General features: G+C 42.6%; 5 protein-coding genes across 9 annotated transcripts; 3 read left to right on the top strand and 2 right to left on the bottom strand.

Annotated features, from left to right (window-relative positions):
- Nucleotides 1-11,820: 11,820 nt before the first annotated feature.
- On the top strand, nucleotides 11,821-13,929 carry gpr182 (G protein-coupled receptor 182). The gene is made up of 2 exons (XM_015968186.3): nucleotides 11,821-11,953; nucleotides 12,370-13,929. Exon 2 carries the CDS (start codon nucleotides 12,373-12,375, stop codon nucleotides 13,459-13,461), a length of 1,089 nt encoding a protein of 362 aa, XP_015823672.1. The 5' UTR covers nucleotides 11,821-11,953; nucleotides 12,370-12,372; the 3' UTR covers nucleotides 13,462-13,929.
- A 2,303-nt stretch (nucleotides 13,930-16,232) lies between these two features.
- Nucleotides 16,233-28,880, bottom strand: LOC107391109 (zinc finger and BTB domain-containing protein 39). The gene is made up of 4 exons (XM_015968188.3): nucleotides 28,747-28,880; nucleotides 26,523-27,786; nucleotides 26,086-26,448; nucleotides 16,233-18,489 (listed from the first exon to the last, which is right to left on the bottom strand). The coding sequence occupies exons 2-4, from the start codon at nucleotides 27,759-27,761 to the stop codon at nucleotides 17,503-17,505; spliced, it is 2,589 nt and encodes an 862-aa protein (XP_015823674.3). The 5' UTR covers nucleotides 27,762-27,786; nucleotides 28,747-28,880; the 3' UTR covers nucleotides 16,233-17,502.
- A 3,300-nt stretch (nucleotides 28,881-32,180) lies between these two features.
- Nucleotides 32,181-66,966, bottom strand: agap2 (ArfGAP with GTPase domain, ankyrin repeat and PH domain 2). Of its 5 annotated transcripts, none has more exons than XM_015968192.3 (19): nucleotides 66,610-66,966; nucleotides 49,509-49,567; nucleotides 49,059-49,146; nucleotides 48,845-48,930; nucleotides 48,121-48,256; nucleotides 46,253-46,387; nucleotides 46,022-46,140; nucleotides 45,149-45,298; nucleotides 44,936-45,010; nucleotides 44,552-44,656; nucleotides 42,928-43,108; nucleotides 42,580-42,705; nucleotides 42,353-42,487; nucleotides 40,638-40,697; nucleotides 40,211-40,362; nucleotides 37,282-37,372; nucleotides 36,952-37,174; nucleotides 35,347-35,626; nucleotides 32,181-32,591 (listed from the first exon to the last, which is right to left on the bottom strand). In XM_015968192.3, exons 1-19 carry the CDS (start codon nucleotides 66,764-66,766, stop codon nucleotides 32,385-32,387), a joined length of 2,565 nt encoding a protein of 854 aa, XP_015823678.3. In that variant the 5' UTR covers nucleotides 66,767-66,966; the 3' UTR covers nucleotides 32,181-32,384. The 5 variants fall into 5 exon arrangements, with proteins under 5 accessions (XP_015823678.3, XP_015823675.3, XP_054602001.2 ...); XM_015968189.3 differs by lacking the exon at nucleotides 66,610-66,966 and adding an exon at nucleotides 52,721-54,134; XM_054746026.2 differs by lacking the exon at nucleotides 66,610-66,966 and adding an exon at nucleotides 52,937-54,134.
- A 1,545-nt stretch (nucleotides 66,967-68,511) lies between these two features.
- tspan31 (tetraspanin 31) lies at nucleotides 68,512-75,510 on the top strand. The gene is made up of 6 exons (XM_015968193.3): nucleotides 68,512-68,708; nucleotides 72,069-72,236; nucleotides 72,380-72,460; nucleotides 72,565-72,705; nucleotides 72,939-73,049; nucleotides 74,646-75,510. The coding sequence occupies exons 1-6, from the start codon at nucleotides 68,646-68,648 to the stop codon at nucleotides 74,718-74,720; spliced, it is 639 nt and encodes a 212-aa protein (XP_015823679.1). The 5' UTR covers nucleotides 68,512-68,645; the 3' UTR covers nucleotides 74,721-75,510.
- A 6,840-nt stretch (nucleotides 75,511-82,350) lies between these two features.
- On the top strand, nucleotides 82,351-100,534 carry marchf9 (membrane-associated ring finger (C3HC4) 9). The gene is made up of 4 exons (XM_015968194.3): nucleotides 82,351-83,911; nucleotides 94,180-94,335; nucleotides 98,453-98,645; nucleotides 99,273-100,534. The coding sequence occupies exons 1-4, from the start codon at nucleotides 83,579-83,581 to the stop codon at nucleotides 99,602-99,604; spliced, it is 1,014 nt and encodes a 337-aa protein (XP_015823680.3). The 5' UTR covers nucleotides 82,351-83,578; the 3' UTR covers nucleotides 99,605-100,534.
- The last annotated feature ends 16,103 nt before the right edge of the window (nucleotides 100,535-116,637 follow it).

The following is a 116,637-nucleotide window of genomic DNA, read 5'->3' as shown; positions in this document are numbered from 1 at the left end:
TGTGGGAGTTATACTGATCTGTCGTGGTGAAGAGAGAGCTGAGCCAGAAGGCGAAGCTCTCGATTTACCGCTCGATCTACGTTCTTACCCTCACCTATGATGACAAGCTTTGGGTAGTGACTGAAAGAACGAGATCGCGGATACAAGCAGCTAAAAGGCATTTCTGCAGGGTGGCTGGGCTCTTTCTTAGAGATAGGGTGAGAAGCTTGGTCTAGGAGGGGCTCGGAGTAGACCTGCTGCTCCTAAACATCGAGAGGACCCAGTTGAGGTGGCTTGGGCATCTGGTCAGGATGCCTCCTGGACGCCTCCCTGGTGAGGTTTTCCAGGCATGTCTAACCAGGAGGAGACCTAAAGGTAGACCCAGGACACTTTGGAGGGACTATGTCTCTCACCTGGCCAGGGAACGCCTTGGGATTCTCCCGGAAGAGCTAGCCAAAGTGGCTGGGGAGAGGGAAGTCTGGGCTTCTCGACTTAGGCTGTTGACCCCATGACCCAACTCCAGATAAGTGGAAGAGAATAGGTGGATGGATAACAAGAACTTCTATACAATGATACATCAGCAGACAGTGTTGCATGCAAGTTCTCATTTGTCTTTGTTATCTCATTTAGAGCTCTGTCCCTGCTTTTTTTCCGGAACTGCCCTTTTTTTCCGGAACTGCGCTGCTCTGAGTGGCTGCATGTTGGAGTAGCTGTGTTGACCATATGTAAGTTTTGCCTTTTCTTGGACATTTTTTCTTCTAGTTTCTCAAGAAAAACTGTATTTTTTGGACACTTTACTTTTCTGTTTCTGGTGCTGTTAAGCTTGGAGGATTTTTACTGCTATTTTTTAGCTTTTTTTTCACTTTTTGAGCATTTGTTATGATGCGTAACCATGGCAACAGTCTGGTTTACAATCGGGAGCAGCTGATTAATGTTGGAAAGGCTGAAATAATACCTCAACTGAAGCCACAAATCCCAAATGAGCTAAAACGCAAGAAGCGTGGGCGCAGAGCGGGAGCAAAACGGAGACAGAGAAAGAGGAAATTCAAACCATCTCTTCCATCGATCATAATGGGCAATGTGAGATCACTGGCCAACAAGATGGATGAACTCCAAGCCCTTTCAAGGACTCAGCCAGAGTTTTGGCAGTTTCTGAACCACTGGAGGAGATAATGCAAAGAAGGATTCTCCAGAGAATCAAGAAAATGATGGACAACCCTGAGTTTTCTCTTCACAAGATTGTCCGACAACGGAAGAGTGTCTTCAGTCAGAGGCTTCTTCAGTTTCGCTGCAACACTGACCGCTACTGGAGATCCTTCCTGCCAACTGCCATTGTAATATACAATAACTCTTTGACGACTTGATTATTATTATTCTGAGCTACTACAGCAATAAATTTCCCTCTGGGATTAATAAAGTATTTTTGAATTGAATTGAATTGAATTAAACCCCTCTGTGTCCCTGAATAGAAGAAGAGACTGATGGTCAGATACCTGACAGCTGCTGTCACTCAGACACAGTTCTTTTGCAGCTGTTCACAGTTGTTTCAGCATGAGGAAAGTCATGTGAGGTGTGTGAAGTCAGGAAAACACACGTGACTCACTCTGTGCGTGGCAGAGTGCGCACTTGCACATACCTTGTGTGATCTGGGAGGCTGCCTGCAGCTCCGTTTGGCAACTTGGCATGTGCATCATCTTCAGGGCAACAGCAGTTAAATGACAATCCCTCTTATGATATTGGAGATCCTGAGCCAAGCCTCCTTTCTAATTTAGACACTGTGCAGAAAGCCAAATGAAAAAGAAAACACTACATTGTATCTTTGCAATTATGACACTGTAGTCATTATAGTAATTGGTAAGATAGCTATTGGACTGGACACATTTGTGGTTTGATACAGCAGACTCAGTATTGAGAAAACCGGTGAAAGGGCACATATGTAACTGCAGTAACCTCTGAGGTTTGGGTTGTAGGCCATTTCCCTTTTAGACCGAGGCACTGTGTGCTACAGGCAAACACTTGGGACCCCCAGGCCACAAGGGGCCCCCGAGGACCAACACATGTTTGTAGCAGTCTTTTTCATACTTTCTTCATAACTTTTAACAGAAAAAGTTTCTCAAAACAAAAAACCCACCCTAGCCCCTCATTCAGTTTAAAAACATCCAGACTGGTCCGATTGCGTCAGCTGAGCCGGGTGTACACTTTACTCTAAATGAACTTTGGAAATGTCTGGCAGTCTAAAATTTCCTTGACAAGAGTCTGAGATGGGCCCAGGGGAAAACATTCAGAGTTGGATTTGACAAACTGTCTCAGTTGTAAATACTTAAAAAACTGTGAGTTATGGATGTGAAATTTAGCCCCCAATGTCCCGTCAACATTAAGGTCCCAGAGAGAGTGTATGCCTTTAGTAGTGCCCCCTTTAGCGAACACAGAAGGAACGAACATGTGGTTCTGCTACACTGGGGCAGCAAACAATAATTCAGTGAAACCAAAAGATTATCTACACCAGTGGTTCTCAATTTGTGAGGCACAGCCCCCAGGGGGCAGGGGGGCACAAGAGTGCACTGGCTGCATGGTGGTGCAGTGGTTAGCACTGTTGCCTTGCAGCACGAAGGTTGCAGGTTCGAAACTCGGCTACGGCCTTTCTGCGTGGAGTTGCTTGTTCTCCCCATGCATGCGTGGGTTTCCTCCGGGTACTCCGGTTTCTCCCACAGATCACAACATGCCCTATAGGTTCTAAATTGTAAGTCGCTTTGGATAAAAGCGTCTGCTAAATAAATAAACATAAACATAAACATAAGACTGCTTTGCACTGCCTGACAGTGGATCTTTTCGCTTTGGGCCCCATGACAACCTTGCAGCACCACTGCCTTTAGGGACTGCAGTAGCTCTGGAGGTAGGGCGGGTTGTCCAGTAAACGGAAGGTTGCAGGATCAGAGAATGCTGCTGTTGTGTCCTTGGGCAAGACACTTTACCCACCTTGCCTGCTGCTGGTGGGTGGAGGGACCGGTAGCACCAATGCTTGGCAGGCCTTGCCTCCATCAGTGCGCTCCAGGTTACATCGTAGCTCATCACCAGCGTGTGAATGTGTGAATGTGTTGTGAAGCACCTTGGGAGTGCTTTCTCTCTACTTTTTGTAGGGGAGGTAATCTGACTCCTGTGTTGGTTAACTGGCATTTGGTGGGAGTTGTTGGTGCAAAGTGCCAAAACTGCATAGTTTAGCAGCTGAAAGACATCAGGAGAGTTTAACATGGCACATTTCTACTAAGACACAAACTGACAAGCTGTGGTAGTGGAGGGGTGCTTTACAGGTCAGCGTATCAGTGAAGCTATAGAAACACTAAACTATAGCTGCTCACTGGAAAGGTCCAGTGACTGTTGAATGTTTCATGCTTTCCAGATGGTTCTGCTGACTGTTTCCTTCCTGAAACAGAACTGCTGACACTTGTACCAGAAAACACAGAAGAGTCAGACAATGGGATTCCGACAGGATGAGAGGCAGGTCAGAAGGAAGGGAGCCCTTCAAGGGTGATGATGACCTGTTGAGGCAGAAAGAACGCACAGATCACACATCCCATTAATCAGTAGGAAACATGGCCAACACAAACGTTCCCCACGCAGAGCAGAGAACTCATCTGAGTCTGAGTACCAGGAGCTGGCTTGCATCGCAAACACACACACGCACACACACACATGCACACAAACACAAACAGACACAGCATTCTTAGGGAAGCAGGGTTCTTTTCTATGGCTATTACCCAGGACAAGCCTGCTTCACAACTCAAACGTGAGTAGTGATAACAAACTAACCTGTGCCAAGCTTCATTTTACACATACAGCAGTCTGGTTCCACAATGCCAGTTCAGTTTCAGAAAGGCCACTGGGATGTAGCGGACGCAAACAGCTGGCATATGTCATGAGATTTAACTATCATATCAGATTTGTGCAGAACTGTTATAATTCCATCTTTCCTCAACATAAAAGGTCAGTTTGAAGGTGATCTACATGCTCTGATGTTCCTGCATCAGTCTCAGTGTTCCATCTGAATGTTTGAGTAAAATAGTAATGGTAAATGGCCTGTATTTGATATAGCACCTTCTAGAGTCCTGGAACCCCCCAAGGCGCTTTACAACACAATCAGTCATTCACCCATTCACACACACATTCACACACTGGTGGGGATGAGCTACAATGTAGCCACAGCTGCGCTGGGGCGCACTGACAGAGGCGAGGCTGCCGAGCACTGGCGCCACCGGTCCCTCCGACCACCACCAGCAGGCAACGTGGGTTAAGTGTATTGCCAAAGGACACAACAACAGCGACAGACTGAGCGGGGCTCGAACCTGCGACCTTCCGATTGCGGGGCAAGCACTTAACTCCTGTGCCACCGTCGCCCCAATAGTAGTTATGTCAATCATCATACGTCCAGGTGGAGGTGACAGCCAACTGCAGTTCAGCACTGCAGAGTATTGATGTAACATTATGATGAGGATGTGTGTGGTCCTGCAGGTTAAACAGCCTCATTCCACAACGAGCTTGATGAAACCCAGACAACACGCACCCCCATACTACACTCTGCCTGTCAGAGCTTCCTGTCATTGTTCTCCTCTATGGGGACTGCTGTTACAGTTTGTTCTCCACCTCTGAGAGCCACAAACACACACAATCCTGTTAGGTCAAAGGACATTCACCAGTGCTGAGCTGATCCAAACCCAAACAGTAAAGAGAACTAAAACAAAACGGTTACTCATATCTAAATATGGGATAGATCAGAAAAATGGGGTTCATTTCTTGAAGGGTTTCAAAGCTGGAAAATAAACTGAGTCTAATGAATCTGCATACACAGGTGTCCTGTTGCCACAGACTGTGTGAAATGTACCCAAACAGCATAAACACAGTGGCCACTCTATTAGGTACACAATGTAGTATCCGATTGAACCTCATTTTACCTTCAGAACAATCTTAAATCTTCATGTCTGTGATATCTTGACTTATAAGAATTCAGGTCCCCTCTTAGCATGTTGTTGAGCTTCTGTTTATACTCAAACACGTTGCTTCCATCACAGAACTTGGATGAACATATTCCTTTGTGATAGAAGATGGAAATAAAAAATGTATAGGTTTCATGTCAGGACCTCTGACATCAGTTTCGACCTCAGCTCGATAAGGAGGGTCAGCCATATGGGATAAAAACACTCACCCCAACGTCTCACTGGGCTGCCCCAGATGCCTCTGTATAATATGAGAGATTTAAGGACAATCCACAGATATATCTGCTCAAATCTGTGCCAGCACAATGGATGTTTGCACTTATCCGTTAACTGTGTTTATATATGTGGGCACTCCATAGTGTTATGTGCTCAAAAACTACCCACAGTGGCCCTATGGGAGTCAGCCCAAATGGGGAATCCAACAGACTGCTCAGTTATATCAGTCAGGGTGACTTTGTGGGCATCCAGCAGTAGTATGTTTCCAAAAACTTCCCACAGTGGCCCTGCTAGCGTCAGCCCGTGTGAATAATAAGCACTCCACCCAGTTTAACTCTAAAAATCACTCACACTGTGGGTAGTTTTTGAGCACATAGAAATCTCTCAAAGAGATTCATCTGGGAAGACTGTTGGATTCCCAATATGGGCTGACACCGAATGAGCCACTGTGGGTAGGTTTTGTGTAGATCCCACTGTGGGATGCCGAATAAATAATTCGGAAGGTGGCTGGTTCGATCCTATCTCCGATCAGAGAATGCTGCTGTTGTGTCCTTGGGAAAGACTCTTAATCTGCCTTGTCTGCTGGTGGTGGTCGGAGGGACCGGCGGCGCCAGTGTTCGGCAGGCCTTGCCTCTGTCAGTGTGCCCCAGGGCAGATGTGGCTACATTGTAGCTCATCCCCACCAGCATGTGTGTGTATGGGTGAATGACTGATTGTGTTGTGAAGTGCCTTGGGGGGGTTATATAACCCCAAGAAGGCGCTATACAAATACAGGCCTTTTACCATTTATCATTTACAATAAACTGAGCAGACCCTGGATTCCCCACATGGGCTGACACTCAACGGGGCCACTGTGGGTAGTTTTGGGATAGATTTGGGCAGATTCATCTTTGAGTTGCCCTGAATTTAATCTATAAGGGGTCCAAGTGGGAAAGCATAAATGGGCCCCATTCATGCAACTATACACAAGATCCTTGTGGGTTAACTTTGGGGTAAGTGTGGGTTTGCTCTGCCCACATTACCCCAGACACAGCCTACAAAAGCCCATGATGGGCCGAAACAGACATGTTTGCCGGGTAGCAGCTGGCTGTTCCTTGTTATCTGATATTTTTAAGCAGAGAACCTCTCACACCCTAGGCCGGATTAACCATATGGGCAACTGGGCAATTGCCCAGGGGTCCACAAATTCTAAAGGGCCCAGGCCCAGGGCAGCAAGGGCATGAGCAAAATACTGTACTAGGGTGACCATACGTCCTCTTTTCCCCGGACATGACCACTTTTCACTCTCTGTCCGGGCGTCTGGGGGGGTTCTTGTATTGGTGAAAATGTCCAGTTTTTCATCCAGGAGCAGGGATTGAATTATGGGGGAGCTGTATATCCTACACATCCAGGGGAGCCGGAAAAAAGTTTTCTACCTACATTACATCACGGTCCATTCTCAAAGTGGCGCGACCAAAAAACTATAATTAACACACGATTGTTCATGTCCGCACATGTTCTCTACTTTCTGTCTTATTTGTGCCTGAAGCGCTCTGCTACTGCGGAGCTCATCACCTGTGCTGCAGTGATTTCAGCTCACTGACGCAGCATCGAAACGCGCCCTCCGCTTTACAATTCAGATCACCTTCAAAACTCAGTCACACAGCCAGGGCCATATCAAGGCATTTTGGGGGCCAAGGCAAAACAAACCGTAAGTCTCTCCGTCAGTGTTTCCCCTATTGGACAACAACTCCCATACTCACCTCTGCTACTCTTCCCTCTAGACGCTGCTTACGTTTTCCCTCACCCGCTGGACTTCCAGTGAGCCTTTAGTTAACCGTTTTAATAAAAATGTTTATTTTTTTCATTTCAATCTGACTCTGTCTCCTGATTCTGCTGTCCTGGGTTAGACTCTTGCCTCAGACCATGACAGTTTGGTCTCGGAACGCTCCACTGGAACCTCTGCAGCCCCTAACAGCATTCTGGCTGGCCAATCACAGCTCTCTAGAGGGGTTTCAAACACATAAAGACCTGTGATTGGTCCATTTTGGTAGGCCAATTATAGTGCTCTATCTGCTTAGTGAACAAATCACAGAGCTTTGTCTGCTTTGTGGGCCAATCAGGGCACTTTATATGCCTGGTGGATGGGATGATGCAACAGAGTGAAACAAGATGGCGACAGCTCGTTTGAAACGGCTTTTACATCAATTTTGGACTATTAGAAAACTTGGGCTTCATTAGAATCAGGAGCAGATAGATGTATTTAAGTGCTTTTTTTTTTTTTTAGAAAAAATTATGTGTTTTCTCCTTCTTCAACTGTGGACCGCCTCATTTACAGATAGCTGTTGCGGTGAGTATGTCACATTCATTGTCCAGTAGCATGTGGAAATCATTTGAAAGACAACGGTAGAACCCGCCCCACCACCGAGAGCCGTCAATGGAGCATTGCCAGACTAAATAAATGTATTATTTATTATGTATACATTTATTTAGTCTGGCTCGCCACGCTAGGGCTCCCCAGAAGCCTCTGTGTAATTCACACCCTGTCCAGGAGTATTAGTTATACAGTGTTTGTTAAAACCCCTCAGACATTGCTGACATGTTGTAATACTGTCAGATGAAAAACTAAATTATCAGACATGCTGTCTCATCTGCTTCTTTTCTAAACTTGCAAAAAGTAACAAAACCATTTGAAAGCCACTATTTGTGGATTCTCTGAAAGTTTCCATGGAGTGTGTGACAACTTATTTTTTATTTGACCCTATCATCTAATCTCACAGCTGAAACAAGCATCCTTAATAATCTGTGCACATGAAGTTTACTGATGCTGCAGTAAAACAAAAGGTATAATAATTTATTATTAATAAAACCTTGTTGCAGCACTAAAGCAGAAAAATGAGATTTTGCGATAAACATACAAAATATTTACACATGAATTGTTTTAGAGCTCTTTTATTGGCAGAATCTGATATTAATTTTAGTTCTTACAAAGAAATGGGTCCCAAAGTTGTTTGTGTGGCGTTGCCATAGTGTGACGTCATAGGCACAGATCACCTGTCCTCTTTTTTGGAAATGGAAATATGGTCACCCTATATTAAACAAACTGTCCACCCGGGATTTTGCGCTGCACAGAGACCATAGGCGTCATTTTAACCGGGGACGCCGGGGACATGTCCCCGGCAAAATTTGTGATTGGCAGCTGTGTCCCCCCCACTTTCAAAAAAGCCTGCTGATGAGGATTTTTGTTTTACCAGCTCAGATCTTATCCAGGGGTCGGCAACCTGTTCCCATCAAAGAGCCATTATTACCCGTTTCCCACGGTAAAGAAAACACCGCAGCAGCCGCAGCGTTGCGGGCGGGGCCTACCCTCAGACAGCAGAGCGCTGCTCACAACAGGTGACAGCAGCCGGGGGCATCGCACCCGTGGGGGATTCAACACCCACACTTTTCCAGCTGTTTTGCTCACCTCCACACCAGTCTGGTTTCTTTTATGTCGCACTCTCTCTGTTTGCCTCATCTCCTTCTTCACCTCCCGCTTCTAACAGCCGATGTCGGGTTTCCAGGAGAGCAGGAGAGGGAGGGACGGAAAAGCTCGACTGAATTCATAATTTTACATCTTGACATTAGCTATACAAAGTCTGAGTTTGATAAAGTGAAGAACAACAATTTGCAGAGGTTTATAGGCGCGGCGCCAGGTTTTCATTTTTGGGTGGGCCACAGTAATTCTGGACGGGCCTTAATAAGCAGTGGCTTAGTGAAGCAGGCAGGTCGCGCTAGAAAATTTAGTTTAAAAAGACGTCATAAATGTTTTCCCCGTCATTTTTATTTATAAAATATGAAGTAAAAACTCCCAATTTAATTTTCATTCATTTGTCATTAATATGTAGTCTACACCCGTGCGTTAAGTGGACCATCTTCCAGTAAAAGCAAAGCATCCAGCCCACCTCTCCAAATGTGTAAAATGTGCATCAGCCGCTAGTTAGGCGCACCGCACGCACCATCAGCTACGTCAGCCCAGACAAGAGCAGAGCAAATAGAGAAAGAATAGATAATTCTGTCTGGATGTGGATGGAGATTACAATTTACAGCAGCCTGATCATCATTTAAATACGTAAACCATCACCTGTCTTCTAGTCCACACTATCAGCATTATTTTAATTGGTGTGTGTGTGTGTGTGGGGGGGGGGGGGGGGGGGTGTTTCCACTTCAAACACTGGTCTAACCAACCAGACCAGCGTGTCCAGTAACACATTAATGTTACAATTAAACTTGATTAACCCCAGAGACACGCGCACTAAGCTGTACTCCATGACTGTAAATGAGGGGAAATGATTTAATCAGATCCTTTTCTTTTCAACATGGTTTTATGTAAAGTTTCATTCAGTACAAACTTTAGTTACACCAATCTAACGAGACAGAGCCTGGATTTGTAATCCGAACAGTTTAAACATGTTTAAAACGGAGACATGCGTGACGCGTCTAAAATTCGCACCTGCTCCGCTATTATGGAAATTAAACTAACAAGATGAATAACATGAAATTATTTTAGGCACAGACAACATCCCCCACACTTTTGAAAAGCTTGCAACGCGCCTGATCGCTCGTGTACGTCTTAATTATCTTTCATTAGACGATAATCAATAAAACGATTTATATAAAGTGGATCCAGAAGTTGTAGCCCGTCTCTGCCTTCAATTTTTGGTATTTTTCACCCTGTTGGTGGTTTTACTGCAGGTGCCACTTTTGTCGTACGTTTCTTTTTAAAACATGTTTAGACTGTTCAGAATACAAATCCAGGCTCTGTCACGTTTGATTGTTGTAATTAAACTTTGTAGGTGGGGAAGGTCAGAAAGCAGCTCAGAAGCGCCTATGATTACGCATAAGCGTGACGCGTCAACCCGGTCTCACAGTAGACCGGGTTGGACCTGTTCATGTTTACGCAGACAATCTTTACATTTAGAATTAGCATACAGATGTAAAATTAATGCAGTAAAATATAAAGCATTTTATTTAAATATCCATTCATTATTTTACAAGCACAGAGAGCCGCATCAGATGGATGGAAGAGCCGCATGCGGCTCCAGAGCCGCGGATTGCCGACCCGTGCTAGCCTACTTTATTGTCCCCAGCAATTTTTAAACCCCACTCAAGTGTATGGTTATTGTCCCCAGCAATTCTGAAAACAAACTGACGCCCTTGACAGAGACGCTTCGCTGCCTATGACTTTGAATGTCAGTTGAGAGTCAGTCTCATGCAGACTGACCAATGAAGAGAGGGCCTCAAGTTAAGACCCTCTCGTCATTGGTCAGTCCACACAAGGTGGGTCAAAGGTTACCCTGAGCGGGTTACGTGATGTCAGGCATTCAAGTATTGCGTATTACAGTAAAATATTCTGTATGTGACCATATTGTGGTGATCCTTGGGTCGTGATGATGGGGCCCTTTAATATTGTTGCCCAGGGTACAACAAAGTGTTAATCTGGCCCTGCTCACACCATTGGTGTTTAGTTGATGAATACCTGAGCGTGTAATGAATGGAGGACCCAGGAAAGTGTTTGTTTTCCAAATATGCCATTGCAGTTTTAACATCCTAAAATCAATTTGAAGGGAATTTTTTTATTTTGTTCATACATGGGGACATTTTATGCAAAACTCACCTTTTGTATCATTTTGTACTGCCATCTGGGTCTCTACTGCCTCTAAAAACACCTCAAACCTGAGTAAAAACCTGTCTATCCCTTTAGTTTCAGTGTTTGGTTTTAGGAATTATACATGCCAAAAAGTCCTCATTTGTGATGTCACAAACAGGGACTCTTTGAAATGGCATGTAAATTAGAATAGAACCTCTCACAAGCAAAAGAGGGCTGCTGCTGGAAGAGCAGTGGCTCTACTCCAAGTCCTTCTCAGACATCTGATCAGATATCTCGGCTTATAGCGGGGGTGGGGGGGTGGGGGGTGGGGGGGGGAGGGGGTGGTGGTGGACAGAAACAACTTGTTCTCTTAAAGTGACAGAGCCCTGAAACAAATTATTCCTGAGGATGCAGAGACTGTCAAGATTAAACCTGCTGAGTTTTGTGAAAGAGATTTTGTGAGAAAAAAAAACTGAATTAACATGTTTGGTTTTGACCATAGAACTATTATATCGTAAGAATAAAAGTCATTTTACTTGGTAAGAACCAAGACAGAGACATTGATGTATGATCCATAGCTGAACACACACCTTCAACCTAAAGGAGATCTTCTCACTCAAGTTTTGTTGGTATGCCACTTTTCTGTCCAGATGTGCACATATCTGTTCTCTTGGGTATGCTAGTTCCTGAGCGCTCACACAGAAATCACTGGGCTGATTGGTTAACATGCTCGACTCAGCTGATACCTACTCTGTGTGACAAAATAAAACTTGTTCCCTCAAAGTTGAACAAAAGAAACATTTTTTTGTAGATTTAAAAACCCACAAATCACGTTTTTGATGAGACACTAGTTTGTTGATGAGATTCAAGTTTAATTTTTCGCAGGGCAGGTTATTTATTTATTAATTACAAAAAACTGGTCAGGTTTCCACATGTTTCTGGACTCCAGCTCAACCTCTGATCCCGTTTTGAGGATGTCCTGTCTTGTATCTCTGAGTATCTGTGTGGTAATGCCGGTGGGAAGTGGGAGGCAACAAACTCCTGGCTGCTTGATGCCTCAGATATTCTGTAGCACCAGAGCTGGAGAGACACGGCTCCTCTGTGGACTCTGACAAACCTGCAGAACAAACCCTCTTGAGAAGGAGCCCAGCTGCACAGCAAGGTAGGACATGGGTCAAAACTTCATCTGGAGTAGATCTTCAACACAAGTATGTGTTTAGGTGTGATGTAAAAGGTGCAGGAAGTGGTAAATACATAAGAAATGAACTCAAGTTAAAACAGGTCTTTGAAGGAAACGGACATAAAATGATTTGAATGTATTTTATTCTTAGATTCTTCTGTTCCTCAATTGTTACTGGTCCTATTTTCTGCCTGATGGTTTGGATTATAGAGCTTGGAAAGTCCTTTCCAGCAGATTCAAAGTACAGGTCTGAAACGCCCAATTTAGAGAGTTTCATTTTAAAGGGATGATATGTAAACGCATCACTCAGGTTCTGACCTGATAACTGGTCTAAAGGCTAGATCTAATACACTCAGACTGAATCTGATCTGAGGCCTTTCCTCTGCCTCCTGTTCCAGACGATGAGTGCCCACGAGCATAACCACTCAGACTTCCTGAATGGAACGCCGTGGTTTGTCTACGAGTGCACCATCAAGCTGGATGAGAGCTACAGACGCATCGCCCTCTTCCTGCTCTACCTGTTCATCTTCATGGTGGGCCTACTGGAGAACCTGCTGGTGGTCTGGGTAAACTGGCGCCGGCGTCACTCGGCCAATGGGGTGCTTTTCTGCATCATCAACGTAAGCCTTTCGGACCTGATGGTGATCGTAATCCTGCCTTTCTTCATGATGGAGGTGACCATGGACAGGGTTTGGCTGTGGGGACGCTTTCTCTGCAAGGTGACCAATCTCATCTATGTGGTGAACTTCTACAGCAGCTCCTTTTTCCTGGCCTTCATGACCTTGGAGCGCTATCTGGCCCTGACCAGACCTTCGTGCCCATCCATCTTCCCAGTAATAGGCAGGCGCCGCTGGCTGCTCTGTGGAGGCCTGTGGGCATTCTCCCTGTTTCTGGCCCTAATGGAGAACGTCCATGTGGATCTCCTGGAGTGGGAAGAACCGGGCTGCTACATGATGCCTGATTACAGCTACACTGAGTGGTTTGTTTCTGTGTCCTTCCTCTGCATGATATTCCAGTTTCTTATCCCAGCCGCAGTCATCATCACCTGCAACGTGCTGATTGCCCGAGCTGTTAAAACAGCCCCAGATGTGGAAGGTCAGCGGGACGTGTGGCTGGTCCACATTTACTCCTTGGTGTTTGTCACGTGCTGGCTCCCCTACCATCTGATTATGCTGCTGATGATCATAGACGACATCAACCCCTTCATCTTCAGCTGCAACACTGTGGAAGTCCTCTACTTCTCCTACATCGTGGCTCAGGGCTTTTCCCTTTTACACTGCGTCGCCAACCCTCTGCTTTACAACTTCCTCAGCAAGACCTTTCGGAACAACCTGATCAACGCGGTGATAAGCTCCTTACCCAAAGATGGAAATTTGGATCAGGTGGAAGTGGGACCTAAGCCCAACACTCCTAATGGAGGGAACGGAGGCCAAGGGAAGCAGCGCAAGATAAGTAATGCGAGCACCAGTCAGTCTGATGTGGGTTCTTAAGGAAGAAGCTTGGAACTGCATGATAATTGAGACTTTTTCTGTTATTTTAGTGAAAACTGGACAGAGCTGAATCCAGCCTGAGCGCTTTAAAAGAGCAGAAGTTGTGATCGGGCACAATCTCCTCTCATAATCCATTTCCTGCTTTCCTTTTTTTCCCCCTGTCAGCATGAATGTGATCAGTTTTAAACAGAGCACAGCAGGAAATGTTTGTTTTTCTGCAGAGCTGCTCTACTCCCACAGGATCTCTGGGAATGACTGTAATCTCCCAACATCGCCTCACCAGGAATGTCTGTAAACAGATCTTCTTAAGCATCAGGACAGCTTTGTGCTTCCATCCCTACAACAACCATGCAAAAAGGAAAGTAGTACGTTTTACTGCAGATTAAATACGGAGTTAGCCGCTGAAGCTTATTTATCTCTCTCCAGTGTAGTAATGCTCTGTTTATTTGGAATAAAACACCTTCAGAATGTTTTTGTGTTCATTTAAGTAGGAAAAGCAGAGTTGACCTTTCAGAATATGAGCAGTGAAAACCAGGGGTGCAGATAGGATTTTCAAACTGGGGGGGACAAAGTTCCAATGTACCCTCCCCCAAACACACACACACACACACACACACACACACACACGTACACATAAACAAACTATTGCAAGAGCCTTAACTAGAGCTCAGTCAGTTTGTGTAATTTCATCCAATGGTTTACGTAAAAACTAACACTTTTATATATGTGTTTGAAGCCATTAAGCAGTGGAACGCTGGCAGCAAATCTCTGCCTGATCAACACCATAAATAATAAATGATCCGCACTTGTATAGCACCTCTCAGAGTAAGGACTCCAAAGCGCTTTACACTACAGTGTATCACTCATCCATTCACACACACATTCACACACTGATGGTGATGAGCTACAATGCAGCCACAGCTGCCCTGGGGCGCACTGTCAGAGGCGACCCACTATTTAATTCAGTCATTTGTTATTCTTCCAATCATTACTAACCAAAACCTCATGCTTTATGCAAAACATTAAATTATTTTCAGCATACCAATATTTTCAGAAAACATAAAAACCCTAAAAAACTGCTCATAAAATACATTTAAAAAACGATATTCACTTATCACTTAGAGCAGTGGTTCCCAAACTTTTCAGCCTGACAAACAGATGTTCCTTCGTATTTTTACGTTAATTAGAAATGTTCATTAAATTTGGAAAGTTTTTATTTATATATAAATATATAAATCTCTTTTTAAATTTTATATTTTACTTTTTTATGATTATGTGACACACTTTGACTTCCACACAAAATGCATCGGCATCTGTCCCTTTTTCATGGCTTTTTTTTTACATTGTCGCTACGTCTGTCACGTTTGCAGGGTTTTACCATCATTTCTACATCCATCACATCCAAAAGAAGGTTAAACAAACATCAAACCCAACGTTTGGAGCTTGTAAACTCCACACACCTCTCGTGCAGCACCAGATGTCTGATGCTGCAGCAGCGTCAATCGTCCCGGCTGGATGAGTGAATTTCTTCATCAGAGTGAATATTCTGCTTCATAATCAGAGTCAGTCATGACCAGACAAAGTGATCAGTCAACAATGACCAGATCTGCTAGCAATTATACGTTTTATCTAATATTAGCGCTCTTCATGTTGCCTCTCGGCGGGAGGCATTTTTCAAGCTCTAAAAACTCCAAAACTTTGCTCAGCCTGAAGGTTACACATCTCCACTGTCTTATGATGTAAAGTAGTAACTTCATGAGGGATCATATTTGTAGATGAGACTTGTTAAAGTCAGCTTTGACACTTTTAACGAGTCAAGTCCCAACACTGACAACAATGTCCCAACACTGACAACAATGTACTGAAACTGGAACCAACATGCATAAACAGACAGATCGGTCCCGCCTACTTACACTGTTGGTCTTTTTCAAATACGCAGTAATCGTTGCTTGCCTTTTTCGCTTCATCCTGCATCCTAGCAGCAACCATTTTGGCGCCTCTGGAGTCGGTGTTTGTTTACGTCATGCTACATTCAATGTAATTGGAAAAAGGAGCTTCAAGTGCTTAACCTCCGATTTCGTTTTCTTTCTGGCGTTAGTTGGGGGGGACGAATTGGGGTCAATCTGAATCTGGGGGGGGGGGGGGCAGATCCACCCCGTCCCCCACCCTATCTGCGCGCCTGGTGAAAACGCTTAGAAAGTTCAGGTTTATTAACAGCTGCTCCTACCCACCCATGGGGAGCTGCATGTAAAGTAAGTCCATTAAAAATATAAAGTAACAGCTACATTTTGACTGATCTCAAAACAATAAAAAAAAGATGTGCAAATTGTTTAACTCACATATTTATTTAGGAAATTATTAAATTGTGTGTGAATGTTCTAAAGATTAATCAAAAATAATAAAAAAATACTTTAATATTTTAAGTTATATCCTAATTTTCAAATCCATATAAATAAATGTGGCAGTCTTAAAACATTTAGACGAAAGCTAATTTAACATGTTTACTATAGCAATGTAAAGAGACGTCCCATCACTCAGCTGTCTCTCCTCTTCTGATCTTTATTAGTTTATTTTTCATTTGTGGAACTGCTTAGATAAGACAGCAGGAAAAAAAGGAAGTCCACACACAATAGCAGGAAAAGATCACGCTTTCAAAGGGCAAAGGTCACAAGCAGCTGGGGGTGGGGGTGTTTCTGCAACTAAGTCAAAATTCTGATGGAATTTATGGTGTAAGATGTTTTCAAAGCAAATTGATCAGATGAAAGAACACATTTAGTGATAACATCAGTTTATTAAAACCTCTACATTTAGAACTCACTACTTAACAGTATAAAACATAAATATTATAAATAGCTGTACTGCAGTCATAAATATGAGGTAAAGGAATATTCCACCCCTGAGTAAAATTTAGTCTGTTGCCATATTCCCCAGAGTTAGGTAAGTGGGGAAAATTATTTTTATGTTAGCTTTAGCATAAACAATGAAAGTGAACTGTAACAGCTCATGTGTCATGTGCTTTCACCGGTGGCTTACAGCAATGCTTTGTTGTAATGTAGTCCCATTTCTGAATCGTCTCCTGTAATTCTTTGTGTTTCTTATTATTTTCATTTGTGATAAATATGATAATTGTGGTCAAGAAAAATTAGATCATTATTGAGTAATTTCCACTAATTTCTGCATGAAATACTAGCTGGTACCATTCAGTTACATTGTTTATGCTAAGCTAAAGCTAATGGGATACTGCCAGATTAGGAGATTGACTGGGCTGGTTATAAAGTGCTTTTCTCCACTTATCTAGCTCTGGGGAATATGGCCACAGACCAAATTTAACTCAAGTGTTGGAATGTCCCTTTAAGACAAAAGTATTAGAAATCTGTTGGGCATTTAAACATCAACATTCCACAGCACAACTGGCTTCAAAACATCAAATCAACAATCAGTAAGAACAGAAGTTAAATGGAGTTTTATGAATTAACAAAAAAAAAAAGCAAATTTTTACAATAAATCAAAGTAGAAAAAAGGACAGTCTTCCTTATCAGTATTTTCTCTGAAAATACAAAATAAAAGGTCAGAACTACAAATGTGTAAAACAGCATAATCGCCACAATAAAACATTTTGTTCACAGGAACGGAGGAGCAGTACCTCCTCACCTCCACATTTAAACCTCTATGTAAGACAGATTCATACATCTAGAATGACTTCCAACACAAAGCTGCCTTATTTATTTGATTTGTGGACAGGCACATGAGGAAATTGCAGGTTTCTAAATTCCTTTAGCTAGTTTGTAAAAGTGCAACTTAACATTTGTTTGAAATTAGAAGCATAAATACAGACACAGACACAGACCCGACCAGACCCATCTCAACGGACCACCAACCAAATGATGCTACAACGTTAGCCTCTGAATCAAGCCTCTTACAGGTTCTTACTTGTAAAATATTTGGTTAAAGAAGCCACATATGTCAAAATGGATTTATAAAAGCAATAAAAGGGTAAAAAGGACTGAACATGTACTGTATTAACAGTAAAAAGGAAGTCCCTCAGTTGTCCACAGGGCGCAGCGGTTCTTTAGAGTGGTCATTGTACATGAAGGTCTGCTCGATGTTGAAGTCTGGTGGCAGATGTTCTTTGTGAAGCTCCATGTGTGATGACACCAGCTTCAGCGTGGAGAAGTAAAAGCCGCACACGGTGCAGCGGTACATGAGCGCACCGGCGTGTGTCTTCAGGTGACAGATCATAGTGGAGCGACCTCTGAAGAAGCGCAGACACACTTTGCACTGGTAGGGTTTCTCACCAGTGTGGATACGGAGGTGATAGGTGAACTCTCCTGAGTGGGCGAAACGTTTGCCGCAGTAGCGACACCGATACCACTTCTCACGTACCACTGTGGCTCCAGCTGCACCTTCCAGTCCCGAGCAGCCATTTGTCAGGACCCCAGAAGCCATGCTGGACACCGGTCCCTGAAAGATCTTCTCTGGCACACTGAAGACCATCCCAAGACCCAAACCCAGGTTGCTTATCTTAGAAAGTCCACCTGTGTCCCTTGGGGAGGTGGAAGAGGAGCAGGATGATAAAGGACACTCCTGACTCTGATCAGCTTTTCGTTTGCCTGACCAACTATGGGCCCCTATGCCTCCTCCACCCCCCAGGGGTTCTGTGGTGTGCTGACTGAGGTGAAACTGAAAAGCCGAGGAGGAGCGGAAGGTCTGTGGACACAGAAAGCAACGCATCTCCTCTGCTCCTGCAGTAGCTCCTCCCTCACCACTGTCTGACCCCTCTTTGTTGGCTCTCAGCTCCAACCGCTCCCTCTCCTTAGCCGTTGCCTCCTCAGCATGACCCACCATATGTCTGTCCAGCAGAGGTTGCTCTGCAAAGCAGCAGGCGCAGTGAGGGCAGGTGAAGACGGGCAGAGAGAGATGGGTGAGAGTGTGCCATAGAAGGGAGCACAAGGAGTTGTGGGGAAGGTGGCACACCCCACAGGTGAGATTCTGGGAACACACATGGCTCAGCAGGTGGTCTCTGACAGTCTGCCAGGGACAAAAGAGACAAAACAAACAGGAGAGGTAAGTCCATTTCACACTCAGATACATGTTGGTTTGTGACAGTGTTGTTAACTGTTTCAGACTACAGCCACAGAGATAACCAGCTGATATAAGGACCAATTCAATCAAACACTTTGTGCGTCTTCCTGCCACCAATCAAGGCAGCCCAATCAGAATCAACTTTAATGGCCCAGGGTCCTGAAGCATAGAAAAATATGTATCTGAGGTACAGCCTGTCCCATCCCCTGGGGGAGCGGTGAGCTGCAGACACAGCCGCGCCCGGGAACCATTTGGTGGCTTAACTCCCCAATCCAACCCCTTAATGCTGAGTGTCAAGCAGGGAGGCATTGGGTCCCCTTTTTTTCAAAGTCTTTGGTATGACCCGACCAGGAATCGAACCCCGATCTCCCAGTCTCAGGGCGGACACTCTACCACTAGGCCACTGAGCTGGTCCCAGTAGTGTCCCAGTCTGAGCAGTTTCCACACGGCTAAGACTTTCCATGGGCACTAGTTGCACTCCAATCTCCCCCGACTCCCCAATTTTCCCACTGATTTCTGTATATTTCTGATAAATCACATAAAACTTGACAATGACTCATTTATTGTAGGATTTCAGCTTCCAATTGGTGTTTTGGAATGGTATTTCCTCTCTCTGCTCTCTAGACGCTCCAGGGTTGAATTTTAAATTATTGCTGCTGTTATCTTTGTCTTACATGACGACTAACCCTTCTGGGCTTACAATTAGCTGAATCAGATCATGCCATTTAAATGAAATTCCTGCCTACACTTGGCTTGAATAGGAACTTGTTCTGATATGAATTGCCTTTTTTACTACATTATTTTGAGCTGACTTGTTCACCGATTTTATATAAATGATCTTAGATGGAACTCACTCTTCTACCTCGCTAGGGTAGAAGGAAGCTGGTGACTAACTCCTGCAGGCATCAGTTTAGAGGCAGTGGACACCCTCCAGTTCATCAGAGAGACTAACAACCACTCACAACTAAGGACATTTTAGAGTTTCCAATTAACACAACATGCATGTTTTTTTTATTTCTAATGATCATTAATATGGTTAATTTCAGTGTATTTTAATACAACACTGTGAAAAAGTTTTAGGCAGGTGTGAAAAAAGGCTTTAAACAAAGAACGTGTTAAAAAATTGACGCGTTAATTTATTTTCACTACTCAACAAAAAGCAGTGAATGAACAAAAGAGACATCTAAATCAAACCAATATTTAGTGTGAGCACTTCTGCCTCCAAAACAGCATCAGTTCTTCTAGCTACATTTGCACACAGGTGTTGAAGGAACTGGGCTGGTAGGTTGTTCCAAACATCTTGGAGAACTAACTACATGTCTTCTGTGAATGTAGGCTTCCTCACATCTTTCTGTGCTTCACGTAATCCCAGAAATACAACATGATGATGAGATTAGGGCTCTGTGGGGCCCAGATCATCACCTCCAGGACTTCTAGTTCTTTACACTGAAGATGGTTGTTAATTACTATGGCTGGATGTTTTGAGTTACTCACCTTACATTTTGTAAATTGATAAAAATAAACAAGCATTCTTTGTTTACAGGCCTTTTTTTAATGCCTGAAACATTTGCATGGTACTGTACACAGTGGGGTGCGAAGGTTTGGGCAACCTAGTTATTCTATTTGTTGGTTGCAAGCCCCCATAATTCGGGTCTGGAAATGAAGCCAACCCGGAAGTGAAAAAAATTGCAGTTCCACCCTCATCCGCTGGGGGCTGGTGTCAGAAACGAGCAAATCCTCATTGACTCCCATGTTAAAAATACCAATTTCACAGCAGAAATAAACATGTTTACACTCATGACAACTCTGAGGGGGTGAATGTTTTTGTCACTCTTCTGTTTAAGTGTATTAAATGCCTAAAATTCAGAATAATTAATGAGCATCAGACCCAAGTGACCGCAGAGCTAGCTCCAGGGAAAGGCCTCAGACTCAGCCTCGCATTAAAACTGTTCCATGATTTTCAGTTTCTCAACTTAGACCAGTAGTTGTAGCGTTTGTGTATTCTTTTTGGATATTATTTGTGCAATTGTTGGACAAAATGACTTGCTGTGGCATCAATTGCACTAATAGAGCGTCCAAGGAGTCTCCACTTCATTTTTTCGGTAAGTAAAATTATATTTATGTATTTTAGGTCACTGCAGCTCTTGCACTAGCTGAGCTTAGATTTTAACATGTACTGTTTAACCATGAAATCTAAATGTAATAGGGTAAAACCCAGTGAATTTAACATAATGCTGCACTTTAGAAAATGGGTTGAAATAAAACATGTTGGTGGAGCTGGGTTCTGACTATCGGTATGGACTCCCTCCCCTCAGCGGCAGCTCGGCCCATCTCTGACCGCAGCGGCGCCTGTCTGCTGCCAGCTTGTGGAGCTCTCGGAGACCTCTGTGTTCCACCCGGTTCTCTCCAGCGCTCAGCCCAGCGTATCTGTGACTCAGAAGCTCCGGTGTTGTGCCCAGTTAACTCCGGTTGTAGCTAGGCAGCTACCTCCATTAGCTTATCTTCCATCTCTGCGTTAGCTTTGGGTTAGCTTCTAGCTACATTGCTTCAGTTCGACGGGTGTCGTCATTTGATCCCAGCCTTACAGCCCCACCCTCAGCTCCACCTCTTTTCCCTTTTGTGGAATTGTCTGGGCTTGATGGAACCTGTGACACGGTCAAAATGGCGGTGGTGGCTACCTCCCATTTTTGCACAAAAACTTATTATCGGAGCCTATGGAAACAAATTGTCCAGTATATACGTCGATGGTTGGTTGTTACAATAAATATTTTCAGTGAAATATATCATATAGGACAGTGGTTCTCAATCCTGGTCCTGCAGGGCCGGTATCCAGCATGTGTTAGTTGTTTCCCTGCTTCAACACACCTGATTTTAATTAACAGATGATTAACAAGCTTCTGCAGAGCTTGGTGAGCTGCTGAACAGGTGAGGCAACCACTGAATCAGGTGTGTTGGAGCAGAGAAACAACTAAAAGATGCTGCTGGATTTGTAATGAGTTGAAATGCTACATAACTAACTGCAACTACAGTTTTGAGGCATTAGATCCTCTTTATTTCTGGTGATATGCAACAAATCCCTGCTGGTGGGCATTCAGACAAAGGAACACTTTGCACTTCTGACACTTCCACTTTGACACTCCCTTTGAACCGGCCCAGTTTGTCACAGTGAAGCTTTGATACCGCACATCTGGTTGTGGCTGTGATGGTCTTTGGGTGTAACATTTTATCAACATTTGTGGTGAAGAGGACGATGGTCGACTACCCTTTGGTGCTAGCTCTATCTGCAACAAACAGCGAGCGACTGCCAGACGAAACCTTTAGACAGAAAAGTGGCTTCTCATTCAGCTTTTTTTGAATTTTCAGATAAAGTTTTTATCACAACCTATGTTCTATGGAACCTGCTACTGGTCTAGAATAAATGCTTAGGGAGTGGAAAGTTTGGATGGAATTGCCCTTTCCAAAAAGGAAACCAGAAATGCGAACCAACATCAACTTCGTCATGAAAAGTAGCAACGCCAGAAGATTTTGAATGTCATCAGGGCTAGAGTTGACTGGATCCCGGAGGTTCTGTGCATAGTAACGGTTAGTGTGCTGAGCAATGTGTTCAATCATCTTTTCTGTAAAAAGTATCTTGAAATACTGCAATGGTGTCTTCACAAAACCAGGAGCGTCAAATACAGAATCAGTAACAGCAAATTCATCAATATCTTCATATTTCCAGATTCTGAAAGTGGCCTGTTTTGGGTCTGGAGATGAGCTTTGCTCAGTCGTGTCTGCGGGTTCTATTACAGAAATTTCCTTCAGAGCAGTTTTTTTTCCCTTTTTGTTGCTTCTTAGGTGGTTTAGAAGAGAAGATTGTGGTTGGAGTTTCCTCCTTACCCATGGACTCAAAAGAATTTCTGTCCACCTCTTGTGTAGAAGGACAGTCAGGTTGGTCATCATCACTCAGACCAGCATCAAAATCTTAAAGTTGTTCTGGAATCAGAGCCTGAGAATTGTTTGTCCTTGCACCATAAAGGTTTTCATGCTCCTCTAGTATTTGTTGATCAAAAACAAGAAAAATTCAAACAAAAATAACTGTGACATCAATTAAGTGGTCGCGATAAGCCAATAAGGAATAATACCAGTAAAAAGTATAAATTAATCAATAATCATACTTCACAGTAAATTCATTTTCAGCTATATTGTGTCAACGCCATGATTATAAATGGACAAACCAACATTTTGGTGACGTGTTTTTATGACCTTACTCGACCGTGAAAGCATTTGTTTTTGATTCCATTATTACTGACGTTGAAAGGGTTTTTCTACCTTTGAAATTTTTTGCACAAAAAGCTATTTTTAGCACGTTTATGCCATTGCTAACTTCCTGTAAACAATCTTCTTAAACGGGTAAGTGATGCTACAACACCATCTAGTGGACGTTTTGGCATTACAAGTGTTAAACACTCAATAAGGTAGGCCCACCTCAGTTCATCCCGCAGATGTAAAGACTCAAATGAACTCTACCAATTTTTTGAACAGAGCATTATTAACATTACAGTGTGTATTTGCCCTGGAGATAGGGACAGGAAAAACCTAAATCATTGCAAGCAAGCAGTTTTTTTGTGTTTGAGTAAAACCTTACTAATAGATGGCCATTACGGTCAAAATGTTGAACGGGACACACACATCGGACTCCCTTTCATCACTGGCAAGGAGCAAAGAGGAAAATGTGTAAAACCACAGCATTTATAAATAGTGAGGGTTTTGTAACCATTTGTTACAAATCAGTAAACGTATTGTGTCCTCACAAGCTCCTGTAGAAAGAAACATGGCGTCTAATATGGCGTTGCCCAGAGACTTTCTCAGTGTCAAGAAACCTTGCCTTGATCCCAACCCGGTTGCCCAGGAGATACGTCATCAGGAACCAAGACATGTTTCAATGTTCATGTGTTACAGAGGTCTGTCCTCCATTTGTTGGCATTCATGGAACAGCTTAAGAGTGGTTCCGCTCCTATTTCAATGGCAGATGTTTTAATGTTGCCCTGGGGAACTGCACCTCTAGAGTGGCACCTCTTTTTTGTGGGGTTCCCCAGGGGTCCGTTTTAGGTCCGCTTCTTTTTAATCTATATATTTTACCTTTGGCAGCCATTTTTAGAAAATACCAGGTAAATTTTCATCTCTATGCTGACGATTGTCAGCTTTATATGGCCCTAAAATCTGCTAACCCGGTGCAACCACTGACTGACTGCCTGAGTATAGTCAGGTCCTGGCTCTCGGCTAATTTTCTCCATCTTAACAGCTCCAAACTGTAGGCTATTTTCTTCGCCCCCTGCTCCCTCTCGGCTGTGGAGCCATCTCTGCCCCCTTCATTGTCAGTTTAGGTGAAGCCGACAATTAAAAATTTGGGGGTCACGCTGGACGCCCTTCCATCCATCCATTTTCTGAACCCGCTTTTTTGGGGGGGGGGGGGGGGGGGGCTGGTGCCTATCTCCAGCAGTCAACGGGCAATCAGGCGGGGTACACCCTGGACAGAGATCCAGTCCATCGCAGGGCAACACAGAGACACACAGGACAAACAATCATGCACACACACACACTCACACCTAGGGACAATTTAGACAGACCAATCAACCTAACAGTAATGATTTTGGACTGTGGGAGGAAGCCGGAGAGAACCCACGCATGCACAGGGAGAACATGCAAACTCCATGCAGAAAGATCCCAGGCCGGGAAGCGAACCCAGGACCTTCTTGCTGCAAGGCAACAGCTCTAACCACTGCGCAGCCCCACTCTGGACACTTTTTTTTAAATGGATGCACAGATAAATCAGGTAGTCAGGTCGTGTTTCTTTCATCTTCGCCGGCTGGCCAAACTAAAATCTGTCCTGAACAAAAAAGATCTTCAGTCAGTTGTTCATGCTTTTGTAACGTCGCATCTGGACTATGCCAATTCTCTTTTATATGGTATTCCCTCCTCTTCAGTGGTACGTCTCCAGTTGGTACAGAATGCTGCTGCAAGGTTTCTTACGGGCATAGACTGACGGTAGCATATCACCCCTGTTTTGGCAAATTTACACTGGCTTCCAGTTCGGTTTCAGATTAAGTTCAAAATTCTTCTGTTGGTTTACAAATCTATTCATGAAATGGCCCCCTCCTATTTAGCACATCTTTTGAGTCTGTATGTTCCCGCACGAACCCCTGAGGTCCTCTGACCAGCACCTTCTGCTTGTCCCTCCTGCCCGCTATACGGCCTGTGGCGAACTGGCTTTTTCAGTTTGTGCGCCTAAATTTTGGAACCAACTCCCCCTGACAGTCCAACTTGCCCCCTCCTTTTCTGCTTTTAAAGTACCTTTGAAGACATATTTCTATTCCCTGGCCTTCCCGTCTGAGACTGTTTTGGTGATGTATTGTCTTGTACAGCACTTTGATTATCGTTGTTGCCGTTTAAATGTGCTTTATAAATAAAGGTTGATGATGGTTAGTCGTTTAGCTAGCTGACCAAGGATACATGGGAGATGTCTTGTTGCATTCTCTTGTTCAAAAAGTTCCCAGAATACAGAGCAGTATTTTCAAAAGGATGGTGGATCAGAAACCTGCAGCTACTACGGAGTCACATTTCCAGTTTAAATGTAAGTCAACTAACTGTAGCCATCAGGCTTCTAACTAAAATATTATTTTTAGATATAAAGCAGTTAGCTATGGTTCATTCGTTGTTTAGTAGTTGAAGCTTCGGTGGCTAACAGGTAGTAACTTACTTACACACAATTAAAAAGTAAAAGGCTCATTATATATTTATATTGAAAATTAAATGTATGAACTTTAACTTTACCTCACATGTCATGTGACGTCACCTGAGGTCTGTTCCATTTAACCAGTTTCTTTGACAAAGGAAGGACAGTGTCATTGCCTTGATAGCCAAGGCGCCTTGACACTGAGACTTAAAACATGTATTTTAGATCAGATGTTTATGGTTATATGTGACAAAGCCGCCAATATTTTTAAACAGCTGGGCATCATTTAATTTGATGGATGTTTCTAGAGATTAATGGTAAAAGCTACACACTGTCACTTTAAAATGTGATGTTTCAGTAGAAGATCACAGAGCAGGGAGACACAGATCACAGGGTTTGGTTAATTGTTCTCACAGAGAGGACTGCTGTCTCTGGAATAGATTACTATTCACCACAAACTGAAGAGTTGTATTATAATACCTGAATCAAAACTTTTGACAGCAAGTCAACTATAGAGATCTGGAGATGAGTGTGACCATATGGATCAGATAGGATGAAAACATGTTTGATTGCAACAGAACACCCCTTCTTTTATATACACCACTAAAGATAAAAGCCGTCTGCACGTGTGCTGCATGTTAACTTGCACATCAACATAGATTCAGTTTCCTTTCCAGGATGACATCATAATGTTGCTATGATGTTTTATTTTCTGTATTTCTTTATGTTTGCTGTCTACAGCTATTCCAAAGAAAACATAAATAAAACCAAAGCTGAATTTATGTTTATAAGTCTGGTGTCCCACCACAATATAAACATGCATCTACCTGGAAGCCCTTGCTGAGGATTTTGAGACACACAGAGCACTTCAGCTCTGAACCCAGGTTCTGGCTGCTGCTGCTAACGAGGGCCCCTTGTGGTAGGCTGTAGCTGGAGGCTGTCTGGTAGTGGTGACGCAGTAGCTTGTTTTGGCTGCAGAACTGGGCATGGCACATATCACAGGTGAAGAGCTGAACCCCAACATGGGTCATGACGTGGCAGACGCCGGCGGTGCGGTCTGGAAACGAGGATCCACACACCTTACAGAGCCCCAGCTCCGTCAGGTGGCTCTCACCATGTTTCCTGATAAAAAACGGGTCTGCAGGAAGCGACGCTGAGCAGGCTTTACATGTTAAAATGTTTCGTATGACCTGCATGAGTAAAGAACATCATTAGTGTTCTCATTTTACTAAGATTTTTTATAGCTGAAGGCCACAGTCATTACCTGACTTCCTACTTCACTTGTATCGCCATTCTCCAAACACACAAGGTCATCGTCATCATCCTCATCATCCCCGTCCTCCATGTAAGTCTCATCGTCACTCAGTTCAATGATCTCACCTGCCAACTGTCTCCATGGCTCCTCCCCGTTAGCTTCTGGAGCCTTCTTCTCATCCTTACTCTGCCCTGTCTGTACCTCAGTAAACATAGGAGAGCTGTCCCCCTCCTTGTTTGCTACACCACTCTCCACGGACATCACCTGCAGGCTCCCTGGAGGATCTCCTGAGGATGATGATGGGGCACAGGCCTCAGCTCTGAGTTCAGCGGAAGATTCTGAGGGGGAGCAGGAGTCAGATAGAGTTGGGTCACTGCTCCGAGGCAAAGAGCTCACTCTGCTCTCAGAGACCACTTCACCAGGTGTCCCACAGTTTTCATTGTGTCTACTTGTCCCCTCATCGTCCAAGTCCTGTTCAGTCTTCAACTGGAGCACTGGTCTTTGACGCAGCACACTCTCCACCTCACAAGAAAGGCTGCTGCTAGTTAACAGAGATGTTGTTTGTAGCTGAAGATCAACTGCCATCTGTCCATAGCTGATATGGGACTGTATGTCTTCTGCCTTCAGGTCCACAGATAAAGTCCCTCTATCATTGCTTTCTTTTCTGGATGCCCCGGTTTGGAAGACAGGTGAGGGAGCGGCGGCAGGAGTCGGGACAGTGGACGGACCGGCTGACGAGGACAGAGACGAGCAGGAGGCAGCAGAGGAGGAACATATTGAGGTTGAACTGATTGCTGCCACTGCAGATGTGGCGCTGACCATGACTGGGTCCAATGGGAGGTCTCCTGCGCTGCCTTCTTTAGCAGACACAGAGGCCTGCAGGTCAGGAAATGTGGCATGACAAGCTCTCATCAGTTCACCCACACCAAGCCTCTCAGCCAGCTCATACAGCACCCCCACATCGATGAGATCAATCAAGAGCTCCCCTGTGTACACGAATGTCAGCACTTTCTCAAAGTTGACCGGGGAGATGAATTCCAGTGAAAACACAGCAGACGCTGTAGCTGGAGGCTGCGAGAACAAGCTGTGGAAGTACGTCCCAGCGCAGGCGAGAACAGCCCGGTGTGCTGCAAACGTCCGGCTGCTGACTTGCAGGAACACGTCACAATACTGGCGCGTTTGGCGGCAGCGATTGAGTTCGGCAAGCAGATTGGCTGCAAGACCAGGACCCTTCAGCTGAATCCTCATCGTGTTGCTGCCCCTAAAGTCCTACCTGTAGAATCACGAGGACAACAAAAAGCTTCAACTGTAAGGATCTGTCATGGAGTAAATCTACTGTGACACACTCAGAGAGGCACAAAACTCTTATAGCCTAAAATACAGATGAACTCTAAACATGATACATCTGTCACAGGGATCTTACGCCTTTACCAAAATCAAATTTAAGCTCAAATTTATTGTTTTTTTTAATCTCATAAATATTAAATTTGCATCCTTGAACATCACACAGTAAAATTCAACCAATTTTAAGGATTTAAACCTTCAAGAAAAGCACTGTGGTTATCTTGAATCAGGCATCATCATCATCATCATCATCATCAACATCGCATCTGGGATGGATGGCTAGAAAGAACAAATGCCTTATAATTTATCTGTTTACCTTTATTTGGACACAGGTTTCTTTATATATATCTTGCTTTTAACATTCCCTTGAAAAATTCTGAGTTTTACTTGAAAGAAGCAAAAGAGCAGAACTGTCTGATAAAGCCAGGAGCTGCCTAAACGTGTCTTGACCATAAACCAGAGCAGTTTTAGCAATAATAGCTGCTAATAGAAATGAAGTTCATTGTGCCAATACATTTTCTCTAAAACAGCTGATGATATCCTTTAAAAAGCTCATAAGACACGGTCTCATTGTTAATATGAAATTATTAAAAACTGAGAGAATTAGAAATTCTACCAAAACTAAACTTCTTTAGAATACAGATGTTTTTAAAACATAGAAATCGCTTTAGAAACTATATTGAGCCAGACGCTTTTCTAAATCCTAACTATAGAGTTTATCGTTGTTTAAATGCAGCAGTTTTATGAAAACTGAGCCTGGACCGAGTTTATTATCTGTACAGACATTTTAATAATGGAAACTCTGCTAGTAAACAGCTAAAACACACATTTCACTCTCTTTAATGGCAGCAAAAAAACTCCCCACACTCCTGTTTTCATCAAGACTTACCCAAAAAGCATTTATCATTTAAAGCTGCTGTGGAAAATCTGTTTTCTCTCTTTTGTTTTCAACACAACACAGTTGTTAGCCATATTATTAAAACCTTTGTGAGGATCCGTCGCGTTATGGTGACGTCAGTCACCAAAACTGGTCACACCGCCCCCTACAGTCTTGAGGTAACACAGCAATAAAAATGTCTAACATTGTTGCTGTTGCTAAAAAATAAAAAGAAGTAATTATTTGAATTAATAAAACAATAATAATAAACATCACGTCAACAATATTATTATAAATATAGATAGATAGATAGATAGATAGATAGATAGATAGATAGATAGATAGATAGATAGATAGATAGATAGATAGATAGATAGATAGATAGATAGATAGATAGATAGATAGATAGATAGATAGATAGATAGATAGATAGATAGATAGATAGATAGATAGATAGATAGATAGATAGATAGATAGATAGATAGAGCTAAAAGAGGACCTAGAGAAGTAGTAAGTCAAGGTCTTTTTGGTGTCATTGATCATTGAACCCAAAATGGGGAGTGTGGCTCCAACAGACCCGATGCACACAACCTAAGATATTTTTGTGCAAAAAAGAGCAGCTGTGTGAACATTTATGATACTGAGAAAAACCCTCAGTAAGTAGTAAGACGCGTACGTAGAAATGCTAACCAGTTAAGACTTGAATTTAATTATTTATTTACTTGTTTGTTTATCTTGTCAAAATACAAGTGTCTCTGTATAAGCACTGCAGTCCACAAAAATAAAATATTGTAGTGCAATGTCAATTTGTTTCAAAGGACCAGATGTCGCAATCCCTACTCAAGAGACCTGCAGCTTGGACTGTGGGATAATCAACCGAATGATGGCGTCTCCCTAGGTTCAGCATTTTGCTGATAGGCTCTCAACATCTCCAGAGGGCTCAGCAGAGACTCCGGCGACCTGGGTTCATCCTAAGACGTCACATATCCAGTTGAAGCCTTGCTAGAGTTCTTTCTCTCAAACCAGAAACACTGACTGCCCCTTGCAGCAGCTCTAGGTCTTTAATCGGCCGCTGATGACCACGGCTCCGCATACCAAGCTTGCGTAGCAGCCTTAATGTTATATTAGCTAAGTTCTCTGCATCCCACCTCAACAGGTTGAACCTTCATCTTTCAGCCATGTGGCTGAGCTTCAACAGTAACATTCTATAAAAGGACACAGGGTGTCAGGAGGTTAAATACATGTTGGAGAGGCAAAGGTATAATGGTATTTGTTCAGGCTGAAGCCATCTTGTTTCAGTCATTTCCTGGAAATCCTTTTCTGTCTGGTGTATAAATCTATCTGCATTTTGAATGCAAATGTTCTTTTACAGACAGAAGTGCGGACAGGTTTAGTACCACCCATTGTGTGAAACTTTTGCATAAAGGAAGTGTAAAGCAGAGATGTGTCCTCACAGGGGAACAACATCAAACCACAGGTTCAGAAATGTTGATGGTCAAAAATCCAGGAAGTGGAAACCTTCACTGATCACATCAGCTTAGCTAATAACAATAGAATCACAAAGGAGGATGTAAAACAAAACGAGCTGCATGTTGTTCCTTCTGTGCACGTAAAAGAGGAGATCAGAGTCAGAATCAGAAGGATTTTATTGCCGTATGTGCAAGAATCACAACATTAGGAAACTGCTGCAGTACTTGGTGCAAGAAAAAAGAAACGATAAGCAAAAATTTGAAGTAAGAAATAAACTCAAACACAACACTAGGGTCATGTGACTGGAACAAAGCAGCTGGAGTGGGCAGTTCTATGATTGACATTCTTGAGTCCAACCACAGAGGGGAAGAAACTGTTATTGTGGCGAGAGGTGCTTGTCCGAATGGATCGGAACCTCCTGTCGAAGAGACTGTGCCCAGGGTGAGACGGGTTTGGTGCGATCCGACCCATCAGATCGGTCTCTGCGGTGAAATTTAAACCACCACGAACCTAAGAACAGAACTATTCCTGACTGTCCACTGGAACCAAAACTGTGGTCAGATCATTAACTCGGACTGAGAATGTAGCCTGACTCAGTCTACATAGATCCAGATGTTTTTCTGTTCAGGTACTAAAGCCTTCCGATCTTCTGCTATAGGGGGCTTCTGTGGAAACAACAAATATATTACCTGTTGTAGACAACTTTGAACAGCCTCAGTCTGAAGAAACAGGGTTTAGTTGTGATTAGACAGATGAGTCTGCTTTAATGGTGCTAGTTAGAAAGCGTCCAACATCTTAAGCTAAATAAAAAAAATCTGTTCATGCAAATATTATAGCATTTTACTTACTGAAGCAATTATTATGGAAGTCCAGCGAGAAATGCTACAGGAGCTAGCTCTACAGAAAACCTCTGCAGGAAATAACCACAGAATAGTTTGTTGAGCGGAGGTGTAATGTACACCTGATGAATACATCAATATGGTGTGTCAGCTGATGGCTACCCTTAGCTCTGAACCTGGGTGACCGCTCTGTGGATTATTGTTTAAATAAACTTCTGGACATCAAACCTTTTTCTAAGACTGCAAAAACTGTTTGGTCACTGGCCTCACTCACACTAGCTGTTAGCCTATCGATCCAGTCAAATCTGTTTCTACAAACTGAGGCTGTTGATTGAGTGATGTAAGATAATATCTGTTCATAACCTTATCCTGAAACCCACTTCAGCGTGCCAGGGAGCAGCAGGAATGTTCACACACGACTACTGAATGAAACCAAACACCATCACGTTGATGCTAATACAAAATGTCTTTATTCTGGTGAGTTTTTTGTTCTTTTAATGAGGGATTCACACAATCAGTAGAGCGTCTGTTGTAATAATGACACAGCAGTAATATGAGCACCATCTTCATGTAGTCTCTCAGCGATGCCAGATGTGTGCGGTCACTGTATGTAGGGCTTTTAGAAACAATAAAAGACAATGACAAAACAAGCATGACAGAATTTTAAAACCACCAGTAAGAAACCACAGAAAAACCGCATGTCTTTGAACTTCACGTATGTTTTACATGTACAGAATATTAAAATGTCACTTTGGACTCCTGATAATAACACAGACTCTTTATATTTCATCTTCAAAACCACTCTTCTCTAGTTTACCCATATTTGTTTTTTCAGGTGCTTTAATACAGTTAAACTGTTTAGACTGGCCAAACTGGCAGGACCCCCCCCCAACCCCCCACTCCCAAAAATAAAATGACATAATGTAATTTTAAAGCCAAAAGAGGAAAACGAAGCTGCCTTTTTGGTCCTGTCACAACAAATCTGAATAAAAACATCTCTTTGATGTTTGTTGAGGTGAGCGTTCATGATAACATTGTTGCTTTTCTTCATCGTAGCTGATTATTGCACTTCTTCAGGAGGAAGTGGGGAAGAAGCAGACAGAGTGGGAGCTTTAAATGTTACAGAAGAGTGCTACAGGTCTACCAGACAGCAAAATGTTGCTCATCAACTCACTGGAGGAATATTGCTTTGACGTTGGGTAACGTGCTCTTCAGTCTTCAGAAACAACGTTTTATTTCTTATATACTATAGAAGTCTTTTTTCTCCCACCCCCTGCTCAGTGTTTTCAGGATTTTCATGGGTCCTCCAGGCATCCAGCCCCAACGTGACAGCAGCCCACATTATGTCACCCGCTTCCTGGAGCTGGTTCGGCCCAGGCTGGCAGTGCTGGAGCGGCGAGAGAGGACCGGGGTGGCAGCGGTGGGAGACGCATCGTTAGAGCCTCCGTGTTGGAGCAAAATGTCGATGCAGCCTTTGCTTCCAGTTTTTCTGGCTATCATCACGGGTGTCTGGCCTTGGCTGTCCTTTGCTTTAACATCGATTCCATACTGTAGCCAAAAGAAAAAAAACATGGATTCAACACTGAGAGCAGTAGAGGCAGTTCACTGTTTGGTGTGTTACAAGATGCCACAAAAATACAACATTTATTATGTCATAATAATATATAATATTATGTTTATTATTTAGTCAAAGATATCATCTTTTTAATGGACTTCCTGAACAATTCAAATGAAAGCTCCTTTACAGAATGGGTAACAACGTCCAGAACCCTGATAATATTACCTGGAGCAGTGAATATCTCAATGTATTTTTTTTCTTCAATTGAAAGTGGAGCTTCTATCTATTCAAATAGATACTAACTATTGAACCCACCCACAGGTAAGATTACACCACAGGTAAAATTAATATGAATTAAACAATTGATAAGGATAAATAATGATGAGCAGCAGTGGTGGGTGGAGGATCTTGTATCTGCTTTCTGTGGGTGATGTGGTTCTTTTGGCTCCAATAGAATGGGACCTTCAGCTGATGCTAGGGAGGTTTGCAGCCCAGTGTGAAGCTGCTGGGATGAGAATTAGCCCTTCCAGTTCTGAGTCCTTGAACAGAAAAGGCTGGATTGCCAATTCTGGTCAGGGTTTGTGAAGTGAGGGGGACTTGCTCACAAGTGAGGGTAGGAGGGAGGGGCAGATCGGACAGCAGCAGCTGTGATGCAGATGCAAAAAGCCATCTGTTGTGGTGAAGAAAGAGCTAAGCTAGAAAGCAAAGCTCTCAGTTTATCAGACTATCATCCCGCTCTTCACCTCTGTGGGTGTTAACCGAAAGAACAAAAATCAGATACAAGCAGCCAAAATGAGCTTCTTCTGGTTGAGCCGTTGAGATATGTGAAGAGCTTCGTTTTTTGGGACAGACTCAGAGTAGAGCCGCTGCTCCTCTGTGTGGAGGAGCCACCTGAGGTGGTTTGGGCATTTGGTAAGGATGACTTCTGGGTGCCTCACAGGGGAGTTGTTTCAGACATGTGTAAGTGATCGAAGGTCCCAGGGTCGACCCAGGACATGCAGGAGGGATTATATTCCCACATTGGCCAGAGAATGCCGTGGGATCCCACCAGTGGAGCTGAAGGTTGCTGGAGAACGGGCCTCTCACTGAGCTTGTACCATGCAACCCTGGCCCAGATATGAGTCATAATAATGTTAATGATATTTAGAATTACAGCTACAGCAGAGAACAATGAACTTGTACCTGACATGCTTCTGGTTTCTGTAAGAAATATCTTTGACTACATATTGAACCACATTTGTTGTATATAATTGTTTTTATAGCTGAGGTGGCTCAGGCATCTAGTTAGGATGCCTCCTGGACGCCTCCCTGGTGAGGTTTCTGGGCACGTCCAACAGAGAGGAAACCCAAAGGAAGATCCAGGACACGCTGGAGGGACTGTGTGTCTCAGCTGGCCAGGGAACACCTCGGGATTCCCCTGGAGGAGCTGGCCCAAGTGGCTGGGGAGAGGGAAGTCTGGGCCTCCCTGCTTAGACTACTACACCCGCTACCCGACCCCAGAAAGCGGCCAATCAGAGTGGCAAACAGGCGTAATGCTCCAGGATCTGGTCATTCCTGTCACTAAAAGATAACAATTTTATTAAGTTACTCTGGAGCACACTGAGACCTGCTGGTCCTGATTTACAGTATGCATCATTGAAATGTATTCAGTATCTTTATGATTTATCTTTTTAAAGGAAATTTGCCATGAACTGAGCGGAGACTTTTAATAGCTCCTTCAGCTGGACCAGTGTTGCTTTCTTGAGTTGTGTTTTTGGTCCATCATCTTCAGGAATTATGGACGTGGCATGATCTGTGAGCACTCCGAATATCTAATGTGAAAGACTTCCATCCCTCACCACATCAAAACAAATTTCTCAATTTCTCAACAGATTTTGAGCTCTAGATCCCGTAGGATCTAGAGGGGTTGAAGACCAACAGAACACTAAGGCAGAGAGGAAATTATCTCCGTCTGTCCCCAAATAATTCTTATCTGAATCTGGTGCCCTTGGATCCTGTGAGGCTAAAGTGACCCCCCCGAAGAAATGTGGAAAGCTGCCGTCGCTATGGAAACTCTTTCTCCCTATCCCAGCCTGAGCGGGACTGTGACCGGTGAAGGCTGTGGAACCGTATCTAGGAGTCACTGTGCTCTCTAACCCATTATCTCCCTCCCATGTCCAAACTGGGGTGATGAACGCTGCTCCATGCGGCTGCACGCACTGAAGTGAGGAGAGTCCCAACCCTACCTCCCCACCTAGTGGACACTTATGTTGTGTGATGTCTGAAGCCTGTGAGCATTTCTGTCTGAGGTGTTTTTTGCATAGCAAAGCTGCCCTCCCTGTTGTGGGTAACTCTGAAGTGCCTTTTTCCCTCCCCCTGACTCTATCCTCATATAAACCCTCTTGATCTATTACGGTAGCACGACTCGGGTTGCGAATGACCACAGTCACCAATTCTTGTCTATGTATGAATGTATGTCTGATCTCAGAATTGTGTGTACTGAAACTCTAATTTCCCTCTGGGATTAATAAAGTATTTTTGAATTGAATTGAATAGAGTAGATTTCGACCTTTACTCAGTTCTAGAAATCCGTCCAATAATTATTTTCTGAAAGTTCCTCTTAGTGGTTTATGAGATATGTGACCAACAAGGCCAGAACATTATAGCCCACCAGACAGCTATTTACAGCAATAAACACTTAATAATAATCATTATTGGCTGTGTACTCCTCTCTTTCCTGGATCAGGGAAACAAAAAGAGACCCACCCAGATGAGCAGCTGGGTCATGACCACGTCTCCCAGCTGGCAGGCAGCGTGCAGAGCCGTGCGACTCAGTGCAGACGACCCGGTCGGCTGGGTGTTGATTTGTTCCTTAGTGCTGTGGGCCAGGAGAAGCAGCAGCCTGGGTAGATCCCTCTCAGTCACTGCAGACAGCAGCCACACTGGCATGCTTTCATCTAACAGCTTGGTCCCTGAGGCTGGCTGAAGAGGAGCCACAAATGCACGCTGTTCATACTTAGCTCGAATCCAGGACTCCCTTTCCTCTCTAGTGACACAGAAACACAGCAAATATGGAAATGTGAAACGATAGACATAACAGATCTAACTCCTGAGCAGGGAGTAAGCTCCAGATTTTAAGTGAATTTTTTTCAGCATCTGAATGCTTTATGACTGAATCACTGTCACCTTTAAAATCACAGTACCAGGACCTCCCTGGACCTCTGGTTTAGTTGTTAATATTTTGATGAACCAGAAGAAAGAGCCCTGTTCATTAGGACCATGGTGGGACCATGGTGGGAGTGCAAGGCTTAAAATCTCTAAGTTGGTTTCACTTTTAACCAGAGCATTCACAAACAGCAACTGTTGTTTATTAAACTGTTTTTAGGAATAATGAGACAACCCATCGTGTCTGTGTGCAGGGGCGGCGTTAGGCCCAGCTACTTGGGCTCAAGCCCCGAATGTTTTATGGAAAGCCCCGGATCTGAAACGTAGAAGTAACATGCAGTACCAAAGTCCAACAGAGAGGGAGCAGCTGGTAGTAGTTTGTATACAGCCTGCCTGAGCCTCCACCACTGAAGAAGAAGCCCTTCAGCAGCTGGCTTCTTCTACACTCTCTGCCTGAAACGCATGAGTGAAGATGGACATAAGGACGTTTTTTAGACAAAAAGTACAACAACAGAACCCCAGCTTTGATGAGACTGGTGTTGACTCAGGTTTGTGAGTCTTATTTGAAAATATTTGTTGTGCTGCTGGTTTGCCTAAAGTTAGCTTACTATCAGGTAAAGTTGTTGGAGAAAGAAAGGGAATATTTACTATCATCTCACACTAAACACTAACAGGAACAATACTCTGCCCTGAATGTGCTTAATATGTAGCTTCAGATTAAAAATTATGTGGTACAAGACAAATATATATGATGTATGCGTGTCGTGTGTGTGTATATATATTTATATGTCGATGGTGTTAAGCCCCGGATCTTCTTTAGTCCTAAATCGGCCCCTGTCTGTGTGGAAAAAATGTCTCATGTTGTGGAGTTGCTAATGCTAATAATTAGCTTCTGCTAGTCGAGACGTTCTCCGCTGTTTCCTGGACGCTAAACCAACAACAGCCTTCCCCGTGATGAGTCAAGATGGGTGAGTCCATGAATGTTAAGTGACAGTGACATTGATGTGTCAGGATTTTCAATCAGAAACTAATGCAGGAGATTGGTGTAGGAGACTATTTTCATGTTCAGCCTTCATGAAAAACTCAGAGTGATCGATTGTATTTAAAGGATAACAAGTAAAAACGGTTTCTCAGTGAGTTTGCACTTTAAAGATGTCTTCAGTGAGCTTTAAGTCTTTATGACAGTGATGGCTTGGTTGAACCCACCGTGTTGCGTTGGGTGTGGGTTTGGTCCGGCCCTGAGTGCAACTCTCCCAGATGCTGTTGGCCATGTGATTTCCAATGGCAGCCAGAACCTGTGTGAGCTCTCCAGGCCAGTCGTCCAGGTCCAGAGAGCGAACACGTGACAGATGGGTGCCCAGGTTTCGGTGGATCCCTGAACATTCGATGCAGATGAGAGCTCCCAGGTTGAGACTGGCCCAGGTGGGACCTAAGAGACAAGACAAAGGGACACTGGCTAGAAACTAGAGCACTTCAAAGGAAGATTAATGCTGAGAGCTGTGTGGTTAAGTGTAGTTGTTCTCTGTGAGGACTTACTGGGAGCTTCACAGTCCACACACAGACTGTTCCCTTTGGTGTTTCTGATGCCCTGCAGGGCTACAGCCTCACTCTGACTGCTCCTCCGGTTCTGCAGACACATGTTTGAAACATTTATTATGGATTTATTCAGGGCCGGATTAACCATATGGGCAACTGGGCAATTGCCCAGGGCCCACAAACTCTAAAGGGCCCAGGGCAGCAAGGGCACGAGCAAAATACTGTATCTGTAATTTCCCGCTTTATGAGGACTATGGTGACCGTACGTCCTGTTTTCCCCGGACATGTCCACTTTTCACTCTCTGTCCGGGGCGTCCGGACTGGGAGTTCTTGTATTGATGAAAATGTCCGGCTTTTGCAGGAGCAGGGATCGAATTATGGGGGAGCTGGATATCCTAAACCTCCAGGTGAGCCGGAAAAAAGTTTTCTACCGATATTACATCATTTATGGAGTCTTTTGAGCAGAGAGCACAGAGAGCGGCACAGCGCGTTGTTGCGCAGCGCTCCAGGCTGCTGCGTCCAGCGCACGGTCCATTCTCAAAGTGGCGCAACCAAAAAACTATAATTAACACACGATTGTTCATGTCCGCACATGTTCTCTATTTTCTGTCTTATTTGCGCCTGAAACGCTCTGCTACTGCGGAGCTCATCACCTGTGGTGCGGTGATTTCACCTCACTGACGCAGCATCGAAAACGCACTCTCCGCTTTGTGGTCAGGAGATCCCTTTGATCTGCTCAAAAGTAACTGATGAGGTGAAAAAGTAAGAACCCAGGCAACAGTTTTTCTGGAGAGTTTAGAGGAGATGCAGGAAGATGAGAGACAGACAGGACAGGAAATAGTTAAATAAAAACAAGAAAACAAAACAAAAAGTAAAATGTAGGTAGATTCATCTCCACTACACGTTTCTACCTGTATAAAACAATAAGTTCTACACATGTCATATTTATACATCTGATTCAGATCACCTTCAACACTCAGTCACACAGCCAGGGCTGTTTCAAGACATTTTGGGGGCCAAGGCAAAATGCCCCCCCCCCCCTTCAAACCCTGTCCAGCAGTATTAGTCATACAGTGTTTGTAAAAGCCCCTCAGACATTACTGACATGTTCTAATATTATCAGATGAAAAACTAAACTATCAGGCATGCTGTCTCATCTGCTGCTTTTCTAAACTTGCTAAAAGTAACAAAACCATTTGAAAGCCACTATTTGTGGATTCTCTGAAAGTTTCCATGGAGTCTGTGACAACTTATTTTTTCATTGATCCTATCGTCTAATCTCACAGCTGAAACAAGCACCCTTAATAATCTGTGCACAGGAAGCTTACCGATGCTTTAGTAAAACAAAAGGTATAATAATTTATTATTAATAAAACCTTGTTGCAGCACTAAAGCAGAAAAATGAGATTTTGCAGTAAATATACTAAATATTTACATACAAATTGTTTTAGAGCCCTTTTATTGGCAGAATCTGATATTAGTTTAGTTCTTACAAAAAATGGGTCCCAAAGTTGTTTGTGTGGCGTTGCCATAGTGTGATGTCATAGGCACAGATCCCCTGTCCTCTTTTTTGGAAATGGAAATATGATCACCCTGTATTAAACAAACTGTCCACCCGGGCTTTTGCGCTGCACAGAGACGCTTCGCTGCCCATGACTCTGAACGTCAGTTGAGAGTCAGTCTCGTGCAGACTGACCAATGACGAGAGGGCCTCAAGTTAAGACCCTCTCCTCATTGGCCAGTCTACACAAGGTGGGTCAAAGGTTACCCTGAGCGGGTTACCTGATGCCAGGCATTCAAGTATTGAGTATATTTACTGCATATTACAGTAAAATATTCTGTATGTGACCATATTATGGTGATCCTTGGGTCGTGAAGATGGGGCCCTTGAATATTGTTGCCCAGGGTACAACGAAGTGTTAATCTGGCCCTGGATTTATTATGGATGAATGAGAGCTAATTTAAAATGTAGGAACATTAGTCTGAACAGCAAAGCCTGAGCTGGGATTTCACAGATAACTCAAGCTATGGGAGACAACAGGTTTTTAAAGATTCTCACTGTTTCCTGGTTGCTGAAGAGGAATTCATAATTTAATCAGTAGTGAGATTCATCATGGAAGGAAATAGACCTCAGCACATTATTCGTTAGCATGCTAATTAGCCAGAGCTGTGTGTGATTCTATTATTGTTCCAGATTTCTACCATTTTACTTTAGGAACCAGAATTTAGGATGCAAACATATTTACGGTATTAATTACTCTACATTACAAGATGTTCACAAGTCGTTTTTCCAAGTCAGGACTCGTATAACTGAAATCAAGCGAGTTCCTGGCTTCTCTAGTCTGCCTGAAACAACTGAACTGTTTTAGTTTCTGCATCCGAAGCATCGTGTGTCAACAACCAATCAGCTGTGGGCCGCTGATGTCTGAGACCGCAGTTGTAATTCACAAGTTATTCATTTTCTTTGCTTAAATACGTCTCTTGAACAAAGGTATGTGTGACTGTATTGTAATTCTGTTTTCCCCCAACTACATGCTGCAGTTAAATCAGCAGTAATCAGTTTCCTCCTCGTGTTCACTGCTCATTGTTCTCCTCAACCATCCTGTTCTTCATCCATTAACCAGTCTGCCTATCACCTCTTCCCGGTTTCATCCCTCATTAGTCAGACCCTAATAGTGTATGCATTTGTTTTCTCACACAGGTGAGAATGTCTGATAAGAACATAAGGGGGTTTTTAGAATCACTGACATTCAAGATCTCTAAAACATTTTCAAGCAAAATTTAGTCATCTTACAAAAATAAAAAAATAAAAACCTGGATTTCTTTTTATTGAGTTGTGTGAAAAAGCTCTACAGCTCAGATCATAGCAACAAACAGAAGAGATGATTTCTGCTCCATAGCAGCTGGATGATGTCAGTAATGATTTTACCTTGTTTCTGCCACTCTCACAGGACTGCAAGCTCGCCAGGATCTGGCTCTCTATGGCCGACACCCACGAGTCCCTTTCCTCCATGCTCTGAGCCTCAAAGTGCCAAGTTTGTCCAGTAAATGAAATTATAATAAAATCTGCATTCTCTTCATCTGTAAGTACAAAACAAAAAGCAGGGAAAAGTGCATGATTAGCAGGAATTTGGAGAGGAAGTGTTTGTTAAAGAAATGTAAACCAGCACCAAACAGTTGGATGGAGGGTGAAAAAAAACACGTCTGGGTTATTTCAGTGAGAACAAGTCAAATGATAACTCATGCTCGACATGATGATGAATACCAAGAACACAAAAATGGAAATAGCTGCAGGAAAGTTGCTTTATGTAGATCGGAGCACATGCTGAGTCAGCAGCATCTCCCTCGGGTGTTACCTGTCTTATTAATGTTTCTCAAGCTACCAAAGCTCTTTAATTTCCACATTTTGCGTTTGGCTGCAGAGCGAGAGACAAGCACAAGGAAAAAGAGAACAGACATGGATGGTAAGCTGTTAAGAAATCTTTAAAAATACAGGCACCTTCAACAATCTGGCAGAACACAAAACCAACAAGTAATGTTTGTAAGAACCAGGTCAGCCATGACATGATGGGACCCCGATGCAGGGGCTGACCCTGTAGGTGGCTCGTCCAGCATCCCAGAAAACCTGCAACCTATGTTCCCTTCACAGTTTTCCAACCTTTTACGTTAACCTAACCATTGCAAGGATGCTATCAGGTATAGCAGATTTAAGCTACAGTTGCAAATATGCAAAACAAATGAGTTTAAAAACATGTTCATGCCTCAAGTCACGGACAACAAAAGACGTGTGGACCTAGGCTTGACTCTCCCCGTAGCTTTTTACTCACTCTGATGCTAACATGGAGGCAGTCTCTGTACAGTAGCTGCTGCTGAAAAGCCATTTTGAATTTAAGCATTACTGCTTGAATTTTTCATTTTTGGGCCAAACAATGATGCCTTACAAAACCAACAATGAGTGGAAGCGTTGGTGTGTGTCGGTAGGTGTGGGTGTGTGTGTGTGTTGGTTGGTGTGGGAGTGTGTCTGCTCTGTCTTCTCCATCCCCAGTGATTCGTGGCGGATGGCTCCTCTGGAGGTTTCTTCCTGTTAAAAGGGACTTTTCCTCTCTACTGTCGCTACATGCTTGCTTAGTATGAGGATTGCTGTAAAGACTCTGACGCTAGTCAGTGAGTCGATGCAACCTGCTGGGTTTCTTTTTATGGAAACTTTGTACTGATTGGGTTAATGAACTGAACTCTATTGGAATGTTTACTTTGTGAAGTGCCTTGAGATGACTCTTTTTGTGATTTGGTCTATATAAATAAACTGAATTGAAGTGAACTGAAATGAATTGAATTGAATTGAATTGAATTGAATTGAATTGAATTGAATTGAATTGAATTGTCTACTCTGGATCTGGGAGTATCAGTTTAAATGCCTTGAGGTCTGGTGAAGAGGAGCAGAAGAAGAGCACTGCTTCCCCCGTAATCCAGATTTTGGTAATTAGAAGATAATGCTCAGACAAACTGAGTCAGGCTAAAATTAAAGGGGACATATGGCAATTGTTCTTAGATCATAACAGTTCTACGGTCAATCCAAACATGTTTAGAAAGTACTTGATGCAAAATCTCTCTCATATTAAAGAGTTTTCATCTTTTTTTCAGTCTTATTCTCAACCGTTATCGCATCTTTCAGAATGAGCCATTTTAGGGCTCTGTCTTTTTAACAAAACAAGCTGGAGCTGGTCATGCCCACCCCTCCCCCACTCAGGCTCCTACAAGCTGTGAAGCTTAGGAGGGGCTCAGAGTAGAGCTGGTGCTTCTCCAGCAGAAACGCTCTCTTGCATGTAGTTTCTCAGTTTGTGACATCACAAAAGGGGACTTTTTGAAGTGGCTTGTTTTAGGCACAGAATTTTAAAACCAAACACTGTTTGTTTGTTTGTTTGTTTGTTTGTTTTTAGAGGCAGAGACAATAAAGTAGCACAAAAGATGCATTGTTTAATCTTTAAACATGGTGTGAAGAAAACCAGGAGTTACTAATGTTAGGATTACATTTTTATAGTGTTGGTATCAAGGACAGAGAAGGTGGTTTTACCCTCAGCTTGTCCGACAGCTGTATCTCCTTTCTGATTCATGCTCTTCTTCCTTCGGTTCTTCTTCCTGTCGCTCATGGGTGACGACTGGCCTGGATCTTTTCCAGTAAAGGTACCAGCGGTCCCTTCCAGACCGTCTGACATCAGAGACATATAACACATTAGAGATTTTTGTGGTTCAAGCACAACTATAACCAGAAATATAAAGAGACTTGAGACTTGTACTAACCAACACTTTGTGCTTCAGTGGACAATGAAGAGGGACAACGCTGAAGTCCTTTATCACCTCCCTGATGAGACAAACCACCGGAGCGGTCATCAGCCACAGAGAGAGTGGCTGGACACAGCTGAGGAACTGAAGACCAGAAGAAGAAACAAGATTACTTCCTGTTTATAATCTCATCATTCAACAGGAAGTCTCTTTCTATGTCCAGAAGAAATGTGAGCATCGCTCTGCTTCATTATCATGTCTTCATTTGGGTCTGAGAGCCAATACCCTAGTGGGAATGAGAACAGCTCTTCTGAAGGACTTCTATGTGTCCTCACTGGTGGTTGATGTGTGCTCAGGAGGAAGTACCTGTGCTGGTGATGTCAGCCACTGTTGTCTCCTTGCTGAGCCCGTTAACTCCAGGTACAGCAACATGGGGTGTAGGTGAGGGGCCTGAGGGAGCCACGGCTCTAGGAGGACGTTTCCCTGGAACTTTAACTGTCACACGCAGCAGGTCGATCTCTTTCCTGTGAGTATTCTGCGTATAGTCCTAAGAAAAGGTTAAAAACTTAATTAATTTACTAATTTTATTTGACTGCCTAACCAGGACCTCACAACCTAAATTTGTTGCTGAATATATATTGCGTATTTTGGAATGACTAAATAATCTTTAATGTAGAGAATCAAAGCAGTCATATATTGGATTACAGGTATCAAACTCAGGCCCTCGGGCCAAATTTGGCCCGTGATCTATTTTCAATTGGCCCGTGAGATCAAATATCAAATAAAGGTGGCCACATGCCCTCAGTGAAATAGTTTTTTTTCTACATGCTTCATGTGCTTAATGTCTGATCTTGGGATGGTTGTACTAAAACTACATTTCATTGTTCCGGGATACTGGTTCACTGACAAATAAAGCTAACCTGCACAATCCTGTTAACCCTCTCAGCTCTAATTTGCAAAAGTTAACAAGTGTGTTCTTATTCTCAGATACAAATGAATTCTATTAATGTTTAAGTGAATAATTGTAAAGCTAAAAGGGCAAATATCAAATGTTGCCATTATTCCAATGATGAATGTAAATAATATAAAAGGTCAAAGTACAAATGACATCAGCATAACGTTCACAGCCTGACAGTGATGCATGTCAGCTAAGAGAAAGATAATATGATGCTTCACTGAAACTGGATGCTATTGATTCTTTTACCCGGCCACCTATTAGTTCTCCTCCACGCCCCTGGAGTAGGTTCTGTTATTTGTCCAGTGCAGAAAAAACAAGTTTCTGCTGCTTCGCTCTGGATGTTTCTGCTAATGAAAAATGGTTTTAGTCTGCCAACTAAAGAAAAAAGGAACGCTGGGACATGTGTGTGTGTGTGTGTGTGTGTGTGTGTGTGTGTGTGTGTGTGTGTGTGTGTGTGTGTGTGTGTGTGTGTGTGTGTGTGTGTGTGTGTGTGTGTGTGTGTGTGTGGATGGGGGGGTTGCCAAGCAGTAAACATGTTTTTTAAAGGAAGAGCCAGCCAGCAGCATGCTTCCTAGTCTTTATGTTCCTTTTAAAAACTGGAAGATCAAGCTCAAAATGGTGGGTCACTCTGCCATCTAACAGCTGTATGGTCTGACTTTCATGAAACTAAAAACTCTTCAGAGCCATATATGTACAAGCTGCATGTGAAGCCCCACATTTGAGACTTGATACCTTTTAAGATAAATTTGATTAAATGTTGATTTATGTTGACATTCAAAGCTGCTGGAGATCTAGAATGATAAAATGTTCTGAGTTGATGAGCCTCACAGCCTCAGGGAAGATGCTGCCCCTTTAAGGGTGCTCGGCGTACTGCCTGAACAAAGGGTGAATATTTCGTGAGGTCGATTCCTCTGTGGTGTTGAATCTGTAAATCTACAAATCACCTCTCCCCGTGACGGCTGTCCGGCGAGTCCACGGACGCGCCACCATGTTTTACTGCTGCATTGATCCGTGCGTGGCTGTTTCACTTACACTGGAGCTGGAGTGATAAGACAGCGTGCCGTTGTTCGACAGGGTGACGTATTTCTTCTTCCACTCTTTATTCAGAGAGCTTCCACTTCTCTTCCACAGGATGGCCTGTTGAAAACAACAGCGAGGTCATGGCACTAACAGCACCAGTCTGACTAAATTTAGAGCCAACAATGATTCCTTCAAAGTGTTGCAGCATTATAAAAAGAGCTAGACGAGAATAGCTGAGAGTATTTCTATTAATAAACCTGAGAGGATGAAACAAAAGAACATTTATGTTGCAGCTTATGTAAGAATGAAATAAATAGATGAGTATTGCTTCCTCCTAGTTTAGGAAAATGGAACGGGTCTTTCAGAGTCATGAGTTTTTGAAAAAAACTCACAAACCTGTTTGATTGGAGCCCCACGCATGCTGCTCAGGTCAGCTTTAGAGTCACTTGTTTTCTTATCAGAGTCTCGATTCTGAAAACAACGGAAAATGAAAATAAACATTTATGGTGTTAAACAGATGATTTCATCAGAGCCGGTCGGGGGAGGCGAGGATGGAGTGAGAATGTCGGAGGAGTGACCAGAAGCAACAACCAGACGGCAGTGACTGACCTTAAACAGGGAGGGTCGCCTGGGAATGCTTTTCTGCAGCCGTGAGTTGGTGCTGCCTCCCCCCTCCACCTGAGCAGCTCGCAGCTCTCTGTGACTCACCACGGGGGTGGAGGGGAGCGAGGCGTAGCTGCTACTGGGGCCATTACTGGCCTGAGATGGGGAGGAAAGGGGACAAGGGGGATGAAAATGAGAAGGGAGGGGGAGGTGGAGAGAGTGACGATGAGTTGATTGACAACAAATGGATGAAGATCGAGAGGGTGAGTGGTCGATCCTCATGAGTGAGTGGTGCCAGCGACGGTGAGTGATAGAACACATCTGAGATGTATTCAAAACCAGACTTTATAGGTGTCGTCCCCAAAGATCTGAGGAGTTTTCTTCATCTGTTCCGAGTCAAAACCGTCCAGACAGAGCTCCACATTTAACTCACGAATGTTACCAAAACATCCCATAATCCCTTTGGTAGATTTTATCTAAAATTTTGAAAAAATCCACGTAGGTCATGATGTTGTAACAGCTCATCTCAGCTAAAGCAAACCCAGCTGTAGCTCCATCAGGTTTAGCGATGCTGAGATAAAAAAAAGTCCCGTGTCTGTAGCTGAAAGGCGTTCGACAACACCAAACGGTTTATGCTGGAGTGAGACCACACAGATTTAACCCAAACAACTACAATTCCTTCATTTCCCAACACACCCTAGGTCTTTAATTAGATGATGGTGAATCCTGCACAACTGGACACTCTGACTTTGACTAGCTTTATTTAAACCGTTTCAGATTTTTTTTTTTAAATAAAACTACATTTATTTTAAACTGTCATCATTTTTTGGGCTGACGGATCACAGGGTTTTTTCTTAAGAATGGGGTGAGATGTGTTACCTGTCCAGGGAATGATGCTGATCCAGGTGTGGAGCCTCCAGAGTGACTGGGGGAATTGGGCAGAGATTTGCAGGCCAGCAGTGCTGCCTGTTTTCTCTGTGCTACGATCTTCTGGGCAGCTGCAAAACATACAGGCTGCTGCTCAAAGTTTCACTCAGCTGACAGGTAGTTTATCATCAGTTTCTTACTTTTGCATGTTTACATTTGTATCGTTACAATGAGCCAACTCACCCTCTGAAAACACTCTGTCGACGTTGAACCCGTAGGTGGCGCAGGTCTCGTAGAACAGGGAGTGTCGCACATCGATACATAGCTGTCTGGCTCTCTGATCTTCAATCACACGAGGGTTGGTGTTGCTGATTTTATCTTAACAAACCAGACCAGTGAGAATTAACATGGTGGTGCACTTTATCCCATCAGCTAAAAACATATAACATTTATTTAAATAGCACTGGTAGTCAAACTCAGATGTATCAATGAGAGACCAGTATGAGTGTAAAGTGCCTTGGGTAAAAGCGTTAAGTAACTCTGATCTATTACTATTATTAATAAAAAAAGAAATATGTGAATCAGTTTTATGCATCTGTCAGAGACACGGATGGCATTAGTTTTCAATGTTTCCAAGGAGAAAGAGACTTGTTTTTATTAATGTTTAGTATGAGACGGAAACTGTACAGTTTGGTGTCATCGGCACATATTTGGAAACATGTTGTGGTTTCTGGTGAGAGCACCAGCAGAGAGCATGTACAGCATGATGAAAACTTTAATGAACCAAGGCAGCATCCTTGGAGAACTCCATAGCTGACATCATGTTTCTCATCTCCCAGCTCTGTCCTTCCTTCTCCCTGTAGGCAACATTGATGTTTGCTTAGCAATGTTAAGGTCTCAAGCCTGAGTGATGCTTCTGCATCTGCGTCAGTGCAGAGACATGCAACACCATTATCCGTCCTTGCCAGAGCTCTCCAGCAGGTTCGCAAGGACGGACGGAGTCGAGCTCTCTTTTCTAAACATCCGACCGTCGAGACGGAGAACGCAAGCTTGTGATTGGTCAGGACGCTGCTGTCGTCTACACCACCGCCACTGCGCCCTCAAAAATATAAAGAGACCCGAGGATAACTAGCGGCAGACACGGAGAAGCTTGAAGAATACCTCGCGAAAAAAACTCTAAGAATATGAACGTTTAATTCCCCCGTGACTGGAGGAGTGAAAAGATGCACAGCAAGCATTTTATTTGTGGACGAAAATGACAGGAAACGTGGGTTTAGAGGTGGCAAGCCCATGAAGAGGTGGAGGAGAAGGAGAAACAAATTTGTCTGTGTTAAAAAGTCTTTATACACAAAAGAAAAACACAATATAAACACACTATCTTGGACCGGATACATGACAGGATACCACAGAACAGAGCTACGCCCTCTGTTGTCTTGGCGGGGAATTGCTTTGCGACACTCCCCAGGAGACGGAGAAGTACGAGGGCAAAATGTCTCTGTCCGTGAGTGCGTGTCTCTCCTTTTTCGAGCTGACGAAGAAGTATAAATCCAGCTTAATCTTCATAACACAAGTCTGAAGGAGTTACTAAAGCAAATGGTTAACTTCTACTAGCTGAGACGTGGTCTGCTCTATCCTGGATACTAAACCAACCACCTTCCCCATCATATGCCATGATAGGTGAGTCTATGAATGCTAATTTTCAGTGTGACCTAGATCTGTGTAGCTTTATCTGACCTGAGCTGTTTCTGTTGGTGGCTAATGCTGGAGATATGACATTCATGACAAATCAAAGTTTTTGAATGGTTCTTCAAAGTGAAGATAAGATGATGACTAAGTCCTTGTAGAGAACCATTCCTTCAGTAACTAGACTCTCATGTACATTGTGTGTGTGTGTGTGTGTGTGTGTGTGTGTGTGTGCGCGCGTGTGTGTGTGTGTGTTTGGGGCGCAGAATGTGACTGATAATTACCCGAGGACTTGAAATAGCTAAGCATAGAAACTCTAAGCATCAAAGTAGCAGCAAAGCACATCTGACATCATCAGGGGACAAAGCTTCAGCCACAGAATGTGTAAAACATTCAAACATGGAATGTGAAGTGATTTGAGGGCACACCTTGAGTGCCCACAACGATGACTGGAATATCTGAGCGATGTATGCTGAGCTGGCTGTAGAGCTGGTACAACTCCTGGAAACTGGCCTCATTCTCCAGACTGAAGACCAGGATCACTGCATCAGCCCAGCTGCAGAACTGGAACAGCATAGCAGAAGGAGGCGTTAGCTGTCCGGGTTTTCAAGTCCTTATAAATAATTTTGTCAAATATCTATGTGGTTGTTGTAGTATAATGTTAATAATTAAATTAATTTTAAAGGAATTTTGGAAAATACATGAAGTTTATGTAAAATCTCGATATTTCCTGTGCTGGTCTTTCTTCTAAACCTCTGTAGTCCATCCTGAGATGCTATTTGTCAAGTTCTCATCCAGATCCTGACTGATGGAGCTCATCTCTACCATCATAATTAGAAGTTTTTCATTTTGTGGGTTTTTCCTTGTCCGCCTGCCACCTGAAGATTAATCACAAATTCCACCAGTATCTGGTGGTGGCCACACCAGCCCCCATAAAGCAAAACTGTGCACATGTCAGGGTGACCTTTTATTGTGGGCAGTTTAAGGCACACCTGTACATTATTTATGCTGTCTAATCAGCCCCTTGATATGCCACACCTGTGAGGTGGGATGGATTATCTTGGTAAAGAAAAAGTACTCACTAACACACACGTACAGATTTCAGAACAATACATGAGAGTAATGGGTCTTTTGTGTATGTAAGTTAAGCACCTGTGTATCAGGTGATCCAGGTTCCTCCCGGATCAGTAATAAATGACTCTGACCATCCACCAGAACGTCTTTTTTATACCGTCCACCTGACAAGGACAGTGACAATGACAGACAAGTCAATCTGCAGCACGACGACTGGAGGATGATCCATCACTGACAAACAGTTCCTCTAAGTAAGACAAACAGTTGTTTCTGTTTAGAAGATAGTATTTACCATCACGTTTGTCAGCTGCAACATAACTGCCTGTGATGTATTTGTTCACCAGCGCTGACCTGCCACTGTTCAAACTTCCCAGAATGCCCTGAGAGAAAAATGGAGGAAGAAAACACAAAAAATGAAATTTTCTGTCAGACATAGAACGTTCATACCTATATTTAGGCTTAGATTCTCCATCACATTTAATTTAGTCACTTATTAAATTTTTCATAATCGCCGTTTTACTGTTTCATATCTGTGTAAAGAAATGTGAGAATAGTTGAAGCAGTGTTGTGATATTTACAGGTCTTCAAAAGTCATGCCTAAAGAAGGAAAAGATGTGTCAGACAAGCTCATTTCTAAATTTGAGCTCCTTGATAAGTTTAGTATAAATAAAGTCAACAATTTCTGCTTTCTGAAGGGAGATCAGTGTGAAACCTTTGTGCTTTCTTTTAGTGTTTCACTCACCAGTCTCAGCTCAGGGATGGATCTGCTCAGTGTCCACTCCTGACTGTTGGCTATTTGTACTGAAGAGAAAGAGCTCAAGTTTAGCCAGAGACACGGTGGTGGATTCATCTTCAAACAGTAAAACAAGCTGTCATCTAAACCGCCTGTTTGAAGAGGGAATCTGACCTTTTAGTGATGACTGAGTCTATCTAATGGGGTACCAGCTTATAGGTGGAGGCAGTACGATGGAATGGGACGGTACCTTATGCACTGGAGTTTCATTAGAGGTCATTTCAATGAGCTCTTTGAGAGACTAATGCCATTCTGTCCAATAAAGAACATCAACGAGAAGTCAACAGAACATTTGAAAAGTTATTCAGAAACACAACCAGTAAACTCTGATGCTCGCAAATATAGCTCCGATTAAGAAGGACTAAACAGGCTTTACAGCAAAAAAAAAAAAAAAAAAAAAAAAAAACCCAAAACACAGATCCTGAGTTTTTGTGTGAAGTTTAGTTTAGTTGCTTTTATAAAAGGGAGACATTTTAAGATGAGCCAAACGGAGGCAGATCATTTGGAATCAACTTCTAGTGGCTGTTGGTGGAACTACGCTTTGAAATTAACACATAAGCATTCAGAAGAAATCATCTTGAACTATTTTTAATCCAACAGGATTTCAGTCTCTATTTAACAAGGGCCGGTGACTTTTTTGTTTGTAAAATACTAAAAGGTTTGTAAAAAATGAAAGCAATATATTAGAGAAAATTTGTCAGGAAGGAGACCTGGAGAGTTTGGCAGGTGCTTATGACAGAAATATGTCTCTGTGCTCAGTGTGAGTGTGTGATGAGTCCCTCAATAACAATGATGATTTAAGTGAATCTGGCACAGACTGTATGTATGGAGCAGCCAGGCTGATGCCAGACGCCTGCAGCTGGTGATGATGGGCTACTGTAGCCAAAAAAGAAAGGGGCTTGGAGCTGCAGGCTGTCACATAAATGGCAAATCCTGTGGCACACACACACACACACACACACACACACACACACACACACACAGAGAGAGAGAGAGAGAGAGAGAGAGAGAGAGAGAGAGAGAGAGAGAGAGAGAGAGAGAGAGAGAGAGAGAGAGAGAGAGAGAGAGAGAGAGAGAGAGAGAGAGAGAGAGAGAGAGAGAGAGAGAGAGAGAGAGAGAGAGAGAGAGAGAGAGAGAGAGAGAGAGAGAGAGAGAGAGAGAGAGAGAGAGAGAGAGAGAGAGAGAGAGAGAGAGAGAGAGAGAGAGAGAGAGAGAGAGAGAGAGAGAGAGAGAGAGAGAGAGAGAGAGAGAGAGAGAGAGAGAGAGAGAGAGAGAGAGAGAGAGAGAGAGAGAGAGAGAGAGAGAGAGAGAGAGAGAGAGAGAGAGAGAGAGAGAGACTTTGTCTCAGTCTGTCTTTCCAACAGAAAGCTCTTTTTGGTATTCAGGTGCTGCAGTGGGGTCCTTCTGCTACAGTCAGCACACACACATTACTATGGAAAGCCATTCACGTTCAAATCTCCATCTAAACTGAACTGTAGCTGATGTTGGACTTTGTTTCTTTCTATTAAAATATTGTTCTTTAAGTCATGTGCCTAGCCTAGTGAACTAGACCAAATTCTTGCTTTGCAAAGTTTGGTCTAGGCACGCTCCACTGGAACCTCCGCAGCTCCTACCAGGACTCTGGCTAGCCAATCACAGCTCTCTGTGATTGCCATAATGGTGGGCCAATCATAGTGCTCTATCTGCTTAGTGAACAAATCACAGAGCTTTATCTGCTTTGTGGGCCAATCAGAGCACTCTATATGCCTGGTGGGTGGGATGATGCAACAGAGTGAAACCAGAGTACGTCACATTCATTGTCCAGTGGAATGCGGAGATCATTTGAAAGACAACGGTAGAACCCGCCCCACAACCGAGAGCCGTCAATGGAGCGTTGCCAGACTAAATAATACATTTATTTAGTCTGGCTTGCCAGGCTATCATGTGCCAACATCTTTTCTTAAACACATGCACACGCGTGCGCGCACACACACACACACACACACACACACACACACACACACACACACACACACACACACACACACACACACACACACACACAAAACCTCCTCCATCCTGCTTCATCAGACTGTGCTCCAGTAGCGGCAGCACGAGCAGCAGGCCTGACGGTTGCCATGGCAACACTCCTTCTTGCCTTGAGAATGTGTGTGTGTGTGTGTGTGTGTGTGTGTGTGTGTGTGTGTGTGTGTGTGTGTGTGTGTGTGTGTGTGTGTGTGTGTGTGTGTGTGTGTTTCGGCAGTTGGCAGGGCTAGTCTCACTACATGAGTGGATCCACAGTGTGCATGTTTAACAGTCTGAATACACAATGACTGAATGAACAGATAAAAATCAAACGCACACACACATACACATACATGCACACACACACACGCATGGACACACACGCACACATCCACACACACAGACACATACATGCACAGAGACACACACATAGTACAAATGTTCATCAAAGAGACGGACTGTTAGATGCTGCAGCTGCACAGAGGAAAACGGTTTTAAATTCCTGAAATACCACACTGAGATTTGGACCTGAATTTGAATATAATCTGACAAAAACAAAGAGGGAGGGGAAATGGGGTGTCTGTCTCCCCTTTCTAACATATCATTGTGTGTTTCTTCTCGCTCCCAGGCGTTCCACCTTCATGGACACAAAAGCCGGAGGTAAAATCTGCCAGATTGGATAGATCCATCTGTGATTGTCCCATAAGCGCCTCTCCCCTTTGGCTTCATTATGAGATTTAAGCCCACTCTGAGAATGCTGCTGGAGTGGGTGTGTTTATGGTGTCGGTGTCTGTGTGTGAGTGCTGATTACTCCTGCGGCGGTGTGAAATCAGCCCACGCTCTGAGGGGAATTAGGTTAAAACCCTCCAAGAGCATCCTATTGTCAGTTCTCAGATCAAAGAGCATTACATGTCATAAATTTCCAGCAGCACATGGTGACAGGAAAACGCTCCGGCGACACGTGACAGAGTTGTAGCCAGTGAGAGTGTTCTGTGTGGGGTTCTTTAAAAAGCTCAACCCCACCCAATCCCAGCCTGACACGTTTTAAATGCACAGATAGGGAGCTTATAATCTGATTAGTGTTTGGTAACTAATGACTCCAGACAAGCATGTGATGAAGGGTGGGTGTAAGAGGTGGTGTGTTTGTGACCTCCTACCTTCCTCCTCACTGGAGTCTCTCTGTATGTAGACAGGGGGTGCTGTGGAGGACAACCCAGCTGTCCCAGAACTACTCTTATTGAAAATGCCACTGATGAACTTCAGCATTTTTCTGTCCTTAGCAGAACCTCTCTGGTTGTGCTGGGCTTGCTGGGCCAGCCCCAGGTCCTCAGAGAGGCTGTTCAGGTCGCTGTTATCCAGCGTGTGGCTTTTACCTTTGCGTGCTGGTTTGGAGACCTTGGTGGCAGGTACAGGTAGGGATGTTGAGGCTGTCTTCAGTCTTTCCTTCCGAGGATTGTCTCTCATCACTGCAGACACACCACCTCCAATATCAAAGGCCAGTGCAGCTTCATTCTCATCCTGCAGGTCCCTCCATCCTTCGGGCCGGCTCGCCTCCGCCCAGGAGGCTCTGCATGGGCCCGGCGAGCGTGTTGTCATGCGGCAGTCCTTGCGATCGAGACTCTGCGCTGAGGTAGGGCTACGGTCCCGACCCTCCCTGAAGTCCCTGCCACGCGTGGTCACGCTGCTGTGAGACTTCAGCAGACTCACAGGTCGCTGTCCCGCTGGACGGATGGGAAGGCTGGTTCTGGTTGGAGTGCGGCTGGGCTCGACCAGCTCCATGGGTGGTGGTGGGATCAGTGATGGAGACCTGCATTTTGCTTCAGTAATAGGACCCGATTCCTCCACATCATCTGCAGATTTGGTCTTTTGAACTGTTGGCCCTTGAGCAGGTGAGGGGATTGACAGGATGGATGGAGGCTTTTCTCCACCTTTTCTTGCAGCCTCAACATTGGGGACTCTTTTATCTGTTCGAGGACTGGGAGAGTCCCTTTCTTCACCTTGAAGGGAATCAGAGCCTTCTTTCACTGCTTCAGCATCATGAGCTCCGTGTGGTTGTCCAACAACCCCAGCTCCGTTCTCGGCCCTTAGGGGGGCTTCAACTTCAGCCTCCGTCCCACCCCCTGGTCTCCCTTCTTCTCCAACCTCAACCCCCTTCTCTTGGGAACTTTTCTTGGCCTCCCCTCCATCCTCATCTACAGCCTCTACCTTGACCAAGGTGAGGGAGATGAGGTAGGTGGTGCGTTGCTGCAGAGTGCTGCCTCCACTCATGTGGTCAGGCTTCAGTGGACTCACAGTGGGCGAATGAAACCAAGCAGAGGCGAATGAAACCAAGCAGAAAAACATCAACACGTTTGCCACTTTGACAAGAACTCATGGAGAGGGAGACAAAGTTTCCCCTTGGAAGACTTGACAGCAGAGGCGATGCTGGTTTCACCCAGATCACCAATCTTAGGTTTTGTTGTTTCAGTCACAGACTGAATTTGATTTTTATTTCTTTGCAACATTAAAATGAAATTCTGTCCTCCTGACAACCTTGAGCGTTCTGACAATCCTGACCAAACAGCTCTTTTTTTCTTTAGGAGACACACAAACTGTATGCAGCTATCGAGGACCATAAATTTTCACCCCTGATGGTTTACTCAGCCTTGTTTTCCTGGGTTGCACCCCTCGGCTCAGTCCATCCTCTTCACTGGCTCCAAAATTCTCCTTTTACATTATAACAATGGTGTCCTTGCATAATTCATCATCAAGAAAGACAGAAAGAACTGCCGTAAAATGAAAAATCGTCAAAAATTCATCCAAGCAGCATGCCACTCCCAGAGCAGAACACAGTCCAGTAGAGATCATGGGCTCCCAGTGCAGGGCTCACATGTGTGAAGACAGCAGCATCCGTTCACAGAGCGCAGGGAGGCGGGCAGCCTCAGTGATGCGGGCCAGAGGGGATCAGGAGGCGAAACCAGCAGGAGTCCAGGTGGATGTCCGTCCATCACGTCCCTCTCTCTGTCTCCTGGGTCACCCGTGTCCTCAGTGCACATCAGCAATGCTGAGCATGACAGCACAGAGGAGGCGCTGAGGCGAGTCCCCTCTCTAGCAGCTCCAGGAACGCCTCTGACAGACACACCGTCACACGGGTTCACAGAGTCCAGCGCACATCACGCACACGCCCTCACACAAGCATGGCTCGTCTCCCTCTCACTCTGAGCTTCACCCTCGCAAACCCACAGACAGGGATCGCCAACGCCCCTCCCTTAGCATGCCCCTGGCTCTCTCTCTCTCTCTCTCTCTCTCTCTCTCTCTCTCTCTCTCCCCCCTTTCAGACCGTCCCCCGCTTTTTATTGCCCATCTTTTTTCCATCCCCTCCCCTCCATCTTCCTCCCTGTGTTCCTGAGAGGAAGGGGGAGGTGGTGGGTGAAGCAGTGATGCACAGACAGGCTGCTAAATGAGGGGACACTGCAGGAGGAAAGATCAGTGACAGGGAGAGGCAGGGAAGGTTAAACAGGAGAGGCAAACAGGAGGAGGAGATGGATGGCTGTTTTTGGAGGGAAAGAGGAGGTTGTTTTCCTGTTTGTGTTTCATTTGTGCAGCTGCTGCATTAGATACATGAGCATAATTTATCTGTTGTCAGTCTGTGATTAGCTGGGTATTCATGAGCCGGCTCTGTGTGGCTCCTCCTCAGTGGGAGAACTGGCCTGTTTGTTGCTAAGGTGTTACAATCTTCCTGGCTCAGTGGCACAATCATCTCCTCCTTGTCCGTCCTCCTCCTCTGCCATTGGTACGTTCTGTGTTGTAATTCCTGCCAGGATGTAAGATGGTGTTCCTGTGTGTGTGTGTGTGTGTGTGTGTGTGTGTGTGTGTGTGTGTGTGTGTGTGTGTGTGTGTGTGTGTGTGTGTGTGTGTGTGTGTGTGTGTGTGTGTGTGTGTGTGTGTGTGTGTGTGTGTGTTTATTGATGCTGCTACAGTATGTGTTCATTAGCTTGCGTAGGATAGCACCAGGTTCACAGCATGAACCAGCTGATGGTGTGAGAAGATGACAGATTATTGAACCTCAGTATTTGAATTACAGGGTGTGAAATTGTGAATATAAACACCTGCGATTTTGCAATAATGTGTATAATGTTTTAAAGGTGTGGTTTACTCATTTATTAAATACATTTGCAGTGTTCTCTAGTGTAAATCAATGCCTTATTTATTCATTAAAATAAATAAAAGCTATGATACACTTGTTTTTGAGATTCAGAAGTTTGCTGGTGCAGAGGTGGACTGAAAACAGCAGAATTGCTCAATATTGTTAATGATATGCACACACATCACTTTTTATTGGCTAGCAAAACACATTCAGCCTTGTTGCTATGTCACCATCACCAACACACTCTCCACTTTCTCTCCTCGCTGCAAATCAATTTTTAAAAGCCCTCCTTTGGGTGGGAGTGAGCCAAGATGGGCGAGGCCATAAATGCAAACGTACAGTGTGACATCACAGTGTGAGGATTTTCAAATCCTAGCATTTCACCATCTATTTTCTATCTGAAGCTAAAGCAGGAGACAGGTGTAGGAGACTATTTTCATGTTCAGCCTGCATGAAAAACTCAAAGTGATCATTTATAATCAGAAATAATAATTAAAAAACACCTTTAATTTAACCTAAAATAAATCATTTCTAATGAAGAAAGAATTTGGGGGCAGAATCAAGAGTCATCTGCTGCACAAGGAAAGACAGGTGATCATGTTTTACCAGTGAAATGGATAAAATAATAAACTACTGGTTCTCATTAACCCTACAGCTAATCAGCCATAGTAAACACACGAAAAGCTAAAAGTAACAGATATGTGGCTAAAAGCTTCTAATCGTCTTCATACAAAATGCACAACCGACACTTATTTACCACTTTATTCTGTGCACTTGTTTGCTTGTGCACACAAATGTCTAATCAGCCTATCGTGTGACAGCAACTCTGCATTTATTCATAGAGGATCAGCTGAAGTTCAACCTGGGCATCAGGAATGGAGAAGAAATTAGATTTAACGGACTATGAACACAACATGGTTGTTGGTACCAGACAAACTGGTCTAAGAATTTAAGAACTTGCTGATCTGCTGGGATCTGAACCCATAACGATCTCTGGGGATTGAAAAACCGAAAACATGATGATGAGGAAGATGTTACCATGTCAATACGGACCAGAACCCTCATCGGGTCCATGACATCAAGAATTAAGGTGATTCCAAATGTAAAGAAGTTTTTTGTGTGTTTGAAATACTTGGGAAAAAAACATGATTCTGATTCTGAAAATGAGATCCAACCTGGTTTTAGTAAGATGGGCCTAATCAAGAGGCCACCATGAACCCAGCTAAGTTAGACTCCAAATAGGATCTTTATGTAACCGCATCCGTTGATGCCTACAGAGCCAGTGCTCCTCTTTGAGCTCCCCCCACATGGCAAAGCTCCTCATCTTATCTCTAAGAGCCCAGCCACTTCTGGAGGTAGATCATTTCTGCCACTCCAAGATCATACTTTTTACCTCAGATCCACAAACTCATAATAGATTATTTCAGACTGCATTCATAGAACTTAACTTATCTTTGATAGTGAAGACTAGAACACTTCCACTGAGATAAACCATGGTTTTGCAGCTGAAGATCAAAGTGAAGGAGTTTGTGGAAAATTAAATATCATCTTTCCCTCAACTCAAAGAGATCAGAGCACTTTTACATTAACTCTGCTACATTCAGCTGCCAGGAAACAGAAAAACTTCAAGAGAAAATCAGATGACCACACACTCCCGTTTGCAAGAAGAGAAGATTATTTGAAGACTAACAACCAGTCGAATAAGCCCTAAAGACAAGATCTCACTATTATCATATAACACACCCTCATCACATCTAAGGTTGTTCCTTCTGCCACGAATCATCTCAAATGTTGAAATAAAGAGATGGATGTAAGATCCAGGATGACCCAAGACCCCTTGATAAACAAAACTGCAACACTCAAAACTTGGATAGTTGGACTCCATCAAACAAGCAGAGAAATCAGCATTTTAGTGAAAACGTCAAAGTCTCAAAGCAATTGTTCTACGGGATGGCAAAGGAAGAATGCACCAGAGCGGTGTCCTTGCCCAGCTCCACAATGAAATGTCCGCACATAGAAATTTCTACAAATGAAGATTATATTTTCCTTAAAGTGGGGACACACAGAGAGCAGAGAGAGTTAACAATGACAGAACAGAAGTGAACTCAGCTCTGGGAAGGGCTACTGGGAGGACAGTTTATGTGGTTTTACTGGATTTCTATCTCAGATTCTGTAATCAAGCACTTTATCTTTTTAATGAAGAAAATAACTAGCCAGCTGATATGTAACAGACATAGAAACAAAGTTGTTCCATAGATAAGAGAAGCAAATGCAACTTTTTTATTGATATTATTAAACAAGTCAAAGGAAATACAAACCTGATCTGGATTGATTAGCTGACTGGTAGGAAACATTTTGAGCATGAATTGGTTGATAGAATAGAATAGAATAGAATAGAATAGAATAGAATAGAATAGACTTTATTAATCCCACAGTTGGGAAATTCACTTGTTACAGCAGCATATGAACTTGAACTTAAGCTTTAATTCACAGTATATATTTTAAAGATGGCCAGTAACCAATCATTTCAGTAACTACTTTGTAGACTTTACTGTAAATACCTAAACAAACCTCTTTCTCCTATTTTCCTTGTACACCACCACTTGTAAAAGTGACTAAATCAAACCGTGATCATCTAATCCAAAAGCCAAACATTTCTGGGGACTAGACATGTCTCTCTTTAAAACCACAGAACAACGTACCACCCTGTCTAACCCTCATTGTTAACAGATCAATCGAAGACCCTTAAGGCATCAGTGGTAATACCAAAAATACAAATCAGAAAAGAAAAAGAAGTAGGAAACTAATGGCTGATAAACAAATGAACTATAGTTTTCTAAATCACTGAATGAGTGATAAAATCTCTAAATTTAAATGGCTACTTACCTTCTATGCAATTCAGTCACGTAACCGTTGCGACCTCTGCTTTTCAGAAAGGATCAGATCAAGCTGGATGAAGGAGAAATGTGCGGCAGTGTTTTTAGACTTTAGGAAGGCATTTGTCTGAGTCAGCTACCAAGTATTACTCAGATAACTTCCTCTTTTCAATTGTCAGAATCTGCATTAAACTTGTTTAGATCATCCCTAACAGGTCGGGCTCTTTATCGTCAAACGTCCTCCTCTCTGCTCTGTTCAACGGGGTCCCACTAGGGTCAGTTTTGGGGTCTCTGCTGGTCAGCCTTTGCATAGATAACTTCCCAGCTGTGTGTAAAGATGGAGACATTATCATGTACTCAGATGATGCAGTTATCTTTGTACATGATAAGTTGCTTCTAAACTTTCTACAGTGATGAACAATTAGCAACTAGCTTGAAGCATCCTGTCTTACACTAAATGTGATGTTTAAACCAACAAACATATAAACATGCCTACCACGTATGTCAAAAGAGAAAAAACAGAAGTTGTCAAGGAAATGAAACATTTTGGAGTTCATCTCGAGTTTAAAAATGCATCAAAACAAAATGTGACTCTGTTAAATACAACATTTATACATAACATTTAGAGAAACAAATAAAAGTCTAAATAGTCCAAAGTTGACGCCAAAGCTGTTTCACACGATCCACCGCCATCTTTGTTGCTTTGATTCATCACAGTGCTAGAGCTAATCCCGCCCACCAAACCATCAGAACGCTGTGATTGGCAAGACACAAAACCACTCTGGCCAATGGTAGACCTGCTGAGGCTACAATGGAGCGTGACTAGAGCAACCTGCTAAACAAAATCTTTAGTTTCTGGTCTGTCTGGAAATATAATTGTGTCATTCCAAGAAAATGTTCAATGCTTTTGTTCTTTTGGAGAATCTGACTTTCAAACAAAACCATCAAACAGTGAGACCAGCTTCATGTCAGTCAGAAATCATTTTACAGTATAATACATATACACGTTACCCCACAACTTAACAATAACATATTTGTAAAACTCAACAGCTTCATCCTGGTTTTTTTTAATCGCGAGACATGTAGCTTACTATTGATTTTACAGTTTTTTACAGACGTTAGGACCCATTTCTCAATACTTGGGTCACATTTGCAAAACTCTACATACAGTGTGCACAGCAGAAGTCTATGTGGGCCAAACTGAGGATCAATTATCATTGCTTTGGCACAAAATGCATTGAGTGACTAAAGCCCCATTCCCATCTGTACCGGGTCGGCCCGGGCCGGGTAGCCCCAGTCGGCCCCAGTCTGGCCCGGTTGTTTCCACACATCCTTGTCTTAAGCCCATGTGGGCTGATTCTACCCACCAATCAGAGGCTTGCTCTAATGGAAGGTGTGAATGGGCTGACTCTACCCACCAATCAGAGGCTTGTTCTAATGGAAGGTGTGAATTTCTTGTCAGCAGTGGGTGTGTTGGCCCTGGTCGGCCTGAAGCAGTACCCCTCGGGAAGAGGGCCGAGAATGAGCCTTGGTTGGCCCGGGAAAATTCCAGGCCACCCAGATATGTAAACAACCTACGCTACCCGGCCCGGGCCGACCCGGTACAGGTGGGAATGGGGCTTACATCTCTCAAATGTCATGAAGTCCCTTCTCACTCAGACACAACAACTGCCAAAAATCATTGTACTAACAGGACATTTTGCACTTGCTTACATACTGTTCACAAAACTGTAAAACTTATGTTGAAAACAATAACATACTGCAAAATCTGAATATGACAGCAAAATCCATTGAAACATAAATGCAGTTTAACCAGCCACAGCTGACTCTAATTGTAGATGAACAGCTGCACAGGTGTTACACTTTCAATGTCATTATAAAAGTAGCCAACTGCTGAATAGGTTTGTGTTGTGATGTAAACATGGACCCAGCCAGAAATGGAGAAGTGGCTGAAAGAGGAAGAATAGAGCCAAACAAATTACACAAATACCATTAAAAATAAATGAACATGAAATATTGACTAATTCTGCATCATGTCTGACTCATTCCAGTAACATCTATTGGAAGTATGAACAGAGATGTGTCCTTGTTTTACACAAGAAAATGTAATGCTAAATGTTGTTAGTGTTTTTAGGTCTTTGTTTTGTGGGTGACAAAGTGTGCTTGTCGGCTGTCAACCTTTGCTAGTGTTCTGGAGGACTGTGTTTATTTGAGACCTGAATGAAGTGTTTTGGTGGTTGTAGTGCATTTTGAATGTGAAATGAACTGTTTTGCCAAGCTGAAACTCAGTTAGGAGAACTGTGTGAAGTGTCTAGCAAAAGTGACAGTAGTATTGAGAAATGGGTCCTAACGTCTGTAAAAAACTGTAAACAGAAATTATTTTAGGGGTTATTTGTTTTAACTGCACTGTATTTTAAAAACAAACAAGAAATAGAAGCACAAGGTCTTTTATGGGAAGTAGATGTTTGATAAGCTATTGCAAACAGCTGGATGGAAACGTTTGACATCATCGTGCACCGCTCCTCCCAGTGGAAGACTGGAAGACAGTGGTGCACCAGGACCAGGGGTGGATTTAGGACTGAAGAAGATCCGGGGCTTAACACACAAGCGTGCGCGCGCACACACGCACGAGCGCGCACTCACGCGTGCGCACGCACACACGTGACACGCACTAGTCAACATCATATTTGTCTTGTACCACATAATTTTTAATCTGAAGCTACATATTAAGCATTTTCAGGGCAGAGTATTGTTGCTGTTAGTGTTTAGTGTGAGATGATAGTAAATATTCCCTTTCTTTCTCCAACAACTTTACCTGATAAGCTAACTATAGGCAAACCAGCAGCACAACAAATATTTTCAAATAAGACTCACAAACCTGAGTCAACACCAGTCTCATCAAAGCTGGGGTTCTGTCGTTGTACTTTTTGTCTAAAAAAACGTCCTTATGTCCATCTTCACTCATTCGTTTCAGGCAGAGAGTGTAGAAGAAGCCGGCTGCTGAAGGGCTTCTTCTTCAGTGGTGGAGGCTCAGGCAGGCTGTATACAAACTACTGCCAGCTGCTCCCTCTCTGTTGGACTTTGGTACTGCATGTTACTTCCACGCTTTAGATCCGGGGCTTTTCATGAAACATCTGGGGCTTCAGCCCAAGTAGCCGGGCCCAACGCCGCCCCTGACCAGGACAATTCCCAGTGGATGAAAATGCGTTCTTGTCTGTGAGACATACGGGAATGTTTCAGTCTTCCTGCAGTAGAGTTGAATTGGCACAAATTTTATAATCCAAAAGGGTTCAAATGAAGGCAACTGGACTTCTTTGGTTTCTTGAAGAGCTTTATCAGTTCTGACTGGAATATGAGAGTCAAGCTTATAAGCTGTAGATGTCTATTATTGTTTAACCCTGATGAGTCGTTAGCCTCTACTCTGAGGGAGTCATTGTGTTGATTAGATGCAGGAAGGTGTGACTTAGACTGAAACAGGAATGAGATTCAAAGCTGCATTAGAGGTCCTGGAAAGGTGAAATCTAAGCCCCCACCCCTATTTAAAGTGGTTTTTTTTTTCATGTTTGACATAGATAGCTTATTTTACTCCTCTCTCAAACCATCTATCTTCTCTGTCCAGAATGTGCACTTTGTCATCTTCAAAGGTGTGTCCCTTGTCCTTCAGGTGTAGGTGGTCTGCAGAGCCTTGCCCTGAAGAGGTGGTTCTTCTGTGTTGTGGCTTGCACTTATGTAATTGTTGTTTAGTTTCCCCGATGCAAAGGTCTGGGCAATCCTCACTACAGTGGACACCATAAGCGACGCCACTAAGCTTCTGTTTGGAACCTCCAGTCCTCCCAGCTGCCTTTTCTCTATATGAGTGGTGTGTGTGTGTGTGTGTGTGTGTGTGTGTGTGTGTGTGTGTGTGTGTGTGTGTGTGTGTGTGTGTGTGTGTGTGTGTGTGTGTGTGTGTGTGTGTGTGTTAGCAGTTCATACTCTGATGGAGATTCTCCAGGTGGTGGGAGTGAACTCGGTATTCACTGAGGGAGATGTTTTGGCAGCCAGACCACCGGGAAATGTCCCGGTGGTCCTGATAGCCAGTTCACCGCTGGTGTGCATGCTGCTCCTTACTTCTGTCTTTTTCCATGTTGTATAATCATGGGGTTCCAAATTTTTCCACAATGATTTAAGATGATATCACAAAAGATGATTAGCATGCTGAATGTAGTGTAACCAACTGTTCAATATGGGATGTTCCTATTTTCCCATGTACTGTCTTTACAGTTAGGCTTTTATTTTGGCAAACAAAAAGGAAGTAAAGAATGAGATCATTTACTGAATATTTAAGAGACTGAAAAGTAGTTTCTCGGTTCCCAAGTTAGTAAAACCTAAAACAGCACTGAACTCTGATCATATCCGATGCTGTTGGTTCAGTATTTAAATAAAACTGTAAAACATGCAGCATCCTCCAAATGCAGTTATGTTTCACTGAGTAACTTTGGTCTATACGAGTTTGTTAAAGGCAGGGAACACCTGCTGGTGTTTCCATGCAGACTGAACTTCCTCTCCAGCTTGAACACGTTCACAAAGCGGGGTGTACAGTTATGGAGCTCAAATAACAACAAGGTGAAGGTCAGAGGTCGTAACTGTGGCTGTTTTTATTTTTCCAAGTAGTTTTGGCACAGCTTGAACATTTATTTGACAGATACCTTATGGTGCATCCGTACTCTGGTAAATGAAATCACACTTTCTGGAATGATGGTATTTGTGTGTCTTACACAGCTCATGAGCAGAGGTCTTCTCACAACCAAAATTCAGAGGAGAGAAGATCTCCAGCAGGATAAGAGAGAGGAATACTGAGGAAACTAAAGCTCTTCAGAGCACTTTGCCGCTTTCTCTCCTCGTTTTCTCAGATTTTCAGGCGTCCTTTACAGGCACTCAACCACGTCACCATCTACTTTAACTCGCAAGGTGGAACCTTCAAGGAGCATCAAAATTGGAGACTTTGTTTGCAAATATAACTCTTTCAAATAATGCATCCTAATAATGACCTCAGGTGCAATCAGTCACATTTGGTTAAAAATGACCTTCTTCGGTTTTTCCAAATGAACTCTTAAATCATTCTTTTACACCACATAAAAACTGGTTTAAAATGTCCTGAGTTACTGGAACCATCCCGCTACCAAACACTTTACATGCATGCATTATAAACTTAAATAGAGTGAATGATTATTACTTGATAAACAAAACTGAACATCTAGGAGAAGGCACACAAGGATCTGTTGTAGCTGCCGTACGTGCATCAGCAGAGACTCTGCAGCAAAAGTGATTACAAATCCATCCCTTGAGTTTTCACCGGGTGTAATTTTGCATTAACGTCTCTGTGAGTAAAAACCAGCCTTGATGTGAAATCGTCCCCTAACGGTGCAGCTCTCAGCCTCCCACTGTCCTCCCATATTACAGGATGTGAGCGTCCACCTGCTCAGCCCGCTCCCCTCCCTTCCACAGCCAGTGAGAGGGCAAAAACTACTGCCACTGAATACTAAAGAGCCCTGAAACCTGCCTTCAGCTCATGGGGGGAAAAAACGCCCTGAGAGGAACAGAACAAAGCTTGAGCTGTGCTGCCTTTCAAAATTCCCAAAACCTCTTCTCTGTATTGATACGTGTGCGTGCAAAATCCATGTCAACAAGTGTGAGGACATGATGTGCATGTGTGAGTCGTACAGCTGCTGCAGTTCTCCTCCTGCACGGTCAAATTCTCATTATCGTGGAACACGGACACAGCAGTGAATTAAGTGGACACATGAGCTCTGATGTCATGTCCTGCATGCAGACAAAGCTCTCTCTGACACACACACAAAGACACACACATTCATACACTGAGCGGATGCTGTCAGATGGCCAGTGGCCAAAGGCAGTGGTCATGCTGGGTGGTTTTTCATTTCTCCTCCACTGTGAGCCGTCCTCGCCATCGTTCCTCTCTCAGTCTCTCACCTTGCTGCCATGCTGCAGTGAACACCCTATCCTGATTCATGTTTAAACCTCCTATCTTAGCTCTCTGGATCACCTAGCTGCTTTCTTTCCTCAATTTCCTTGATTTTCAGACGTCCTTTAACATACAGGCGGTCAACCACATCCCACTCATTACTCAGACCCTTTCGAGTACAGAACCAAGCCCTACCAAGGCTTTGCTGGCTTTGAACCGCTCAAGCGGTCAAATAATACAAAAAATATTTTAACACATGGGGATGCTTCTCAGGATGCATCAACATCTGCCAGATCCTAAAAGGGCCCTAAAGCGTGCCAAAATGTGTCAGGAAGCTGATTTCCAACGATGCTGTGAGAAAAAACCTAATGAAAGGCTAAGACCATCCTGTTTAGAACATTTTCACCTAAAATACCACAGAAGAAGAAATCTCAACAGCTCAGTCAGATCTAAAGACCCAGTTTCAGAACCAACTCGCTGGACCCTGAGACAGCTCTTTAAACAGCAGGTCAAACGCTTGGCAATGCACATCTCATTAAGATGTTCACTAACCCAAAGATGAAAATTATGCAAAATTAAAGTGAATCTAAAACCACGAGGATGATAAAGATGAACATAAATACACTTTGTCATTATTACCTTCTTAAGTTATCATTATAGTTATCTAGTATAAGTTTAAAACCCTCGTTGTCCTTAAGGTGAATTTTAAAACTCATTTTCCTTTTGTTTTTGCTGGTGTGGAAGTCCATAATAATGGCTAAAAGCATCAGTCCCTAACCACCGGGCCATAGGTTGTTTGGTGAAGAGACACAGAAATAAAAATATCCTGCCAAGCAAGCTCAGTGTTTGAGAAGAAGCGCATCTCTGGGGTACTTTTTATTTAAAGCAATGTAACTACTAATGTTTTTGCTGTTGATTAATTTATTAATTACTAGTCATTCACGAGGGTAAAACTGGTCCTGTGTATTTCTTGAAGGGAAGTGGCTTCTTTGATGCCCTGCTTGACGCCAGGCCGTCATCCAAATGCTGAGTCAGCAAACTTTTTAATAACTGAAGTGTGAGTTCTGAAAACATTTGGTCGTGACTTTTTATATTTTACTGAGTTTAATTGTTTTAAATCCTCCTTTCTTCTGTGTTGTACTTGTGAGTTCGTGGTGTTCTTAACGAGCTGGCTAAGAGACACGGCTGAAGACTACTTGGTTAGTAACAACATGGATCAATGAATGGCTTCCTTCAGTGACTCGGGCTGAACAGTAGCAACTTCAAGTGTTTCATGAACACAGAGGTCAAAACAGATATGCTCAAATTAAATATGTATTTAGGCAGAGTGAAAAGTAGGAAGGTGGCCCTTTCTTCTAATAAAGTTAGTTTTCTGCTGTACGTCTTCCCCTAGTCGTTTAATCTGTCTAATCCTAAATTCAGAGTTCTCCCCGACCTTTGGGTCCCACGTTAGCTGCTTCTACAGCAACTCAGTTCTCAAGAATCCACCTGTGATGCATTCTGTCAGTTCAGCATGGGAAGTAGAAAGAACGACGTTGCGAGGACATGATGTAAAACGGATCAGCGTCGCATACAGGCCCTGTTTGTAAGAGAGGAAGTGGCTTGAGGGTAGTTGCAGATTGGCAGACAGGAAGTAAGCGGCTCAGCAGGTTTTATCTTGCTGCCATGGCGATGGCTGCTGAGGGATGTCACCATTGGTATCCTATGTTCAGAGGCTGAACACCACAGGATCATTCATTACAGCTGTTCATTTTTTTGGTTTAAGATTAAAAACGAATGTCCTCACCATAGTAAAGTAGCATGGACTGAGATAGAGGCTGACAGGAAGTTGAGAGGAAGATATCAATCATCCACACCCAAAAATAAATCACTTAGTCGTACTTCACCAACAAAGATGATTAAAACACTAATGAAGTTAAAGTATTCATGTGATTCTTACTGCTTTACGTGTCAAAATGTGACTTTTTTTGTTGTAATAGGTTGTTTAGTTCTTCACTGGGTTGGTGCACAGAGAATAGGATGTTTTCTTCAGCTGAACCCAGAAACAAGTCTTACTGAGCCACTTAACAAAGACGATCTCACCTTGAATGCTGTGGAGGCTAACCTTAAGGCCTGAACGCAGCTGTTGATCATCCACTTTTTCAAACTGCTTGGAGAGTTTGCTGAGCGCACGCTGAAGTGATTCATGCTTCTTGGTCTCTGCTTTTATCGCAGCAGAATACACCGATTTGCTGGTCATCCTCACGTGTGAATGGGTTGTTAATCTGAAGCACGGCTTGCTTCAGCCCATTTGAGCTCCTGACCGGTTCCACAAGAACTCAAAAACACGACACAAGCAGCAGAAACAAAAAGAGATGAAGGCACCTCAGGGTCTCATGCACTCTCTCTCTCTTTAGACCACAAAAGACAGATCACGACAATGCAAGTCTCTGTTTCCTCTGCAGGTTCAAACTGAACTGAATTCACTTCCTTATTTAAGAGTGTGCTCGTCGCTATAGGCTGTTTATGAGTGCTGCACTGAAGAGTGTGAGTCTGCCACAGGAAGGTGACAACAGAACAGGTTCCATGCATTGGGACAGCAAAATCACATCTTTATTTATTCAGCTAAAACGATAGCACCAGGTTCCTTCCACTGAGCCAAATTTTGAGTTTGACACCTGTGTTTAGAGGATCTTGGCCAACTTTGGATCTCTTTAATAACTTTCCATCATTCGCTTAGTTGCACAAAAGGGAAAATATCTACAATATGTACAAGCAGCATGCCTCCTTTCCAGCAAATCTAAGGTTTACTCATCTTCAAAGGTTTACAAGCCACACTCAAACCTATTATATCAATGGTGTCTGTTTACTAAAATCAGTGGAACCTTTTTATTGGGGCACAAAACTGGACTGTGAGGAAAAGAGGATATTTGGATGTAGATGAACCCGAAGGATGGCAGTGATGCAGCTCCACCTACAGCAGACGCGGAGAAGCGTCAAAGAGGAGGAGGAGATTTGTTTGAAGGGGTTTGGCGCCAAGCCAGAGTGATTGCCTCCTGGAGCCAGTTGGTGTGAGAACTCTGAGTTTGTTTGTTTTTTGTTTGTTTTTCAAGTCTGATTAAGTGTATGAAGTCTGACGGAACTGACACAAGTGGGGCAGATAGGAGTAAAACCGATCTGTGACTGGACCGCTCTACACAAAATAACTCTCCCCTCAGGATGAGGATGGTGAGGTAGGAACTGGGAGCTGGATGCCGGTTGTAGGTAGGAGAGGTTGGGGAGGGCGTAATGCTGTGGAAGAGAAAGCCAGATCACGTGAGACACGTAATAGTAAATGGCTGTTGAAGGATGTCAGCTCGAATGAGGGGAGTGTGGAGATTCGGAGGAAGGTGGTCAGGGAGGAAATGAAGATAATATTAGGGTTTGGCAGGGAGGAGGAAGGAGGGCATCTGAGCCTGCTGGCAATATCAGGCGAGATTTGGAGGAAGGTGGTGGAGGTACAGGTGGGTAGGACAGAGGAGCAGAGCAATAAAATCATGATGAATGAAAGTGTTTGTGGCCAAGGTAACACCGCTCCACAAACCAGGGAAGGAGGACTCTAACCCAGGAAGTATAGGCCAGTTGCACTGAGATCAACATTGTGTAAAGTGATGGAAAAAATGATAAATGACTGATTAAGTTTTTTTTTTTTTTTTTGTTGTTGTTGAAAGTAAGCCACTGTTGCCCCGGTATCAAAGTGGATTCAGGAAGGGGAGGAGCACCATGGACCCAGTGGTCTTGGAGGAGGATATTTGGAGAGCTCTGGTCAAGGAAAAATGTGGTGGTGGGGAGAGGAGAAGGCTGGAGGCAGAGTTGAGAAGTGATGGGTGTAGGTCAGAGAAATGTTGCAAGGCACACGTGCTTAAGGGAGAAATGTATCAGTTCATACTCCAGATCGGTAGGTGGCGGTAATGCACCTCACGTTGCTTACCCAAATAGAGGAAGAAGGTTTGTTTGAAGTCCCCACCCTGACGTGCAGTGCGGTGCTGACGGAATCACTCGCGGCCTGTTCGCTTTCTAGATCAGTTCTGCACGGAACAAATACCAGGGACACCCTGTTTTATTACTTTTAAACCCAGTTGGAAAACGTTGCTGTAACAATGGTGTGTGGCGGGTTTACCTGTTCCAAGAACGCGCTGTGTTCACTTAATGTTGTTTACATGGTGAGTAATGGAGGTTAATAGCTGATGAATGGAGTGGCGTAATGCTAACAAGTAGCTAGCTAGCATTTTAGCTATAACGCATAAAGTACTAATGCTGTAACACTTCGTTTCTCATGCACTCTGGTTTAGTTCCACGCGTGATTGGTATGTACCACGTTCTAATAATAGTTTGTTTATAAACTGCCATTGTGTGTTGTAGCTTTGATAGAGGATTAGAAACGTAGGGAGGAGCGGCTATTAGCCTGCTAGCTTCTGTCATTGTGCGCACAAATGTAGTTGTTGGCTCTAGGCTAACAATGGGAAACGGGCAATACTTGCGTAAACAGAAAGCTTTATTTTCGCCATGTTATCGGTGACGGTGGCTGTTGTCATCAGGACCTAATCAGCTCATGCGTTTGCAGTCATATGAGCCGCTAGTGTAAACACTCGGCCCTCTGTTCAGCTTACGTAAACGCTCCATCTTTCGTCAACATTATTGCTCTTTAGCCTTTATGTGCCTATCTAGCTATGACTTCACGTTTGTGTAGGTTTAATGTTGTTGTATAAAAGTGGGATTTGGTTCACCGCATTGTTTTTTTTTCTCCATAGGCCGTCTACCGTCACGTTAGTATGAATGAAACATGATTAAATTATTGCTTTATTAGTCCTCCTGACTCCTAAATGAATAGTTGGCACAGGATTGTTCAGGACTATGTTCCCCTATGACATTATCTAATCAAAGTATTTCACATGACATCCTTTAATTAAAGGATCTGTTGTGTTTTTGATCAACATAGTCATAAAAGCTGTTGGTGCATAATTATCTCATCTTGAACTGTGACTCATTGCCTTCCCGTCAGCATGGCCCCAGTGACAGGAGACTTTGACTTACCCATTCAGGAACCTGAAGCATGTATGCCACCAATCATGCAGTCGGCTGCTGAGTCACTGCATCCCACACACCTGATCAGGACATTTCTAAAGCAGTTCATACTAAATGTTCTGAATCATCTCGTGAACAACTTTATTGGTTTTGTGGTGGTGTTATTTAAAACACTCAGTATGCTGAACATGACAAGGTAAAAGTCTTCATCTAGTGGCTATGCTGAGATAGTTTTCAGAACCTATTGGAGGATAAATGAGCAAACATTTTTAACTCAAGTTCTGGTGAAAACACCACACAATAAGATTTTGCTGTAAATTAAACTTCTATGTGGCTAGTTAGACTGGGTTTGTTAATCAAATTGGGCCTTTATACTAGTTCACATCCTTTGTCATGACCAATGTCCATTAGCTCTCTTTTAAAGCTACAAAGCTAAACTGCAAAACAAACTAGTTTAATGTTTTTTCATGCCTCTTAACAATGTTCTAACATGGTATAGTAAATATTTTGTGGAGATGAACATTTTTTTTAACTAATAAGGAAGTGGTTCTCTTGCATTTGTCTAAAATCCTCAGCCAATAACACGACTCAGTGCAAAACCAATGATTGGACATTAGATTGATGGCCAATGGGAGGGGTGAGAGTTCGGTGACTGTTATTGTTTAAAGGCTAGCTTGTTTAGCTGATTTTTCATTGCAGCATTAATGCTAAACAGTATAAAAGGTTAAGGAAGACATTCCAAGACCTTAGGTGCAGGTCTTTAGGAACCTTTTTTGGCAGAAAAGTTTTACAAACTTTTTTTCGCCCCACTTCTCAAGCTTGTAGATGTAATATAACATTTCAACATGGCCATAAATAATCACCACATATGAACCTTTTTAGGATCCTTATGTTTGTGATAAATGGACCTTGAGTGTGTAATCCGTTAGAAGAATAGGCTTAGGCTCAGAAGGGAGCCCTGAGGAACTCCTCAAGTAAATGAAGCAACAGTCTGAACTCTGGGAAATCAAAATGTGTGAAATGTGTGTATGCTCTCCTTCCCAGCTCCCTATTACTGTAAAATACCTATAAATGTTTCCTCCATTCACTCTAAAAAGTTTCTAATACACAGCAGATTTATTAAGGTTTGTAACTTTTAATTAAACCTAAATTGTATCAGACAGTTTTGTATGTATGAAACAATTGACTGAATAATCTGAAAATGAGCACACACTCAAAGTGGTTACCACTAAAAATGAAACTAGCTATCCTGGTTTCTTCAATTTACCCTTCACCAACACAGTGGCTGTCACGGTAACCGGTGTAGCGGTAAACCCTGGTTAAAAAAATGACAATAATAATAACCGTCTTGTTTTTTTAAATGTATAATATCTCTGCGGATTACCGTGGCTGCGGTGTAGGCGCGGTGACCCTTACCAGCCACCGTATCATCTGCTGAAGTTGCCGGCGGCACATGCGCACTTTGAAATTACGACCGAAACTTTCTTGAAGCTAAAGCTGAAATAACGGCCAAAGAAGGAGACGGCATCGCTCAGGACATTTTTTTATCCCTCAAAAAAGACGAAGTGGGAAGTATGGGCATTTTTTGGATATTTGAAGAATACCGAGGGACAGTTGATGGAAGACGGCTATCCTGTTTGCAGCACGTATAGAAAAAGTGTCTGTGAAAGGCAGCAAGGCCTCAAATCTCATGACACATCTGCGTGACCATCACCCACAACTCTACGGTCAACGCAAGGCAAGTTAACATTAGCTTTAGCTAAAATGCGTTGATCCGAGAATTTGGATTGAGGGAGAAGGCAACGAGTCACTGTATAAAGCAGCTGCAGCGCCACTACCTGCATATAAACCGTGTCGCGGACATCCCCATGTTGAAGTGATGCTATGCGTTACGGGGCTCCCAGGGGCAGATAAGAGTTGGTCTCTCTCCGAGAATAATTATAAATTTATGACATTTTCCCAAATCAGCAAAGCTCACTGGAAGGACACAAACCGAGGACAATATTTTCCTGATATATGGTTTATTACTCAAGTAAGGGTAAAAAAGTATCTGATTAGAAGGCTACTTGAGTACTGAGTATCATCTGATCTAATATTTTTAAAATGATGACATCAAACAGACAAAAAACAAGAAGTTATGGGCAAATATTGGTATTTTAAAGACTAAAGGGGAAAAATGTAAACAAATAACATAATTACAAAATAACACATTTTAGGCAAAATTTAGACACAAACTGAGGACAATATTTTCCCGATCTACAGGGTTTATTTAGTTGTCTGAAAATGTAACACGTTTAAAAAAAATACCGTGATAATACCGAAAACCGTGATAATTTTGGTCACAATAACTGTGAGGTTAAATTTTCACACCGTGACAACCCTATGGCCTATAAACCCTGGAATAGTGTTTCTCAGGTGAGCTTTGTTGTGGAAATGAATCAGAATCCGGTCAATGTGTCCACCCTCTGCTGAGTCCCACTGATTTGTCCGTCCTGCAGCTTGTTGGGCTTCTGCTGATTGCAGTGGCAGCATGGGGGAAAGGGTTCGGCTTGGTGTCGAGCATCCACATCATCGGAGGGGTCATCGCTGTGGGCTTCTTCCTGCTGCTCATCGCCATCGTAGGACTCATCGGAGCAGTGCACCACCACCAAGTCATGCTTTTCTTTGTATCCTTTCTGTGGAGCGGCTTTGACACAATAGTGATGAGTAAAACAGCCAGCTTGAGAGAACCATTATATGATAATTTTCATTTTAATTCTTCATAATTTTGATCCATTGTTGTTGTGTTGCTGCTTTGACTCCCACACAGTACATGGTGGTTCTGTTTATTGTTTTCCTCTTCCAATTTGGAATTTCGTGTTCTTGTTTGGCAATGAACCAAAAGCAGCAGGTGAGCCCACACGGTGTGATTTATAAACAAACATTTTTATTATCTTTTGCATTAATGGTTATGATGATGCGTGGAGCTTTTGCCTGTTTGGTTTTCTTTCCCAGGTGCTGCTCCTGAACTCCACCTGGGGATTGTTGGAGAACAACACCAAACAGAACCTGGAGAATCAGCTGAACTGCTGTGGGCTTTTCAACACCAGCGACAGCTTGCAGCAGTTTAAAGCTGATTTGCAAAGCTGCAATGCTGTAAGTGTTTAACTTCTGTTCTTCAGTTACTCTAAATGAAATAAAAGATCTGTATATGACTGAAGAGTGTAGGAGTATACTTATCCCACTGAGTGTCCCAGTAAGGAGGACGTGTGCTGGGAGCTGATTTCTGACTCAACTGGTGAACTGCTGACTCATGCTGCTGAACACGTAACACTTTTTTCTATGTTTAGTTTTGATTTGTTTTTGTTGTTGTGCATTTTTGTCTCCAGCAATGCAAAAACAAAGGCACCTGTTCGCTCTGCGGGGAAAAGATGCTGAATCATGCAACAGAGGCTCTAAAGATCCTCGGGGGCGTGGGTCTCTTCTTCAGCTTCTCAGAGGTGAGAGTCCAACTCCCAAACACAACAAATCCCATTTAAATGTGTGTGTGTGTCCCTCTCTCTCTCTCTCTCTCTCTCTCTCTCTCTCTCTCTCTCTCTCTCTCTCTCTCTGTCTCTCTCTCTCTCTCTCTCTCTCTCTCTCATTGTCACACGAGAGAGGATCGGAGGAGGCTCCTCCAAACCGATGCCCCAAACACACATTATTATTTTCATAATTTAAATATTTCTCCTGGAAGCGCTCAGTCAGACTGAGTGTTGTGATGCCGGGAGATCTGGTCTTGGGGAGGGGGCGGGGTCAATGATGGCGGCTGCAGCGTGATCGTCTGTCTCTTTTATTTAGGGACACAGAGAAGTTAAAAGTAGAGAGAAATAGAAGATAGAAATTCTTGTTCCACTTTATTCTTTTGTTTCTTGATGATAAACTGATGTTAAATTCAGCTTAAAGAGAAACTGGGAGGAAGCTTTGGTTCATTTTAGGTTACAGGAAGTCTGTCTCCTATCTGCTCCTCCAGAGACGGCATGCACATGAGGGTTACACAGGACAGGTTAGTGGAAAGGTTTGTAGTTAGCTGGTTAGTGAAGGAGATCCATCAGCTGGGTAATTTAATCCTAATCCAGCCCACAGCCTTCTGCTGGTGTTATTATCAGAAAGAATAAAACACACATCTTAAATATTATTAGAAGTGTAGAATTTGTTTTATGTTTTATTATTTTCTGCATCAAACATAACTTGATTCATTCTCCAACATTTCAGAAATGAACCACTGGCTTCAAATAAAATAACAAACTAAGTCAAACATTTCATTTGGTGTTATTTCTGACACCCTTCAACTGCGGCATAAATATTTGACTCTAGAGCTGCTCAGAGACGTTAAACACTCATATATGAACCCATTATGTATTTTATTATTACATTATGTGTCCTGTAGGTTTTCAGTACATTTTTAGATTTTGTGAGTTTTTGCAAAGCGTGTTTTTCTCAGCCTGAGGCGTGGTGTTGAACGAGGAAACAGATTGTTTAACTTTGTTAAATCTTCTTAAATGTTTAAAATGTTTTGTCCTAACCTGTTAATGGAGAGCTTTTGAGGGATGGCAGGTTGTGCCACTTACGTTTTTGATAAAAAATAAATAAAAATAAAAAGCAATTATCTGACATCTTCTATTTATCGATTAAAACAAATCAATATGAAATAATCGTGATGCATCGGGATATCGAATCGAATTGAATCGTTGACCAAATAATCGTAATCGAATCGGGAGACAAGTGAAGATTCGCACCTCTATCATTCAAGATTTCAGGCTACTACTAGACAATCATGAATTTGGACATGAGGCTGGTGTGTCCCCATCTTTTACTGTGTTAATTAGATTTTTAACTTAATCGCCGTTTAGCTACAGCGTTGATGCTTCTTTCCTCTAAAGTAGAAGCAACAAAAGCAGTTCTATGAATTCAGAGTATACATAGGAAAGCGGAGCTATGTACCTCCTGAAGATCAGAGTTTAGCACCAGAGGAACGGGAAATACACACCTTTAACTTTAGTCACTAGCACAGAGGAAAATATCTGATTTACAGTCTGTTTTTGTTTTTCTCTCAGATCCTGGGCGTCTGGCTTGCTGTGCGCTACAGAAACCAGAAGGATCCACAGGCAAACCCAAGTGCTTTCCTTTAGTCTTCCCCCCCATCGCAGCGCAGGATGTGCAGTTTTAGACACCCAATAACACACATTAAGAGGCAGGCTTATAAACACAGTCCCAGCAAACGCACCAACACAGACTGGACGAGACCACTCGGCACCTGACCAACACTGAGAAACGAAATGCACAACATTACCGAAGACACCCCACCTGTCCTCACCTGGAAGCTCGTGAATGATAGGACAACTCGTATTTCTGGTAGGTTTACCTGTTAGGCCCTGATTTGAGCACAGGTCTGCTGTTTCACAGGTGATGAAAGATCCCTGCATGTGTTCTGCACCCGCGCACACAATCACATCCCACATGCCAACTAGTGACTGGCAAAAAATAACCTGTATGCACCTTGAAGTTTCCCTCCTGTGAGTCGTGTCGTGTCACCACCTTACTGATGTCCTGCTCTGGGCTGAGCAGGAGAAGCCTGGTGTAACGTAGGTCTGAAACACGTCTGTTTTAGTTCCCACATGTCGGAGAGGCCAGGTTAGTTGTTGCTAGTCATTGGGTTTGGGATATTTGTGAACTGTAACTGAGCCAACTAACATTCAGATGCCACAGACTGCAGCCTTGTACATAGTTTCATTTAGAACGCTGTAGCTCGGACACGATTCTGGATAGGTCCGCCGTTTCGTCATCCACACTTTCTGTGTTGAACACAGTATGTTTCCGGTGTGTTGCACAGTGACGTGGTGTAGTTTAGGTTCTGGTTGTAGAAAAGTGGAATGAGTTGTTGCCACATGTGTAACAGGAATAAATCACAAATAAACATGATCATGTGTTTGTTTTAGAAGGAAAATACCCGTTTTTTTCGGATGTGACTAAATCTTTTTGAGATGTTAATTGTGAGGATGTGCTTCTTGTTGCAATCATTGTTTTTAAATATGGAAGCAGTGAACCTTTTCTGCATTTTATTTTGTGATGTCTGCATTTTACATTTATCAGTGTTCAATACTTTGTAAATTATGCTTGTTAAATATTTTCTGAATCTATTTAAGTTTTATGCACATTGAGCAGATGTTGTGGTGTTGATGTTTAATTTTCTTGATGTTAGACATTTGCTGTTTATAAATAATAACTTTTTGTTGCTCTTAACCTGAAGGACTAACAATCTGTAATGAAATGTCTTACTTGAACCTGTCATCTTTGCTGATGTAAGTTGTGTGCTGCTGGTTTGGAGTTCTCGTTGATGTAAACGAAACATTCTGACCGATCTTACGCCGTATTCATCCTGAATTCGTGCACATGTTGTTGAAATGTGTCTTCAACTTTTGAAACTTAGTTTTCCAAATAATAAAACTTCAAATTGCAAATGATGTCCCTTGAGTTTGTGTTCGACTTTTAATAAATATTGAGATCACAACTGCAGCCAGCTAATTGTCTTTGACTGGTGGTTGATGGTGCGTCTGCACAAAAGCCCCACACTGCCACCTACTGGCAGGATGCAGGCTGACTGTAAACCTAGATGAAATCAAATAATCTAGAGCAGGGGTGTCAAACTCATTTTAGCTCAGGGGCCACATTGCGAGAAATCTAGTCCCAAGTGGGCCGGACCGGTAAATTAAAAACAACTTCAGATTGTTTTCTTTGTTTTAATACAATCAATATAAAACAAGGCCGGAGCCTGAGGACAGTGTATCCAAAATAGTACAAGTACAACACCTGAAGTGTATTTGAAAATGTGAAAAAAATAATAAAAAACATTCCTTAGTGATTCAAAGAGCTTTCAGATCACGTGACTAGATCAGTTCCATGCAGCACTTAAAGTATATTTGACTAATTTTACTTAACATCTTTTAGCTTTCACCAGTACATCAATATTAGGAGTCACATCCTGAGTGGCGGCCAACTTCAGGATGTGATTCAAGTTCTTGTGTGAGCCTTGAGCACAGCTTTGTTTTATTTATACTCATTACAGAGGAAACTTGCTCACAAAGATAAGTTTATTTTAACTTTACATTGTAAAGTATGAAAATAAAGTTTACACAACCATGTCACGGGCCGCATTTAACCCGCTTGCGGGCCGGATCCGGCCCGCAGGCCGCATATTTGACACCCCTGATCTAGAGGTTTTTCCTCTCTAGACCTCTGAAGATTCATCAGAGAAAACGTCATCTCAACATGTTTGGCCGCAGCTGTGGATCCATCAGAGCGATCAGCCGTCTTACTGTTTTAACTTGATAAACTGAAAAGTAATTTTTTTTTATAATTATGTTGTAAATTTTAAATTTGATGCCTAAAGGTAATCCTGATGTTAATCTAATCCATGAACGGAAGGGTTTGATGTTTCAGCTCTTCAGCAGGATCACTCAGGAGCAGACCACGTTAACTCTCTAAAACCTTCATGTTTCTCAGATCTGATGTGTTTTATCGCCTTAATGAAGATGCCTTCATTAGCAACCTTACATCACCTGGAGAGAATAAGCTAATCTGAGTCTAATCCAAATCAACCTATTTTATTGGACATGATGGTCTCTAGATTCTGGGAACGGGGTAAAGACCCTGACATGTTCCACATGATGCCAGTACAGAGCGAGCCAAGGCCTTTTGTTCTCCATCCAGCTCTGCTTTGACACGTCTAAAGGACTTACATGCTCAGGTGCCTTTTCCTCTGACTGCTATCTCAGAGAAGTATTGCATCCCAGTTGGGGTGTGGATGGTACTGACACGGTAGATCTAAAATGAATTCTCTCTGGATTCCATGTGATATTCCTTCAGAATGCCATTAATCCTCTCAGCAGGGATGGAGCCAGAAGGAAAGTAGCGGCGCTGTGGAGACAGCAGAAGGAGAGCTCAAGTACACTCTGATAGAAAAACAGCGTCAACGACAAGGAAATTATCTTGATACCTTTCAACCAAGGTTACGCAGGTTAAGGTTGTTGGTTCTGTGTAGAACTCTCCATCATCGAGACTGCTGGTGTTTCATAGTAAACCCCTGACTCTGAGGTTCTGGTGTTTCAGAACCTGCAGCATATCTGCAGATTCTGTCCTGCCAGCAGGACCTCCTGAGTGTCCATATGCTGGGTGTATTAGTTTGGAGAAGCTGTGGAGAGTGGCGCCAACAGGGATGGCCATCTGTCCTCTTACAGATATAGCATGGGCTCCGCAGACCCATGGAGACAGGATCTTAGTATCTGGTCCCGTATATCACAGGGAATGGGTTTTACTCGGGCTTTTTCCAGAGGCTGGATTAATTAATTAGGTTTTCAGCGGAGGAGCTACATCCAGATCAGCTTTAAGCTTTAGACGCGTTATTCAGTTCATCCATCAATCATATATCAGAGTTTAGACTAATAAGAGTTACAGAAACTATTTTCAGTTTCCACCCATGTTTGTTTATCAATAATAATCATGTTAATGAATTAAGACTTGGGGTACCAATACACAGTAGTAATACTATTTAGAGTACTCACTCTGTACATACACACATTAGTACTGAGATGCATTTTATGCTGCTACTAGATTTTGAAATTGGTAACTGGATAGTCCCTGCTACTCAAGTGTCACCTTGCCTCCTTGTTTTGACCTACAGTGGATCATTTAGAGGATTCTCTAGGATGTGCATTTTACTCAAGCACAATTTGGACTATTTTATTAGCAAAGTTATACCAAAGCAATAGTTTTAGCAGAAAACATTTGAAATAAACAAGAAAAATTACTTAACACACGGTTTATTCCTGTGGACTAACACTAATGATATTATATTGAGGTAACAAAATGGTAATTTTTTTTCTGTTTGGCCCAGTACCAAAGGAACCAGTGACCAGGTCCAGAATCTGCAGCTTGTTGGTCCGTGATTCGCACCAGTTTCCTCTAGTTTTTCTTCTCCTTTGTCATTGTTTCAGTTTCACCCGTAAACAATCTGCTGGGTCACTTATCTCATCCCTTGGGATGATCAACATCTTGTAGCTGTTACTTTTATTGACAGAAAGGATCCATAGCTGAAGCTTTTTATCAAATGTTCTGCAGCTCTCAGTTCTGTGTCACACTTTAGCCACTGCTTAGTAGTTTAAATTATATATATGTGTGTGTGTGTGTGTGTGTGTGTGTGTGTGTGTGTGTGTGTTTGTATTGAATGTCACATGCATAGGAGTGAGTTGAGTAAATGAGTGGTTTTGTGCACATCAGCAGCTGCCCTTTGTGAGAAACAGGAAACATGTTTATGTGGCTCCTTCCTGCTGCATCAACACATGGAACAGGACGTCTGAGCATGAACCTGGACTGTTTTAATGGAGCTGTTTCTGAATTCCTCTCACAGTGCTGCGAGGAGACACAGGAAGGTAAATCATTCTCATCAGTGAGGAGAGACAAACAGGTCAATATGGCCTATCAATAATGAAACAGAGCAGGATGTATGTTGTCAGAACTCTCTGAAGGCCAGCACAGGTTAAAACCAAGGCTTGGGTGGTTTAAACAGTTCAAATTCCTTAATGGACAAAAGTTTTTCTACACAAATTGGAAACAAAAAGGGAAAAAAATGTAATGAAAATATACTTGAGTTGTTTTGTTGATGCATCCTTTGGGATTTTAAGACACAAAAACAACAAAGAAAGAAAATACTTTATTTATAGATCACAAACAACCAGAACAGTTAGAAAAACTTTTGTTATCCTGGCTTCGATTTATAGTATTCTTCTCTCATTAGTACTATTCACACTGTCCGCCTCTCAATGTCTGTAAATAACTAATTCTAGAAGGCTTTTAGTTTTGTTTTGGTAGAAATATCTCAGATATGTTTGCAGGCGGTCCTTCAGGCTGCTGCTGGTAAGTGAAACGGTTTAAACCTGTGATGTTTTAGAGACTGGAGTTCTTTAACGCTGCACAGATCCTCTTTGTGACCCCACCCATACTAGCTGTTAGCTCATCAATCCACCCAGAATTAAACTCTTTCCGAAGCAAATCCAATGGGTCTGGATTTTAAAGCTTCTCTCTCAGCTCAGTAGTTGTGCATACATTTTATTTTAACGTTGGTTGTTACATTTTATTATTTAACATGGTGTAGTTCTGACTCATTTCATTTCTGACACAAGCTCCACTTTCTTCAGGTGAAGAATTAACTCAGAGCTGACTTTCCTTTCATGATCAGGCTTCCTTTATGACACCAGCACCCTATGTGGCTTCAACAATCAACTTATTTTTTTTTTTTGCTCTAGCGTATACAAATTTTATTTTAGGGGAAAAAAAGACATGAAGGTTTTTGTTTAGAGGACCTTTTACTGTACCGTTTCAGTGACTCGAGGTTTCTCGACCCACCACTGTCAGTCAGTTCATGGTGACAAAATGCAGAAGGTAGATTTCGCTGTGTTCAGACTAACAGTTAGTCTATCAGGCAAAAGCTCTTTTGTCTACAAGGAGAGGCAACCCACAACAGGTGAGATGGGACTTTCTTATAACTGTAAACCAGAAACACAAGTAGCGCCTAACACATCATTTAACCATCATGCATTGCAGTTTTCACAGCTGTTATGAAAATATTCCCAGTCTGCTTTGCAGCTTCAGATCACAGTTAAACACATGGTGTCACAAATGAAGTTGTAATTTTACTTGAAAATATTTGATGCCGAGTTTTTTGTTCTGAGTCCTCATATAACACCAGTCTGAAGAAGTTCTGCTGTGGGGTGCAACTGCTAATGCTAATGGTTAGCTTCTACTAGTCTGGACATTCTCCTCTGTTTCCTGGATGCTCAACCAACAACATCCGTCCTCGTTGTGAGTCAAGAAGGGTGAGTCCATGATCTGTCAGGAGTTTCAAATCCTAGAGTTTCACCGTCTATTTTCTATTAGAAGCTAACGAGGAGATAGGTGTAGGAGACTATTTTCATGTTCAGAAAAAGTCAGAGTGATAATTTTCAACAAATAAAAACACTTTCTCTGTGAAGGACCTCTTTAATAAAGTATTGTGAGAATTTGGTACCTATAGCTTTATCAAAGTCCTGATAAGATTGCTGAGTGCTGGGGTGGATCTGTGTGGATGAACGGAGAGAACATAGCTGTGTGTCTGTAGAGAATGCTGTAAACTGACAGCTTTTGTGGCTCACTGATCAGAACAGCCATTTTGGGAACCAGCTCTGATGAAACTAATCAGAAGACCATGGTAAGGTGGAGAAGAGGGGACAGGGAAATAGAATGTTAGGGAAATTATGTTTACACTCAATTAACCATAAATGCTGATTCCCCCCCCCCCCCCCCCACACCCCCACACCCCCCACCCCATCCCCAGCACAGTCCTGGAGTAAAACAAGCCTTCCCACACCTTGTAATCATGTATTACTCCCTCTGGCACCACTGTTTATTTTGGTTATGTGTACTGGCATCTTCTTGTCTGGATATAATCTCCTGTGGGAACATAGTGAGCAGAAGGAACCCAGTCCCATGCTGCTCTGATGGTCAGAAGTCGATAAACAAATGATCAGGCTAATCTCCATGATACAAACACCGCTGAGAGCAGTGCTGAAAATGCATTAAGGGGGACCGCCACAGCAGCTGAGGCCTGCCACGGATTCTGAAAACAAGAGTTTTACCTTAAATCCACCCAAAGCAGAACACCAGTAACCAATCAAGATGATTGTGACGGGATGTTCAGGGAATTGTTGCTATGAAGCAGAGAAGAAGAGAAACATCATCTCTTAAAGCTGAAAATGAGACCTCAGCCTAACAATATGATAACTAACCCTTCTGAGCCTGACATCACCACTGAGGTTTCAGGTTTAGTGGAGCGTTTTACTAACCGATCGTGTTTCTGAATGGTATAGATGCACCAGAGTGGAAACTGAGTGTGTGTGTGTGTGTGTGTGTGTGTGTGTGTGTGTGTGTGTGTGTGTGTGTGTGTGTGTGTGTGTGTGTGTGTGTGTGTGTGTGTGTGTGTGTGTGTGTGTGTGTGTGTGTGTGTGTGTGTGTGTGTGTGTGTGTGTGTGATGGACTGGAGACTTGTCCTGTGTCTCTTGCTTCACAGCAGGAGACAGACATCAGCTCCCTGCGGGGATAACTGATCAGAAAGTGAGTGAGTCTGTCTGGCTCTAAAATCTGTTTGACATCTTTTTTGTGTCACTTGATTGTTTAATTATGATCTGTGTTCACTTCGCAAACATTTCTGATTCTTATTTTAATCATTAACTTTAGAAAAATTGACTTTAATCCCTTTGATAATACTATAAAACTTTTCATAAATTATTCAGACTTTAAGAGATGATTCTGTGACGTTAGACGCTTTTATTTTGGTATGTTACATTTTGTTCATAACTGTGATTTATATGTTCAGATTTCAACATTTAGATGGAAGTTTTTGGCCTTTTGACATTTGATAGTCCTTTAAAGTTTATTTCATTGTGATCTTTTACGCTATTCAGGGTCTAACAGGATAACCTATATTGTCTGCTTGAGAAATCTTTGTAGTATTTTCTCAGATTCTGGTCGTTTTTAAGCTGTTCTCTGTCAGATGTTTGCAGCTCATTTATTTCTCGTTCTGTTAGCGACAGTGGATTGGGACCAGAGAGTTGTGGTGGGCTCTGGCGTTCCCGGTTCTAAACCCCTCCCTCCCACATCCCCATCGCTCGAAGTGGTCTTCAACAGAACCGACCCTTTTGGACTTAGCGGGCTTTCGTTTCATGTGGCCGCAGCGACACATCACCAGAAAGGGGAGGGGTGGGGGGTCAGCACCCTGGACAGCGCTCAAAAATCAGCGGGCAGCAGGGCGGCTTCTGCACCGGCCAGCAACGGGGTGAGGCGCATCACCAACAAGGGGAGGACGGAAGAGCGGAGACATGGAGCGAGCTGTTAGGATGACGGCCAGCCCCCCACCCCCATCCCTCCCTGTTCCGGAAGTAGCGGCTGCGTTGGTTCAATCTCCAAGCCAACCATTTCGAGGAGGAAAATCAGCGCCAGCAGTCTGATCAGAACCAACTGATCCAATACTCAGCGTATCCACGCGACCCCGTACTTTAAGTCCCTCCGCGCGCTGAGACGCTGATGGGCATCGAGTTGAGATCAGAGATGGAGCTCTCTGGTGTAAGCTGCTGAAGATGCTCGGGCTCTTGTGGATGAGGAGCTCGAAGTGGATCGTCGAAGCGAGCGGCACCGATTGTCCTCGGATTCTGGTCGGGTTCCACAGAAAGGAGATGGAATAGATGCGAAAAGGCAGGAGAGAAGGGAAATAACAGGAGGGGAACGGCGATCTGCTCGGAATGCTCAGAGAGGGACAATAAAAACAAGACAATAAGCCCGATTATTTCTCTCATCACGACCTCTGGTCTTCGGTTTTCCTTTTTGCCTCGTTTTGGATTATGATTCTGGATCAGAGTCCCAGATGTGACTGTGTGGATGGCATGTCGCGGTTTCCTTCCTCTGTTCGCTCTGTGGCTGTTTTCTGCTTTGGGTAGCAAAACATGTAGGCTTTTTTACACAACCGTCTGAAAAAAGATCTACGCAGAAACTGGACCATGAGCCACGAACCGTGCAGGTTGTGATGTTTACTGGTCGGTGGGAGACGCTTCTGGACGGCCTGCGCTGACTTGTTTGAGTGATGAATATTGAAAGAGTGTTTCGGCCAGCTGAAAGGGGAAATCTTCCATCCGCATTGGCTTAGACACACGCACGCACGCACGCACGCACGCACACACACACACACACACACACACACACACACACACACACACACACACACACACACACACACACACACACACACACACACACACACACACACACACATGCCATCAGAAGGGCGAGAGCTTTTATCTCTGTGACAATAAAGTAACCCCAATTTAACATGGTCTAATAATAATAATAAAAATAATAATAATAATAATAATAATAATAAATCTGGAGGACTGTTTTTGAGCCAAACATGTTCAAGTATCGGATCCGCATGTTTTTTAACGAACTGAAGGTTCTGGTGTTTATGCGATCCGATTCACGACAGTCCGGTTCAGACACAGATCGACGGTCCTCCGCCATGCGAGGTCTGGGGATGGGCGGCTGCGGCTGGCCGCCGTTCGCCGACTGCCATTCCAGGGACGATGAGGAGGAGTACTACGGTAGCGACCCGCGGCCCCGGAGCCTGGCCTTCGAGGACAAGGAGCCCAAGCTGCAAGTGGGCCTGGACGCGGTGTCCCTGACCAGCACTGCCAGCAGCCTGCGGACCCCCCAGTGCCGGATCTGTTTCCAAGGCCCCGAGCAGGTACGGAGAACCGCCTCCCAATCCTGCGTGGGTTTGTGCAGGTTTCTCATCTTCTGAACTTATTATTATAATCCATTTTGATCTCATTAGACAATTAGGGTTTAGTAGCTGCATGCCTATCTGGTCCATTCCAGGATAAGACCTCCCCTTCTCACAGTCATACAAATAATTCAACATTTCACGTTTGTTGTTGTGGTTTTGATGATGCTGTAAATCACAGCTCTGGTGCTGGCCTCTATAGGAGGTACAGTCTGAGCAGCTCCAGCTCACAGGCTACTATTGTTCTTTTCCTCCCTCCCATCAGAAAACATGATCCGGTTATCTCAATAACACTGTTTTCATAAGTAATCTAGTCAGCTGCGAGAGGCAGCCGATTCCCCCACAGTCTGAAATCTGGCCAGCATGGCAACAAAGAAACTTAGCCAATTAGGTCTGCAGGATGACAAACATGGTGAGAGGGACGGAGTGTGTGCATGAGTCACAACCGTTTTGTGTCACACATCATGGTGATCAGGTATCGATCATGAGATGGTCACTCCGTTTCTGCAGGAGTATGAATACAATAATTCAGGACAAGGATGAGGTCCACTTTGATTGTTGTTTCTTCACTGTTGGTGATTGTGGGGGGGAAAATCAGTTAGGTAAAGATCGTTAGTTTGGATGTCATTGGTTTTGGTTCCACTACATCACAGAGACACATCTAGGTGGAACCCATTTTACCTTCAGAACCACCATGACCCAACGAGGTGTATGAAACATTTGTCAGAGGTTCTGGTCCATTTTGACATGACAGCATCAGCATGGTCAACAACAATACTCAAGGTTAAGAATGGTGTTTAAACCAGGCACAGGTGGGTCCCAAGTGGGACAAGAAACACACACACACACACACACACACACACACACACACACACACACACACACACACACATTATTATACCACCAGCAGCAGTCTGAACTATAGGCAGGATGGACCCATGTTGGAGACATCGGTTTCTGACCCGACCAGCTGAATGTTGCAGCTCAAATCCAGACTCATCAGACCAGGAAAGATTTCCCCTGGTTATTCTGGTCCAGTTCTGGTGATCCTGTGTGAATTCTAGGCTCAGATTCCTGTTCTTAGCTGACAGGAGAGACGCCTCGTGTGATCTTCTGCTTCTGGAGTCCATCTGGAGTAGATCTTGTACTTCAGAGATGCTGTTCTGCAGATCCTGGTTGGACCATTCTTTGTAACCATATGGGTATAGGTTAAAATCCCAGTAGATCAGACGGTCAAAATACTCAGACCAGCTCATCTGGTAGCAATCATGTCATGTTAAAGTCCCTTGTCTTCTCCATTCTTGATTCTGCATTTGAACTTCAGCAGGTAAACATATAATCAACCATATGATTGGTTGATAACATATTTCTGTTCACCAGTTACTCTACAAACGGCGTGGCTGGTGTGTGTATAATTTCTAGGTCAGGCATCTTAACCTTTTTCTGTTGTTTAAAAGTGAAATCATGATATCCTGACTTCAGGAGCTGCCCTGTTGTGTTTTCAGAACCTGAGTCTGAGCTCTCAGGTTGTGGGTCTGTAAGCCCCGCCCACTCACCTGCTCACGTCATGGTTCTTGTGTTAAGCATCAAATACATCAAATGTGTTAAATAAACAACAAACAAACAACTGAAAACATAGCAGCAAGGTGAAGATGAGAGTAAACAAAAACCAGTAACTGGGAAAACTATTTCTAATGTTTTTAAAATTGTATTCAGGACAATGTCCCATGTTTACACAGAGGGGGTGGAGCTTCAAACTAAATAGTTTGTTCTGTTTTTAGATCTCCATTCCCGAGTCCAGATCAATGCTGACATCATTGTTGTGTGTCAAAACTGATAAATTGTTCCTTTTTTCCAAACATCATTAAAAAACACTTATTTCTATTTTAATTACTAAGTGTATTGATGTGTTCAAACTGTATTCAACTCCACCCCTACCAAAGATGTCTCATTTTTCACAACCCTCCTGAAACTAGAATGAAACTGGTTTCAGCTATTTTCCAGACACTTGCAACAACTATATCATTAGAAAAAAATGTCATGCATTTTTGCATATTTCCAAAGCTCTGGAGGCAGAAGAGTCTCTGCAGATCAGATGGGAACTGTAAATCCTTAGGAAAGTCTAGGCCTGTTTCAAAAAACAATGGCGCCACTTTGTCGCAAAGTGGACGTGGCATCAGGGAGCCTTTGGTCAGCCTGTGATGGTAATGTGGCGTAAATATTTTAACCAGGCCCCCATAATTCTGGGATGAAAATGAAGCCAACAAGGAAGTGACAAAAGTTGCAGTTCCATCCTCATCCTCTAGGGGCTGGTACCAGAATTGATCAAACCATTGAGTTCCATGTTGAAAATGCCTATTTCACAGCAGAAGTAAACATGTTTACGGCCTGGTTCAAAAAACTATTTTAGGTTTAATAGATGTAGTTTACACCCATGACACCCATGGCTGTGTCATTTAACTGCTTGGTCAAACATGTCAGTGGGGCTGCATAAGAAACTTGAGAGGGTGCCCGGCTTCTCCTGTCTCCTGTCCGGGAACAGTTGTTAGAGCAAGCGGCTGGCTGTCCCTGCTTCTCGGGGCAGCCGGGCTGACTCTAATTCCAGGCTAGTCACGCTGGTCATTTGTGGATCTCTGAGGGAGACTACAGAAACACTGCAGCTCTTATTTGTTGACGCTGCTTCACTTTTGAATCACTCAATTGCATTTTTCACTGCAATAGTTTGTTGTTAGTTGAATAGTTGAATGGGGGGAAATTCTATACACAGCGCCAGTAGCCTAGTCAATAGTCCCGTCTCCGGCCGGAGCGTCGACTCCCAGAGCCAGCTCGTTGATATCGGTGGACTCGCCGATCTTTGACCGTGGTGGACCAGCGAAGCCTGATATCCTCGGACAGCTTACCTAGTTATGATTTGGTTAACTAAGCAGGCCGGAGGTGCCTTCGATTCAGAGTCGCTCTACTGTGTTTTTCTTGCTTAAAATGCCTAGAAAAACTATGTTAGCTTCAGGTTAGCATATAGCTAATTTCCCGCTGCTCTCTGACCACGGAGCATGAGCTGATGTAAAAGGCCACGGTGGCCAGCTAGGACTGCAGTAGTCTGAGACTCTGCTTGTAATTTAACAGTCCTGGTCCACATTGGATCTCTACAAGCGACCAGCATGACTACCTTGCACGGAAACCAGTCGGTCAAGCGGGTGGTCTACCTCAGTCCCCGGAGCCCCTTCTTAGCTTCGTGGGTTGGCAGTGACATGATCAAAAAGGCGGTGGTGGGAACCTCCCATTTGGAAATAAAAACTTATAATTTGAGCCTATGGACATTACATGTCCAGTACAAATATCGATGCTTTTGACTAAAAAGTTCTGTGATGGCGGGATAAAGGGGGTGTGAGGGTGGTGTATATATTGTTGACGCTCTGTCATGGACATGCTTTTAGCTTGGACGTAACTTGTTTGTTATCCTGACTGAAGTCACACTCCCTAAAGCCATTTTTACAAAACAATGCTGTCAATTCACCACAACGCCGTGGCGGCTTCACGGAGCCTTAGGTCGTTTATAAGTGGTCAGACCGTGGCAGTAATATGGCAAAATCATGTCCTCTTAATTAAAGATTAGACGATGGTGGTATAAAGGGGGCATGGGGGCGGTCCATGAGCAGCAGCAGACTACCGTTTACCTTGGACATAACTTGCTTTTATTGCAATTGAAGCTGCTCTCATTAAGTTTTTCAACAAATCGTTCCTAAGGGTGTTTGTCCTCCGCAGTCCCCATGCAGCCTCTGATGATCTGAGCTCCAGCCCTATCAGAGAGAAGCTCCTGGAGCTCTGCAGCGCTCCAATTTACCATCTCAGCTGATTTAGTTAACAAAGCAAATCTTACTTGCTGTCATTTTCAATATAGTTGCCGGCCTGAGCTCGGCAGTAGCTTCCCATGTGATCATGACACTTCCCTCTGTTGCGCCAAGACACAATCATGTTTATAAGACAGATAATTACCACAATATTACAACCATGCAAGGCGGAATGAATGCCACAAAATGTACTGTATGCATACCCAAGCCGGCATGGCGCGTTTATAAGACCCACCAATGCAATATTTTGCTGATTTGTTGGTGTGTTGTGTCAAAAAGAGCTAACAATTTTTTACAACCCCCCCACCCCCACCCCCACCCCCCCGTGACCTGTCATGTGATCTGTGCTTCAGCTCTAACAGCCAGAAGCTCCCTCGTCTCTGCTTCACTCTGGTTTGCTGCCTCAGCTGATACTGTTTATAAATGCGACATGGACTCCCCTTGTTTACTTGCCTCTTAACAGTTCTTGCTGGCAAGGGCTCAGCACACAAAAAAACAGGTATTGATGGCATCACCCTCTGTTGTGCGAAGGCGTGATTCAAAAGTCCGCAGCAATATTACAATGAAGCTTGGCGGCACAAATGGTGCTGTATTCTCACCTCGCCATGCCACCAACGTGCATTCAAAGGACACACCGTGGCAGCAGTTTCACCCTGACATGCCGCCATGATGTGTCTTTTGAAACCAGCTTTGGAGATGTTTTTGAATGTTGTTTGCATTTTGTCACTAACGGTTGCAGCCTGGTGAGGTACTCGATTTAGTCCAACTTAGGCCATATTTTCTTAAGAAACAAACACCAATTCATTGCTTAAAAGTTGCTGTCTAAATGATCCAATGAGACACCAAGTTAAGAACCAATCTACCCGAACAGCAGAAACCCCTAGCAACAAACCCCTGTTTTAGCTTTAGGCTTTTCTGGTTTTACTCCATGTTTATCAGTGTGGTCCCTATAAAAACCTACTTATTTGTAACAAGATTCCTCTTTTTTTCTTCTCAGTTGCGTGTGAGCTGAAACTAAACAATAAGAGGTGCACATCTTTGGTCTGTGGCCAAATGTTGGTCTCACCAGATGTGCCCAAACCTGTGCCGCCTGGATCAGCAGGTAGTTCTGAAGACCCAGATGATTAGAAACACTGTAAATCCTGCAGGAGCACAGATGGATATTACCATTTGGTCACTTCTCTAAGACAGGCGTACAGTGTTATTACAGCCCATGTGCTAATTTATGACATCTGCCTGAGAGTTTGGATTGTGAAACAGGAGAGCTACATGATAGGAGTGTAAATCACTCCTCGCTTGCTTTGAATACAAATCCATGTGATGTTTCAGACAGGAATCATGCCCAGGTAGCCATACTGCCCACTACATCTTCCTTTAATAAAAGGTTTGTGTTTTAAGCTTTGGGCTCTCCATTGAAGTGACTCATCGAGCTGCGTGGCTCTGAGCTGCCTCATTTAGCTTCACAGACAAAGAGCGAGCAAACAAAGCAGCAAGGGAAAACCCACAACGACATACTACCACATCAGCTCCTCGCTCTCTTGTGAGCGTGCTTTCTGCTTCCATGGCACACGGTCCTCTGCTCTGGGAAGGGCTGTTTACCTCCTTGGGCAATGGTGGGGGCAATTCACGTTTGCCATTTTGTTTGTTTCAGTATTCAGACAGGTCACAATAGGGGATGGGATCGTGTTGCTGCTGCGAGACAATCGCCTACAAACGTAATCAGCTGGCTCTGTGAGCCGTACTGAGCCTGACTCCTTATCAATGGTCTGACCCGTCTACGTACACCCAGGCATTGTTAAAGGAATTCAGATGGATGTATGACTGGATGGTGGTGTTGGAGGGTGGAGAACCTACACCCCCCTCTTTCTCTCTTTTCCCAGCAGTGTGTTTACACAGCTGTTTGGAGAGGACTGGACCACTGAGATGTCTGGTCTAAAGGTTGCAGACCATTCTTAGTCATGAAGTGACACACCAAATTAACACCCTCATGCTCTGTGAAGCGGCCTGGAGGGACAAACCCACACCAGTGTGTGTGTGTGTGTGTGTGTGTGTGTGTGTGTGTGTGTGTGCGTGCGTGCGTGCGTGCGTGCGTGCGTGCGTGTGTGTGTGTGTGTGTGTGTGTGTGTGTGTGTGTGTGTGAAAGAGAGAAAGAGAGGTAGCATCAGCACACGTGACGGACTGAAGCACACCATGAGTTAACTTTAATATTAAAAAAATCTGTAGATCAGAGTTTGGTTTAAACTGGATGATTGGTTGGTAAAGATCAGAATTTGGGCTAAAGTGGTTGTTTTGTCTGAATTACATTAATCATCCTGTCCACCATAACTGATTTAGTGGGACAAAAACTTTAGGATTTCTGCTGTAATCAGATTACAGGTAACTTAAACGTCCTGTTCAGGCACGAACCAGAATAATACTCCAGGCTAAGGCTTCGCGCTTCCAGATGATACGACTCAGTTAAAGGCAAAAGTGTGTGACAGCTTCACGAGACAGTGTTGTTGGCGAGATGTTCCCAAGTCACAATGGACACACCCTTTTTTGAATAAGTTACACACACTCACACACACACTCATACACACCTCAAAGCTAGCTTGACATTTAGGAAATATTTGCTTTCATAGTATTTTTATTTAGTACTTTATATACGGTGACCTTCTCAGTGTTATCTTTGTAATGTCAGCAGGCAGGTTGTGGTAGAGTTTATGAGTGGCATGTGGCTCATTTGCCAGATGCATGCACGTTTGTATGCAGCAGGACTCTTAGAGTTATTTAATCAAAGTCAGAAGGTCAGATGAGCCAGATGGGGAAACAGGAGTGCAGATGGACCAAAAAATAATTTGAAGTGTTATTTGTCTCAGCACACTTCTCTGGATCATTAAAGCTGTGCTGATTAAACAGGTACAATAATTTATGCCGAATCAGAACAGATGCTGAATCATTCACCATCTGCAAATAAGGCTTTTATGTGATTGGTACACAAAAAGAGCGTACGGTTATCTGCATCCTAATTCATAAATCTTTCTACCATTTTTGTTGTCAAAGCTATTAAAGCAAAGATTCAAACCCAACAAACATACTTTGAAATGGATTTAATGACCTGTAATAAGCGTTTATGTTCTAGGTCTTTGAAAGAAAAATCATCTCAATGGTAGTCATGGATCAGGACAGAAATGTTCACTGAGGTGGGAGAAATGTTTAAAATCAAACATGCTGGTCAGACAGGATTGCATGGGCTTCTTTTAATAGGCCGATTACTCGAATAGAATAGAATAGAATAGAATAGAATAGAACTTTATTGGCCACCATTATGGAAACTTAAACGATTACATTGCAAAGGATCATTATAGCACTAGGGACAAATGTCTTCTCATATTCTACCAACACATTTATTTTCCTGTATTAATTCTTAACATTAAAGGTGTTGAACTCTTGTCTAATCTATACATTTGCAGCGGTCCCTAGTAGGATTTAATGCCTTGTAAGTCGTACTCTGGCGGCAAAAACACCAATGCACTATTTCCAGGAACATAAAGTGACCCACATCACAGCTGAGCTTCAATTGACAGGATTTGGAGTCTTATTTCTTTATATTTGGACATCTCACCTCAGGCTGGATAACAGGAACACGACTCGACCTCTGACTTGCAACGTTGATGTTTTATCTCCACAAATAACACAAGCCTGAAGGAGTTCTGCCGTGTGGTGGAGATGCTAACGCTAACGGTTAGCTTCTACTAGCCGAGAGGGTCTCTTCTGTTTCCTGGACACTGAACCAACAACAGCCTTCCACATTGCAAGTCAAGATGTTAAGTGCATGAATGTTGAGTGACAGTGTGACGCAGATCTGCCAGACTTTCCAAATCTAAAGCTTAGTTTATGCTTCTGCGTCTGCATTGGTACAGAGACACGCAAAGCCATTATCACTCCTTGCAAGGGCTCTCCAGGAGAATGCAAGTTTGTGATTGGTTGAACACTACTTTCGTCAACAGCACCGCCATTGTGCCCTCAAAAGCATAAAGAGAGCCAAATATATTGGCAGACGTGGAGCAGTGTGAAGATTACCTCACGGAAAAAACAAACAAAAATAAAAGAATATTTTTACTCACCCGTGACTGGATGAGTGAAAAGACATGCAGCAAGTGTTTTATTTGTGGATAGAAATGACGGGAAATGTAGGTTTAGAGGTGGCGAGCGCATTAAGTGGTGGACGAGAATGAGGGACAAATTTGTCCGTGTCAAAAACTCTCTTAAATTCAAAAATTCAAAAATAAACCACTATATAGACACAATAATAAAACAGGCTTTACAAACTCTCACCAGAAAATAATACACACCACCTTTCTCTAATGTGATACAGCAGCAGCTCTTGGAGAGAAAACCTGCTGCACGTGCACACACACAAACACACACACACACGCACGCACACACGCGTAGACACACACACACACACACACTCACTGAAGTTTGACAACAAGAGTGATGATTTGTGACAGAACTTGAGCAAATGTTTGGAGCCCATCCCTACATGATTAGGGCATGAGGGCTTGGTGACCTTGGTGCAAGTCTAGAATAGAAACACACCTGTGGGTTGTTCATAATGATTTAACCTCCAAAACTTTTCCATTCCTAAAAAATGTCTCAAACTTTGAACAGGCAGTTCTACCTGGTAACTAGTAAAAAACTGATTACACAAGACTTAAAAAATCTCAGGCGATTAGCATTAAGGCAAGAAACTGCATTATATCAGGCAGTTGGGCCATATAATGTACACTCATGCTACAGCAGGCCATTTGTATTTTTTATCAATCCCATTATCAACAGTTGCAAAGCCTAACAAACACCAAAGTGCGCTAAACTGCTGCTGCAGATGTTTTTTTGTTTGTTTGTTTGTTTGTTTTATTCCGCCCCTTCCGGGCTGAACCTCTGTTTCTGTTCGTTTGCTGAGAGACATGATCTGTTTTAGGGACAATCTTCTGTAGCTCCTCTCACTTCCCTGCCCTTCAAGCCTCCATGCTCCCTGATTTTGGTCCATAGTGTTGACAAGCACTTTTGCCAAATTCACTCAACATCAAGCTGCGACTGTTCAGTGATTTAAGAATGATTCACACTATTATTTCTCCCTCAACAGCCCTGTTTGATCATCCAGACCCACTGGTTTCATCCACTGGGTCTGAAAATCAAATCAAATTAAAATGGGATATTTACAGCTTAGTCATGTTTGAAAGTTTTCATCTCCAATGATGTGAAGCCAACAGGCATCAGGTTTGTGGATGTGTTCGTGCTAAACACACCCCAGTCGTTGCTTCTAGAAAAGTTCCTGTCTGACTATAGGGATGCTCAACTTTTTCTACATTTAATCATATCAGATTTCAAAACTGTTGTTTCTGATTATAAGGAAATATTTTCACCAATATCTTTACCATCTTCTTTTTCCTCATGTTTACGATCAGCTAAGGTTCATGAATGTGGTTGTTCCTTTCCAAACTTGAATAAATCCATTATTGTGGGCTTCCTGTTGTGTGTTGTACCGGTTTTACTGTACTCATACTTGATCAAAAATTATCACAATAAAATGAAGCCCAACTTTTTGGTCCAATTCTTTTTAAGCATTTTCAAGATTTTCTACCTTTTCAACGCCTTTAAGCATTGTGAATGAATGATGGATGACCTTTTATATATTATATTTTCAATGGCAAATTTTGTTTTAATGTGTTGTGCTGAATAGAAATTTTGAAAATAATATTGTAAATTTCAGGTGTTTGAAGTATTTCACAAACCGATTACACCTGATAAAGGTTGATTTTTTTAACTCGAACTCTAAAGTGACACCTACTGTGTGGAGGTTGAAGTTGAATAGAACAAGATTTTCAGCCGTCAGGATACCAACCTGTGAAACATTTTATGGGTTCAGCTGATGTAGGCTTCATCTAAACTCATTCTGGTTTTAGATATGTTATGGTCGCTCATTTTCTGAAGGATAATCTTCTGAGCTCAGAAGCAGCCACTTGACTTGCCGAGTCAGTCATTTTCCAGTGCCAGTCTTGCTGTGCCGAGCGGACTGTTTTATTAGCCAGTAGATGTAAACACAAACCCATTGTCGCATCTGTCAAAACACATCTTTGATTTTTTTGTTATTAAAATATAGCTTTTAAAGGAAATAATCTACCTTCACTCTGCACACCTCTTAACATTCAGTGGAAGTATTATTTTTTCAGGAATATGTAGCTTTTTCTTAAATTGTTCCACATGCAGCCTTTAAGACTGTTGGTTTGCTTGTTTGTCATCAGTAAAACTCAAAATCATTCTTTTTAATCCAGGTCGAGGTGTTTTGCTGTTTCAGAACAAATCTAAGGATCTCTTTTTCCCTTGTGTGTCCTTTAGGGGGAGTTGCTGAGCCCCTGTCGCTGTGATGGCTCTGTGCGCTGCACACATCAGCCCTGCCTTATCCGCTGGATTAGTGAGAGAGGCTCCTGGAGCTGTGAGCTCTGCTACTTCAAGTATCAGGTCCTAGCAATCAGCACCAAGAACCCACTGCAGGTAACCTTAAAACACACACATACTTGTATTTATATGCTTGTGTGGACCTCTATTGTGGGGACCAGCATAATGTCCCCAAAATGTGGAAATGTTCACACGTTACAGGTTAAAGTCGAAATTTGTCCACTTAAACATAAAGACAATTCACACACATACACATGGACACACACACACACACCAAATTTCAACGTGTAAGCGGGGCAGGATGGGCGTGGCCAGCAGCAGCTTGTTTTCTCACAACCTTTTTACAAGTCATGTAAATCAGCATAATATTACTGCAAAGGTGTGTTTAAAAGCACCATGCTGGCATGGCGTTGCATGAATTTTGCAGCATTCGTTTTGCCTAACTGTCTTATTAAAGGCAATTGCACCTTGGCGCAACAGAGGGAGGTTTCATGATAACATTGGGAGTTACTGCCAAACTCTGGCCAGCAACTTCATTGAAAATGAAAGTAAACACGGGCTGTACGTTTCACTTTTGTAAACAGAACCAGTTTAGATGTTAAACTGAAGTGATGCAGTGCTCCAGAAGCTGGAGGTCAGATCACCAGAAACTGCTTGTGGACTGTGGGGGTCAGACACCTTTAGGAGTGGCTTGTTAAAAAAAATGTACCCCCTTTATACCGCCATTGCATAATGTCTTGTAAAAAGGACATGTTTGTGCAACATTATCACCACGGTTTGACCACTAACAAATGACCTAAAGCTCCTGATGCAGCCACGGCGTTGCTGGAAATTGACGGCATTGTTTTGTAAAAACGGCTGTAAAGTGACAGAACCCTGAAACGGCTCATTCTGGAAGGTCAAACGGTCAAGAGTAAAACAGCTGGGACTGATTTAAGTGAGAAATATTTAGAACTCCATGAATATGTTTTTTATTGACCACAGAACTATTATAACTTAATAAAAAAATTTAAAAAAATTGGGACCTTGTAAAAATTCTCACAAATGCTGTTCCCCATTCACAGTCCAGTGAAATAATAGTTTTAGCACAACATTGTGTAAAGAAGAGATTACAGTGGGTAAAGAAATTATTCACCCCATTGAAAGGCTTTAATTTTGTTTACTTTTATTCCTAAAATGGAAACAAAAACATATTTTCCCAGCTTCACTTATCCAATGCAACCTATAACAGCCACCTGGAATTTTTGGATTAAAGTTCAGAAAAGAATATTCAACAAAAAACTGAGACTAGTAAAGGAACAACCCCAATGTCAACATTTTGCTGAACCACATTTTGCTTTATTAACAACCTTGAGCCTACTGGGATACTGCTCTATCAACATTGCACGTCTACATTTAGATTAATTGAATATTTGCCCACTTTTCTCTACAGAAATATTCAAATTGGGTCAGTTTGAATGGTAGGTGTTGGTGGACCTCAATTTTAAAATCTCTCCACAGATTTTCACTGGGATTTTGATCTGGGCTCTGATGGGACCACATGAGGATGTTCACTTCTTTCTCCCTCAGCAGGTTTTAATGGTATTTTACACCATCCATCCTTCCTTTTACCCTAACAAAAGCCCCAGTCCCTGAGGCAAAGAAATACCTCCACATGATGCTGCCACCTCTGTGCTTTACTGTAGGGATGGTATGTTGTGGATGGTACGTTTTATTACATTTATGCCAGGTGTACCATTTGGTGTTGAAGCCACATTGTTCCATTTCTGTCTCATCTGGCCATTGGACCTTTTTCCATTTGGCATCAGAATCTTCAAAGTGCATTCAGGCAAAGCTCAGACCAGCTTTATTGTGGCCTTTCATAATCTGAGTTTATGTTTGTTTGTTTGTTTGTTTACCCTTCATGGACTCTGTGATATTTTCCAGGTGGATGTTACAGGTTGCATTGGATGAAGCTGGTTTTTGTTTGTGTTTCCATTTGAGGCAGTAAACAGTAAAATCTTCCAAGGAGGTGATTCTTTCTATAGCATCTGTACACCAGCAGGTGGATCGCTAGAGCTCTAGACTATATACAACAACATTATCCACTGTGGGTGGTTCGATCTCAGTTTCTCTACCACATGTTCAAATGTCCTTGGATACTGAATCCCATGCTGCCCTCATATCTGTGTTTTGGGGTGTGGTAAACCTGAAAAAAACCTCATGCTGTTTCTGACATTCCCAAAGGAATTAGAAGCACAACAAAACATATTTTCTGGTTTTCAAATCATAATTTTTAAAAATCATGGCACATCTAACCATGTGTTACCAAGTAAAACAAAATGCAAAAAAAATAAATAAATAAATAAATGCCCTGTCTTTGTTTCCCATCAGACCTGCACAACGGGGAATGGTTATGATTACTGCAATGACAAAGATTTCTATCATATATCTATTTTAGCCTGAACTAGGCAGATCACTCTTGCACATCAGGGTGCGATGGTGCATGCATGACTCATGCTGGGTAATGACAATAAACACAATGATGATCGTGTGTGAACATCTAAAACTCAAGAAAGGCTTCTCTGATCTGCGAACTAATACGATATCACACGAGAAGAGCCACTGCCATTATAAAAGAGAAACACTACATCAGGCCGGCACTCTGAACAAACTACCCACAGGCTGGTGAGAGGACTGTTCGCCATATTGTACTGACAAATTTCCACCTCTGCGTCACTGTCCTTCTGCCCTCTCAGACTCAGCCAACAAATATGTGTGTGTTTGTTTTTTTATTGTTTTCTTTATTAGTTTATCTAAATGTTTAGACATTAAACAAATGATGTCTTTATGATAATTGTTCTTATCCAGAGAGTCAGTTTAGATGTCACAAGGTAAATATTGTTCCTTTTACTACACATATAACAGCTACAGATATTAGTACAACAATAAGGTCTGGAAGCTGTGGCTCTGGACCCACATGAGGCCCTTTAGCCCTATAAGGTGACTCTTAGAGCAAAAATAAGAAGGACTTGACAAATGTTTGTACTTAAGTATATGAAAAAGCAGTTTAAGCATCCTTCATATCCAGACTTACAAAAGTGTGTATAACCATGAATGCAAATATGTAGTTTGCCATCATTTTAGTATCAGAATTAGTAAGTAGTATGTAAATTTTATTATTATAGCACTTATCACAGAAAGAGAATCGCAAAGTGCTTCACGTAGATCAAAAACAAAACAAATTGTTAAGTCATAAAATCCTAATTTTATTTTATTTTTTCTTTATTTAACCAGGAAGGTCCCACTGAGATTAAAAACCTAATTTCTGAGGGAGTCCTGGCCAAGAGGCAGTAAAAGTTACAGTTACAACATTTTTCAGTTACACAGATGTTATGTACAAAATTACAGAGTCAGTTAAAACACGGAAAATCTGTCTCAAGGGCTTTCAGTCTGGTTTTAAGTGTGATCAAGGAGATAAGCTCGGGCAATTTCCAGTTTTCCTGCAGCCTGCTCCATGCAGAAGGAGCAGAGTCAACGAAAGCCCTTTTGTCCAATTTGGTGCGAGCATATGGAACACAAAGTAACAACTGGTCGTTTGCACGCGGACTGTGAGAAGTTACACTTCTCTGTGAGATTAAGTTCCAGATGTAGGTGGGTAGTGGTCCAAGCATGGTCTTACAAATGAAAGTGTACTAATCTCCCAACCTCCTGGTCGACAAAGGCCATCTCACTCGAGAATACAAGTTTTTTATTTTTTATTATGTGATGGCCATCATGAATAAGGTTGAAGCAAAAGGTAAAGAAGGTCACCAATAGATGAGTTAAAATGAGTTTCACTGAAGTCTTTCCGTTGGTTCAGTAAATATTTAGCTAACAATATTTCAGTAGTTTTCGGTTCTTGTTCAAAGAATAGCATTCAACGTGTGTAATATAATCAATTCTTATTAAACAACATGACAGTTTTGCTCAGTAATTTCTTTCATCTGATGATTATTTTCAGAGTTTCATTTTAATCTTTCCACTGGATCATGAGAGTTTATACTAACAGAAGAGTTAATACTATGAGGCTATGTGAATACAAAACAAAATTCCTTTAATATATTATTTATATTTTTTCTTTTTCTTTGCTTTATTACTTTATTATCACTAAATGTGATTAGATGTGAGGATTATCTCCTGCCTTACAATCTGTACTCGAACCTTGACTAAATGCACTGACTCTTTTCAACAGTGGCAGGCCATCTCTCTGACGGTAATAGAGAAGGTGCAGATAGCAGCCATCATTCTGGGCTCCCTCTTCCTCATCGCCAGCATTTCCTGGCTCATCTGGTCCTCGCTCAGCCCTTCCGCTAAGTGGCAGCGACAGGACCTGCTCTTCCAAATCTGCTACGGCATGTATGGCTTCATGGACATTGTGTGCATAGGTAAACGAAGGAGTGGTGCAAGACTGACACTTAAATGTGCAAACATGTTATCATGCCACGGTGTTGAAAATAGCTTTTGCAGAAGGCCTTAGAGGCATGGGGAGAAGGTTAGGTGACAGAACAGAACTGCATTATGCAGCAGCATCATAACTCACAGAAGGCCCAGCAACAGTATGCATAAGCAGAAGTTACATTATACAAGGACAAACTAGTTTGTTGAGACAAACATGAACTGAGTTTACATTCTGGTGACTGTTAAGGTAGTGCAGAAGCAACCTGGCAGATGGTGCTAGGGAGGAGATAACAGCTACACGAAAAGCCAAACAAATTCTGATGATATTGCAGAGTACAAGAGAGACAAGAGTTTTTAAGGGGCGACTGGGTCAACTGTTCTTGCGTAATTGTGACTTGCCTGAGTCAGACAACATAGAGAACAGATGGCATGAGATATCTGCACTGTGATTTTTGCCAACTGTCTATTCTCATCCACAGGCGAGATGAAATGTTCCTACCTAAGATAATGCTAGCAGCTACTGAGTCTATTTAGCATAATATCTGATGTAAACAGCGATAATTCATCAGCTCTCATGCATTGTCCTTCATTCTGTCTTGTGTATTTCCATCCAGGCCTTATCATCCATGAGGGATCATCAGTGTATCGAATCTTTAAACGATGGCAGGCCGTCAATCAGCAGTGGAAGGTACTGAACTATGAGAAATCTAAAGACTTGGGAGACCCAGTGAGCTCAAACCGTAAGAACAGCTCACGCAGTTCTCGCAGCAACCCTCACGGTCTGACCAGCAGCAGCAGTGGGCGACAGAACAGGAGGCTAAGAACTATTCTGAACCACCACTGTGGATACACCATCTTGCACATCCTGAGTCAACTGAGGCCCAACGACCCACGGATCAGCAGCGCCGCCAATCGAGAGGTGGTAATGAGGGTCACCACTGTATGAGATGGACTAGGTGACTGTGCTCGAAGTTGTCTCAGATGTAAAGCAGACTGATGGACCCAAAAGTGAAAACCTGAGACTGGATTTGACAGCAGGAGTCCTGTTGGAGCTGAGTGGAGCTCCAGATCATCTCAATAATGAACTCCTTTTCTTACAACAAAAAGAAAACAGACGCTCCTTTTCAATAAGTAAATAACTGATGAAAATAGGGACAAACAAGTATTAAAAGACATTAAACCTGAACTGTAAGTTGGGGTGGGGGGTATAAACAGGCTTTGTAACCTGAAACAAAGTGACATGATGTTTTTTCCAGTTCAATATCAGAATGCATAAGCAGTTTGTCTTTGTTTAGAATCCTCCTGGTTTGATTGCAATCACATTTTCCTGGTTTTATTTTCTTGTTCAGTTTAATTTCTTACTCGCTTTGATTTAATAAGGATGATTATAGAGGATTCCTCATACGGTGACTTCATACATGCCAAACTGTGTGTGATGATTTGAAAAATCTCTACAAAGTAAACAGACCAAAAACGGAGACTAAACAGATGTGTGAAATACGGAGTTTTAAAAATAACAATAAATCATATGTTTGAAAAAAAGGAAGAAACAATATTTTAAAGTTACATTTAGTTACATTTTACCTCTCTGCAATAAAGATACATATGTACATTTCACAAGGAATTTTGCATGGGTATATAATTTTATTCTTCATCACATAACAAAAGTACATGACAGATTTGCTCAGTTTCAAATGGTGCTTGCCAAAATAAACACTTTAAAGAGATCTTTTCATTGTACCAACTTTTTGTCAACATGACAAATGACTGTGTGTTACAGCTATTTCAGCTAAAATACAGATTGTTGCTGCTGTGTGCTGATACCGATTTGATAAATTAAACATTGGATTAAAAACTGGGATCAGATGATCTCCAATCTCTGTCTCCCTTCAGTGTCTTCTTTAACCAACTGTCGTGGTGTTTAGTTAAAGGTCTCGTTCCATGGTATGAAACTGTGCAGAGGGGAAAATAACATCAAAGACAAGAGGTGTGTTAGATCAGCGAGTGTATCATTACATTTATGTTTTTATCTGTATGTATTAAAGTGATTCTTTACTCATATTTTTATACCATTTGCAATGGTCTCTAGGAATGAATGCCTGGTAAGTCGTTCTCTGTGGGAAAAAGCTCCGGTGCACCCGTTGCAGCAGGGAGAATTCAGCCAGAGGAGATAGTAGTTTTAAATGGCTGGATTTGGAGTATTTCCTGATTTTGGACATCTCACCTCTGATTGGATAACAACAATGCAACTCTACCACTGACTCTGTTTGCTTTGCAGTGATGTTTTATCTCCACAAATAACACAAGCCTGGAGGTGTACTGTCATGTAGTGGAGGTGCTAATGCCAACGGTTATCTTCTGCTAGCTGAGACGTTCTCTGCTGTTTCCTGGACGCTAAACCAACAACAGCCTTCCTTGTCATGAGTTAAGATGGGAGAGTCAATGAATGTTGTGACAGTGTGATGTCGATCTGTCAAGCTTTTTAAATCGTAGCGTTTCACCATCTATTTTCATCCATCCATCCATTCATTTTCGGCCGCTTATCCAGGGTCAGGTCCCGGGGACAGTAGCCTAAGCAGGGATGCCCAGAAACACTCTGCTGCAAACCGCTCCAGTAAGTGCAGAGATCATGTTCTGATGTAGCCAACAGGACCACATCCTCTGCAAAAAGCAAAGACCTGATCCTCAGGCCACCAAAACAGATGCTCTCAACACCTTGGCTGCACCTAGAAATCATGTCCATAAAAGTGATGAATGGAATTGATGACAAAGGGTAGCCTTGGAGGAGTCCAACTCTCACTGGAAACAAACTCGACTTACTGCCGGCAATGCAGACCAAGCTCTGACACCGGTCATACAGGGACCTAACAGTCCGTATCAGAGGGCCTGGTACCCCAAACTCCCAGAGTACCCCCCAAAGGGCCTCCCAAGGGACCCAGTCAAACACCTTCTCCAAATCCACAACACACATGTAGAATGGTTGTGCGAAATCCCAAACAACCTCCAGGACCCCCCTAAGGGTATAGAGCTGGTCCAGTGGTCCTCGGTCAGGACAAAAACCACATTGCTCCTCCTGATTCCGAGGTTCAACAATTGGATTCAATTGCTCTCCAGAACCTCTGCATAGACCTTACCAGTGAGGCTCAGTACTGTGATCCCCCTGTAGTTGGAACACATCTTTTTAAATGTTACTGCCCTCTATGTTCACGCAATATTGCAGAGTTGTGTCAGCCAACACAACCATACAACATCCAGAGCCTTAAGAAACTCTGGGCGGATCTCATTCACCCCCAGAGCCTTGCCACTGAGGAGCTTTTTGACCACCTCAGTGACCACAAAACCAGAGATTGGAGAGCCCATCCCAAAGTCTCCGAACTCTGCTTCTTCACTGGAAGACGTGTCGGTGGGATTGAGGAGGTCTTCGAAGTATTCTTCCCACAGATCCACAACGTCCCGATTACACCATCCCAACTATAAACAGTGTTGGTAGTACACTGCTTTCCCCTCCTAAGGCACCAGATGGTGGACCAGAATCTCATCGAAGCCAAACAGTAGTCTTGCTCCAAGGTCTCACTAAACTCCTCTCATGCCCAGGTTTTTGCCTCTCCAACCACCCAGACTGCAATCCGCTTGGCCTGCCGGTGCCCATTAGCTGCCTCCGGAGTTCCACAGGACAAAATACCTAATAGGACTCTTTCTTCAGCTTGATGGCATCCCTACCCGTTGGTGTCCACTAGTGGGTTTGAGGATTGCCACCACGACAGGTACTGATGACCCTATGGCCACAGCTCCAATCAGCCATCTCTACAATGGAAGCACGGAACATTGCCCACTCAGACACAATGTCCCCCGCCTCCTCTTCTGTCGGAGGTGGGAATAAAAATTGCTTCTGACAAAATACTCCAGCAGACCCTCACAATACTTTTAGGCCTGCCAGGTCTGACCGGCATCCTCCCCCACCATTGTCTATTTTCAATCAGAAACTAACGCAGGGGATACAATTTTCCCGTTCCGCCTGCATGTTAAACTCAGAGTGGCAAATTGCTTTCAAAAATACCAAGTAAAAATGGTTCTCTGTGAAGGACCTCTTTAATACCAGACTTTAATTTGGTCATTTTGAGGCGCAACTCAAAGATGATGTTTGTCTTGTTGTTCATTGATACATGTTTGTTTCTTTTGATCATCCATCCATCTATTCTCTTCCACTTATCCAGGGTTGGGACATGGGGGCAGTAGCCTAAGCAGAGGGTCCCAGGCTTCCCTCTCCCCAGCCACTTGGGCCAGCTCGTCAGGGGAAGTCCCAAGGCGTTCCCTGGCCAGCTGAGAAACATAGTGTTGTGGTCTACACTTCATGATTGTTTTTTACTGTGTGTTTCTTCTCTGTGCAGGTTGGCTGTGGCTCTTCCTGCAATTCCTACCCCTCTGTGGAGCACTGGGGAGTGCCACAGCTGACTGCAATATCCTGTCTGCCACACCTTGTATTTAAGCAGCTGTTCCCAGTGTGGCATCGCTTGTAGCGCTGCTTTGAGTCTGTGGATTGCCATTTGTAGTCTTGTTTCAAGTAAAACCTGTTAAGCCTTATTTCCCACTTATGTGGTGATTTTTTGTTATTAAAAGAACTCAGAACTGGATCAAGTCATCCTGCCTCCTGCATTTGGGTGTATTTCTGTGCACCCTCATGTGACACATAATCCCTCCAGTATATCATGGGTCTTCATCTAGGTCTCCTCCCAGTTGGACTTGCTCGAAAAACCTCACCAGGGAAGTGTCCAGGAGGCATCCTGACCAGATGACCAAGCGACCTCAACTGGCTCCTATCAATGTGGAAAAGCCGTGGGATTACTTCGAACCCCTCCCGGATGACAGTTTCTCACCCATCTCCCACATCCTCCAACATCTCTGAGGGAGAGCCCAAACACCCTGCACCCCTTTTATTCGCAATTTTGTTTTGTCTGTCACTAACCAAAGCTCGTGACCATTGGTGAGGGTTGCAACACTGATCGACCAGTAAATCAAGAGCTTTGTCTTCCAGCTCAGCTCCTTCTTCACCACGACAGACCAGTACAATGCCTGCGTCACTGCAGAAACAGCACCAATCTGCCTATCCATCTCACGCTCCATTTTCCCCTCACCCATGAACAAGACCTCGAGACACTTAAACCCCTCCACTGGAGGCAGGACCTTGCCCCTGACCTGGAGAAGGCATTCTACCCTTTTCTGAATCAAGACCATGGTCTCGGATTTAGAGGAACTGATTCTCATCCCAGCTGTGAACAGCTCCAGTGAAAGCTGAAGATGATGGTTTGATTAAGCCAACAGGACCACATAATCTGCAAGAAGCAGAGACCTGATTGTAGCTGCTCTTGACAGTTTATAATAAATGAAGAGAATCTTGAAGGGTGCCAACCTTTTATTTGCCCTGTAAGTCCCAAAAGAACATGCAGGCTTTGTAAACACCCTGAAAACTATAAAAGGTACACTAAAACAATACAGCACATGATTAGTGATTCTAGCATCTATATGAAAAAAAAACATTTAAACAATTTTTTTTAAATCATACTTCACTTTCCTTGTCAAGGGTGATAATTTATGATGGTGAGCTGTTGAGAAACTTCAAGAAACTTTTTATGTGCACTGCTGACCTAAGTCGTGAATGATCATTATTTACATTATTTCATTTGGCATTACTCAAACAGAATTTAGAAGTGCAACTTAATATTTGTTACATATTTACAGAGCCTCACAGCTTCACTGCGTTCCATCCATAGCAAACAAAGGAAGAAGGCAATGCTCACCTACCATAGGTCATTCAGCCCCTCTGCAGTAAGAGTGTATAATGACTCAGTTGAACTGGTACTGGCATTATCCTGTTACAAAATAACATCAATGCAATATTCAGTTTGTGTTCAGTACTTGTGCAATACCAGATGAACATTAGTATGGCCCTTTTGCTGCATAGTTCTGGACACACGTGTTTCATTTTTAATTGTTGTTCTTAGTGGTTGAATGACTTAGGCTGCTCATTTAGTTCTAATTCTAAACATTTAGATTTGTGTTCATTCAATAAGATTTAACAATTAATAATTTAATCAAAGCATTTTCATACATTTTTATATTTTTTATATTTTTGATCAAAAATAGTTGTGAAACATTTATTTCACCCCATATCTGTTTAGTTTAACAGAAAAAAATCTAACCAGTACTAACAATTTTTTTCTTTTTTCCCCCTCACAATTTCACTAAATTTCAGGTGGTTCTAATGTTAGCCTCCATGCTTAAAATCAGTTTAGGTTTTTCAATAGTTACTGGGGATTGTGGTTGGTGTTATTAAATTAAACTATTGATTGAAACATTGTTGTGATTTCTCTGGTGTAGTGTTCACACTTTATAGTGTGACGACTGCAAATTAATCATGGCCAATAAGGTGTGACCATTCCATATATATTACTGCTATTTCAGCTGTTAACTTACAATGGTGGTGAGGTACAAAGGTACAAGCCAGGATCCTCTGGAGGTTTCTTCCTGTTAAAAGGGAGTTTTCTTCTCCACTGTCGCTAAATGCTTGCTTAGTGTGAGGATTGCTGTAAAGACTAACACTTGTCAGTGACTCGATGAAACTTGATGCGTTCCTTATATAGGAAACTTTTTAATGATTGGCTTAATGAACTGACCTGTATTGGAATGTTTACTATGTGAAGTGCCTTGAGACGACTCTTGTTGTAATTTGGCGCTATATATATAAACTTGAATTGAATTGAATATAAATATGAAATAAACCTGATTGATCTTTGAAGTTTAATCAGAAGATTATAGTTACTTCTACAAATAAAAAAAATACATTAGTACTATATGTACCCTGTATGTTCTATGTGTATGTAGATTATGTGAAAAGAGGTCAGCTTAAAGGACTGGAGTGGATGCAGTAAACTATGTGCACTGAAAAAGTGTTGCAAAAAGAACAAAATAAACAAAACCCTATAATATGTCAGGGAAAATTAAAGCTTTTGAGCAAAAATGTAACCAAAAATGGAAGAGCAAAATTATCAGTAGCTCACAATTTTAAGGAAATCATATATGTGTTATAATAAATGAATCAATGGTAATCAGCACACTGTAAATATTTATGTAAATAAATGTGTAGTGTCATGAATGTCCTGTTTTTGTCCTAAAGGTCATGATCTGCTGTGTCTGCTCGAGCAGAGACAAAGTCTGTGACAGGCTACATGAGATAGTGGCCAAGGTCTTTCATGCACTCTGCTCATCTGAACTGCTTCACCAGCTCAAGACGAAGAACTCTCTCTTGACAAACAACTTTGTTATTACCAATAATAATGTGAGCCCAATGTTCAATCAATCTGTGAAATGACAATGTTATTACTTGATATTATAATCCTGTGATAAGTAGTATTTTACAAGTAATTATAATCCTGGACATTTGCACTACACACTGATGACACAGTAATGCTAAAGTCACACGACACATTTCCTTTTGTCTGATCCAATCAGAATCTTTGTTTCTGACGCGAGGCGTGGTTATCTGTGGCGTTTGTATAAACCCTCTTTTGTATGTCAAATTCTGATTCGCCAGTAAACCAAAATATATAATATATAATATTATAAAAACTATTCCACGCCACCTTTTCTTTAGTTCAAAGCGTTCTAGAGAAGTCTCGGATAGGCCATCCGGACTTCCTCTTCAGCCAAAAGAACCTCGACAAGCTGGATAAAATCTGTTGCAAGTTACACCTGACCACTACGGTTCCTTCAGAATAAAAGCTGAACCTCACGACCCCTTCAGGGTCTCGCTGAAGCCAATGAACCTGCCGTGACCTGGAAGCATTCCAAGACTAGTTTGGTTGGCACCGCTGCTTTTCTACCGGCTTCGGTTCCAAGGAGGGTCCAAGAGGACCTCAACATTCTGGATCTAATCGGAGGCTTCCCCTGGGGTACGTAGACCGACAGATGGCGTTTCATGTGTGTTATAAATCTCCAACTAAAGCTTAGAGTGAAACATTCACTCCCACTCAGAACTAAATGCTTCTCCAGATCCACTGCTTCTGATAACATTACACACACCATCATTCATCTCACGTCTCACTCCACCTTAGTTCCATCAGTACACACAGTGTTAAAGTTAGTCTTGGTTAAATTGTGTAGAAATACATTTCTTAACTAATTTAAACCTGACTCTCTTCCTTGGAGTTAATGCGAAGTGTCACTTAATCCCTACAATAAAAAGTTCTGATCTTCTGGCTAAAATATTCAAAGATCCATCAGATTGATATTTCATATTTCTATGGAATCTCACATTTTATGGTTCATAAGATGTAAACTACAGATCCTTTACAAATGCATTCTTAAAGTTGTTTTACTATGTGAAGTGCCTTGAGATGACTCTTGTCGTGATTTGGCTCTATATAAATAAACTTGAATTAAAATAATTAAAAATAAAATAGAAGAAGAAACAGAAGAAGTTAATCAGTTTCAGTAATCAAACCTATATGTGAATGTACCACGCAAGGGCGTCAGTTTGTTTTCAGAATTGCTGGGGACAATAACCATACACTTGAGTGGGGTTTAAAAATTGCTGGGGACAATAAAGTAGACTAGCACAGGGGTCGGCACCCCGCGGCTCTGGAGCCGCATGCGGCTCTTCCATCCATCTGATGCGGCTCTCTGCTTGTAAAATAATGAATGGATATTTAAATAAAATGCTTTATATTTTACTGCATTAATTTTACATCTGTATGCCAATTATAAATGTAAAGATTGTCTGCGTAAACCTGAACAGGTCCAACCCGGTCTTACTGTGAGACCGGGTTGACGCGTCACGCTTGTGCGTAACCATATAGGCACTTTATGAGCTGAAGAGGATGTGAGATTCTGGGATTCTCCTCAGACGGCTCCTGGATGTGTCGCCACATTGGAGACAGGAACAAGCGCTATTCAGCCAAAGTTTCATAATCAGGGAACATTTTCTAAGTGACAAGTCTCTCTGAGAGACCGAGTTTGGAAAACACTCGCTTCAGTGGGAGGAATCTTCCCGCATGCGCTCTGGGTGGCTCTGGGGTTAATCAAGTTTAATTGTTTCTCTTTGCAACAATCTTCACAGGAAGGCAAAACAGTTAAACGGCAGGTTACAGATATTTCCATTTGACTGTTTATTTTGACAGATGAACTCAAGGATGTTGCTTGGTTTGAAAGAATTACCCCGACACACACTGATGCGCATGGATGAGCTGACATTTTAATCGTTAATGCACATCGCGGAGGTAAAATATTCCCATCAGAACATCAGAGCTTAATGCTGGACACTGTGTTCAGCGCGGCTCGGAGCGCCCACGGTGGACAGTGAGCTGAAGATCTGGGGTTCGCAGCACAGTGCAGAACGGCGCATGCGATAAGATTTCCGCCCACTGAAACAGTCTGGAAACCCGGTCTCTCTGAGGGATGTGTCACTTGGAAAAATGTTCTTTTTATGAAATTATGAAACTTTGGCTGAACAGCGCTTGTTCCCGTCTCTAATATGGAGACGCATGATGCGTAGAGACATTTGATCATGCACAAAGTTTATGTGGAGCAGAAGCGGTCGGGCCATGGCAGGTGAAATGTTCCTAGCCTACATGAAGTGAAACTGTTTAATTGTAACATTAATGTGTTACTGGACACGCTGGTCTGGTTGGTTAGACCAGTGTTTGAAGTGGAAAACACACACACACACACACACACACACACACACACACACACACACCAATTAAAATAATGCTGATAGCGTGGACTAGAAGACAGGTGATGGTTTACGTATTTAAATGATGATCAGGCTGCTGTAAAATGTAATCTCCATCCACATCCAGACACAATTATCCTCTATTCTTTCTCTATTTCCTCTGCTCTTGTCTGGGCTGACGTAGCTGACGGTGCGCGCGACGTGCCTAACTAGCGGCTGATGCACATTTTACGCATTGGGAGAGGTGGGCTGGATGCTTTGCGTTTACTGGAAGATGGTCCACTTAAAGCATGGGTGTAGACTACATATTAATGACAAATGAATGTAAATTAAATTGTGAGTTTTTACTTCATATTTTATAAATAAAAATGACGGGGGAAACATTTATGACGTCTTTTTAAACGAAATTTTCTAGCGCGACCTGCCTGCTTCACTTAAGTCGCTGCTTATTAAGGTCCGTCCAGAATTACTGTGGGAAATGGGTAATAATGGCTCTTTGATGGGAATAGGTTGCCGATCCCTGGTATAAGATCTGAGCTGGTAAAACAAAAATCCTCATCAGCAGGCGTTTTTGAAAGTGGGGGGAACACAGCTGCCAATCACAAATTTTGCCGGGGACATGTCCCCGGCGTCCCCGGTTAAAATGGCGCCTATGGTACCACGTAAGGAATCAGTGATTAGTAATGTAAAGTTGAATCAAAATTGAACTTAAATCAGTTGAAAAAACCCAAAAGATTTAAGAATTGAAAAATAGAAGAAAATGGAATTTGGATTAAAACAGTTAGCCGGATTACTCGCCTTTAACTGTTATGGACTTTGAGTTATCACAGATCTTCAGGAACCCAAGTCTGCACGTCATGTTTAGACAGGAAACATGCACACACGCATACAAACACAAGCAGAACTCGTGTACTACACTAGGCAAGCAAAGATAATCAGAATATGCTTTAAGAGGAAATGTTTGAGGTTTTCTGAGTCATTGCGTCATTGCAAATGTTTATAGAAATGTTAAATCAGTTTACTGAAAAGTACGATTCAAACCTGACTCGTAGTGGACACAGAGGTAGGCATTTGTGTGTTCCTGAGCCTCCATTGCTCTGAATACAAACAGCAAAGCTCTGAATAGAGCGGAGAGAACTTACCTGGATTCCTTCTCATGTCAGGAGGTGATAAAACATTTGTTTACACTATATGCTCGGTGACATTCTGCACAGATTCAGTTTAAAAATCAGGGTGCTATATGCCATTTGTAAGAGCAGAATCTTCTGGGAACAAGCTGTAGGAATCCAGGTCAAATGAAAATTTCAAACTGAATCAGGTCAGAGAGTTCACTCTACTGCAGAATAAATGAAGGTGAATGAGAGGAAAGAGCTCCTTCGTTCTTTGGCGCACCCTAGTGGTTATATCCTGTTACTGACAGACATGCTGCAGACTACTTCCACCTATCGCTTGCATCAATATTGAATACTGGTTTATTTGTTCTGTTTTAAATCAAAATCTAGATTTACAGGAAAGCAGCAAACTCATTAAATGTTCTTACTGGGGATACTTTATTTATCCATGTCATGAACAGAACTAGAAGGACCCGTGATGACACCAAACACAGTAAAGCACTTTTAAAAGTCTTTATTAGACGTGGCACTACCCGAGGAGCTGAGCTGCAGAATGCCAAACAGGGAAATCCGAAGACGAGGTAGAAAAATTCAAGGAGGGCACGACGAGAAGGAAGGTCAGAGGACGAGGCAGGGTTCGCAATCCGGGATGGCAAGGTAGGAAACAAGCTGGAGAATCTACTAACAGGAGTTTTCAACAATCTGGCACTGGTTGGAGAGCAGACTGGGTGTTATATAGCAGAGGGAGCAGGTGTGTGTGATGAGCTGATGACAGAGTGCAGGTGATGGTAATTAAGTGGCTGAGGGCTTGATTGAGGAGGCAGCCACCACAATCTATCTATCATCTATCTATCTATCTATCTATCTATCTATCTATCTATCTATCTATCTATCTATCTATCTATCTATCTATCTATCTATCTATCTATCATCTATCTATCTATCTATCTATCTATCTATCTATCTATCTATCTATCTATCTATCTATCTATCTATCTATCTATCTATCTATCTATCTATCTATCTATCTATCTATCTATCTATCTATCTATCTATCTATCTATCTATCTATCATCTATCTATCTATCTATCTATCTATCTATCTATCTATCATCTATCTATCTATCTATCTATCTATCTATCTATCTATCTATCTATCTATCTATCTATCTATCTATCTATCATCTATCTATCTATCTATCTATCTATCTATCTATCTATCTATCTATCTATCTATCATCTATCTATCTATCTATCTATCTATCTATCTATCTATCTATCTATCTATCTATCTATCTATCTATCTATCTATCTATCTATCTATCTATCTATCTATCTATCTATCTATCTATCTATCTATCTATCTATCTATCTATCTATCTATCTATCTATCTATCTATCTATCTATCTATCTATCTATCTATCTATCTATCTATCTATCTATCTATCTATCTATCTATCTATCTATCTATCTATCTATCTATCTATCTATCTATCTATCTATCTATCTATCTATCTATCTATCTATCTATCTATCTATCAGCTGTATTTATGTAGCACATTATTCTTTCTTTAGCCTGAGAGCATCCCTTAACCTCGGGTGTCTACCAGCAGGTTCGGGGGTTGCTGCCATGACAGATACAGACGACCATGCGGCCGAAGCTCTGGTTGGCTGCCTCGACAATAGGACAGAACACAGCCCATTCATACTCAATGTCCCCCTCCTCCCCTGAAATGCTTTGGAAGTTCTGTCGGGGGTGGGAATTAAAGCTCTTTCTGGCAGGATACTCTGCCAGACATTCCAGGCCCAAACGTGTTGTGAGGGCCTGCCAGGTCTGACCGGCATCCTCCCTCACCCGTATCTGGGTGAGGGAACACTGTTTTCATGTATATTTTTATTCATAAGGGGTTTTTGGGCTGCACTTTGTCTGATTCCTCACCTATGACCTGTTTGCCATGGGTGACCCTACCATAGGCATAAAGCCTCAGACAACTTAGCTCCTAGGATCATTGGGACACTCAAACTCCTCCACCACGGTAAGATTATTTTCCTCAGCTCTATCTATCCTACACCTCCAGTCGGCCGTTGAGGGTGGGTGTGGGGGGTCCGCGCGGGGTTCGGGGGCCACAAAGAGAGGGATCCCGGGCCGGACGTGGCCCGCGGGCCACCTATTGAGTACCGCTGTGCTAGAGAAAGGGTGTGCTGTGACTGTGACAGAGAGAGAAGTAGCTGGCAGAATGGAGGTTCATTCTGTTATAACGAAGCATTAATGTTGGGGCAAAAATGTTATTAACCTGGACTAAAAAGTCTTTCTGAGTTTTAGATTAATATAATATCTGGCACGACGTACTGTTGAGGGGAAATATTGTAGCTTTGGGAAGAAAATATCATGTAATCCTTATTACTTTTGGGGAGAAATATTACCCTTTGCGTGGAAAACATGTTAGTTTTTTATTGTTGTTACATGATAAATTTAGAATAAGGTAAGAATAATGTTAAGCCAATTTAACTAGTTAGCAACTAATTAGTAAATTATATGATGCAGACATTCTGATAGCTCTGAGTAATGTTGGTCTTACTTGTTGAGATAGTACATGTTAGCATCCATGACGTGACATTTTGTAGTTGAAATGAAAAAGAAAAATATATTTCATATATTTAATATATATTTAATACATTTTTGCTTTAATCATTTGCTATAATTAGATGGATCACAGCTTTGCTGGGACTTTATTAACATTCACAACTCAGTGTATCTGGTTATGTTTGAATTTGAACATTTAACAGACACTGAGGCCACAGAAAAGGGAGATGATCCTTCCAGATCCCCTCTGTGGCAACGGCTGGAGAGATGAGAGTAGAACGCATCTATTCAGGTTTTTAGGGCACCTTGCATCACCCTATCTGGACAGTGGTAGTTCTGTTTTAAACCACTTGTCCTTTCTTGTTTGTTGTAATAAATGGTTCTGTTTTTATTTGATCTAAAATATTCCATCAAATAACTATTTTGATTGATCACAAAGATGGAAACAGAACTATATATCTTATAGGGTTGTTCTGTTCATGCTAGTTCCAAGTTCCAACCTCTTATTTATTCATTTTCACTTTGTTCAAAGTGTTATGCATTTGAATCAAAAGTTGACTTCAGTTGAGTTACTTTTGGTTATTTCTGCTTACTCCTCACACAAACACGTTGCTACAGCCTGTCTCCTGGCCCCTGGGTGGAGCTTGGCATGAATGATGTTCAGGTGAGACATTACTTCATAGCATTTGCAAACATTTACTATTTTCTTGCCATTCTTTTATTTAAACCTTGTTCACACCTCCGGACCTAACAAAGCAAGGGTTCTCCAGCAACTGTGGTGCGTTTGATTGATGGTAAGACCTTTTTAGTATGTAAAATGTTTGCTCGGTAGATTTAAAACAGATTATTTGTTTCTGAAAATTGTTTCCTGGGGGAATACGAATGACATTAGTAAATTAATCAGTACCTCTTGACTTAAAGTATGCGCTGTGCATTGTAATGGGGTCATTTTAAAAACGGGTTTACTCACTGTCAACAGAACAACAAAAACAATGTTTTCATAGTGAATGAATGTTATTGCATCACCAAGGTCTGAGGAAGACAGATTGCAGGAAAGTAAAAGATGGAGGGAGCAAAAGTAAAACAGATGAAGGGTAATTTGATTATTTAACCTTGTAGAATGATCTGCTTAAGGACACCTTTGAGGCAGCAAGGTGGTGTGACACCAGATCCTTCAAGGGAAAACGTTCCCTTCCCCAAGTCATCACCATGGACAAGGAAGCTTGCTTGTGGACAGTCCAAATATTACGCATGTGTGATGGCCTGAATGAAGACATCAAACATATCAGGGAACCGTTCCTGTTCATTTTTACATTGCTGGCAGAGTACTGTGTAGAAAATCTAGACAAAGGAAGATGCAGGTGTTTTCTGGATTTGAAAGCTTTATAAAAGAAGCTGGCTTGGCTAAATGGTTAAACTAGCATATTTTTCATAACAGAAACTTGCATTGCATTTTATTTGGTGTCTTCATAATGTTTTTGCACATGAACTGTAGAGACGAGCCACACGTGGAAATATTCAAGTGTCTCAAACATACAACTGCTGCTTTGGGCCCTTAGCGTGTGTTCTTGAACAAAATCACAAGTTCTATCTTGATCACTGTGTATCACATCCTGAATGGTCCCAGAGATATTTAGTGCATGAAAAGTAATTATTACTCTGAAATATTATGTCTCATAATGACCTTTTAGTACACTTGTCTCAGTAACGTGTGGAAGTGCTGTGTCTAAATACAAAACATTTAAGAGCAGAAACATGCTCGTCTGGAGACTCATTCGTTAAAAGCTGTGGTAACATACAAGGTTTCACCACATGGAGGCGCACTAGATCTCCTATTAGCAGGTGTGAGGTTGAAATGAAGCACACACACACACACACACACACACACACACACACACACACACACACACACACACACACTTCCTGATGACTCATAACTAGCGCAGCAGCCTTTTTTCTTCCCTTTTCTAAACCACCAGAGGGGATCGGGATATTGTGATTCCTGTCTAGAAAACATGGAGGATCACTGGTATTAAAATGTATTTCTGTGTTTGTGTCTGTTTCAGGTTCACCCATGTGCGATACCAGATGTTGATCTGTACAGATTTTCTTCAAAATGAGCACATGAACTATCTGACAGTGATCTAACAACCCAGTCGTCTGGGGTTTTCCTTTCCAAACAAGTGTTAACATTTGTATTCATTTATCCATCCCCTGTCACTTATGATGTTGTTTAGATGGAATTATACGTCTCATGCTCCCACTTGCAGAGAGATGATGGCTGTGTTTGCCTCCCTTCTGTCTCAGCTCTGAACTCGTCCTGTTGTACATCTGGATGTGACAGGAAGTGTTATTGGCGTATGCATAAAAGACCTCAAAGCAGCACTTGACCTGAGAAACCTGTAAAGCAAAGATGTTTCCTCTCACCGCTCTGGGAGAACGATCACATCTGATGGAAATCTTCAAGGCGTAGTGTTAGTGGAGCAGTGAGCACAATGCATGTAGCCTCCTTAAGTGGATTTTTAATAATCCAGTCATATTGTCCAGATTGTGTTCTTCAAAGTGATCTCAACGTAGGCTTGAGCATGCAGAAAAACCTCTTGTTAAACACAAAAGCCTGCAACACACACACGGGCAGGAAGGGATCTTTGCACATATTTAGACCTCCTCATCACACATAACTTCCCTTCCTTTAAAACAACAAAAACAAACATTTTTGGTTCCTCATCATGGAGCTCAACTGGAGAAGTATGAGGTGTGTGTGTGTGTGTGTGTGTGTGTGTGTGTGTGTGTGTGTGTGTGTGTGCGTGCGTGCGTGTGTGTGTGTGTGTGTGTGTGTGTGTTTAAACTCTGACAGTGTGCAGGCTGTTTGTGGGAGGCAGGTGCGAGTGAATGGAATGCATGTGAATGTATGAACAGGTTTAGCTCTAATTCAGTCTCCAAGGTAATCTGCACATCTGTATTCCCCCATCCCACCCCGTGTGTGCACATGGATGAAATGCAATCTCACCACAAGCACCATCATGCACATCAGCAGTAGCCACAGAAAGCTGTCTCTGATCTCAAAGGAGATGCGTGTAGTGGAGTTTGGGAGTGAATGGATTTCACCTCAAGAATAAAAAAGTATCTAATCTGTCAGCATCCTTCTATCTATGAAAACTGATTATAGTGTTTCAGAAAAAAATACAGAATAAAGTAAAACAACACAGCACAAGTCCCAAAATAATTCTACAGAAAATCGACCGTGATGTTTTCAATGCAGTTGTCCAGTTCCCAACACATCTGATAATCACAGGCTAACATGAAGCAGAAAAAGTAAAATAAATAAATTAATTAATTAATAATAATAATAATGTTTTATTTAACTCGCCATCCATTTAGAAAACTGCAGATATTTCCATCCATTTCATCTCCATTCTCAATATTTTCCCTCTGGCTCCGGTGGAAAGCAGGGTTGACAGAGGGCAACTCTAATTAATTTTCCCTTAAAGATGTACAAGTGGAGACAGTATTCAAAAGAACATGTGTGATGTTGACCAGTAGAAAGGGCTTTCAGCAACATAGGAATGAATAATATGGCAGGTTTGTGAATCCAATCACTGTAAAGTAATGTTGAGGGAAAACATTTGGACAGTTTCTTTTTGGAAATTTCTTCCAAAAACAGTATTTCTCCCATTGAGTTCTACTGCCTGGAGCCTGGCCTCTAACTGCAATAGTATTATAGAATGTGAAACCCACCTATTGATTTACTGAACAACATGTCAGCTGTCTGTTGCCATAGCAACAGTAAACATTTTCTCGACCAATGAGCTGTAAATAGAGATACAGACTAGCTGTATTGTAAATACAGATGAGATACTTAGCATTTTAGCACAAAATATAAGTACGCATGTAGGGAATAATTAGTTTAATAGCCAATATTTGGTATCAAAATGATTGTTTCATTTCATTTATTGTTTCCTGAGGGGAGAACAATTTTGTTGGTATTTATAACTAATTTCTGTGTAAATGTGTTACTTTGAACTACAGTTTGAATGAATGCATATAGTGCGGTCTTGAATATGTTCATGTACTGTCACATTTGTGCTGTGTTTAAAGTTCAAGAAGTGATTTGATTCTGATTCCTAGGAATACGAATCAATTATCATAATCTGATTCGGTCTGATTCAATCTGTTCTAATTTTAAATCGATATGGGTCAATGCTTTTTTTAAATAGGTGTCAATTTTAGTCCATGAGTTAATTTACATTCTTTATTTGTTAACTATCACAGAATATGACTATCCTTTGTAGTATACAGAGAGGAGACGCTGAAAAATTTGCCAGCTTCTATGTAGTGTCCGCGGCTAATGTAGTGGGCCGGTCTGAAGAGAAAATTCCAGGGCCGAATTTTGGTCCCAGTCCACCCCTGATCACGACCAGCTGTTAGAGAGAGATAAACAAATTAATTTACTTAAGGATGACGTTAAGAGGAAACACAAAAAAATATTGAAATTACAAGAAGAATATCGAATGTTAGGGATTAACTTGAAAGAGTCAGAGAAGGAACTCTTCGA

This window comes from Nothobranchius furzeri, chromosome 15 (assembly GCF_043380555.1).
Source record: "Nothobranchius furzeri strain GRZ-AD chromosome 15, NfurGRZ-RIMD1, whole genome shotgun sequence".
NCBI classification, from domain to species: Eukaryota; Metazoa; Chordata; class Actinopteri; order Cyprinodontiformes; family Nothobranchiidae; genus Nothobranchius; species Nothobranchius furzeri.
This window is presented reverse-complemented; position numbering and strand designations above follow the sequence as displayed.

What these genes read in the sequence shown, in the direction of transcription:
- gpr182 (XM_015968186.3), top strand. Translation starts at nt 12,373, where the DNA reads ATGAGTGCCCACGAGCATAACCACTCAGACTTCCTGAATGGAACGCCG.
- LOC107391109 (XM_015968188.3), bottom strand. Translation starts at nt 27,761, where the DNA reads ATGAGGATTCAGCTGAAGGGTCCTGGTCTTGCAGCCAATCTGCTTGCC. An exon ending in CAAGTGAAGTAGGAAGTCAG is followed by an intron (nt 26,449 to 26,522) that starts GTAATGACTGTG and finishes TTACTCATGCAG; the next exon opens with GTCATACGAAACATTTTAAC. An exon ending in TCCTCAGCAAGGGCTTCCAG is followed by an intron (nt 18,490 to 26,085) that starts GTAGATGCATGT and finishes TGTCCCTGGCAG; the next exon opens with ACTGTCAGAGACCACCTGCT.
- agap2 (XM_015968189.3), bottom strand. Translation starts at nt 53,906, where the DNA reads ATGTTTTTCTGCTTGGTTTCATTCGCCTCTGCTTGGTTTCATTCGCCC. An exon ending in CTGGATCACCTGATACACAG is followed by an intron (nt 48,257 to 48,844) that starts GTGCTTAACTTA and finishes ATGCTGTTCCAG; the next exon opens with TTCTGCAGCTGGGCTGATGC. An exon ending in AGCTGTCGGACAAGCTGAGG is followed by an intron (nt 40,698 to 42,352) that starts GTAAAACCACCT and finishes CTCGCTCTGCAG; the next exon opens with CCAAACGCAAAATGTGGAAA.
- tspan31 (XM_015968193.3), top strand. Translation starts at nt 68,646, where the DNA reads ATGGTGTGTGGCGGGTTTACCTGTTCCAAGAACGCGCTGTGTTCACTT. An exon ending in CAATGAACCAAAAGCAGCAG is followed by an intron (nt 72,461 to 72,564) that starts GTGAGCCCACAC and finishes TTTCTTTCCCAG; the next exon opens with GTGCTGCTCCTGAACTCCAC. An exon ending in ATTTGCAAAGCTGCAATGCT is followed by an intron (nt 72,706 to 72,938) that starts GTAAGTGTTTAA and finishes TTTTGTCTCCAG; the next exon opens with CAATGCAAAAACAAAGGCAC.
- marchf9 (XM_015968194.3), top strand. Translation starts at nt 83,579, where the DNA reads ATGTTCAAGTATCGGATCCGCATGTTTTTTAACGAACTGAAGGTTCTG. An exon ending in GCACCAAGAACCCACTGCAG is followed by an intron (nt 94,336 to 98,452) that starts GTAACCTTAAAA and finishes TCTTTTCAACAG; the next exon opens with TGGCAGGCCATCTCTCTGAC. An exon ending in CATGGACATTGTGTGCATAG is followed by an intron (nt 98,646 to 99,272) that starts GTAAACGAAGGA and finishes ATTTCCATCCAG; the next exon opens with GCCTTATCATCCATGAGGGA.